We start from the raw sequence: 102,426 nt of genomic DNA, 5'->3' as shown, positions 1-102,426 counted from the left end.
TCGCCTGTTCTCCAGGAATTCTCAAAGATGACTGCCAGTGGTTCTGAGATCACATCTGCCAGTTCTTTTAATACTCTTGGATGCAGTTCATCTGGCCCTGGAGACTTGAATACATCTAGACTAGCCAAGTATTTTTGTACTATATCCTTAGTTATTCTGGACTGTGTTTCCTCTGCTGAATCATTTGCTCCAAATTCTTCAGGTCGGGCATTGTTTTCTTTATCGGAGAAGACTGAGGCAAAGAAGGCATTGAGGAGTTCAGCCCTTTCTGTGTCCCCTGTTTGCATTTCACCATCTTCTCCTCTGAGTGACCCCACTGTTTCTTTGTTCTTCCTTTTGCTACGAACATACCCATAAAAGCCTTTTTTGTTGCTTTTAACCTCTCTAGCAAGCCTGAGTTCATTCTGTGCTGTAGCTTTTCTGACTTTGTGTCTACACGTGCTGGCTATTTGTTTGAATTCCTCTTTGGTGGTTTCCCCCCTTTTCCATTTTTTGTACACATCCTTTTTTAATCTTAACTCAGTTAAAAGTTCTTTAGATAGCCACCCTGGCTTCTTTAGGCACCTTCCATGTTTCCGTCTCATTGGTATTGCCTGACTTTGTGCTTTTAGTATCTCCCTCTTAACAAACTCCCAGCCATCATGAACTCCCTTTCCTTTTAGTATTACTGTCCATGGGATCTCACCCAGCACTTCCCTAAGTTTTATGAAGTCGGCTTTCTTAAAGTCAAGAAATTGAGTCCTAGTATGTTTGGCTGCTCCTTTCCGCTGTTTGGTAAACTTCAGAAGAGCATGATCACTCGCGCCTAATGATCCTTCCACTTCTACCCCACTAACCAGGTCATCAACATTGGTTAGGACCAGATCTAAAATGGCTGTTCCTCTTGTTGCTTCTCCCACTTTCTGGACAATGAAGTTGTCTGCAAGGCCAGTGAGGAATCTGTTTGACCTTATGCTCTTGGCTGAGTTTTACATCCAACAAATATCCGGGTAATTGAAGTCCCCCATTACTACTATCTCCCTTCTTTTTGCATGCTTGGCCATCTGTTCCAGGAAGGCATCATCTATGTCCTCCGTTTGGCTTGGGTATCTATAGTAAACTCCCACAATGAGGTCACTGTTATTCTTCTCTCCCTTAATTTTGACCCAAATGCTCTCACTTTGGCTTTGAGGTTCTAAATCTTGGATCTCTTCACAGGTATACACATCCCTGACATATAACGCCACTCCTCCTCCTTTCTTGTCTGGTCTGTTTCTCTGAAATAGACTGTATCCCCCCATTATTACATTCCAATCGTGGGACTTATCCCACCAGGTTTCAGTGATGCCTATTATGTCATATTTAGTTTGCTGTACCAAGAGCTCAAGCTCATCTTGTTTATTTCCCATGCTTTGCGCATTAGTGTACAGACATTGAAGTCCATTAATCATTCCCCCGTGTCTCTTATTTAAGGATTTTTTCCTCCCACCACTAGGTCTGCGTGCTGTTTGCTCCATTTGGTCTATGAAATTTGGATGATCATCTTCATCAGTTGATAGACTCCTACCTTCAGGAGCACTGTCTCCCTCCCCCACATTAGTCAGTTTAAAGCCCTCCTGATGAGGTTTCTGAGATTTTTGGCAAAAACATTTCTCCCAACCGTTGTGAGGTGCAGCCCATCGCTTGCCAGAAGTCCATCTTCAAGAAACTGCAGTCCGTGATCTAAGAATCCAAACCGTTCCTGTTTACACCATTTGCGAAGCCAGCTGTTCACTTCCACTATTTTTCCCTCTCTCCCTGGGCCACGTCGTTCAACTGGGAGGACAGATGAGATGACAATTTGTGCATTTAATTGCTTCAATTTCCTGCCCAGAGCCTCGTAGTCTCTTTTGATCTTCTGGAGGCTATTGCTTGCAGTGTCATTGGTTCCCACATGAACCAAGAGGAAGGGGTATTTGTCAGTGGGTTTTATGATTCCTTGCAGTCGTTCAGTTACATCTTGGATCTTAGCCCCGGGGAGACAGCACACTTCCCGAGACATCTTGTCAGGCCCACAGATCACTGCTTCTGTTGCCCTCAGTAGGGAATCCCCTATCACCACTACACGCCTCCTCTTAGGTTTGGTCGGGGTTCTTCCGTGAGCTGTCCGTTCCAAGGTCGCCTGCACATTCCCTGAGTGACTGGCCCAAGGGCACCCAGTGAACTTCACTGCTGAGTGGGAATTTGAACCCTGGTCTCCCAGGTCACGGTTCAACACTATAATCACTGCACACACCCCTTACATATATAAGTATATGTTAAAAAAATGTGTAATCATTAATGTGTTTACTCAGAAGCAGGACTCTTTAAACTCAATGGGTTGTAATCCCTAGCAAAGCAGGTTTAGGAACAAATAGGTGAAGCATTGGCACCAGAGAGGGAAAAAATGGTGGGGATATATTTTTGGGCGAGCAAGAAATAAAAAAGTAAGAGCATGTACTGACAGCAGTTCAGAAATGGGGGGGGGGGGGAGCTTCTTGCTTTGAGGATGAGCGTTCCCCCTCTCAGCAACGCCTTAAGAGGAGGGGTCTTATTATGGAGAATTGCAAAGATCAGGAAGAAATCAATAGTTCTCTGAATGGAGAGAAGGAGAAAGTGGAGTTACCCAAGGATCAGTATTGGCCCCTGTGCTTTTTAACTTGTTCATAAATGATCTCTCGTTAGGAGGGAGCAGTAAAGTGGCCAGGCTTGCTGACGACACTGAATTGTTTAGAGTCATTAAAACAGAGATTGCAAAGAGCTCCAAAAGGACCTCTCCAAACTGAGTGAAGAGGCTGCAAAATGGCAAATGCAAATCAATGTAAACAAGTGTAAAGTGATACATGTTGGAGCAAAAAAATCTTAATTTTGGGGGGCTCATGGGGTCTAAACTGGAGGAGACAGACCCGGAACAAGACCTTGGGGTTGCAGTGGATACCTCAATGAAGATGCTGATCCAGTGTGCAGCAGCTGTGAAAAAGGCACATTGCCTGCTAGGAATCATTAGAAAATGAATTGAAAATACAATATAATTGTAATTGAAAATACAATTATGGTATGACTACATTTGGAGTACTGTGCACAGTTCTGGTCACCTCACCTCAAAAAGGATGCTATAGAGTTGGAAAAGGTTAAGAAAAGGGCCACCAAAATGACCAAGGGGATGGTGAACCCCCCAGTGAAGAAAGTTTGAAGTTTGAGGCCTTTTTAGTTTGGAGAAAAGGCAAGGAAGAGGAGACACAACTAGGGCTGGGCAATATATCAATCTAATGTCCAAAACCAGTTTGAAGTCCATATTGTGGTAATCATAATTTCATAATTTTTAACACTGATGACCATAAATTTATTCACAACTGATTTAAGAGATTAAGCCTTCTATCCTATCAGCACTTGATAATGGGTGGAGACTTTAATGAAATTTTAGATCCACAGATGGATATCACCTCAGTAGCCAGGAAAAAAAGGACAAAGATTAGAGCGACAATTAATAAATATATGATACAGTGGAATTTAGTGGATTCATGGAGACTGCATCATCCTAAGGAAAAATCACATACCGTACATATTTTGCAAGAATTCATAATACCCAGCATAGAATTGATTTTTTTTTCTAACATCAGCATCATTACATCCCTTTAGTAGCCAATGTGACACTGATATTCCCATGATAGCTGATCACTCAGCGGTAATACTGGAATATAATTTATCTAAAACCCAGGAAGGTATGAGGATATGGTATCTTAATATATCATTACTAAATGAAAAAGAACTTCATTCAAAATATAACCCAAGAAACACAAATATATTTTAAAAATAACTCCAAATCTTCAACGTCAAGACTGATGGAATGGGAAGGATATACAGTGGTACCTCAGGTTAAGAACTTAATTCGTTCCGGAGGTCCGTTCTTAACCTGAAACTGTTCTTAACCTGAAGCACCACTTTAGCTAATGGGGCCTCCCGCTGCTGCTGCGCCGCCGGAGCACAATTTCTGTTCTCATCCTGAAGCAATGTTCTTAACCTGAAGCACTATTTCTGGGTTAGCGGAGTGTGTAACCTGAAGCGTATGTAACCTGAAGCGTATGTAACCTGAGGTACATCAGAAGCTTACATCAGAGGGAAGATAATATCCTTCTCTGCCAACAATGCCAAGCTGCAAAGATTAAAAGAAAATAATATTAAAAATTTATTTAAAAACACTATGGCACCCCATGGCAAATGACCCATCTACGGGTACATATGAAAGAATACAACAACTAACATTAGAACTGAATAATATACTAGCTCAAAAGATTGAGTTCAGCCTACTAAGTCTAAGACAAATATATTGGGAACAGGGAGAAAGACCGACAAAAATTCTAGCTAATTGTCTAAAATAAAAGAAAGCAAACCAAATAATACCCTTAATAAGAAATGAAATAATATTGCAGCGACCTCATCAATAGATATCAATAATGAATTTTTTTAATTCTACAAAAAAATTATATTTAGGGCCAGAAAATATATCAGAGGATGAGGTGGAGAACCTCTTTCAAGATATTAAAATACCAACTATTGAAGAATATCAAAAAGATATGCTATCAGCACCCCTAAATATATCAGATATTGAGAATGTAATAGAAACAATGGGGAATGGGAAATCACCTGGACCAGATGGTTTTCCTATAGAATGGTATAAAATATTCAAAAATCTACTAGTTCCCAGACTTCTATGAGGAAATAGCTCATAAAGGTATATCTGCTACAACATTCCATGAAGCTTTAATAATAATTATTCCAAAACCTAACAAAGACCCTACTAAATGTGCAAATTATAGACCAATATCACTAATGAATGTTGATGCAAAGATTTTGAATGCAATATTGGCAGCAAAATTACAAAAAGTTATTCAAGACTTGATACCTAATAATCAATCAGGTTTTATAAAAACAAGACAAGCTACAGATAATATCAGATTAACAAAGATTTGATGAAGAGGAGTTTATGATATTGTCATTAGATGCAGAAAAGGCTTTTGAAAGAAATAATAATAATAATAATAATAATTTATTATTTGTACCCCGCCCATCTGGCTGGGCTTCCCCAGCCACTCTGGGCGGCTTCCACAGAGACCAAAAATACACTAAAATGTCACACATTAAAAACTTCCCTGAACAGGGCTGCCTTAAGATGTCTTCTGAATGTCAGGTAGTTGTTTATCGCTTTGACATCTGATGGGAGGACGTTCCACAGGGTGGGTGCTGCTACCGAGAAGGCCCTCTGTCTGGTTCCCTGTAACCTCACTTCTCGCAATGAGGGAACCGCCAGAAGGCCCTCGGCGCTGGACCTCAGCGTCCGGGCAGAACGATGGGGGTGGAGACGCTCCTGAAGGTATACTGGGACGAGGCCGTTTAGGGCTTTAAAGGTCAACACCAACACTTTGAATTGTGCTTGGAGACGTACTGGGAGCCAATGTAGGTCTTTCAAGACCGGTGTTATATGGTCTCGGCGGCCGCCCCCAGTCACCAGTCTAGCTGCCGCATTCTGGATTAATTGCAGTTTCTGGGTCACCTTCAAAGGTAGCCCCACGTAGAGCGCATTGCAGTAGTCCAAGCGGGAGATAACTAGAGCATGCACCACTCTGGCGAGACAGTCCGCGGGCAGGTAGGGTCTCAGCCTGCGTACCAGGTGGAGTTGGTAAACAGCTGCCCTGGACACAGAATTGACCTGCGCCTCCATGGACAGCTGTGAGTCCAAAATGACTCCCAGGCTGCGCACCTGGTCCTTCAGGGGCACAGTTACCCTATTCAGGACCAGGGAGTCCTCCACACCAGCCCGCCCCCTGTCCCCCAAAAACAGTACTTCTGTCTTGTCAGGATTCAACCTCAATCCATTAGCCGCCATCCATCTTCCAACCACCTCCAGGCACTCACACAGGACCTTCACCGCCTTCACTGGTTCTGCTTTGAAAGAGAGGTAGAGCTGGGTATCATCTGCATATTGATGGACACCCAGTCCAAACCCCCTGATGATATCTCCCAGCGGTTTCATATAGATGTTAAAAAACATGGGGGAGAGGACAGAACCCTGAGGCACCCCACAAGTGAGGGCCCAGGGGTCTGAACACTCATCCCCCACCACCACTTTCTGAACACGGCCCAGGAGGAAGGAGCGGAACCACTGTATAACAGTGCCCCCAGCTCCCAGCCCCTCTAGACAGTCCAGAAGGATGTTATGGTCGATTGTATCAAAGGCTGCTGAGAGATCCAGCAGAAACAGCTCTCACCTTTGCCCCTAGCTCGCTGGAGATCATCGACCAGCGCGACCAAGGCAGTTTCAGTCCCATGATGAGGCCTGAATCCCGATTGGAAGGGATCAAAATGGTCCGCATCCTCCAGGCCTGCCTGGAGTTGTTCAGCAACCACACGCTCAATCACCTTGCCCAAGAATGGAAGATTTGAGACTGGGCGATAGTTAGCCATACTGGCCAGGTCTAAAGATGATTTTTTAAGAAGCAGTTTAATGACCGCCTCTTTCAGCGGATCTGGGAATGTTCCCTCACAGAGAGAGGCATTCACCACCCCGCAGAGCCCATCACCCAGCCCTTCCTGGCTTGCTTTTATTAGCCAAGGAGACAGGTGATTGGTTTCACGCGTCCAAGCAGCCTGTCCACATCCTCGGGGGTAATGGATTGAAAATGATTCCATGCAACTTGACCAGACAGCGTTCTAGCACTCTCCCGCCCCAGCCCTGCTCCCACAGTGGTGTCTAGCTCCTTCCGAATATGAGTGATTTTATCTGCAAAAAACTTTGCAAAATCGTTGCAGGAGATCTTGGGGTCTTTACAAGGCCTCGGTGGTAAAGGTGGTTCAGTTAAATTGCGGACCACCTGAAAGTCTCCTGCTACTATTTTCTGCAGATGCAATAGAGGCGGTGAAGAAAGTCTTCTTCACCGTCGCTATCACCACTTGGTAGGCACGACGTTGAGCTCTAACCTGTGTCTGGTCTGATTCAGAATGAGATTTCACCCCTCCCATACCCAAGAATCTCCTGATCATCTCCTGATGGTCTCTGCTGACTCTCCAGAGAGAAGGAGCCGTGTCCTGCCTATCTACTTATTCTGCCCAGCAACATATCTGTGTGTGTGTGTGAGAGAGAGTCAGTCAGTCAGTGTATCGGAGAGAGTGAGAGTGTTAGAGATCCTAGAGATAAGGTTGCTGCTAAGAGCAGCTGCAGACTCTCAGTGTAGCATTGATTTATGCTTAGAATATTCAGCTCTGTATATAGTTTTGTATCATAGTTGTAGTTATAGAATAAAAGGAAGATATTCTACAGAGCTGCTCTCCGAGTGGTTTATACTCTGCAAGACTCTGCAAAACTCTGCTGCGCAACGACTGTATTATTGAGACAGTGAATCCGGTGCTCTCAGCTCTGAGCTGTGAGTCCACAGCACTGTGACCGTTTCCTGTGAGAAGGAGGTCTCTGGCGGTGCTACCCAGCTCGCCTAGCCCAGTCGGGGTTGAGGTGCAAGAGTCCAGTTGGTGCACTGGCTCTAGGGCGATGCTGACATCGGTTATGGGCCCAGTCGTTGTTCCAGTCGTCTGACCTGGCGTTGTTCCAGTCATCCCAGGCGTCCCAGGCGTCCCAGTCGCCAGAGGTTTCTGTTGCTGATTGCCGGACGGTGGAACGGACGCTGCATGCTGGACTGATTTGCGGTGCCCAGAAGCAGAGCTGTTTTGGAGCAGAGTGTTCAAGCTGCCGCTGTTGCTCTTGCTGCTGCTTGATTTATGGAGGTATGTTGCTGACTGCCAAAGGAAGAAGATAGCATCCCTGTTTGCCTGTTAATTGCGCTCTGAGTGGGAGAGAGAGTGGCTGAGGGAGTCAAGGCTTTATCTGTGTTGCACGAGGGAAGTGTCTTGCTCTAAGTAATAGCAGACATGGCCTGTGCACATTCTGGCCAGATGGCTCTGTCCTTTCCTCTCCTCACGCCTGAAACCTATGCAGTTTGGCAAGTAAAGATGAAAGCGCTTTTACAGAGGGAAAAGCTATTTCACACGATAGAAGATGACCCTCCAGATAAGGATGATGATGATTGGGCTGAGTGGCATGCTGCAGATATGAAAGCCCGAGGGACAATTATTTTGAGTGTTTCAGACCACTTGCTGGTGAACTTAGAGGGTCAAGAGACTGCACAAGCTGTTTGGCATAAGTTGAGAGATATGCATCTTAGACAAAATGCTGGTTCCAGTGTGATTTTCTTTAAGAAGCTGTGCAGGCTGCAGTTGGAGAAAGGTGGTGATTTGCCTAGCCATCTATCTCAATTAAAGCGTCTCAGACAGGACCTTGTTCAGCGAGACCTGGCTATTTCAGAGGCTGTGTTTGCAATGCTGATGATCAATAGCCTAGATGAGTCTTATGATGGAGTGGCTGCCCAGATTTCCACAATGCCTTCTGACCGGCTAACAGAAGATTATGTGTCTAGCGTGCTCCTGAATGAGTGGGATCGCAGACAGGCTGTTAGAGAAAGCCGGGACTGTGCTGTTAAAAATGTGCTTAAAAATGTGCCTGAATCTTCAGCAGGGGAAAGTGAAAGTGAAACTGCTGCTGTTAAAGCTTTGAAATTGAAGCGGTGCTTTTCGTGTGGAGCACAAGGCCATTTGAGTTTCCAGTGTAAGAAGTCTTCAAAGAAGAAGGGAAACTTCAGAGGCAGAGGGGGAGGAGGACGAAATCCCCATGCACCTGCTACTTCAAAGGCCTTGATCTCTCGCTGTTCCAGTCAACGTGGGCGGAGTTTCTTCGTGGTCGACTCTGGCTGTTCAAACCACGTGGCCAAAGATAAGAATCTCTTTGTTCAGCTTGAGAAGCAAGAGAAAGAAATTCATCAAGCAGATGGGACAGTTCTCACGAGTATGGCTCAGGGAACTGTGTTCTTAAAGAGCCTGAATGCAACTATTAAGAATGTCCTGTATGCGCCTGATATTCAGGACAATTTGTTGAGTGTTTCCCAGCTTGATCGTCAAGGGTTTAAGGTGGTGTTTGCTAAATCTCGCTGTGAAATTCTTAGAGATGGCAAGCTCATTCTGTATGCAAAATGTGTAAATGGATTGTACCAATTGCCTTTTGTTTCAGGTACAGGCACTGCAGAAGCTACTGAGAAAAAGTGTTGCAATTTAACTGTAGATAAGAATGAGAAGTTGCATGACCAATGTATTCATTATTACCATTGCGTTTATGGTCATTTGAATTTCCAGGCTGTGGCAAAAATGCCTGATATGGTTCAGGGTATGAAGTTGAAAGAATGTCCCTACCACATGAAATGTGTTTCTTGTGCAGAGAGTAAGGCAAGGCAAGCTCCCAAAGGTACAGAGTCTGGGAGAGAGGCCAAGAAACCATATGAAGTCATTCATGCAGACTTAGTGGGGCCTCTAGCGCTCTCTAGAGGCAATTCAAGGTTTTTCATGGTTCTGATAGACTCCTATTCGAAATATGTTTGGGTCTATATGCTGCAGAAAAAGGCTGAAGCCTTTACCAAGTTTCGCCAGTTTTGTAAATGGCTCAGAAATGTACATAATGAGAATGTACGTTTTCTTTTCACAGATAAGGGTGGAGAGTTTTGTTCAGAAGAGTTTGAGAGTTTTCTTTCTGAACAGGGCATTGAGCATAGGACAGCCACGCCCAGATCACCCTGGCAGAATGGTTTATGTGAGAGAGTAAACCAGACCCTGCAGCAAGGAATCAGAACACTGTTACATGATTCGGGGCTGCCCAATCCCTATTGGGCTGAAGCTCTTTCGTTTTTCTGTCATGTGTATAACAGGAGGTACCAGTCTAGTGTAAATTGCACCCCATATGAGATGCTTCACGGAAGAAAGCCATGTGTAAAGCATTTTAAAATTTTTGGTTCGGAGGTTTGGGTGCACACCTCGCAGGGTGACAAACTGAGCAAGCGTGGAGAACATGGTGTTTTCCTAGGATATGAGAAAGGGTCTTATCGTGTTCTGATCACAGACACGAAAACCATAAGGCTCACCAGGAGTATTGATGACAATCCACAATGGGACAGAGTTGGCGTTTTTCAGTGCCATCCCATTTGTGATGATGGTGCAAAAGGGGCAAAGAAAGTTAAGAGGGAGGCAAGTGTTGTTGGTGATGATAATCCTGATGCCAATGTAGTTCCAGATGATGGCACAGATTATCAGAGCCCAAAAGCCTCAGGTGAGTCTGACGCTGACTCAGACTTAGCAGCTTCATATACTTTAGCTCCCCATTCTCCCAAAGAGGAGGAAGCACCAGAACAAGAGGATCAAAGAGTTCTGCGCAGGTCCGAGAGAACAACCAAGGGTGTACCACCGAAAAGGTTTTCTGAAGAGTTTGCAAAGACTGCGGTCACGAGCAACTCTGGTGGGGTTTTCAAACCTAGCATGAAGTGTGCTGAGAGTAGTAGCACAAAACGCTTTATTTATTTCCTTACCTGATATTTGAAGGAAAGCGTGTATTTGAGTTCTGAAAAATGGTTTGTTCAAATCTGCCTAATTAGAAATGTCAATTTGTATTTGAAAGGAAGAAATGTGTGTGAAGATTTTTCCAGAAGCTGCTTATTCAATGGTATTGTAAAAGTGTTTTATATGCCGGGAAGAGAGATACCTGCAGATATGTTAACCAAGGTTGTAAGCAGAGAACAACTTTTGGAGTGTATGTGCAAATTGCAGTTATGTTAAAGATTCTTGAAATGGTCGGATGAAATGGGGGAGGATGAGGAGATTTCACCCCTCCCATACCCAAGAATCTCCTGATCATCTCCTGATGGTCTCTGCTGACTCTCCAGAGAGAAGGAGCCGTGTCCTGCCTATCTACTTATTCTGCCCAGCAACATATCTGTGTGTGTGTGAGAGAGAGAGAGTCAGTCAGTCAGTGTATCGGAGAGAGTGAGAGTGTTAGAGATCCTAGAGATAAGGTTGCTGCTAAGAGCAGCTGCAGACTCTCAGTGTAGCATTGATTTATGCTTAGAATATTCAGCTCTGTATATAGTTTTGTATCATAGTTGTAGTTATAGAATAAAAGGAAGATATTCTACAGAGCTGCTCTCCGAGTGGTTTATACTCTGCAAGACTCTGCAAAACTCTGCTGCGCAACGACTGTATTATTGAGACAGTGAATCCGGTGCTCTCAGCTCTGAGCTGTGAGTCCACAGCACTGTGACCGTTTCCTGTGAGAAGGAGGTCTCTGGCGGTGCTACCCAGCTCGCCTAGCCCAGTCGGGGTTGAGGTGCAAGAGTCCAGTTGGTGCACTGGCTCTAGGGCGATGCTGACACCCTGCTCCCACAGTGGTGTCTAGCTCCTTCCGAATATGAGTGATTTTATCTGCAAAAAACTTTGCAAAATCGTTGCAGGAGATCTTGGGGTCTTTACAAGGCCTCGGTGGTAAAGGTGGTTCAGTTAAATTGCGGACCACCTGAAAGTCTCCTGCTACTATTTTCTGCAGATGCAATAGAGGCGGTGAAGAAAGTCTTCTTCACCGTCGCTATCACCACTTGGTAGGCACGACGTTGAGCTCTAACCTGTGTCTGGTCTGATTCAGAATGAGTTTTCTGCCACCGACGCTCTAGCCGTCTCAGCGATTGTTTCATCACCCTCAGCTCCGAAGAAAACCATGGGGCTGTCCATGCAATTGGAGAGGGCGCTTCGGAGCCAGAAAGTCAATAGCCCCGGTTAACTCCGCATTCCAGTGGGCCACCAGGGAATCAGCTGAAAGGCCATCAACATGGGATAAAGCATCCCCTGCCACTCGCTGGAAACCATTTGGATCCATTAAGTGGCGGGGGCGGACCATCCGAATTGGTCCCACCTCCCTGCAGAGGGGAAGGGTTACGGAGAAGTCCAGTTGCACCAGGAAGTGATCTGACCATGGCACTTCTTTTGATTCACAAAAATTCATATAAATTCATAGGGTTTGTGTTACATAAATTTGGTTTCCCTATAGAATACTGTAATTGGATTAAAATGATTTATAAAAACCCAATGTTCTGGACAAATGGAAGAATTTCAAATTTAATTAGTTTAAATCGAGGAATGAGACAAGGATGTCCTCTTTCCCCATTACTATTTAATCTCTGCCTGGAACCATTAACAAGAGCAATAATTCAGGATGAGCATATCAAGGGTGTAAAACACAACAAACATAATTACAAAATTGTATTATTTGCGGATGATAACCTTTTATTTATTACAAAACCAGAAGATACAATTCCAAAAATTATGGAGAAAATAAAAACCTTTGGCAGAATATCGGGATATTCTATAAACTGGACAAAATCAGAGATTTTATCAATTGGGCCAAGGGCTACATTGTATAGAAACCATCAATTTCGGATGTGCAAAGACTTTATCAAATACTTGGGTATAATGATTTCATCAGATATAGAACAAATTGTAAAATTAAATTCTTAGAGGATTACAAATACATATTCCCAAATTTTATTTCCAAAAAAAAAAAAAATCAACTATTTAGATTGTGCCTGTGGGGTACAAAGCCACCAAAAATATCACTACATAAAATGCAACTGCCAACTAAGGAAGGCGGCTTTGGTCTCCCAAATCGGGAACTATATCACCAGGCCTACCTGCTGAGTAAGACTAATGACTGGAGAGCTACCAGGAATCCCAATTGGGCTACCAATTGAGGCAGGTGATTAGCTGTGGGAGGAGCTTATCAGAGCTTGCAGGGCAGCAGCTGAAGAAGGAGCAAAAAGGGTTTTCTTTTGTGTGTGTGGGAGGAGCTTATCAGAGCTTGCAGGGCAGCGGTTTGATCCATCTTTTAGATTTAGGGGAGCTAGTCTCAAATGTTTGTTGGGGGAGACCTAGGTTTTTTTGTGGTTTTTTTTGGGGGGGGAGTTATTTGTCCTGTCTTCATGCTTTTTATGATGGAGGACCGCTGTAGCCACCCCCAACGACACGTTCTCAAGATGGAGGGGGAGGGAACAGCTGCAGTCGCCTGCGGTTCCTGCGCAATGTTTGCCATCTTGCCAAAGGTTGCAGGCAGCTTTACCTGCAGCAATTGCATGTTGATTGCCCTCTTAGAAGACAAAGTCCAGCAACTGAAGGAACGTGTAGCTACGCTCCAAAGAATTAGAGAGCTGGAGCTCTTCTTGGAAGCAACAGAGCACACCGTCTCCACCAAGGAGGAGACAGGGGACTCCCCTGAGAAGGAGGCTAGTTCACCAACACAGGAGCCAGATATATGGAGAAACGTGACTCAAAGAAGTAGAAGGCCCAGGGTTCGCTCTGATTGTTTAGAAATACACAATTGCTTTGAGGTCCTCTCCCCTAGCATGGAAGACGAAGAGCAGACTCCATTTGAGGATCTCTCCCTCATTACAGTCGATCAGGTATATGAAGACGAGCAGCAAAGTCAGTCCTCAGGGAATGTGCAGGCGACCTTGGAACGGACAGCTCACGGAAGAACCCCGACCAAACCTAAGAGGAGGCGTGTAGTGGTGATAGGGGATTCCCTACTGAGGGCAACAGAAGCAGTGATCTGTGGGCCTGACAAGATGTCTCGGGAAGTGTGCTGTCTCCCAGGGGCTAAGATCCAAGATGTAACTGAACGACTGCAAGGAATCATAAAACCCACTGACAAATACCCCTTCCTCTTGGTTCATGTGGGAACCAATGACACTGCAAGCAATAGCCTCCAGAAGATCAAAAGAGACTACGAGGCTCTGGGCAGGAAATTGAAGCAATTAAATGCACAAATTGTCATCTCATCTGTCCTCCCAGTTGAACGACGTGGCCCAGGGAGAGAGGGAAAAATAGTGGAAGTGAACAGCTAGCTTCGCAAATGGTGTAAACAGGAACGGTTTGGATTCTTAGATCACGGACTGCAGTTTCTTGAAGATGGACTTCTGGCAAGCGATGGGCTGCACCTCACAACGGTTGGGAGGAATGTTTTTGCCAAAAATCTCAGAAACCTCATCAGGAGGGCTTTAAACTGACTAATGTGGGGGAGGGAGACAGTGCTCCTGAAGGTGGGAGTCTATCAATTGATGAAGATGATCATCCAAATTTCATAGACCAAATGGAGCAAACAGCACGCAGACCTAGTGGTGGGAGGAAAAAATCCTTAAATAAGAGACACGGGGGAATGATTAATGGACTTCAATGTCTGTACACTAATGCGCAAAGCATGGGAAATAAACAAGATGAGCTTGAGCTCTTGGTACAGCAAACTAAATATGACATAATAGGCATCACTGAAACCTGGTGGGATAAGTCCCACGATTGGAATGTAATAATGGAGAGATACAATCTATTTCAGAGAAGCAGACCAGGCAAGAAAGGAGGAGGAGTGGTGTTATATGTCAGGGATGTGTATACCTGTGAAGAGATCCAAGATTTAGAACCTCAAAGCCAAAGTGAGAACATTTCGGTCAAAATTAAGGGAGAGAAGAATAACAGTGGCCTCATTGTGGGAGTTTACTATAAATCCCCAAGCCAAACGGAGGACATAGATGATGCCTTCCTGGAACAGATGGCCAAGCATGCAAAAGGAAGGGAGATAGTAGTAATGGGGGACTTCAATTACCCGGATATTTGTTGGATGTCAAACTCAGCCAAGAGCATAAGGTCAAACAGATTCCTCACTGGCTGTGCTGGTCCCGGGGGGAAGGTTACCGTTGACGTAGTCAAAGTCCGGTCCTGGGTCACTGGTCTGGAAACATTTCACAAGGAGCGAGGCGAGGTCCGAAGCAGAAAGCCGGGCGGGGACAGGATCACTGGAAGGTCAGGTCTGGGTCCAGGCTGGGATTCCTCCGGTTCAGCCTCTGAATCGGATTCCCAGGCCATCACACCATCCCCCCTCCCAGGCCCCCCCCCTCAATCGAGGGTCTGGACCCGGCTTGCTGGGGTACGCCGCATGGAAATCTTGGAAGCAGGCAGGCAGGCGCGTGGACGTTGGCTGCTGGTTCCCAGGAACGGTCCTCCGGTCCATACCCCTTCCAGTCTATGAGATACTGCAGCTTTCCCTTGCAGTATCGGGAGTCCAGAATGTGTTCCACCTCGTACTCAGGCTCCCCCTGAACCAAAACTGGCTGCGGTCGGGGACGGTTCGGGTGGAACTTGTCGGGTGGGGCCACTGGACTCAGAAGGGACCTGCGGAATACCGGGTGAACCTTCAGGGTTGCAGGCAACTGGAGACGGAATGCCACAGGCAAGACCTGGTCCACAATAGGAAACGGGCCGGTGAAACGGGCGTCCAGCTTCCGCGAAGGTCGAGAGGGGTGGAGGTGGCGAGTGGAGAGCCATACCAGGTCACCAACGTGGAGTTCCGGCCCCACCCGGCGCCTCCTTGGCCTGGCGCAGTTGCTCCATCAATAGCTGTTGCTGGGACTGGAGCTCCTGAAGCCACTCCGTCACCGCAGGGACCGCGGATGCCGGCAGCACATCCGGAAACAGCCGTGGATGATAGCCGTAACTGGCCTGAAATGGGGTCTGCTGGGTGGACGCATTCGTTGTAGGCGAACTCCGCCAATGCTAGGTGGTCGACCCAGTCATCCTGATGGTAGCTGCAGTAACACTGCTCCAGCACCGCGTTCGCCCGTTCCGTCTGGCCATCGGTCTGTGGGTGGTAGGCTGATGAGAGACAGACCTCTGTCCCGAGGGTCTGGTGCAATGCTCGCCAGAACCGGGATGTGAACTGAACGCCCCAGTCAGACACCACACGCTCAGGTAGGCCATGCAGGTGGAAGACATGCTGAAGGTACAGCTGAGCGGTTTCCTTAGCTGTGGGTACGGATGGGCAGAGGGCACAGTGCACCATCTTAGTGAAATGGTCGGAGAAAACTAGAAGGCAGGTACAGCCACGAGACGGGGGTAAGTCCACTACAAAGTCCAGCGAAACCGTGTGCCAAGGACGTGGTGGGACTGGCAACGGCTGAAGTAGGCCGGGGGGTCGCCCGGTAGGGCCCTTGGCCCACCGGCAGACATCACAACCAGCAACGTAGCGAGCCACGTCAGCCTTCAGGCGGGGCCACCAAAACTCACGGCTTACCAGATGGGTGGTCCGATACCGCCCAAAGTGTCCCGCTGCTGGGGCATCATGGGTCATCCGGAGAACCTCAGCCTGCAGTGGCCCTGGTGGGATATACAGGCGACCGTGGTGCAGCAGAAGGCCCTGTTGCAAGCCCAGCCCCGGATACTGAGGGCATGACCCTTCAGCCAGTTCCCGGAGTCGTTCCTGGGCCCAAGCATCGACCCGCTGCTGTTCCCGCACCCGAGCCTGCAGTGACTCAGCCTCCTGGGTGGCCAGGAATGCAGCCGGTGGTAGGATCGTGGTGGGTACTGCTTGCTGTACCGTGTCTGCGTTGTCTTCAGGTTTCCGGGACAGGGCATCCGCCTTCTGGTTTTGGGAGCTAGGGATATAGCGGATCCGGAACTGGAACCGGGAAAAGAACAACGCCCACCGGATCTGCCTTTGGTTCAGCTTGCGGGTGGTCTGGAGGTACTCCAGGTTCCGGTGGTCGGTTCTCACCTCCACCGGGTGTCGTGCCCCCTCAAGATGGTGGCGCCAGACTTCAAAGGCCACCTTGATGGCCAGTAGTTCCCGCTCCCACACGGTATAGTTACGCTCCGCTGGAAGGAGCTGGCGGGAATAGAAGGCGCAGGGTAAGAGTGGCGCATCGGGTCCGTACTGCTGAGACAAGACGGCACCGAGAGCCGTACTGGAGGCGTCGGTCTCTACCACAAAGGGTCGAGAGGGATCAGGAAGTTGCAAGATTGGCGCTCTCTGGAAACAGGCTTTCAACCCCTGAAACGCCTCCTCTGCCTCCTCGTACCAGGAAAACGGCGTCTTGGGGCGCAGTAGCCGGGTCAACGGGGTGGTGCGATGAGCAGAATCTGCAATTAAGGTCCGGTAATAGTTGGCGAACCCCAGGAATCGCTGTAGGTCCTTGCGGTTCCGAGGTGCCGCCCATTCCCGAACCGCTGCCACCTTCCCAGGATCCATCTGCACCCCATCTGGAGAGAGTCGGTGACCAAGGAAGTCCACTGACCGCTGATGGAACTCGCACTTGCTGAGCTTCGCATACAGGCGGTGCTCCCGCAAGCGCTGCAGCACAGTCCGGACATGACCCTCGTGGAGAGCCGGGTCACGGGAGAAAACCAGAATGTCATCCAAGTACACCACCACGTACTTGTCTAGCAAGTCTTGGAACATGTGGTTGATGTACCGTTGGAACACAGCGGGCGCGTTGCACAATCCGAAGGGCATAACCAGGTATTCGAACTGCCTGTACCGGGTCCCGAATGCTGTCTTCCACTCATCCCCGGCTCGGATCTGAATTAAATTGTAGGCCCCCCGGAGGTCTAGCTTGGTGAACACCTGCGCCCCTTGCAACGGCTCCAGCAACTCCAAAATAAGGGGCAAGGGGTACCGGTCTGGGATGGTAATTTTGTTCAGGGCCCGGTAATCATGGCAAAGGCGAAGCTCCCCACATTTCTTCTTAACGAAGAGCACTGGCGCAGCGGTGGGCGAGGTAGAAGGCCTAATGAAACCACACTCCAGGTTCTTGTGCAGGAAGTCCTGCAACGCTTCGTGCTCTGGCTCTGTTAGAGAGTATAAGCGACTCACCGGCAGGGGCGCTCCGGGCTGGAGGTCTATGCCGCAGTCAAAAGACCGATGTGGCGGCAGCTGGTCTGCCCCCCGTTCCTCGAACACGTCTTGGTAGTCCCGGTACTCGGCGGGGAGCGTGGATGCAGCCTCCTCAGTGGGTGCGGCTGCTAGCATCTCGGACTGAGCATGGGGACACGGGTCTGGGAAGTGCACAGTCCGATTGACCCAGTCAATCTGAACATTGTGAGCCTCCAGCCAGTCCATCCCGAGCACCAGGGGGAACCGGGGCATGGAGGCAATGTCCAAAGTTCGCACCTCCCGGTGCTGCTGGAGACACAGGACCAAGGGCTGGGTCTCCCGAGTGACGGCTCCTGAACGCAGGAGCCGTCCGTCAATTGCCTCCACCTGTACCGGTTCTGGCTTGTTCTGAAGTGGCACCTGATGATGAGCGGCAAAGGCAGCGTCAATATAGGAGTGGGTTGCCCCTGAATCCACCAGAGCGTGGGTAAGAATCCAGGGCCCACCTGGAGGGTAGAGACGCACCGGAACCATGAGATGTCGCAAATCCACTGGTGAGAGCCCCTCTTGCATGGTTTGGGACCCCAGGTTGCTAGGGCCTTCGGCTACCGAGGTTGGCGGTTTCCCTGCGACTGGCATCTTCTTGGAACAGGATCGGGCGTAATGTCCACTCCCACCGCAGTAAAGACACAGGTTCCCCTCCCGACGCCGCGTCTTCTCCAAGGGGGAGAGGCAAGGTCGCACAGCCCTGAGCTGCGTTGGCTCGTCCGGCAACTCGGCTGTGGGCATGGACCTGCTGGGAAGGACTGGAGCCAGGAGCCGGGGGTGCTGGCGGTCCCGGGTCTGGCGACGGTCCTCCAACCGATCGTCTATCTGCAGGCTCCGCTGAATAAGGGCGTCCAGCGTGGTGGGACGATCCATCATGGCCAACTGGTCCAGTATCTCATCCGACAGTCCCTCAAGATACTGGTCCCGAAGTGCAGAGTCATTCCAAGACAAGTCTTGCGCCAACAGCCGAAATTCCATGGTGTAGGCGGCCGCAGTGGACTTGCCCTGTTTCAAACGCCTAATTGCCTGGTTGGCTTGACTCTCCTTCTGGGGGTTGCCGAATGCGGCCTCCAAATGGTTGCAAAACCCCACATAGTCTGTCAGCAAGGGCGAGTCTTGCCTGAGCAGCGGCAATGCCCACTTGGCCGCCTGGTCCTTTAACAAACTGATCAAAAAGTGCACCTTGGTGCGGTCGTCAGGGAAGTTCCAGGCTCGCCCCTGAATATACAACTTGGCCTGGGCGAGGAACATGGGAAAGCTGGCCGGGGCCCCATCAAATTTCTCTGGCAAGGCCACTGGGTACTTGCCTGGACCTGGGGCGTCGGCCACAGGAGCCGGTAGGGCATCCAACCGCTGCTGAAGTGCCGTAACCGCATCGCTGAGCTGCTGCACGGTGTGAGTCAAGGCCTGTTTCTCCTGGGCCAATGCCACCAGCGCAGCTGCCTGGTCGGCCATGGCTTCTGGCTTTTCCCGAACGCACCCCAATGAAGGGGGAGTGTGGGTGTGGCGGGAGCAAACTGTGCTGGTCCCGGGGGGAAGGTTACCGTTGACGTAGTCAAAGTCCGGTCCTGGGTCACTGGTCTGGAAACAGTTCACAAGGAGCGAGGCGAGGTCCGAAGCAGAAAGCCGGGCGGGGACAGGAACACTGGAAGGTCAGGTCTGGGTCCGGGCAAGAGCAGGTACTCAATGACGTTGCTCCCGCAACCTGGGACTGGGCTGACTGGCCTTTATCTTCTCTGAGGCCAGGGGCGGTCCCGGCCCCCAGGAGACCAGCCTCTCCTGGTCTTAAGGCGAGCACTCCTCCTGGGAGAAACCAGTTCCCTTCGCCTCTCTGCCCTGAGCCTCTGCAGTTCAGGAGGGGCTGAAGGGTTACTGGACCCAGGGGGAGACTCACCTGTAGGCACTGAGTCCTCAACCACCTCCGGAGCCAGAGTGGATTCACCTGGTGCCTGCTCCTGCGGAACCGGCACAGGTGCAGGCGCTTCAGAATCAAGGCCCTGCCCCAGTTCAGCCGGCCCTGGAGGCAGGGACTCCTGTGCAGGCTGGGATTCCTCCGGTTCAGCCTCTGAATCGGATTCCCAGGCCATCACACTGGCCTTGCAGACAACTTCATTGTCCAGAAAGTGGGAGAAGCAACAAGAGGAACAGCCATTTTAGATTTGGTCCTAACCAATGCTGATGACCTGGTTAGTGGGGTAGAAGTGGAAGGATCATTAGGTGTGAGTGATCATGCTCTTCTGAAGTTTACTATACAGCGGAAAGAAACAGCCAAGCATACTAGGACTCAATTTCTTGACTTTAAGAAAGCCGACTTCATAAAACTTAGGGAAGTGCTGGGTGAGATCCCATGGACAGTAATACTAAAAGGAAAGGGAGTTCATGATGGCTGGGAGTTTGTTAAGAAGGAGATAGTAAAAGCACAACTTCACGCAATACCAATGAGACGGAAACATGGAAGGTGCCTAAAGAAGCCAGGGTGGCTATCTAAAGAACTTTTAACTGAGTTAAGATTAAAAAAGGATGTGTACAAAAAATGGAAAAGGGGGGAAACCACCAAAGAGGAATTCAAACAAATAGCCAGCACGTGTAGACACAAAGTCAGAAAAGCTAAAGCACACAATGAACTCAGGCTTGCTAGAGAGGTTAAAAGCAACAAAAAAGGCTTTTATGGGTATGTTCGTAGCAAAAGGAAGAACAAAGAAACAGTGGGGTCACTCAGAGGAGAAGGTGGTGAAATGCAAACAGGGGACACAGAAAGGGCTGAACTCCTCAATGCCTTCTTTGCCTCAGTCTTCTCCGATAAAGAAAACAATGCCCGACCTGAAGAATTTGGAGCAAATGATTCAGCAGAGGAAACACAGCCCAGAATAACTAAGGATATAGTACAAAAATACTTGGCTAGTCTAGATGTATTCAAGTCTCCAGGGCCAGATGAACTGCATCCAAGAGTATTAAAAGAACTGGCAGATGTGATCTCAGAACCACTGGCAGTCATCTTTGAGAATTCCTGGAGAACAGGCGAAGTCCCGGCAGACTGGAGGAGGGCAAATGTTGTCCCTATTTTCAAAAAGGGGGAAAGAGAGGACCCAAATAATTACCGCCCAGTCAGTCTGACATCAATACCAGGGAAGATTCTGGAGCAGATCATTAAGCAAACAGTCTGTGAGCACCTAGAAAGGAATGCTGTGATCACCAATAGTCAGCATGGATTTCTGAAAAATAAGTCATGTCAGACTAACCTGATCTCGTTTTTTGACAGAATTACAAGCCTGGTAGATGAAGGGAACGCAGTGGATGTAGCCTACCTTGATTTCAGCAAGGCATTTGACAAGCTGCCCCATGATATTCTTGTAAAGAAGCTGGTAAAATGTGGTCTTGACTATGCTACCACTCAGTGGATTTGTAACTGGCTGACTGACCGAACCCAAAGGGTGCTCATCAATGGTTCCTCTTCATCCTGGAGAAGAGTGACTAGTGGGGTGCCACAGGGTTCTGTCTTGGGCCCAGTCTTATTCAACATCTTTATCAACAACTTCGATGATGGACTCAAGGGCATCCTGATCAAATTTGCAGATGACACCAAACTGGGAGGGGTGGCTAACACCCCAGAGGACAGGATCACACTTCAAAACGACCTTGACAGATTAGAGAACTGGGCCAAAACAAACAAGATGAATTTTAACAGGGAGAAATGTAAAGTATTGCACTTGGGCAAAAAAAATGAGAGGCACAAATACAAGATGGGTGACACCTGGCTTGAGAGCAGTACATGTGAAAAGGATCTAGGAGTCTTGGTTGACCACAAACTTGACATGAGCCAACAGTGTGACGCGGCAGCTAAAAAAGCCAATGCAATTCTGGGCTGCATCAATAGGAGTATAGCATCTAGATCAAGGGAAGTAATAGTGCCACTGTATTCTGCTCTAGTCAGACCTCACCTGGAGTACTGTGTTCAGTTCTGGGCACCACAGTTCAAGGAGGACACTGACAAACTGGAACGTGTCCAGAGGAGGGCAACCAAAATGGTCAAAGGCCTGGAAACGATGCCTTATGAGGAACGGCTAAGGGAGCTGGGCATGTTTAGCCTGGAGAAGAGGAGGTTAAGGGGTGATATGATAGCCATGTTCAAATATATAAAAGGATGTCACATAGAGGAGGGAGAAAGGTTGTTTTCTGCTGCTCCAGAGAAGCGGACACGGAGCAATGGATCCAAACTACAAGAAAGAAGATTCCACCTCAACATTAGGAAGAACTTCCTGACAGTAAGAGCTGTTCGACAGTGGAATTTGCTGCCAAGGAGTGTGGTGGAGTCTCCTTCTTTGGAGGTCTTTAAGCAGAGGCTTGACAACCATATGTCAGGAGTGCTCTGATGGTGTTTCCTGCTTGGCAGGGGGTTGGACTCGATGGCCCTTGTGGTCTCTTCCAACTCTATGATTCTATGATTCTATGCTCTCGAGTATAGTTTCTTTGAACCTCTTATAGGGTGGACTAAACTTGGCTCCAATTTTATGAAATATCCTATTATCCTGGAGACTATTAAAGCACCTATAAAAATTTGGATGAATATTAATAAAAATAATAAAGATGACCCCTATCAGCATGAGAAATTAACAATATGGGCCATCTGTCTCCTGAGAAATCTCTATGTGGGACAAGAAGCTACAGTTAGAACTGGATATGGAACAACGGATTGGTTCAAAATTGGGAAAGGAGTACGACAAGGCTGTATATTGTCTCCCTGCTTATTTAACTTATATGCAGACATCATCATGCGAAAGGCTGGGCTGGATGAATCCCTAGCCGGAATTAAGATTGCCAGAAGAAATATCAACAACCTCAGATATGCAGATGACACAACCTTGATGGCAGAAAGTGAGGAGGAATTAAAGAACCTTTTATTGAGGGTGAAAGAGGAGAGCGCAAAATATGGTTTGAAGCTCAACATCAAAAAAATGAAGATCATGGCCATTGGTCTCATCACCTCCTGGCAAATAGAAGGGGAAGAAATGGAGACAGTGAGAGATTTTACTTTCTTGGGCTCCATGATCACTGCAGATGGTGACAGCAGTCACAAACTTAAAAGACGCCTGCTTCTTGGGAGAAAAGCAATGACAAACCTAGACAGCATCTTAAAAAGTAGAGATATTGCCTTGCCGACAAAGGTCCGTATAGTTAAAGCTATGGTTTTCCCTGTAGTGATGTATGGAAGTGAGAGCTGGACCATAAACAAGGCTCATATCCGAAGAATTGATGCTTTTGAATTATGGTGCTGGAGGAGACTCTTGAGAGTCCCATGGACTGCAAGAAGATCAAACCTCTCCATTCTTAAGGAAATCAGCCCTGCTCGCTGGAAGGATAGGTCCTGAAGCTGAGGCTCCAATACTTTGGCCACCTCATGAGAAGAGAAGACTCCCTGGAAAAGACCCTGATGTTGGGAAAGATGGAGGGCACAAGGAGAAGGGGACGACAGAGGACGAGATGGTTGGATAGTGTTCTCGAAGCCAGCAGCATGAGTTTGACCTAACTGTGGGAGGCAGTGGAAAACAGGAGTGCCTGGCGTGCTCTGGTCCATGGGGTCACGAAGAGTCGGACACGATTAAACACCAACAAATGAGTGTGATCCACCTTGAGTCCTGTAGGTATAGGGTGACATACAAATTTAATAGTGATAAAATAATCATGTGTGGTAAAGGTAAAGGTAAAGGTACCCCTGCCTGTACGGGCCAGTCTTGACAGACTCTAGGTTTGTGCGCTCATCTCACTCTAGAGGCCGGGAGCCAGCGCTGTCCGCAGACACTTCCGGGTCACGTGGCCAGCATGACGAAGCTGCTCCGGCGAACCGGCACCAGAGCAGCACACGGAAACGCCGTTTACCTTCCCGCTATAAAGCGGTACCTATTTATCTACTTGCACTTAAGGGTGCTTTCAAACTGCTAGGTGGGCAGGAGCTGGGACCAAACGACGGGAGCTCACCCCGCCGCGGGGATTCGAACCGCCGACCATGCGATTGGCAAGTCCTAGGCGCTGAGGTTTTACCCACAGCGCCACGCGCGTCCCTCCTAATGTGTGTTAGAACTGGGCAATCTATTGTCCAGAACTGGTTCAAAGTCTATATTGTGATATTAGTTTTATAATTTTTGAGTTGGCAATATTGTGAATCATGGTGTGCTCTGCAAAAATCATGATGTGGGGGAAACCGTGAAACCAGCCAATGCCTCTACATAGCTCCATTCTTATTTCAGACATCATGATATATCAGTGTATCATGGTGTTTGATTGGTGATATATCATCATGTTGAAAATCAGATATTGCAGTCCTAGAGTTTATAAAGTTATGCATGGTACAGAGAAAGTGGATCGAGAAACGTCGCTCTCCGTCTCTCACAATACTCAGACTCAGGGACACCCAACGAGGCTGAACGGTGAAAGATTCAGGACAGAGAAAGTGCAGTACTTTCCCCACCGACGAACTGGCGGAAGAGGCTGTTGGCGGGGCGGGAGGGAGCTCTTGGGCGGCATCCTGCCGGCGGGTTTCCCCCGGGGGCATCTGCTTGGCCGCTGTGGGAAGAGGATCCGGCAGCCGCTCCGCTCCTGTTCTCGGGGAGCCCAGCTGGACGCCCTTGGAGCAGGCGGGGAAGCGCTTCTGCAGCCCAGGGGCCTCCCGGAGTTCCTTCGGCCGCTCACCGGCCGGAAGCCGCCTTCCCGCGCGAAGCCCGGGCGCTCCGGGAGGCGTGGCCTAACTGTGTCGGGTCAGTCCCCGCCCCAACCACCGCGATTCTTCCGCCAGCAGCCAATCCGCTTCGGGGGGCGTTCCCTCCATTCAGGATTCCTCGTCCGGCTTGGAGGGTATGTAACAGCTGCTTCCCCGCGCGTCCCCCCGAGGTGCCCTTTGGAAAGCGGGGGGCGCGCAAGTTCGGAAGGCCTTGGCTGGCGGGGGAGGGGCTGCGGAGCCGGGCCGCCAGATGGGGAGGGCGGCGGGGGCTTGGCTCGCTCGCCCGCCTGCCTGCCTGCCTGCCTGCCCGCCGGGCGCGGCGCCTTCTCTCCGGCGCGGCTCCGGATTCCGCTCTGTCCCAAAGCGGCCGAGGGAGGAGCGAGGGACCCTCCGCCTCTCGGCGCCCCCCTCGCCCCTCTATCCCCCGAAGCAAAAGCGCTGCCGGGGGACAGAGGGGCAAGGGCGGGCTTGCAGCGCCCGCTTCTGGCCTCGGGCCGGCGGGGAGAGTTGGAAGCCCGCCGCGCACCGGCTCCCGGGCCGGATGTGGTCTCGACGCTGCTCCCTCCGCCCCTTTTCCTGGCGGGGCGGGAGGACGGCTGTTACTAGCCGGGGAGCGTCATTCTGTGGTCGAATCGCGCGTGTGTCGCGTGTCTGGGGATCCGCGGCTGCTCCCCCCCCCTCCGCGGGGAAGTCTCGCTTCCGATTTCGTTTTCCGCCGCGCTCCATCCTCGCTCGCTGCCGGGCGGGCGAGGGTTCCCCCGGTGGCGCCTGTGCCGGGATGGCGCGCCTCGCTCGCCTGGCGGGCGCCCTCCTTGCAACTAACGCGGAGTTGTGGCACTTCGTCTCCTCCTCGCGCGGCTGGCTTCTGGGTGGCTCGCTTGCCAGATCCGCCGGCCGCCTTCGCATTAACTCTCCCGCTCCCACGGGGGAAGGGAGTCTCTTTAACGTGGCGTCCCGATTTTCCCCCAACGGGAGGAGGCGCAAAACCTCCCACAAAAACCTGGCTGGCGTGCGATTGCCGAGCGGATCTCCGTATTATTTTTTAATCACTTAAATCATATGCGGGGCTTGGCTGCTTTTTGGGTGTGCGTGTGAACGGGGTGCTGGGAAAACAACCAAGGCAACGGGAAGAGAAGCGGGCGGGAGGGCGGCCCATTCGGAGGTCTTTCTCTCCCCTCCCCTCGCGCCCGTTTGCTCGGGAGTAGACGGCGCAGCGTTTCGCGGGGCTGGGCAGGAAGAGGGACGGCGGCCTCCGTTGTTTACGGCGCAGCTTCGACGGGCAGCTCCCTCCCCCCCCGAAGTGCGTTGATTTGGAGGCGGGACGCCGCGCTCTGGCCGGGATGGCCCCTCCCGCTGCCATCTCGTCGAAGAGGGCCGAGCTTCCAGGGCGGGGGAGGCGCCGCCGCAATTCGGATCGTGCCGTTGGTCAAGAATGTGACTCGTAATTCCCGAGGGGAGCGGCGAGGGAGCGCGCCTTTCTCCTTGAAGCGGATTGGGGCAGGGCGGAAAACGGGCTCCGCCTCCTTCCCTGTTATGGTTGGGGGGCGGAGAGGCGGGGGGGAGGTGACGGCTGTTTGAAAGCATCCCGGAAGTGAAACTGAAATTCGGTTGCAGGGGAGGAGTAGAATAAGAGCGATCTAAGGAGCCGGCCCCAGGGATCGTGCTCCCTCGCGACATCTCGGCAGGCTTGAGTTGCACGAGGGGTCGGTGCGCTAAAGGCCGTTGAGTCCTCCATGTGCAGAAGCAGTACATCTGCAGAGGAATCTGGCTGCCCGGCGTCCGGTGCAGTGACTGATCCTGCAGGGCTGCTCTTGTGCCTCTAGGAAACAGAAAGGGAACATCCGACCTGTGGAATCGCAGGTACTTCAGCCTTCCTCGACCTGGCACCCTCCAGATGGAACTATGTGGGAGTTATAGTTCAGTGCATCTGGAGGGCGCCAGGTTGGCGAAGGCTAGGTAGAAGCAGAGCCGGTTTCTCTCGCCATCAGTTCTGCTATACCATTGGCTCAAATAGCGTCTCTCTTTGCCCATTGGAGTAGAAATGGTATGGGTGGGGGTTAGTTAGAGCCATGGAAGATTCACTATTGACTGTCGCAAAGATAGGAAGCATCCAGATTTAGGGCAGGTATAGGAACCCCAGAGGCCAGGGAGAAAGCTTGTGGGATGCCCAGAGACGGATGGGCTTGGGGTGGGATGGAGCAGAGCTCCTGGCGCTTTTGCCTTTCAGAAGAGGAATCTGGGACTCTCTGCCACCTTCCTGCAAGAGCTGCCACAACAAAGCTCATCTCTCCACCCTGCCTTGTGCAGAACCTCAGGGAGGGCTAGGACACATCTTCCTCCTTGTACAAGAAAAAGGGGTGGAGGCTGTTGAACAGCCAGCATTGTGGCTTCTGCCTGTGTGTCTTGGGGGCTCTGGATTAAAAGTTGTTCCTGGAGAGAACAGTTGCTTTGCATGCAGAAGGGCCAGGTCCCATCCTTGGCATCTGCTGGAAGGGCAGGGAGAGATGCTTGAGGAGCCGCTGAGCTTGGTGGACCCACAGTCTGACTTAATGTAAGGCAGCTTTGCTGGTTGCTCTGTTCCCTTCTTCCATCATGACTTGAATGCTGTGGGCGCCTTTCATTTCCCCCTCAGTGTTTGTCCTGCCTGCCCCTGTGTTTCCTCACCAGCTCCAGGACACCTGAGAAGGCACTTGATGAGTCTCTGTCATCCTTTGCTCCTAGGTGAGGCATGTCTTCACCCATAAGGCTGCTTTAAAACAACAACAACAATAATACGAAGCCTGGCAGATAACTCCCATATGGGGGAGGGTTGCAACATTTGGGGGTTCGTGGGGGAAGGTGAGTATTAGGGAGCATATTATAGAGGTACAGTCGTACCTCGGAAGTGGAACAGAATCTGTTCCAGAAGTCCGACTTCTGAAATGTTCAGCTTCCAAAGCATGGCTTCTGATTGGCTGCAGGAAGCTGCAGAAGCCCCAGCGGACGTTCGGATTCCGAAAGAACGTTCGAAAGCTGAAACACTCACTTCTGGTTTTCAGTCGTTCGGGAGCCAGAACATTAGACTCCCAAGGTGTTCGGGAGCCGAGGTACGACTGTATATGAAATTATGCATCTCATGGAGAAAGTGGAACCCAGTGGGGTTGTCCCATGAAGCCAAATGTTGGAGGATTCAGGATAGACAGAGGACTTTTTCACACAGCACACTTTGTTTATTTATGTACTGCATTTATATGCCACCTTTATCTTCCTGTGAGCTCAAGGTGGTTGTACATGGTTATCTTCCTAATTTGATCCATACAACAACCTAGTGAGGAAGGTGACTGGCCCAAGGTCACCCAGGGAGCTTTGTGGCTGAGTGGGGGGTTGTGGCCACCAACTTGGATGGAGGCTTTGCAAAGGAAAGGGGTTTAAACAATCTCAGGGGAGAGCAGGCTCTCAGTAGCTAGTAGCCACAATGACCATTACAATGACCCTCTTGGAGGCGGCATCTCCTGAATATCAGTTACCTGGATTTGCAGGTGAACAGAGTGCTCCTCATGCCCTTTTGGTGGGCTTCCCCTGATGGGCATCTGGGTGGCTCTTGCGAGGAGGACAAGATGCTGGATGGGATGGGCCTTTAGCCTGATCCAGCACGGCGTGTCTTCTGTTCTTCAAAGCAATCTTTTCTAGTCTTTAGGGGCAGTAAATTCTCCTGGAGTTCAGTCTGTAAATCAAAGCAGAGGACTGTTTTATGAGGAGTCAAATCCAACCCTGTTAAGTTCAAGTGGTAGGTTTCAAGTTGTTTTTTAACTCCTTGATCTCAACAGGAAGTGGTTTTTACTCTTGCTCCACTGGTCTTTGACAATCATACGTAACTCTTTCTCTCTTTCAGACTTCAGCATTTTTCTTTTGCTGCCTGCAAAATTTTGAAAGATCTCCTTTTCCTCTTGGTGGTGTTGGGGTGTCAGAACCGGTACGGTGCAGGGAGGCAATAAAACATCAAGAGCTTGGGGCAAAAGTTACTTAGGAGAACTAAACAAGCTTCAGTGGGACAATATTATTTCATCCGTGTCTTCCCTACCTTCGTAACTTTATGATAGCTGTTGTGTGACGATGCCATTGCAGGCTGAGGTAACACCCAGTGAATTTCATGGTTGTGTAAGGATTTGGATGCAGGTTTCCTCAGTCTGGATCCCAACTGTCTGGCGCAGAGCTTTCCAAAGTGTGTGTCATGACACATTGTGTTGGCTGCAGTGTGTAGGTGTGTCACACGAATGCTCCCTGCGCTCCTCCCGGGGCTGGAAAGAGGTTAGTTTAACCTCCGGTTTGCTAGTAAAACTGAATTACCGTGTCACAAAATGATGCATGTCTAAAAAATGTGTCACCAACATGAAAAGTTTTGAAAGCTCTGGTCTAGAACACAGCTTTTCGGAGAACCCCCCCCCCCACAGAATTGGACCAGCGTTTTCAATAGTGTTAGATAGATAACCAAGGTGTCAAATAGCCAGGGCTGCTGCAACAAACAGCTGTGCAAGCCTTTGGACAGCAGAGACATGAAAGGGCATCAGAGGAGGGAGGGACAGAGGGCAGTGTTGCCCACGGCACCTCTGACTGTTAATCAAGGCACCCCAGGGTGCCATGGCACACTTGCTGAAAAACCACTGCCTTAAACCAAGGTTGTGGTCACCAAAACGGAATGTATAGTTGCCATTTTGTGGGCAAGATGGCTCTAAAGTCCTATTTTTCATATGATGGGCTGGCTATGATTCTCAGTTAACCATCTGGCTAGTTCAGCTGCCAACCTTGAGCTAGGTTAAGAGCTTGGAGAACTTAAAGAAGAAAAGTCACTTGATTGAGGGACAGTCTGCATATATATTGGCCTATTCCGCCCTGTTCAGGCAGAACAGAAAAAGCAATTTGGTTCCAGAAATTGATTCTGATTTTGCAGATAAAACGGAATTCTACAAAATAGGATATTAGTGTGTGAAAACAGTTCAGAGCCAATGATCCCTAGATGACTAAGATGACAGGTGCCATCCTGGCGCCCAGGCATCTTCACTTGGTTGCAAGTGGTTGAAAGCCAGGTGCAAAATGTGCCTGGCTAATTTCAAACACTGGGTCGATCTGCTTTTTCTGTCATGTTTATGAGAAGGGCATGAAGGCAGTGGTCCTCCTCAGGAGCTGATACTCACAGGTGCTTTTAGATGTGGAGGTTTTATGTAGCTAATGTGGCCAATCACTGATGGCAGACTTGGTTATCCATGAGTTAGTCCACTTTTCTCTACCTTTTTAAAGCCATCACACTGAATCAAATCCTAGAGATTTCCAGCTAAGTGAATATAATTATTTCCCCACATTTAGCTTAGGCGCCGTCTTCTGAGGGACAGAGTTTCTATTAATTCAAGCCCAGTCATGTTGGCTGATTTATTTTTACTTCTTTTTTTTTAAGAGTCAGGCTAATGTGAACGTCTGCTGTGCAGCAGCTGCAAGTCGGAGGTGTTCCTGGTGACGGAAGCAGCTTAATTGCTAGTAGCTTTATCCATGTGGGAAAATGTGTGGACAAGCAATGCTCTGAGCATGTGTGGCTGCCATCTTCACAATTATGGGATTTGTTGGGTGATGATGCACCACTTTGGAGCTTCTTCGGCAATGCTTCTGTTTGCTGCTTCTAGGATAAAATCATGCTCCCAAATAGTGGATCTGAAATCCAAGAAGCAGCCTCCTCTCATGTATGCTGTGATGAACTTGGGCATAAGCAGAGACTGTGTCACCTTCCTGCCCTTTGATCTGGCCCAGATATCATTGCTGGAAGAAGTGGGTGAGTTTAATATGTAACTACTGGTGACAGCTGGGTAGAATCCTAGAATTGCAGAGTTGGAAGGGACCCCAAGAGTCATCTAGTCCAACCTCCTGCAATGCAGGAATCTTAGCAAAAACATCTATGACAGGCGGTCATCCGACTTCTGCTTAAAAACCTCCAAGGAAGGAGAGTCCATCACCTCCTGAGGAAGTCTGTGCCACTGTCAAAGAGCTCTTGTTACTTTTTCCCAGGATGACAAGGAGTACTCTTCGGGTTTGGTCAGCAGCTACAAATGCCCCTAACGGATACTACTTTCAACCCACATTGTACCAGCTTCCTTGCAAAAACATCATGGGGGACTTTGTCAAAAGCCTTACTAAAATCAAGATACGCTATGTCCACAGCATTAGGTTAGGGGAGTAAACAATCACTTCTTGTTTTTAAGCAGGAACTGTAATGTAATTGTGCCTTGTGGAGTGCTTGTATTCAGTGTTCTAGCCAGCCATGCCTTCTCTCGGGATACTCCATTCCATTACAGCTGTACCTTGGTTCTCTCAGACCAAAGCTTTGCATGAAATCACATGTGGGAGAGACTTCTCCCTGATTTGGGTGCTAGCCCATTTCCCTTCTGACCAGTGCTTTTTAAAAAAGAAAATAGGTGCCAGTGCTGCATATCCTTGAGTACCCCCAGAAAAAACATTGCTTCTGACCATTCTATGTCAAGCAGCTCAACAAGTCCCTACAAGATGCAGTTGCAAGAATAATTTTTTGGGGAGCATGCAAATGTGGAAGGACCATAGCTCAGCAATAGAGCTGCTGTTTTTGCACACAGAAGACACCAGGTTCAGTCCCTGGCATCTCCCTGCCTGAAACCCTGGAGAGCTGCTGCTCGTCCATGGACAGGACTGAGCTTGGTGGGCCAAGTGTCTGGCTTATGGATGTAGTGAGCTACCTAATTCCATTTCTTCTTGTTGCTCTGTGGTTTCTACCATTCCATAATGTAGATGGGCTGTTTTCTTTTGCATCTGTAGTGTGTATATGTATACATAAATAGGCAAGAGGATGCATTAAGACATGGAACCAGACCCACACAGCAGGAGAGAATGTTCATCGTACCAGTGACTGGTGGTCTGTGCATTTTGCTGCACCTGTGCTCTTTTTTTGTAGAGAAACACACATATTGAGCCCCGTCTTTTGATACTTTCACTCACACACAGTTCTGAGTATATTTTCATGGCACTGGGAGCATCAGAAACATCATGCCCTCTTCTAAGGAGTTCCTAGCTGGAAAATCATTGGTTTAATGCAGTGGTTACAAACTTCATACACCGCCTTGAGCTCCTTGGAAGAAGAAGGTGGTATATAAATGTAATAAATAAATAAATAAATAATACATACACGGATAGATAAACTGTACTTTACAGAATTTTGCTGTTCTGGAAGTTGTTTTTGTTACCAAAGCAGCCTATAAACTCATGCCACCTGAAGGTTTGGAATGGACTCCTACATGTCAGAGCCTGGGTAGCTCAGCTGGTAGAGCATGAGACTCTTACTCTCAGGGTTGTGGGTTCAAGCCTCACATTGGACAAAAAGATTCTTGCATTGCAGGGGCTGGACTAGAAGTCCGCCATGGGCCCATCCAACTCTACAATTCTATAATGTGTTTCATTTGATCAGAACTGTGACTCAAGACATACATCATTGACTTGGAGAGGCAGGTTGTGTTGCTACCCTTTGAACTGGATGTTCAGGTGTGAGTGTACATGAATGTAGGTTTAGGATGGGCAGGTGTCTTACCTCCGGAAAAAAGCAAAGCTGATGTAAGAGCAAATGAGTTTTCTAAGACTGCAATTTCCCAAACCAGTCATTGTGTACATAAATCTCTCGTGTGATGATGCACCAGCATTAAAGTTTGGGGGTGGGGGAGAGCATTTGCAAGCTAACTATACACATTTTAAAAACATACTTAGCGTTGTTTTGGTGGCTGGGCTCTCTTTTTGCTTATTAAAAAGAGGACAGATAGCAAGCAAAGTAGTTTTTGTTTTTGGACTGCAGATCTATAGCGATCATTGTGAGGACTGAATTTCTATGTAACACTGCAGCTTGCTGTGTTCAACTGGTCTTGTGTGTACAGTACTTGGTTTGGGACAATTCTTTGGGAATTGGCTCTCATGATGCTGGCAAGGTGTCCTGAACGTTTTTAAGAATTCAATATTTTCTGGGGTTGGTTGCCTGTGACAATGAAAACAGTCAGGAGATCCAATTGAGTATTCTCAGGGTATCAAACTCTGTGAAGTTTAAATTCTGTGACTGACTTAAATAGGTGGTACAAGTCTATACATGTTTCCTTGGAAGTAAGGACCACTGAACAGAGCAGGAGTTATTCCGAGGTAAGAATGCATAGGATTGCAACAGTTCTTTATTGCCAGAGGCTAGAAACTTGAATGCTAACAATCCTTTGGAAATCCCCGTAAACACAAGGGGGACTTGATAAATGTTTTTCCTAACCCCAAGCTGTCGGACCTTCTGCGCACCAGTATTTTCAGAAATTATTCCCGGCGACGGTTTTTTGCGGGCACTTCTACTTCGCGGCCGTATGGTAGCTCTGGCAACCTGTTGCCCCGGGGCCGCCCGCCTGCCTCCCGAGAGCGCGCGCTCTGGCGCTGCTCGCCTGCGTTTGTCTGGCGCGCGGCGGCGTCAGCCGGGGGTCCTCGAAGCGCGCCCCGCTGCGGCGTGTTGGCGGCGCCGCGTTGCCGGCCGGGCGGCCGCCCTTTCCCGAGGCCGCTGCGCCGCTTTGGCCGCCACGAGCCGCGATGTAAACATTCCACAAAAGGGCTCCTGCAGCCACCCAGGTGGGCGGGGCCTGCCTCTCCGCCTCCTCGAGCGACGGCTTCCTCCGCCACCAGCGGGCCTGGGGCCGTGCTTCGCCATCCAATGGGCGAACGGGAAGGGCGGGCCTTTGATTCCGATACGGAATTTTTTTTAGCCGTCTCCCCCTTCCTCCTACAACCCTCCTTTCGCATCCCCTTCCTGGGAGCCGTCGCCCAATCGAGGCAGCGGAAGCTGGCCAGCGCCGCGCGGCAATTGGCGGGGAGGCCGAGCGGCGTCAGCGCCGCCCAATGGCCGTGCGGGAGGCCGCCCCGGGGGCAGGGGAGAGGCGGGATTTCCCAAGGAACAGAGAAGCGGGCAGTGCTCGGCGGCGGCGGCCGTCCTGAGGCGGTTGGTCTGGGCAACCTGCTCCCTCGCTGCTGCTTTCGCTTCCCTTGGCCCGCTTCCCTTCGAGCGGCGCCCCCGCCGCGAGCTGCCTCGCCGCCCTGCTCGGTGTGGGGGACGCGGGGCGGGCAGACGGAGGCCTGGCTTGGCCTTCGGCTCCTGACGAGGCTCCCAGACCCGCCGCCTGAGGAGAAAGCGGCAACGGCGGGGAGCGAGACGAGGCGGGCGCCTTGAGCGCGAGGAGGACGGCAAGTACGAGGCAGCGGCGGCGCTGAGGTGAGCAGAAGGCGCGAGCGGCTGGGCGCGCGCACGCGCGCTGACAAGACCCGTGGCGGGCGGGCGAAGGGGAGCGTGGCGCGCGCGCAGTGTGTGGAGGGGCGTGGCTTCGCGCCTGTGTCGCGCGCGCCATCCGTTGAAAGCGGGAGAGGGAGGGAGGATGGAGGGAGTGGAAGCGATTCGTTCGGTCATCGGCACTAAGGCGGTGTCGGCCCCTCTTCTTGTTCCCGCGCCGCCAATCCTAGGCGGTTCTGGCTGCCTGGCCCGCCCCCAAGTTTCCCCTTCCCGGCCGGCTCTCTTCAGTCTCCCCCCACCCTGCTTATTCGCGATGCATTGTGGCTCCGCCCCCTCGGGGAGGGCGGCGAGGGGCGCCGCCGGGTGGGCGGGGCCTCCCTCTCCCTCTCCCTCTCTCTCCGGTGGCGCTTCCGCGGCCACCGGCGCCGCCTCTGTTCCCCTTCCCCCCTCGGTAGTTTCGCCCAGGGTGATGCGGCCCCTCCTGCGGGCCGTGGTCGCTGCAGTCGGGAGTTTGGGTCCTTTAAAAAAAAATAAAAATCAAAAATTATCACTCTTCCTGGAATTCTGCTTCACTTTCACGACGAAGAGGAGGAGAGCTGCTTGTCCTGCAAGCCTAGCCCCGATTACTTGGGAGTAAGACCAAGAGGACTTCATTGTTATTAACATTATCATTATCATTTATTAAATTTGCATACCGCCCTTCATCCGTAGATCTCGGGTAGATAAAAACACAAAATGCTTTAAGAAATAGAACAGAATAAAACAATAATCCCCCCTCCCTTCCTGCAAGCACATTTAAAAGAATATAGGTTGTTAGCCAGCCAAAGGCCTTTTTGAAGAGGAACTTTTTCACCTAAGTGTAATGAAAATGCCAGACGAACCTCCCTGGGGAGAACATCCCAGGAATGTCGCTATCCTGATGGCTCACTTTCACTTCAGCTCCAATGCTCAGGAATGGAAGGCAGGGAAAGCTTGAGTGGATGAGGAAGCGTGGCTAAATGAATGGATGTATTTGCTTTTTCTTCTTGTCAGTGTGGGCACAAAGCTCTTCAACGTGTGGCTGGTAAAAAACCTGGCTAGCAGCTCGGGAGCGCAGGAACAGCCACCCTTTCATTCCACGTGCCTGAGAAGCAGCTGCAGGAAGTAGTAGCTGCCTGGGCACCACCTCATGGCTTTCCAGGCGAGAGCTATGGCAGTCGTAAAAGCCCCCTTTAAAGGACCTTATCCGAGGTCATCAGGGTGAAGTTGGGCTGTTGCCAGAAGAGCGGATGGTGACAGACCCCGGAGGCCCCTTGTAATGCAACCAATCACTTTGAATCCTTCCTTAATCACTCAGTTCTTACACTGATGCCTTTTGTCCTCAGATGCCCGAGTGTGAACAGAGACAGCACATTTTGCTTTTCCAGACACTGGGTTGTGCTTAAATGGGGTTCACTGCCATGTGCAATTTTTAAGAGTGGCTGTTTAAAAATAATGGTGTTTGTGTTGTGGAATTTAGAGAGCAGCTAGCTGGCAGTTACTTTCCTCTATTTTAGGAATGCAATTGGATATCTAGAAGAGTTGGTTATAAATAATACATAACTATTAAAATGATTTTTTTAAAGTGACTGTTTTTCCCTTTGAAAAAATTGCTGTGTAAGTTTCTAGATTTCTTCAAACCTTGTGTAAATATTTTACATGTTGTGTGCAATGTTATTGAATTTAATTTATTTATTCAGTTTTTTGCTGTCATGGATACAACCATGTCTCTCCACTTGAAGTGCAGTTATAGAAAAAGATCATACTAGTTCTCCTAAAGGTTCCATCGTATTCTATGCTATGGTTTCAGGGCAGAGTGGTTTTGTGCTTCTTTTACAGGGATGGAGAACCTGTGGATCTCTAGGTGTTCTTAACCATGCCAGCTGAGGCTAATAGGAGTTGCAGTGAGTGCAACATCTGGAGGGCCGCAGGTTCTCCATCCCTGCCAAAAGCATTTTGTCATTAGTTACCATTGGTTTGGTTTTGTGGGGGATGGAGGGATAGGTCAGCATAGGGTCAGGATATTAAACTTCTCAACTCAAATCTACATACGTGTTATACTCATTCATTTTATTAAAACTGCATCTTGCCTTCTTCAAGGAGCTCAATTTAGCATACAGTTTCCCTTGTCTTTCCTTCAGAACGTCCCTATGAGGTAAGTTAGGCTGAGTGAAAATGACAAGTCCGTAGTCACCTCTTGAACTTTACAGCTGAATTGGGGTTTGAAACTGGGTCTGTCCAGTCCTGTCCTACACTCTGACCACTCCACCACACTGGCTGGGAGTAATCCGCTGGGAGGAAGCTCCACTGAGCTCAGTTGGCCTTCTGAGTAGGCGCATACAGGATTGTTGGGCATAGAATATCATTTTCATGTTGACATAAGTTCTGCATAGCCATATTTTATGTTTACTTCACTTCCATGCTTGAGTGGGCTTATAAACCACTACAAAGCAGTAACAATAACATAAAGTCTTAGGACTTTTTAATAAAAAAATATAGGGGAGTGATGTTATAGGCGGTTTAGATCAGGGAGCATGTGAAATTACTACTGGCCGTTATGTGGTCAGTTACACAAATGGTGTGCAACAATATCACCAAAAACATACAAACATAGTTTTATTGGAAACAGGAAATAAAATTCTTACTGTATGTTGATGCTTCTGATTTGTAAATCTCATGCCTCTATCTGCATTAATGAAATCTAGAGTGGTTTGTTGCTATGAGTGATATTGATTGTAAAAGTACTTCAGTGCAGCTGCATTAATATAACAGGGTCTGTGCTTTATAAACAAACTTGCTGACTCCTAGTGCAAAAGGCTAGGATTTAGACCTCTGAATATGTACTTGTGACTTTATCATGCAGAAATCTGAAGTTCTTTACTGATAATTCATTCTCAATAGCCCTATTCAGTCAGCCTATTGCCCGGTCTATTAATCACCCAAGGGAGACTGATGGGAATGAGCATGCTAGCTTCATGCCCCCCATCCTGTCATCAACTTGTGGACGGCAACTATGAAGCTGGGGACTTCTGTATCTCTGAAAATTCACTGCAATTTTTTAAAATTATTACAGTGGTGCTTTGGTTTACGAACTTAATCCATTGTGGAAGTCCGTTCTTAAACCAAAGCATTATTAAACCAAGGCGTGCTTTCCCATAGCAGCGGGGGACTCAATTTACAAATGGAACACACTCAACAGGAAGCGAAACATGTTCTTATTCCAAAGCAAAGTTCACAAACCAAAACACCTACTTCCAGGTTTTCAGCGTTCTTAATCCAAGTTGTTCATAAACTAAGCTGTTCTTAAATCAAGGTACCACGGTATTTGGAAAAACTGTGTTCTAAAATGCATTGGGACCCACAGCCTACATTAGTTGGTTTTGTCTACTTAAAAGTAATTAGATTTTTAAAAATTAAATTAAAACTTTACATTTTTAAAATTTAAAAAATTCAGATTTTACTTCAGTATAGCCGTACAGTGGTACCTCAGTTTTCGAATGTCATCCATTCCAGAAGACCTTTCAAGTTCTGAAACGTTCAAAAACCGAAAACTCAATAGCTGACAGCTAGGCCTCAGGATCTTACACCCAGCGGAAGCTGCGTGGCATGTTCGACTTTCAAAGCGTGTTCGAAAACCAAAGCATTTACTTCTGGGTTTATGGCATTTGAAAACCGAAATATTCAGCAATGGAGACGTTCGAAAACCGAGGTACCACTGTATTCCACAGTTATAAATGAGTGAAATGGTTATAAAAAATTGGTATGTTGCCTCTTGCCTTTACTTTGGTCATATCCAAGAGGGGATAAGGTAATTGCTGATGAATTGCTTATTATCAATTTCTTCCTTCAAGGATTCCACAGTGACATTTTATCCTTTTAACAACAACCTTCTGTGGTAGTTTGCAGGGGAGATAGTGATTCTTAGACTTTCCAGTAGGCTTCACAGCTAGAGCTTCAGGATAGAACAGGGATAGGCAAACTAAGGCCCGTGGGCCGGATGTGGCCCAATCGCCTTCTCAGTTAGCGTGTTTTTACATGAGTAGAATGTTTCCTTTTATTTAAAATGCATCTCTGGGTTATTTGTGGGCATGGGAATCGTTCATCCTGCCCCCCCCCCATATAGTCTGGCCCACCACATGGTCTGAGGGATGGTGGACCAGCCCACGGCTGAAAAAGGTTGCTGACCCCTGGGATAGAGGCTGGTTGTCTTCATACTGGGCAGAAGGTGTATTACTGCTACTGACTGCTCTCAAAACCTAGTGCAGAGTGAAAAAAGCCCTTTCCCCTCCTTGCTGCCCTTTGGAACCTAGGCAAATTGTGGGGTCCTTCTTAGCACTGGAGCTACTCACAAGCATGCTGCAAGCAGCCATTGCGTGTCTCTTAGCCTAAGGGTGGCAAAGGATGATGTTGACTCCTCCCTTTTCTTGATTCTTTTGCCTGTGTCAGAGGACAAGATTCAGAATGTTATTTAATTTTATTATGTTTCTATTGCGCCCTTCCTCCAAAAATATCAGGTACACGGTTATTTTCCCGCCGCCACCAACTTAATCTTAATCTTCCCAACAACCCTGTCAGGGAATTAGGTTAATGTCACCTATTGAGCTTTATATCTGAGTGGCTTGAACCTGACACTTCACCATACAGGTTTATAGCTGTTTTTCTCCCCTACGTGGCATGAAGCACATTATTTAGTGGAGGAGAGTGGCCTCTCACTTCACAGACATAGGCAAATGCAGTTGCCAGGAAGAGGGCAATCTGGCACCTGCACCTGTAAAACCCTGGTGTATATCTTTTGACTAGGAGGACATTGCCCTTGATTAATTTGTAAATGTTTGTGCCCTTATATTTGGATCAGTCTGAAATGTCTGTTAGGGAAATGGTCGTTTTTAATTATTATTATTATTATTATTATTATTATTATTATTGTTTTTATTTATACCCCGCCCTCCCCAGCCAAGGCTAGGCTCAGGGCAGCTAACAAGTAATAATAAAAACAAGCTGAATGAATACAAACTTAAAAACAAGATTAAAATACAACATTAAAATATTGAAACATTAAAATGCAGCCTCATCAGAGGAGGAGAAAGGAAAATAAAGAGGGGGAGGGAATCAAATTGGCTCCTAGCCAAAGGCCAGGTGGAACAACTCTCTCTTACAGGCCCTGCGGAAAGAAATCAGATCCTGCAGGGCCCTGGTCTCATGAGGCAGAGCGTTCCACCAGGCCAGAGCCAGTGTTGAAAAGGCCCTGGCTCTGGTTGAAGCTAATCTAACTTCCTTAGGGCCCGGGACCACTAGGGTGTTGCTATTTATCGACCTTGAGGCTTTCCGTGGGGCATACTGGGAGAGGCGGTCCCGTAGGTACGAGGGTCCTAGGCTGTGAAGGGCTTTAAAGGTCAAAAGCAGCACCTTAAATCTGACCCTGTACTCCACCGGGAGCCAGTGCAGCTGGAAAAGCAGTGGGTGAATATGCTCCCATGGCAGGGACCCCGTGAGGAGCCTGATCAGGGAGTGTGCCTCATATGTGCTACTGAACTTTGCCAGACTATGATGTCCTCTTAAAACTGGCCTTTTCTCCTTTCCATTTCTTACATATCTTTCTTCCTGAGTAGTGGTTTGAAATCAGTGGATAAAGTTCATTCTTTCTAGTGAGTGCAAATCATATGCAATGGGGAATGGAAAAAATCTGCTTTTGGCTGATGAAAAAGGTTTGATTTGTGTAATGATGACATTTGAATTTAAGCTAATTTCACCTGCTAATTGCTGATGCTACAATTCTTTTCCATGCTAAGGTTGGGGTGAGTTGTATTGCAAATGATGCTGGATATACTATGTTGTTCTATAACTGTGTGCCTTATCTCTATCTCTACATTTTAAGTATTAGAAGTTGATATTTTTAAAATTATGGTACTTAATCTTCTGGGTGAAATTTTACTCTTTGTTGTCTTAACTAGAAATTTGTGTTGTTCCTTTGAAAAACACAGTTGGTGGTTTGTTTGTTTGTTTGTTTGTTTGCTTGCTTGCTTGCTTGCTTGCTTTTTTTCATTTTCAATCAATTCCCAAATTCCTGTTACAAGTTTGGGATCTACTTCTGAATGGTGACTATTACAGCAGCTGTCTGACCTTGCCTAACCTCTGGGCAAATCAACAGCATGTGTTCTAATGGATGCAGAAGGAGAGAGAGTGTGTGTGTCTTGGGGAACAATACATAGGAGCATCACTTCCTATAGTTAAGTGACCTAAATCTAATTAGCACTATCAACTGACATGTATGTATCTTCAGAGTTAATGGAAGGTTATGTATGTCAATAGTTTCCTTTAGCCTCCTGAGGCTTAGACCATGCAGATTAGGACAAAATTGTTTCAAAGGGACTTGAAGGGACCTGGAATTGCTTGAAGGGACCTGGAATGAGAAACAGGAATATTTAGCATATGCGAAGCTTAGCATTCTTAGTGTTGAGCTTGTAGGTTCTGATTATGGTGCCACTGGTGGACGAATCCTGTGAGTTCTGCTTTTGGGACAGCAGCATTTTTCTATCCCTTCCTTGGTAGCCCCTTTGCCTCTTGAAAAATTGCTCCAGAGGGTTAGGAGACTCCCCAGAGCTGCATGAGAGGTAATTCGTGAACAATGCAGAATGCACTGCTACTGAATCCCAGTTCTATTGGTGAACAAAAGGCAGCCTTTAGTTCATGGAATGGTAGTTCAACTCTCAGCCACACACTGGGCTACTTTGATGTTATTGTCCTACTAAAAAGCTTGTTTTAATTTTAAACCCCCCTATTACATTGACTCAAATTCTCATTGGCACTTTGGTTGAAAAAGGAAAATAAAGAGGATATGCCCTTTTATTTTAAAATGTAAAGCATATCACTTTCCAGAGATAAGCCACTTTGCATTGTTGAAATGTTCAAGCGGATTATATGTAAACAAGATAAATTGGCTAAAGTGAAGACGTTTGCAGAGACCAGTACAGCACAGCCAGATCATCTGGAGGAAGGTGATTATGTTTTTGTCAGCATTTGATATTTGCTCTCTCTGAACCTCCCTATGTAGGGCTCAGATAGTGGCATTCTTTTTCTCTTTAACAATTATGATCTGCACAGGAAGTACTAATAATGTGTAAAGAATTCTTGACAAGACCAGTATATGTTTGAGTAGGAAGCTGTATAATAGTAAATTTTTATTTATACCCTGCCCTCCCCGGCCAGAGCCAGGCTCAGGGCAGCTAACACCAGTAAAATTACAATAAAAATGGGGGGGGGGGCGCAACAATTTAAAATACAGGTTAAAAATACAATTTAAAATGCAGCTTCATTTTAATAATAGCCCATAGATCAAAACCATAAGGGGAGGGAAACATAAGGGTCAGACTGAGTCCAAACCAAAGGCTAGGCGGAACAGCTCTGTCTTGCAGGCCCTGCGGAAAGATGTCAAGTCCAGCAGGGCCCTAGTCTCTTGTGACAGAGCGTTCCACCGAGTTGGGGCCAGTACTGAAAAGGCCCTGGCCCTAGTTGAGCCCAATCTAACCACCTTGCGACTTAGGACCTCCAAAATGTTGTCATTTGTGGACCTTAAGGTCCTCTGCAGGGCATACCAGAAGAGGCGGTCCTGTAGGTCAAAACCAGCACCCTGTACACCACCGGGAGCCAGTGCAGTTGGTAAAGCACTGGATGAATGTGATCCCATGGAAAGGACTCCGTAAGGAGCCTCGCCACGGCATTCTGCACCCACTGGAGTTTCTGGGTCAGCTTCAAGGGCAGCCCCGCGTAGAGTGAGTTACAATAATCAAGCCTGGAGGTGACCGTCGCATGGATCACTGTGGCCAGATCAGGGCAAGAAAGGTAAGGGACCAATGCTTAATACAGCGGAGATGGGAAAATGCCACCTTTGCTGTGGCCGCAACCTGCGCCGCCATGGAAAGGGAGGCATCGAAGGTTACACCCAATCTCTTGACAGAAGGCACTGGTACTAATTGAGTCCCTGCAAGAGATGGGAGTTGGCCCCCCAACCCCATGTCGTCCCGACCCAGCCAAAGGACTTCCGTCTTTGAAGGATTTAACTTCAACCGGCTCCCACGCAGCTTAACCAGCCACAGCTTCCAAGCATCAGGTCAGTGTGTCCGGGGCCGAGTCAGGGTGTCTGTCCATCAACAGATAAAGCTGGGTGTTATCAGCATATTGATGACAACCCAGCCCAAAGCTCCGGACAATCTAGGCAAGGGGCACATAAAGATATTGAAAAGCATCGGGGAAAGGATAGCACCCTGTGGGACTCCACACACCAAGGAGTGCCGCAGTAACAACTCCCTTCCTAGCGCCACCCTCTGTCCCTGACCTGAGATAAAGGAGCGCAGCCATTGTCGGACTGTGCTCTGAATCTCCATGTTGGCAAGGCGGTGATCCAAAAGTTTGTGATCGACCATGTCGAAGGCTGCTGACAGGTCTTATGAGAATCAGCAGTCCTGACCCGCCTCAATCCAGCTATTTACGGAGATCATCTGTTAGGGCAACCAAAGCGGTCTCGGTCCCGTAACCAGGGCGAAAGCTGGACTGAAATGGGTCCAGAGCCGATGTTTCATCCAGAAACCTACCAAACTGTTCGGCAACCACTCTCTCAATTACCTTACCCAGGTACGGAAGATTCAAAACCAGGCGGTAATTGGATAGTTCTAGAGGATCTAGAGATGTTTTCTTTAAGAGCGGATGCAACACTGCTTCCTTCAACTCCCCTGGGAAAGTCCCCTGATTGGGACTGATTGATGATCTCACCCAGGTGGGCCCGCACCTTGTCTGGACACGCTCTAATCAGCCAGGATGGGCACAGGGCAAGTTGTGGGCCTTCCACCTCGAAGGAATCTGTCTACATCGGCAGGGAGTATCCGATCAAAGTGGTCCAATACTGGACCTGGGGACAGTCGAGGGGCCTCCAGTTCTGTTACTGTATCCAAATTGGCAGGGAGGTCACGGCGGAGCAGCAAGACTTTCTCCGCAAAAAAGCTCGCAAATGCCTCACAGCTATGGGTCAAATTCGTATTTATATTTGGCGGTTCCTCTAGGGTTGTTAAAGACCTAATTATTCTAAAAAGTTGCGCCTGGCGAGAGCTAGTGGATGCAATGGAAGCTGAGAAGTAAAACGTCTTTGCAGCTTTCACTGCCATCTCATAGGCTTTCATAAGCGTCCTATAAGATGTTCTTGAGGCTCTGTCGCGAGCACGCCGCCATACTCACTCTAGCCGTCTGAGGTCCCGCTTCATTTTCCAGAGCTCCTCGGTAAACAAGGGGGTTTCGGCGGGGTCACAGAGGGCGCTTAGGTGCGATCTCATTGATGGCCACCAAGAGCCAGTTATTCTAGTTCTCGACAAGCTCATCTAGTGAGCCGCTGGGGGAGCAGGGTCCCGCAAGGCCTGACGAAATCCATCAGGATCCATCAGTTTTCGCGGCTGAGCACAAATAGGCTCACCACTCAAGCGGGGTGGGGGCGGGAAGTCAATCCTGGCTTTCAGAGCATAGTGATCAGACCATGGCACTTCCACAAGTGAGGACATGATCACATCTATACCCGCACCAAAAATCAAATCCAGCGTGTGGCCTGTTGGTGTGGGACCCAAAACAAACTGGGAGAGCCCTAGTGTCGCCATGGAAGACACCAGGTCCAGAGCCCGTGAGGAGGGGGTGGCATCAGTATGGACGTTGAAGTCACCCAAAACCAGTAGGTTAAGGAACTTCAAGGCCCAGCCTGCCGCCACATCCAACAGGCCTGACAGGGTGGCTGCTGGTGTGCTAGGTGGTCGGTACACCAGCCAGACAGCCAAGCTCTCCTTGGTGCCCCACACTAGGCCAACACATTCAATGCTGGAGATTGGAGGTGATGGTACAGCCCTGAAAGAGCAATCCTCCCAGATTAAGAACGCTACCCCTCCCCCCGACCCACAGTCCGCGATTGGTGGAGGACGGAGAAACCTGGTGGTGTCATCTCATGCAAGGTGACTACTTCACCTTCGCACACCCAGGTCTCCGTCACGCACGCCACGTCAACCCCTTGCGAGATAAAGAAGTCTCGCAAGGTGGCGGTTTTATTGCCTATGGCCAATGACGGAAGTGGGTAATCCCTGCTCACCCGACCCACGTCCCTTGGGATGGGGCATAGATTGGAAGGGGTTCGAGCATCACCGCATCTCAAAACCCTTCGCCGATAATATCTACCCCCACCGCCATTCCTCCCATGCCCTTCGATGGTGGCAATCCCAGCCCCCACGCTAGCCTCCCCTGTAAAGAAATGATATCCCCTCACTGACATAACATCCCTGGACCAAGTCTCCCAAATCGAAAAGGTATGATATTGAGAACTGCAGGTATGAACTGCAGAGCTTGATCAAAGTCAATATGACTTGCAGAGCTTGATCAAATGAAGTTCTAGTAGAATAGACAATTCCAATAGAACTCCAATAGACAAGAATCAAAGAGAATAAATATATTCCGTAATGGAGTGAATATTGTCTCTAATTTTTGTCATTTAGGGAGATTGTGTAGAAAGAAAAACAAACGTTCATAAATATTTTCAAGAGGAAAATTAATTATGGAAACTGAAATCTCCATTGTGGAAAGCTTTTAAAAAATAGGGTAGAATACAGTGGTACCTCGGGTTAAATACACTTCAGGTTACATACGCTTCAGGTTAAAGACTCCGCTAACCCAGAAATAGTGCTTCAGGTCAAGAACTTTGCTTCAGGATGAGAACAGAAATCGTGCTCTGGCGGTGCAGCGGTACCAGGAGGCCCCATTAGCTAAAGTGGTACTTCAGGTTAAGAACAGTTTCAGGTTAAGAACGGACCTCCGGAACGAATTAAGTACTTAACCCGAGGTACCACTGTATGTCCACCACTTCCTTTCTGTGCTGGCTGGGCCTGATGTTGCCCAAACCATCCAGAGGGCACCAGTTTGGGGAAGATTCCTTTCAAGTGTCACTCAACAGAACTGATACGTTGACTCACTGATATAATGGCTCACAACCATGAATGAGCCTTTTTATTGCCTTTCTGAAATACCATGAAATATTAGGTAGCCTTAGAGCACCCTTGCAAATAATTCTTAAAAGGTGCAAAGCTATCGTATTTAACTTGTCATTAGTGGCTTTAAGGGCAAAAAAACTAAAAGCACCCAGCTTTTGTAAAAACATCTCTACTTTGTTACCTGAGTGTATGTACAGTGGTGCCTCGCAAGACGAAATTAATTCGTTCTGCGAGTTTTTTCGTCTAGCGAATTTTTCGTCTTGCGAAGCACGGTTTCCCATAGGAATGCATTGAAAATCAATTAATGTGTTCCTATGGTCAAAAAAAGTCCAAACAAAGCCAAATTTGGTACAAAAAGAGTTTATTAAGTGCTCTTTAAAGTCACACATACTGTAAAGAGCATTTCAAAAATTGAAGGAACAATAATTTAAGTTTCTAAACATGACAGAAAAGCATTTAAAAATCACCAAAGTGTACAGTACTGTACATACATTTTCTAAGACTCTGGGAGACAACTCGAAGAAGGTTCCTCTTCCACTCTTTGCTTCTTGCTGAAGAACCTGTCCATGGTCTGCTGCTTCATCTGCCTTTTCAGCACCTCCCTGAAAGGCGACATGACCCTCGTATCAAAAGTGTTCGAAAGGTCACGTGTCAGGTCCTTGTCAGGGTGGTGCCGCTGTACAAAAGCCTGCACATCTTTCCACTTCAGGCAAATGTCCCTCAGTTCTTTGGAGGACAACCGTTCCTCAGTTGCTTCCTCCTCTTCCAGCGAGGCCTGCTCCTGCGCAGCCTCTGCCTGCAGTTCGACCAGCTCCTGGGTGGTCAGCTTGTGGTTGTGCTCCTCCACCAGCTCGCTGACGTCCTCCTCTGTGACCTCCAGGCCCATGGTCATCCCCAAGGAAACAATGTCCTACACCACTGTTGACTCTGGTGCATCAGAGTCACTTGGTGCCACACAGTCCGGCCACAGGCTGCGCCAAGCGCAATTCAAATTTCTCTGGCTGATCCCGTCCCAGGCCGTGGCGATCATCTTCAAGCAGGTGACGATGTCGAAGTGGTCCTTCCAGAATTCCCGCAGGGTGATGGTGGTGCAATCAGTTGCCTCGAAGCATTGGCTGAAAAGCTCCTTGGTGTAGAGTTTTTTGAAATTGGCGATGACCTGCTGATCCATCGGCTGGAGCAGTGGCATGGTGTTAGGCAGCAGGAACATGATGCTGATGAAGCTGAACTCCTCCAACAAGTCCTCCTCAAGGCCTTTAGGATGAGCAGGAGCATTGTCCCTCAGAAGCAAAGCCTTCAGTGGCAGGTCATTGTCCAGCAGGTACTGTTTGACAGCAGGGCCAAAAGCAAGATTGACCCAGTCCACAAACAGCACACGTGTGACCCGAGCCTTACTGTTGGATCGCCACATGACACTCAGCTGCTCCTTGTCGATCTTGTGTTTCTTGAAGGCCCGTGGGTTCTCCGAGTGGTACACCAGCAGGGGCTTGATCTTCAGGTCGCCGCTTGCGTTGGCACAGAAGAGCAGGGTCAGACGGTCCTTCATGGGCTTGTGGCCAGGCAACTTGGCCTCCTCCTGAGTGAAGAAAGTTCTTTTGGGCATCCTCTTCCAAAACAGCCCGGTCTCGTCACAGTTGAAGACCTGCTGTGGAACGTAGCCCTCCGTCGTCACAACCTCCAGGAACTCCGCTGCAAAGTCTTCAACCACAGGAACATCAGAACTGGCAGCCTCTCCATGTCTGACCACGCTGTGGATTCCAGATGTCGCCTTGAACCGGTCAAACCAGCCTCTGCTTGCCTTGAAGACTTCTGGCTCGCCTGAGGTTCCTGGCTGTTGCCGGACGAGGTCTGCGTGCAAGGCCTTGGCCTTCTCACAAATGACGGCCTCAGTCACTGTGTCCCCTGCACGCTGCTTCTCTTCTAACCAGATGAGCAGCAACTTCTCCCACCTCCTCCAGAACAGTTGGGCGGTTCTTCACGATCCTGGTGACTCCTTTGGCTACATCAGTCGCAAGGATCTTCTCCCTCATCTTCAGGATGGTCCCGATGGTCGATGGATTCCTCCCGTACTCCCTGGCGAGGTCTGTCACACGCATTCCACAGTCGTGCTTCCGGATGATCTCCTTCTTCATTTCCAGCGTAACCTTCTCCTTCTTCCTCTCGCCGGCCTCTGCAGCAGCAGTCTTCTTGGGTCCCATGGCAGCACAGCTCCTAGCTTCGCAACCCCCCCCCAAAAAAAATCAGTGCTTCACATCCAAAAAATTCAAAAGCACCAAACCTCCCAGAAAACACTTCAACAATTCCCTGACCCCCCCAGCCACCCACCACACAGAAATCCAAACCCAGAAATCTTTTTTTAAACAACAGCAGAGTGCCCCAATGGTCACAGAAAATCATAAAAATGCAGAAAAAAAACACACAAGCTTCCAGATTCTTGCAAACCCCTCCCCAACACCAAGTCCTTGAATTCCAAACACCCCAACCCAAAATCCAAAAACCCCCAAAAAAGTCCTGCCTTAAACTGCCTAAATGATCCACAGGTGACACCTGGGGTATGATAAGGGGGAGAATTTAGATCCCTGGAGTGAACTATTGTATGGCGTTGCTCTTGTTGTGAAAAGGATGTCACAGTCAACATTCAGCATTCACATTGTTGGAAAAAGTAGCTAGGAGACAGCTCCAAGTATCCACTAATGCAGTCCAGTTGGGCCTCTGGCCCTAACCTTTATCTTTGTATGGCTATTTTTGTTTTTTTAATTTGCCGCATTCTCCTCTTTTTCTTCATTTTCCTTTTCAAAGTTTTTGTCTGGATAACAATTCATTCCTCACGATGTTTATAAGTAGCCACATAATCTGGTCATCCTTGGGAAGAAACAATCTCATTTAGACTAGCAGGTAAGGGAGGTGTAAAAAAAACTTGGTCCTCTGTGCCTTTCAGAGCCAGAATGGCTAGCTGGGCATCATGTGGATAGCAGACTACAATGGTTCTGTGGACTAGTTGCCTTGTGAACATATTTTCCCTTTCCCAGGCAACCAGTGTTCGAAATTAACCAGTTGCCAGTCGCTTTCTGCAACTCAGGAGTGCTTCCTTGTGGCCAAGTTGAGATTTGCAGTCACATGGTTTGCACATGGTGCAGAGAACTCTTCTGGCTGGGCAGGAGATGCCTTCCAGGACGCTTGTTGATGTCTTTTCCATTGTTGTACAATTTGCATAAGAAGCTCTTTCACACAGTTAAATAGATTGCTTCTCTTGGGGGGGGGGGGCAGAAAGGGAGATCTGGCCGATTTTCACCCCACCCCTTCAGCCTTTCTGTGAGACTGCAAGTTATGGACAGTTAAATGGGTTACAGGTGCCATGAAGCTGTTAAAGCAAGTGCCACGCTTTTAACCAGTGCCTTTTTTCTAGGGGGACAAAGGTGCTTGTTCTCCATACCCTTGACAGAAAAAGGACTGGTTTTTATTGTGGGGCTTCTGCTGCTGATTCCTGAGCTGGCTGATTATTTAAGGAGTTTCTAATGGTGATCTTGCTTCTCAGAAGTGAAATGACTCTAGCAGTTAAGCAGTGCCTCTTTTATTGCTTTGCCTTTCATTTTTTCCCATAATAATATTTTTGCTGGCTTGCTTGGAAGGTTTGCCCCCTTTATTTGGATTCTGCTGCATCATTTTCTTTTTTAGGAATGCATATTGAGCATGGGGGTGGGGAGAGCAGAGCTGGCCTAAGGAAGGTGGGCCCCCTCTACACGGCCAGGTTGTGTTGGGGAAGGGGGATAAGGGGGTGGAGGGGGAAGCCTCACCTGACACAGGGAGAATAGGAGGAGTAGGCGGCAACTGGAGCACTCCTGGAGCTGCCTTGTGGGGCGAGAGGGTTACAGGGTTCTTTGGAGCTGCGGTAGCACTAACACCAATGTTTGGAAGCTGCAGGAGCTGCTTAAGAAGTTGGAGCAGCAAAACGAGCAGCTAGGTCTGCATTTGCAGCGCTGGTGGGGCTCCAGGCAACGGCCCCCAAAGGCTCCTCGGCAGCATCCCCAGCAGTGCAATCTCAGGTGTCTGCACCCTCTTGCAGCAACCCTCCGCATCCCGCTGTTGCCCACAAGGAGCAGCCCTATGCTTCCAGGGCTCAAAAGTCACTGCCTTGGCCCCAACAAAACTGGACCCAGGTGGCCTTTGCGGAGCTGCTAAAGCCCAGTGAGCTGGACTGGCTGGCTGGCTGTGGGGAATCACTTGGCTTGTGCAGCACTTCTGGTGCCATGTTACCCTGTGGACCAGGTGATTCGCAGAGCAGTGCAGCAGCAAAAGAGGCGTATGCTGGTGCGCTGCTGCCCCGCAGACCAACTGACTGACGTGGCATTGTAGCTACACCAGTCAGGTGGAGATGTTAGGCACCAAGCAATGGCGCCTGGACATCTCCTCTGATTCGTTAAAGGCCGGTTGTCAGTCGCAAAATGTAACCAGCGCCCGGCTAATTTTGAACGCTGAGTCCAAGTAGAATAAATATTCTTATATCTTGAAATAGATATGAGAACCATTTTTGTCTTGTTCTTGGTTCTGGTCCTGTGACAGTGAGTGAGATTTACCTGCTTTTTGAAACCAACTCTGCAGCATGAGGCAGAACGCCTTTCTATTCCTTCCTGGAGATGAGTTAGCAAAGTTTGCTGATGACACCAAGTTGTTCAGGGTAGTTTTGAACAAAAAGAGGCTGTAAATCGCTCCAAAGGGATCTCTCCAAACTGGGTGAATGAGTATTAAAATGATAAATCTGATGCAGTGTTAATAAGTGTAAGGGGATGCATGCAAGGGGCAACATATCCTAACATTACATATATGCTATTGAGGGCTGAGCTGGTGGTGTCCTACCATTATAGGGTCATAGGGCCCAATGAAGATGTTGACCCAGGTTGTGGCAGTGGTAAAAATGGAGAATTATATTTTTGGGATCATCAGGGAAAGGATTGGAAACAGAACTGGAAATATCACAATGGCCTTATACAAGCCTATGGTGCAGCTGCACTTGAAATACTGTGTACAATCCTGGTTACCACAACTCTTAAAGGATATTATGATGCTGGAATTCAAATCCTCACTCAGCCATGAAATTCACTAGTTGTTATTGTCCCACACGTGCCTACATTTCAGTCCCACTGTGCTCTCTGTATGATCTGTTTTGCTATGGCTCCTAGCTTTTATATCTCAGTTTCTAACACTGCAGACAACCCTTGTGAAGTAGATTAATATTTGCAAACAAAAACACTTAAGGAAGCTTTTAAAAAGCAGGTTAACCTGAGAAGTAGGTTAGGCTAAAAGAGTGGTCTGCCAAAGGCCATTCAGAAGAACTTGGCTAACTCAGCTTGGATTGAAACTGGTCTTTCTTCCGGTGGGGTGGGGTGGGGTGGGGGTGGATTAGGATCTGCACAAGCAGATATGGTAGCATTTATCTTGTATATGGTACTTTAGTTCTATAGTTTGGCATAACTGCACTCATGAAGCCATCCAGTTTCTGTCAAGTTTATCATGATACATTTAAGGTGAAACTAAAATGTAATATGTTTGTCCACCTATAAATCTTCAGTCTAGTCACATTATACCCTCTAAACTCGTGTTTCCCAAACTTTGGTCTCCAGCTGTGTTGGGACTACAATTCCCACCAACCCTGACCCCACTGGTCCTGCTCGTGAGGGATGATGAGAGTTGTAGTCTAAAAACAGCTGAGACCCAAGTTTGGGAAACACTGCTCTAAATTCCTACAAAGAGCAGCCTTTGTTTAAATGCATAACTAGAATCTTTGTTGTTTTGTCTCCTTGATTTTGAAATACAATTTTTACTGTTAAGGTTGACAATTCATTGCTTCTATTTGTCCATTCCTCTTTCTAACAGGTTTTATAGTGCTTTCCTGAGCATGAATTCAGAATGAAGCGGCGATTGGATGAACAGGAGTCACCTGTGTACGCGTCACAGCAGAGACGTATCGCCAGCAACACAGAACCATTCCAACACCAGCATCGTGTTCTTGCTCCAGCACCTCCTGTATATGAATCTGTTTCGGAGACCATGCAATCTGCTACTGGGATACAGTACTCTGTAACACCCAGCTACCAGGTAGAATTGCTGTCATGTTTTTTAAGCTTATGTCCTCTCAGGAAGTTCATCAATCTTCATTGCTCTGTGGGCAAACAATAACATAACAATAAAGAGCATGTTTTCTCTCTCCTCCACCTCCCGGTGTGTGAGACTCGAGCCTCCTTGCCCTTGGAAGTAGATACAGTCTTGAGGCCCATCATTTAATAGTTCAATCCTCAGCATGTTCGTTTGGAAGTAAATCTCTTGGTCAAGCTGGTACTGTCAGTAATGGGGATGGGTGTATCAGTTTAAGTAGGTGACAGGGTTCTAGCCATGCTCTTCCTGTGCCCAGCTGTGGGGACTCTGCACAAGGATGCATCATTGTTGTTCAGACATGTCACTCCAGGCCAGGCTTAGCTTTCTCAAAGGAGCACTTGAAAGCAAAGCTCTAGGCTGGACAACCAAAGATGCTTCAGCAATATGAGTTCATTTTTTGCCACAGATGTTGCTTTGATGGAAGTTATTTGGAGTCATCATTCCCAGGTGACCTCCAGAGCAATTGTTTGGAGATACCCATGCTGGCATAAGGCTTAGCCCTAGTGGCTTGTCTTTATTCTCTCCTTCCCAGGTGTCCACTGTGCCGCAGAGCTCCAGCAGTCATGGGCCCACTCTCGCAACTGCCCATAGTGGGCATCACCATCCCAACCCACCCCAGCCTCATGGCAGCCAAGTGGTGCAGAGTCATGCTCACCCAACTCCCCCTGCAGCACCAGTGCAGGGGCAGCAACAGTTCCAGAGGCTGAAGGTAAGGTCTGAGGTAGATTAACTTGGTTTCATTTAACCTTTCTTCAGAGAAGCACAGACTGCTTGGGGAAATGAGAAAGTTACGCTGTTAGCTCAAGTGGATATCCACTTACTTGGTTGCAAGTTGCTTTGGGTTGCCGTTGGCAACATAAAGCGATTAACATATTGTATAAATGTATAAAATAAAGTGTTGTATGGCTGCGGGCTTTTAGAACTTTTAGGTCAGGGGTCAGCAAACTTTTTCAGCAGGGGGCCGGTCCACTGTCCCTTAGACCTTGTGGGGGGCTGGACTGTATTTTGAGGGGGGAAATGAACGAATTCCCATGGCCCAAAAATAACCCAGAGATGCATTTTAAATAAAAGCACACATTCTACTCATGTAAAAACACGCTGATTCCTGGACCGTCCGTGGGCCAGATTTAGAAGGCGATTGGGCCGGATCTGGGCCCCGGGCCTTAGTTTGCCTACCCATGAAGTAGGAGAATCCTGGTTTTATCTAGGGGATGTTATGCAGTTTTTGTATGAGTCTTTGCTAGCAGCTTTTGGAATAACTAGTCAAGGTTTGTTTTTGTGCCTTGCTGCAAACCTGACCAGATAAGCTATAGTGGTGTACATTGAGGAATAGCAGAAATAAGATACATACCCTGTTTTATCAATAGTTTAGTAACACTGAAGAACTTCAACTGTACTGTTATGGTTTTCTCTCTTCTTCTTACATTGCTGTTAATCTAACTGCATGGATCTCATATCTTGGCTGTTAAAAGGTTTCTTTCCCACTGCCACCCCTACATAAAGGTCAGCAACAGAGGGGGAGGCAGAAGTCAAACAGCATTTAAGTCAGTGATGGAGGGCCTGTGACACCCCCTCCCCCAAGTTCTTGTTGGACTCCGGTTCACATCAGCCTTAGTCACCACACTAGTGGTCAAGCATAATGGGAGTTGTATGTCAGAAACAATTGGATGGCCACAGGTTCCCAATCTTTTGGTTAAGGCCACTTGCTGTCCCACTAAAATTTTGTGCAGGCCTAGGACGTTTTGATTTCTTGCGTGTTCACCTGGACAAATTATTGTATTTATATACCACATTTTTCTTTCAACAAGCTCAAGGTGGTGTACATGGTTTTCTGCCTCCCTATTTCACCCTCACAACAACCCTGTGAGGTAGGTTAGGTTAGGAGATGGTGTTGGGCCCAAGGTCTCCCAGGGAGCTTTACGGTTGTCGTCCTTGGCCAAGGAGGGCATGTCCCTGACAAGGGGATGTGTGAACTCTGATAGCCTCTGATCATCTCTTCTATAGGTTGTTTTGTTATGCTGTATTCAATACTAGTCCTACTCAAAGTAAACCCTCTGAAATTAATGAACTTAAGACAGTCCTTTTCATTAACTTTTATTCTGAGTAAGGCTGACTTTACATACATCCCATTTCTTATATGTATGTAAATATCTACTTTTGGGGGGTGTTTCTTTGTCCTGTACTTGTTTTCTGCTGCAGCATGTGCTGTTGCCACTGTCAGGCGCAGTGAGTATTACTTTGTGAAAGTATCTCTGGTATAGCTCTTGGCTGCGGCCAAGAAATGGCCTGCGGGGGGCGGGGAGAGAAGCCCTCTGAGGCGTGTTTCTCCATTTTTTAAAAGGAATTTGCCAACCAGCAATTGTGCCTTGGTTGTCGAACAAAAAAGTGAACAAAAGTTTCTATCATTGAACTCAGGAAAACTGTTACGTAAGTCTGAGGAAAGAGCACATGCATAGCCCAGCTGTTGCAGAAAAAAAAACTTTTTAAAAAACAGGTTTTCACTCAGGCTGAAATATTGCTTAAATAACCAGCCTGAAGAGTGTCTGTGGTACAGTATATTGATTTTCTGCACAGCACCCCGCTTATGAAGGGTTTGCAATTTCAGGCTTGTCCACTAGACATTTGTTTTAAAAGCCTGCTTGGAAGCCCTGGATCCATCACTCTTCTGGGCGCTCTTATCCAACCCTTTGTAATTTGTAAATTTCCCCAGAAAGCAGCAGCAAAATGCACATCACAAAACGGCCACACCGATCACAACGTAAAACAAGAAAGTAGTGTCAGGTCCCTTACTGTGCCCCTCCTTGGAACTTTGCCTTGGGCTGCAGTAGCACTATTCACTTTTTGAGAGGACTGTTGTGTTGCATGACAAGAGATGTGAAGCTCCAGAAAGGCCACCCCCCCCCAAAAAAATGGTAGAAGTGTGGGACAGACTATTCTCCTCCACTCTTCCCAGTTCTCTGTTTTCCCCCCAGGCCTTTATATCTCTTATGTACGGCTGGGCTTCACAGAAGAGAGAGCTATACACAGTGCAGAATTGCTTTCTGGTGGAAGAATAAGTTTTGCTTAACTGCTTTTTTGTATCTCAGGGGTTGCATTCCCTGTGCATGTGCAAGAATGGAAATAAAATGGTGACAGAAAGACATGTTCCTAAGTTGCTTTTGTTGATCTTAGGTGGAAGATGCCCTCTCCTACCTTGACCAAGTGAAGCTGCAATTTGGCAGCCAGCCTCAAGTCTACAACGACTTCTTGGACATCATGAAGGAGTTTAAATCTCAAAGGTGCGAACCTGCTGTGTGCTTTATTTTAACAGATGCTTCTTCGGGCCATGTAGTATTTCACTAGTAAGGTCAAAATCAAATACCTGACAATATCACACATTTGAATCTTTCCCTTTGTCTGCCCTAAATTCACCACAGTCCTATCTTGCCTGCTGTTTTTTTCTTGTGCTTGTTTTCATAATTCTACTCGCAGCCAAACTTCCTTTTTTAGCCCCTGATCTGGTTAAAACCCCTCATGCCTAACACCCCCATCTATAGTGGGCCCCAAAAAAGCAAAGTTTGCTCTTAAGTATGCCTTATCCAAGGTCCAACTCATAGTCTGGATGGGCTTGATATAGCAAAGTTGCTGAAACTGGTAGGGCCTGAACATGCTTAGTGTCTTGATAGGAGGCTGTCTGAATACATAGGAAGAGAATCAATAGCAGCCATAGGAAAACACAAGTAAAATGTGAAAAAGTGGCTGCATCACTAGATATGGTTCTCAATGTATTTTGAGAAAACTCCTCTTTCAGGGAGAGGCTTTTATGCTTCATGTTCACTTCTGCAGCTGCCTTTTTTGCTTTTGAAGACTCACTTGGAACCTGTCTCATCGACTTCCACTGTGGAAGAAATGAACGTAACAAAATTAAGAAGTCCATGATTTACTTTCTGATGTTGCACTTTAAAAAGAAAAAAAAATGAATTTTTATTAGCTTTTTTAATATACCCAAAGAAAAATAAAGCAAACAGGAGTTGCCCAAGTATCAAAATAAAAAGGAAATGATAAATACTACCAACAGCCACTTAACTTGTCATTGCAGATTTGATACTTGTATAAAGATTGTTTCTTGGGGGAAGGGGAAAGAAGTAGATGCTTTTGGGGGGCAGAAAAAGAAAATACAATCCCTGAGAACTCTTCTTTCTCCCCCCCCCTCCCCCATGAGATTTAGAATCTTGAGCTTTAGCAATAGATTATCAGACAAACTTGTCCTGTTCACCTTTTTGCTTATTGTGAAATGCCCATGCCTATATATTTTCTTTATTTATATTAAATATTATCTGCCTTTCATTAAAAAAATTCCAAAGTGTTAATAAAATCAATTCATAAAACAAATAAATTCAATTTGTAACCAGCAAATAAGCATTAAAAATAAATTCTTAAAAAGCTAAAAACAGAACAAACAATTCCAAAACCCATCTACAGTCTAAATGCCTGGACAAACAGGACGGTCTTCATCAGGCTCTGACAGCTTGTGGTGTCATGCCAGGTGGGCCTCCTGATGAGGGGCATTCCACAGTTGAGGTGACACCATAGGTAAGGCACTCTTCTTTATAGAAGCATGACATATTTCTGCTAAAGAGGGTAGTTGAAGCAGAACCATTCCAGAAGTTCTTCAGGCGTGGGCAGGCTGGAAAGGAAAGAGGTGCTTGTTCAAGAATTTGGTTACTTTTATTTCCCCAAGCAGCATGTTTTGTTGGCAGCTTGCCTGCCTTATTTTCTGCTAGTAGCTATAGTGGGGGATGTGTGTTAACAACATTCTCTAAATGTAGTGCTATGCATGTCTGAAATGTGTCAAATCCGCAGAGGAGACCTGATCTCTCTCTTCCTCCTTGTCTTTTGATTTCACAGCATTGATACTCCAGGAGTGATTAGCCGGGTGTCTCAGCTGTTCAAAGGCCATCCTGATTTGATTATGGGTTTCAACACTTTCTTGCCTCCTGGCTACAAAATTGAAGTGCAGACTAATGACATGGTGAATGTAACGACACCAGGGCAGGTTCATCAGATCCCGACCCACGGCCTCCAGCCCCAGCCTCAGCCCCAGCCCCAGCCCCAGCATCAGCATCAGTCTCAGCCATCAGCACAGTCTGCCCCAGCCCCAGCACAGCCAGCACCACAGCCGACGCCTGCCAAGATCAGCAAGGTAACCTCAAATGAAACAGGTAGTCTCTAGCTTAGAAGTAGGGACACCTGTGGTTTCCGAACAGAGAAGGCCCTCTCAAGGGACAAAGTGAGGTTGATTTGGGGTTTTGTCAAGGAGGCATGTTGCCAAAGTGGAGAGTCAGAGACAGATAGCTGACCTTTGGGGCACAATCCACCAACACATTCTGTGCAAGAATCACTGCACGAGCACAATATCTGTTTGGAATTTCCCTCTTCAGGCACAAAAATTTCTGGGCCAACCAAGCTTCTGCAGCTCTGTTTTGTTAGCATACCATAGTTGGTGTTATGTAAATGATCTAGCTAGGTGGATTCACAAGGGAATAGCACTGCCTTTGGGAAAGGAGTTGAAGTAGATGAGCGTCTCGTTCCTTTCATCTCTATATTGCTGCATGGTTATTCTGGGCAAGCTCTGTATCATCCTGAGGCAATAATAAGTTTTGCTGTTTGTTTTGCTTTTGAGCATAGTCAAGCAGCACTCTGGAGGGCTCACTAAGGGCTCACTCAATACGTGGCTGTTCAGGAACCAGTGTAACCCAGTGTCTGCTTTTCATTCCCAGCCATCCCAGCTACAGACACATACACCAACCAGCCAGCAGACTCCCCCAATCCCCTATGCATCCCCTCGCTCTCCACCAGTCCAGCCCCATGCACCTGTGACAATCTCTCTTGGATCCACACCATCCCTCCAGAATAACCAGCCGGTTGAGTTTAATCATGCAATCAACTACGTCAATAAGATCAAGAATCGTTTCCAGGGACAGCCAGACATTTACAAGGCTTTCTTGGAGATCCTCCATACCTATCAGGTGAGTGGGCAACTGCACAAGTCTTAATGACACCTTTTTCCTGTTCAATATTCACTTTTATATAGAAGAAAAGAATGGCTTGTCAAGCAAAGCAGGAAAAGATGATTACTGGGTGCAGTGCTATTTTTCTAGAAAAAGAGGTACCGGAACTCACCCTGAACACCTCCCTTGTTCTCTTATAATGGCAATGGCGCCCACCTGAGAGGTGCCAGAACTCAGTTCCGGCAAGTTCTGCCTAAAAAAAGCCCTGACTGGGTGAAGCATAACAAGTAGTAAATCCCCAGCCAGTTGACACTAGCTCAGTTTTGCTTCAAACCTACCTGCTTCAAACCTTCAAAGTTCCTACCTGCAGAGCAGGAAATTTTCTCCAGAGATGCTGTTTAATGGAGATGAGTCATACAAAGGGTGCAACACTTGTAGAACAACCAGATGTGCCTCTCAAGTGTCTGGCCCTCCGTGGAATCCTTCCAGGGGCAGGAAGGAAACTTCTTCAGTGTCCTTTTTATCTTGTCATCTGATGCTTTTCTCTTGAGCTCTCATGCTAGGTGTTGTGGATTTTCTTTAAAGAACCAGGAGAATGAAACTGGTTAGAACAGCTGCTCTGAGCTCTTCCTTTCTCTTCCATCTCATGACAGAAAGAGCAGCGGAATGCCAAGGAAGCAGGAGGCAACTACACACCGGCACTGACTGAGCAGGAGGTCTATGCCCAGGTGGCCCGTCTTTTCAAGAACCAGGAAGATCTGCTCTCGGAGTTTGGGCAGTTCCTGCCAGATGCAAACAGCTCTGTGGTGAGTTTGCTCCTAATGTTGTTACTTACAGGGCACCTTGAAGGAGAGCATTGCTTATCCTGTTCTGCTTACTCCTTATGGCATAGTGTAACTTTTGAAGTACTGGGATATGGATTAATTAATGAGGTGGGGATATTTAATTATAATAATTAAATAAACAAAATAGATTGGACTTCAGAGCAAGAGTTCCTAATTTGGGTTTCTGTTGAAGACAGGAGTGCCTAGTGTGCTCTGGTCCATGGGGTCACAAAGAGTCGGACATGACTAAATTGTCTTATGATTCCCTTTTAGAGGATCACAGGCAAAGAGCCAATTTTCTTAGTTTCCTTTCTGGAAAGGATATACTTTGCGTGATGTGAGCTGAGTCCTGTTCTCTACGCCCGCCCCCCCTGCCCCCCCCCCCCCAGTTAACAAGGCCATTTTAATATCAAGTTCCTTGAGCTCTAGAGCTTTGCCTGGGTGATTACAATTAAATACATTTGCCTGTATGGGATACTGGGATCAATAAATGTGTTTGTACATTGTTGTTTAAACAAGCTTTTAAGCAAGACAACTGCAGAGAAAGTGGAGTCTGTGAGAAATGACCATGGGGGCACAGTCAAGAAGCCCCAACTTAACAGCAAGCAGCAAAGACCTAATCAGAATGGCTGTCAGATCCGGCGGCATGCCGCAACTGGGACAACTCCTCCAGTGAAGGTGAGCATTGATCATCATCTTCATCAATAGGCTGATACCAGATACTGCAATGGTCTGTTGCAATGAGAGCAACAGAGTCCCTTGTGACCCTTAAATGTTGTATTGTGGCCTAAGCTTCTGTGGACTAGAGGCCACTGGATCAGATGCATGAAGGTGTTTCATTAGTTGGTAGATGCCCATATTTATGTTTGAAAACAGTAGGATTGGGCTGGAGGAGGAGACCATGAAGAAGGTCACAGAAGGTCTGCTGCATTTCTGCATAAAGCCCAAAGCAAGAACAGAGTGAGCTGTTAGTGGGACAGCGGTCCCTGATTGACTGTATGCTTAGTTGTAAGTTACAAATGCGCTCATTTTAGCTGGAAAATCATTTGTTCATCAGAGCCTATCAGAGCTTTTGAATCATTGTCTTCCTAATATTTATTTGCGGCTCATTCTCTCTTTCTGCAGAAGAAACCAAAGCTGCTCGGTTTGAAGGACCCTTCAGTGGTAGAAGCTGGAAAACATGGGACAGAGTCTCTGTTCTTTGACAAGGTGAGGCTTTGGATGACATCTGCTGAAGCAGCCATTGGTTTTCAAACAGCCCTAGCGCTTTCTTTTATTTGAGTCCTACTCCCAGATCAGTGTGCATTAGGAAAGCAGCCTTAAGCCTCCCAGATGTTACCTGTCTGTCAGTCTCAGCATCTAACATGGGGGGGGGGGGCTTTTGACCTTCTCACACAACTTCAGCATCACTGCCCCTTTTCACACCTCAGCCGGCTGTATATTTCTCCTGACTAGGTGAGATCTCTGATTTCTAGATACCTTTTGAAGCCACTGTTTCAGAGACTAAATGACATTTTGAAAATTTGCAAAACCCCAGCAAATTCTGAAGAAAGTACCCTTCTGTACAAAAGTAGCAGTGAACTAGGCGGCTTTGCATTATAATTTTCAGCAATGAAAACAATTGCAACTATTAAAAAGAGTTTCATGTTTAAAAACAATTTCAGATGCAACTGAACAACATTTTCATTTGTCAGATACTAAGATTAACCAGCTTTAAAACAGCATAATAATAATCTACCAAAGTGGATTCAAGGCTTGTTTAAATTGTTTAAATTTTATATAGATGTTTATTCCATTTATGAATTGTTTCCCATGTTGCATCCCAAAGAGATGGTGTTAAGTATAGTGTATTGACGATGTTGTCATTCATTTTTCTCAACAATTTGCTAACCATATTTTTCCTTCTCCCACAAGGTTCGGAAAGCTCTTCGAAGCACAGAAGCATATGAGAATTTCCTCCGTTGCCTGGTCATTTTTAATCAGGAGGTGATATCCCGAGCTGAGCTTGTGCAGTTAGTTTCTCCATTTTTGGGGTAAGTGAAATAAATGATACTTGGCTGCATGATTCATTGCCAGCTGTTTGTACATTGGGGTGCTTGACAAAGGAGATGAATTTACTGGCTGCATTGAGTCAACTTGATTTGGGAATTAGCAGCAGTGAACATTGGGCTCACTTGCTCCCTCCCCTGCTTTCCTTCTTCCTCCAATTGCAAGGCGAAGAGATTAGATGCTTCTGCTTCTAGTTGGTTGCAAACCATAGTTGTGGTGCTGAATCCACACAGCAAAATGTGGCATGCTTAAACCACAATTCCAAACAAGAATAAGTTATGGCAATGCAGTTTGTCCTTTTTTGTGTCCTAAATGTGTAAATCATTTAGACAAAAGACTTAGATAATCTTCCTGCAACCATTGAGTTCTATAATCTTTTATCTCCCATTTCCCCCCCTCTTTTTAGGAAATTCCCAGAGCTGTTCACTTGGTTTAAAAACTTTCTGGGCTACAAAGAGTCTGCACACATGGAGACTTTCCCTAAGGAACGGGCTACAGAAGGGATAGCAATGGAAATAGACTACGCTTCTTGTAAGAGACTTGGCTCTAGCTACAGAGCCTTGCCGAAGAGCTACCAGCAGCCCAAGTGCACTGGTCGGACTCCGTTGTGTAAGGAGGTAAGGCAGCATTCTTCATATTGAAGTAAATGATGCTAGTGGAAAATAGGAAGGTGCTGTGCATCAGCTTGGACAGTTGCCTAGCCCAGGAGAGTCTGCTCTGTATGGCAGTGGCTCTCTATCGTCTCAGGGAAAGATCTTTCCCATCATTTGCTGCAGCATAATAAATTGGAGGTGCCTGGGACATTCCTTTAAGCCATGTGTGCTACCACTGGGCTGTCGTTCTTTCCTTGGATGAGGTTCAGAGGAAGAGCCCTTGGAATGACAGTACCCTGAGACTTAAGTAGGCAGGAGGAAAATGTCGCAACTTTGGCCAAAGTGACTGAAGTCGTAAGCTTTCTTTCTTTTTGCAAAAATAACAGGAAAAGAAGAAACAGCAGCTAGCACCATCAATTAAAATATTCTGTCAATCCTGACTTAAATGTATAAATTAATGTAGGCAGTCCATATGTCCGAATAAATATCCAGATTATTATAAAATGTACATAATTTCTTTTCCAATTAATTTCATTTTAATTTTCACAATTTTAACAAATTAACATCAAATTTTACACCAAATTTCTACACATTTTAAAAGTTGACTCCTCACCCTTCTTCCGTGGTGTTTCTATTCCCACCCATTCCTGCAGCAATTATACCTATATCTATTCCACATTCCCTTCATTACAAATTTATCATTCATCTTCTGCTGCTCATATTTTAATCCTGCCTGCAATTCCATTTAACTATGATATTTCCCAAATTGTCCAAATAAGGATCTCATTCTTCCACAAAAGATTTCTCATTAGATCTCTTCTTTTGCTGTCACCTCCCACATGGACAAGAGTGCCTTCTACTTTAAGCCAAATTAATCAAATTTATAAGGAAGCCAGCTGCTTACATGTTCGCTTCTGAGGCTTTTCGGCAGTGGAGTCAGCAGAGATGTCCATCCACCCCTTGCCTCTCCTGCCTGTATCAGAGTCCTTTGACTCTGGCAGGGAGAGGGAGCAAACAGTGCTTGTGGCATAATTTGCCACCCTGGTACCACCAGAGTGTTTGAGGAATGCTTTTGCCTTTTCTGCCCCCTATATTCTCCATCCAGGTCTCCCTGATCTTTGAGATAAGCTCTCATGGTCACTACTCAACTTGGGAGTCAGCTGTACATTATTTCAAGCACCCAGGATGTGAGCAGGCTCAAATGGGGAATATATTGTATACGATCCCTGATGCCAGGAGCCGTGAACCGGTGGCCCTCTAGGATTTGGATTGCAACTCCCATCATGCTCTGAACTAGTGTCCTGCACACTAACCAGCACATCATGCTAGCTCCCAAAAGTCTGAGGCAGTGGGAGTTGTTATCCCACAAATAGCAACCCTCCCTGCCTTAAATACAGTGGTACCTCAGGTTAAGAACTTAGTTCGTTCCAGAGGTCCGTTCTTAACCTGAGGTACCACTTTAGCTATTGGGACCTCCCGCCACTGCCACACGATTTCTGTTCTCATCCTGAAGCAAATTTCTTACCCCGAGGTACTATTTCTGGTTAGCAGAGTCTGTAACCTGAAGCGTCTGTAACCTGAGGTACCATTGTAGTCTTCACTCGCTCAAAGGGTACTGTAGTGACAAATGCCTCAAGAGTTACACCTCACAGTTGATAAATCATATGATGTCACTTCCGGTTGGTCGCCCAATAATGGCAGTCGGGAGCTCTTTCGGCTGAAAGAGCCCCAGCGCTTTGAAATTGGGGAGACCACGAGAGCGTTGTGGTTCCCCATTAAAAACCTCAGATCAAGCGTTCTGAGGACCTGGTGTTCTGGTGGGTGCCTTCCAGCCACTCCCCGGTAAGCTTGTAAGAGCCCCGAAAGCAAGCGGGTTCGGAGACGTGGCACAGCGGAAACGACCGCTTCCTTCAAAGCAGCGAAGCTCCGAGACTGGCGATCGTGAGCGGCCAATTCCTTCAGGGGGGAAAAAAAAGACTTAAAAATTTGGAACTGTAAGTAACTACAATAAATAATTTGAAAAGAATTTGGAAGAGAAGGGAGACTTAAAAATGGAGGTCAGTCCCATTTTGTTGGAGAAAAAGAGAATTGGTGTACAAAGACCAAAGCCCTAATGAAGTGAAAAGTTTTTAAAACTTTGCAAGCAATTTTACTCCCCCTCCTCGAGGGTAGAGGGGGTATTTGTGTTTAAGACCTAGGAAGATTGTGAATTTGATTGAGACTTCCCCATTCTGCAGCGGACCACCCAGGAGGGAAGACTAGTCTCCATTGTGATCTCACAGTGGAAGAGGAAGCATTCATTCTCCGTTTCCACTGACTTTGTTACAAACTTTCCGGAGCTGCCTGGCTATACTTTAAATTGATAAAAAGTGTCTTCTTCCCTCAGAACAAAGGGGAGCTCCAGAGATTTTTCTTTCTGCCACCCTGGCTTTTGGTTTCCAGCCTGTTTGAAAGAACAGGGACACAGCCTCTGGGCCGGCTGCAGTGGGACTGGTGGAGGGAAATTGTTATTTTCTACCACTGCGCCAGACTGTGGGACTGACCTTGACATTCCTAAGCTATTATGTGCCCAGAAAAAACAAGACGTGGCTCTAAAGCCCAGCAATTTGAGGAGTCGGTGATTGCAATCTTGAGTGGCATTAGAGAAGATTTAAATCGTTATACAGCAAGTATTGATAAATTGGATAAAAGAATTGAGCTTTTAAGCACTGACTTAAAGGAAGTAAAAGATGAGATAACCACGCATGACACAAGGATGGCACAGCTGGAGACAGTGCCAGATTTGGAACAGATGTGATATGAAAATGCCAATGCAATTGCCTTTCTGCAGTTGAAGGGAAAAGAATCGCATTTGAGATTGAGGGGGGGGTCCCTTTTTGGAAGAGGAAAAACTCAAGGAGTCTCTGATAGGATTTTTTGTGGAATGCTGGGACCTCAAAAAAGAGGAAGTGGAAGCTTGGATAGAGAAAGCTTATAGATTCGGACCCAAAAAGGATACTAAAATAACTTATGATTGTATAGTGGTCTTTAAGACCAAGGAGCAAAGGGATATCATTCTGGGACACCACTACAGAAAAGGCCTAAAAATCCAGGATAAATCTGTGGTGCTCTTTAAAGAGATCCCACGCCAATTTTTGAACCTGAGATCCCAATATACGGATTTGACAAAGATCTTGAGGAGGAAGAACATCTTTTTTAGGTGGGAATTTCTAGAGGGCCTATCCTTCAAATTTGAAGGAAGAAAGCAAAAGATAAAGACTCAGTGGAACTTGGATTACAGAGCCCACCGCTGTTGGGAGCGGAGGCTACACCCTCTTAATTTGACATCATGGCGCTGAGAATTTATTCATGGAACGTAAATTGTTTGAACTCTCCTCAGAAAAGGAGACAAATTTATCATGTTTTGGAAAAACAGAATTTGGATATAATTTGTTTACAGGAAACCCACATCACAAGACTACATAGGAAAATGTTAATAAACAAAAGATTGGGACAATAATTTATTTCTTCTGACAAAGTTAAAAAAAAGAGGAGTGGTTTTCTATATTAAGGAAAAATGGAATCCAAAATTGGCATTTAAAGATGAGGAAGGAAGACACATAGCAGTTGAAATTACAGCACAAGGCGAGAAATATTTGTTACGCACCTAATGATGGCAAAGCGGACTTTTTCATGAATTTGGAAACAGGTCTTTTGGAATATATGGATTACAAATTAATATTGATTGGGGACTTGAATGGAGTTGCATCTACTTTGATGGATAGGACTCGGAGATCAAAGGTATAAAATTCTGGCAGATTACCCAAGACTTTTTTTTACTTAACTGATAAATTTGATTTGTCAGATATATGGAGAATCAGAAATCCAATGGAAAAAGACTTCCCCCTTTTTTCAGATGCAAATCAAGTATTTTCGAGAATAGACTACTTATGGATATCCAGAGACTTGGTTCCTAAAGTAACAAAAACGGAAATTTGCCCTAAAACTTGCTCTGATCACAATGCAGTTTTTATGGACCTGAAAATGTTTGTACAGGGTTCCTTCAGATGGAGAATGAATGATGATTTGTTGAGAAGTACATCAATTGTTAATAAGGCCAAAAAACCCTAAAGGATTATTTTGAACTTAATGTGAACCAGGGAATGGAAACAAGGGTTATTTGGGACGCTAGCAAGGCAGTAATGAGAGGGTTTCTGATACAACAAAATTCAGTTAGGAGAAAGTTACAGAATGAGAGAAAAGATATAATTATGGACCAATTAAAAGATAAAGAGAAGAAGCTCAGAGGAAATCCAAAGAATCTGCAGATACAAAAAGGAATTAAGGCCTTACAGGTTCAATATTCACAGTTAGTAAATAGAAATAGAATAGACGTTGAGAAGGATGAGACAAAGAAATTTTGAATCCACAAATAAATGTGGGAAACTATTGGCCTGGCAGTTAAAGAAGAGACAAAAGCAAAGTACTATCACAAATATTCTAACAGACAGAAAATCTGTAGAGAACCCTGAAGACATAAATGTTTTTATAAATATTATAAACAACTGTATAAAAAGGATAAAGAGGACTTGGTAAAAATTGAACAATTTATTAAGATTAATGGTTTGCAGAAGATTCCAGAAGATAAAAAGATCCTACTAAAGGGTCTAATCACAAGACAGGAAGTGGAACAAGCAATAAACTCAATGCAACTTGGCAAGGCCAGATGGTCTATCAGCGAAATACTATAAGATATTGAAAGACTGGCTTATCCAACCTCTGGTAGAATTATGTAATCTGATTCTATGAGGGGGCAAAGCACCTGAAACCTGGAAGGAAGCATATGTTACTCTGATTCCCAAGCAGGGTCAAGATAGATCCAATGTCAAGAACTACAGACCAATTTCCCTACTTAATGTGGATTACAAATTTTTGCAAATATATTGGCCAAAAGGCTAAAGAAAGTTTTATCTAAGTATATCCACAAGGACCAGGCAGGATTTCTGCCTGGAAGGCATATGAAAGATAATATTAGAAATGTGGATATTTTGGAAAAATTGGAAGCAAGAAGGAGCTGTAAAGCAATGTTAATGTATATTGATGCAGAGAAGGCCTTTGACAATGTATCTTGGAGTTTTATTTACATAATTTTGATAACATGGGGGTTGGTCAAGACTTTTTAAATGGTATTAAAGCGCTCTATCAAGAACAAAAAGCTAAAATTATTGTAAATAATGTGGTATCAGAGGAAATTAGAATAGAGAAGGGAACCAGGCAAGGGTGCCCACTTTCCCCTCTGCTGTTTATTTCGGTCCTAGAGGTCTTGCTAAGTATGATTAGAAAAGATGAACAAATTAAAGGTATTACAGTAGGATCCAAGCAATATAAATTAAAAGCCTTTGCTGATGACTTAGTATTGACATTACAAGATCCAGACTCCAGTGCAGTAAAAGCTCTGGAGCTGATACAAGAATTTGGCAGGTAGCGGGATTTAAGTTAAACAAGAGCAAAACCAAAGTATTAGAGAAAAATCTGGACAATGATGAAAGAAAACTTTACAAGAAAAGACAGGCCTAGATTTTGTGAAAAAAGTTAAATATTTGGGGATGAACCTGTCTGGGAAAAATCTGAACTTGTACAAAGATAATTATGAGAAATTATGGAATGAAATTAAGAGCGATTTGGAGATATGGTCAAAGCTAATATTGTCATTAATGGGCCGGATCTCAGTAGTTAAGATGAGTGTGTTGCCAAAGATGATTTTTTTGTTTCAAGCTCTCCCAATTATAGATAATGTGAAATGTTTTAAAGAATGGCAGAAAGCTTTATCTAGATTTATCTGGCAGGGGAAAAAACCCAGAATAAAATAGAAATTACTTACGGATTCTAAAGAAAGAGGGGGATTTTCCCTGCCAGATTTGAAAATCTATTTTGAGGCAGCAGCACTTTGTTGGATTAAAGAATGGATATAATTAGAAGATACAGATGTATTAGATTTGGAGGGATTTGATAATGTATTTGGATGGCATGCATATTTATGGTATGATAAGGTAAAGGCCGATAATGCATTTAAAAATCATGTAATTAGGAAATCGTTGTACAATGTTTGGATAAAAGACAAAGATCTTTTAGAAAGGAAGATGCCCAGATGGCTTTCACCAATGGAGGCGAAGGCCCAGAAAAAGTTAAATATGGAAATAAAATGCTTGAGATATTCAGATTTATTATTGGAAGATAATGAAGGCTACAAACTAAAACCATTTGATCAAGTTAAAGATAAGTTAAATTGGTTACATTACCACCAGATTAATGAATTGTATAAAATAGACAGGAAAAATGGTTTTGCCTCGGAAAAATCTAAGTTGGAGATGGAGTTGTTGGATTCTAAAGCTAAAAATCTGTCTAAAATGTATAAGTTACTGTTGGAGTGGCATACAAAGGATGAACAAGTTAAATCAGTAATGATAGATTGGGCAAGAGATGTAGGACACAACATAATGTTCAAGAATTGGGAAAGACTGTGGAAGAAAGGGGTCAGGTTCACCTTCACCACATGTACAATGTTAAAGGAAAATATAATGAAAATGATGTATAGATGGTATTTGACCCCTGTTAAACTAGCAAAGATTTATCATAACTGTGATAATCTATGTTGGAAATGTAAAGAAAAAGAAGGAACATTTTATCACGTGGTGGACCTGCCCCAAGGTGAAAGACTTCTGGGAAAAGATTTATAAAGAATTGGAAAAAAAGTTGGAATATACATTTATAAAGAAACCAGAGGCGTTTCTTCTTGGAATAACAGGTTTGGAATTGCCCAAGAAAGATGTTAAATTATTTTTGCATGCCACAACTGCTGCTCAAATACTATTAGCTAAGAAGTGGAAAACGCAAGAACTACCAACTGTGGAAGAATGGCAGATGAAGATGATGAACTTTTCGGAGCTAGCTGACCTGACCGGAAGAGTCTGCAATCAGAATGAGGAGGAGTATCAGGAAGAATGGAAGAAATTCAATGACTATTTAGCTAAATACATCAAGTTAAAATAATTGGAAAAAGCTTGCAATTACCAACTAGACCTAGGATTTAAATAAGTAATGTGAGGAATTACAGTGGTGCCTCGCAAGACGAAATTAATTCATTCCGCGAGTTTTTTTGTCTTGCGGTTTTTTTCGTCTTGCGAAGCACGGTGTCAGAAAAGTTTTGGAAAAGCTTCAAAAATCACCAAAGTCTTCAAAAACCTCAAAAAAGGCTACCACACCGCGTGCTATGAGTTGCTCCTCGAAGTCAAGTCGCAACTGTATTAACGGTTTTAAGAAAAAGGAAACAAACTTGCAAGACGTTTCCATCTTGCGAAGCAAGCCCATAGGGAAAATCGTCTTGTGAAGCAACTCAAAAAACCAAAAACCCTTTCGTTTTGCGAGTTTTCCGTCTTGCGAGGCATTCGTCTTGCGAGGTACCACTGTATCATGTTTAATGCTGAATTGGGAAGATTGACTGATGTTAAGGGATTAAGTTAAGATTTTAAGAATTTTTAGTTGGAAAACCGTTAAAATGATTTGCATTGAAACCCAACTAGGGGGACATGAGGACGTCAGTTAACAATGTTAAAAAGATAAGTTTTAATAAGGATATGATATATGTTTGTTTATTTATTTGTTTGTGTGTGTTTTAATTTTGTGAAAACCCAATACAAAATTTTTGGGGAAAAGAAAGATAAATCATATGATGTCAAGGGCGTGTCTGAAATGGCATTATGGCAGGGGTCTCCATCTTGTCAAGAGCCTACATGCACCTAAAAACTCACCCTGGCAAGATGGTGCCCATTTTCAAGAGACCAAGCTGCGGACAAACACCGGCTCCCTCGGCCTGAAGCAAGATGAGCGCTGCACCCCATAGTTGAATTTGACTGGACTTAGACTGTCCAAAGGTCCTTTACCTTTATCTTACCTGTACTGGGTCCTTTTAAAAAAAAGTTTGACATGGCCTATATTGAGGTTAGAAAGAATGTTAGAGTTGAGCATGGAGACCAATAAAATGCATCATTATTAGGTTATTTTCTCTGGGTTGATATCTACATAGTGCTTTAAGATAAGAAAAACATGTGTCTCATTTTAGGCCTCCAAATCAGGAATTCTTTGCACTGCAAATTTGGTCAGCCTTATGCAACTTAAACTGTAAGCACCTTTCTTCAAGTTGCAAAAATTAATTTCTGTCTGTGTGCATATTTCTTGTCTAAGCCCTTTAAATTGACCAGTGGAGTAAAACAAATTTGTACACTTTTTTATTTCTATATCAATGACATGGTTCTACATTTAACTTTGGTGGAAATCAAACATTCAGTGTAACTTGAATTAGTATCATTTCCACGAGCTAAATGAGATCATGATCATAGGCAAGTGTCAACTAAGGGACTGGTGTTACTGGACAGAATCTCAACGGGATTTTCAAGTAATCAAATCCTCAGAAGTTCCCTGTGGTTTCTACTCTTATAAACGGTGCATTTGAGAGCCAACTCCCTGTCTAAACTTTGGCCAGCTTCATTAGGATCTTCCTTTGCTGAGCTGTTTCCATTGCCCTCTGCTGTCCTGTATGGGCATTATAATAGGGTTCCATACACAGATAGATATTTTATTTGTGGGCAGTTGCGAGTGGAGGACACCCAGCATTATTTATTACAGTACCCACTATACTCAGAACCTAGGAGACACTTTCTAAATCCTTTGGTTGTCCAGGAAAGCTGTCTCTCCCTGGCAGAGAGGGGTCTATGGCTGCTCAGGGATGCTAATGCTCCAGTGACTTATAACGTGACCCTCTTCGCGCTGGTGGCAAGAAAGATCGGTAAGAAAAACCTGGACAAAATTGCAGTAAACTGTAAGGGAGATTCAGAGGCCTAAATAGGAAACTCTCGCAAGCTGTGTGACGCCCTCATTCTACACGAGCATTTGCATTTTATGATCTTGATGGTTCAGGCAGTGGCTCTGCTTTTTATATGTAATTATATAGATACTTCTTTTTCCTCACAGTGTTGGTATGATTTTGTCATGGCCTTTGGCAAGTACAGTAAAGCTTATTTTATTGTTGTGTGTCTACTGGTGTTACTTGAGTGGTTTCTACAGAACGTGCATAAAGTGCAGGCGTGGGCACACTTGGGTTTAAAGGCCTGTGCATGTTATCTACACTGCATATTTACTTTGTGAAACACCAGTGTCAGTGCCGATACGTCCATAGCAACTGTGCTCACCTCATAAAGTGTAGAGCCACTCTGAGGTACTGTCATGTGATTTTATGTGTGGATTGCAAAGTCTAGTCTTCTTAAAATCCAAGGCACGTTGTAGTGTGTTAGGCAGAAATAGAAATGACTGTTACTGTGGTCCTGCAGGTGGAGCTCAAGCGCTATTGAGTTTTGCTCAAAGCATGATGGTTTCTATTACTTTTAATCTTACAACTAAACTGACCAATGGATCAAAAATTCAGAAAATCTTTTTTTGTTGCCCTTTCTTGTACATCTATGACAGTTCCCAAAAATCTGTAAGAATTTACTTTATGTAGGAGCTAGAATTATCGGTATCTGGCTACTCTTAAATGAGATGCTTCTCTCTCCTCCTAAGGTTTTGAATGACACCTGGGTCTCCTTTCCATCCTGGTCTGAAGATTCCACGTTTGTGAGCTCCAAGAAGACTCAGTATGAAGAGCACATCTACCGGTGTGAGGATGAACGATTTGAGGTAGCTATATCAGAGCTTAATGTCATGGGAAGCTTGTGATACTATGTTAGGTTGACTTAATATGTGCTTTGATGAATGAATAGTTCTTGATAGCTTTGGTGTAAAGCACTAACCAAGAGTGTGGGTTGTGAGAAGGAAGGCCACCAATTTGAACCTTGCTCCCACAGCAAACAGAGTAGGAGCCTAAAAGACTCACCTCTGCTTCTGTAATATGGGGTAATAATACCAGCATTCCTTGCAAGGTTGTTGTAAGGATTGACTATGGTTGTGTATGTGAGGTACTTTGAGCACTCAGTGCTGTATAAATGCACAATAGTAGTATCATGGTGGTTTGCTATAGTCTTCCTATCTTACCCTCCCAGATATAATACTTGTCAAAACTTTGCTTGCTGCCATGTGCATCTCCTGAAAGTGAGTAGCTGCAGGCTCATAGGTTTGATGTTTTGCTTCACATAGAAATTAAATTACCTATTACAGTGGTGCCCCGCAAGACGAATGCCTCGCAAGACGGAAAACCCGCTAGACGAAAGGGTTTTCCGTTTTGGAGGTGCTTCGCAGGACGAATTTCCTATGTGCTTGCTTCGCAAGACGAAAATGTCTTGCGAGTTCCTGCGGGGTTTTTTTCCTTTCCCCCCCCTTTTTCCCAAGCCGCTAAACCGCTTATCAGCTGATGGCTAAGCCGCTTAACAGCTGATGCTAAGCCGCTTATCAGCTGATCGTTAAGCTGCTTATCAGCTTATCGTTAAGCCGCTTATCAGCTGATCGTTAAGCCGCTTATCAGCTGATCCACTAAGCCCGCTAAGCCGCTAATACTGTAGCACTAATCCGCTAAACCGCTAATGGGCTTGCTTCGCAAGACGAAAAAACCCGCAAGATGAAGAGACTCGCGGAACGGATTCTTTTCGTCTTGCGAGGCACCACTGTACAATAGCACCCTCCACCCACCCAAAAATTAGATTTAAAGACTATTGGATGTGAATAAGGGTTTTGTTTGGATCTATTGCTCTGCTTTTCATCTCAGTTTCCACCATCTTACACAGTGTTGAAAAGCCTTTTGTACTATATGTAAGAACCCCATTCCCACATATGCCAGAATTTGTTTATTTTTTATAGTTTATTGCTATAAGCCATGGCTGATGCATGCTCTCCATTTCAGCTGGATGTTGTCTTGGAGACCAACCTAGCAACCATCAGAGTCCTAGAGACGATACAGAAGAAACTCTCACGCTTATCAGCTGAGGAGCAGGCCAAATTCCGGCTGGACAACACTTTGGGCGGCTCCTCAGAAGTTATTCATCGCAAGGCATTGCAGAGGATATATGCTGACAAGGCAGCTGACATCATTGATGGGCTTAGGAAGAACCCAGCCGTCGCAGTCCCTATTGTGTTGAAAAGGTAACTGGGAAATGCAGGTGGAGCACCCTCATCCCCCTCCTTTTTCAGTTTCCCCAAGTGCTGCTTTTTAATGATGGTTTTTTGGGTGGCATTTTTGTCCTGTCATTTAGCAAGGTTCTCAGTGTGACTGATGATTCATTGCACAATTTAAAAAGCAATTTCAGGTAGACCCTTGCCTACGTGGAAGTTACATCCCAAGGCACTGCAAATACCAGTTAAATTGTATATAATTGAAACACATTGAAAAAGCCTGCAACGCCCCACCCCCCGTTCCACCCTTTTAGTGACGTTTCAGTGACATCTTTATGATGTTTTAGGGTCCCTTCTGTGTTTGGCACAATTCACTAGCATAAGGTTGCACACATATTGAACAAGTGTGAAGGGAGGCTGCCTGTAATTTAAAAGGCAATATAAAAATACATATCCATTAAGTGAGTGTGTGTACTATATATAGAATTATAGAATCATAGAAGCTTAGAGCTGGAACCGCCTGCAGTGCAGGAATCCCAGCTAAAGCATCCATGGCAGATTACCATCCAACCTCTGCTAAAAAACTTCCAAGAAATGAGAGTCCACAGCCCCCCAGGTGAGACCATTCCAGTGTCAAAGAGCTCCTTCTTATATATGCACAGCCTCAAATTCCACAACAGAGACAAAAACTTAATCAATACAATAAATTAAAAGGCCCGGTGCCAAAGAGATGCCAAAGAAGGCACCAGGACAGCTTCTCCAGGGAGGACATTCCAAAGCTAGGCAAGGAAAATGCCATCTGTCATGTTGACAGGAGTTCATAGTTGAGGGTCACATACAAAGATCTCTGGCTGGGTAGGTATATGCAAAAGAGCAGTCCTTACAAGGTAACCTGGTCACAATCTGTAAAGAAATATAAAGTCAACGCTAAGACTTTGAAGTGGACCAGGAGTGGACCAGGAGCCTGTGCAGCAGTCAGGGCACTCAGCCCCAGCTTGCAGTTTGTATTCAAAAGTCACTCAAGTTCCAGGCAATTCTCAAAAGCAGCCTCCCTTGCATCACGTTGCTTATGGCCCAGAGAAGCTCAACGCTGGTGACCACTCACATTTGTATCTCGCGCCCCCCCCCCCCCCACTGAGCTCAAAGTGGCATATATGGATGGGTTTTAGCTCGCTTTATCCTCACAAAAGCCCTGTGACATAGGTTAGACCAAGAGCATGTGGTGAGCTGCACAGTTGAGTGAGGTTTGGAACATGGATCTCCTGCACCCAAGTCCATCATGCTAGCTGTGGATTCAAATGAAGTTACAGCAAAGCAGCTGCTACAGGAGAGTGGATGGTAAACTTCTGTTCATGGCAGAGAATGTTTTTTTAAACAGGGAAAGATCCACAATGGTGATTAATCTGGAATGTTCTGATCTAGTCATGAATTATAATACAGTGGACTCTCGGGTTGCGAACTGATCCATGCGGGGGGCAGGTTCACAACCCGCAACGTCCGCAACCCGCAGCACCACGTCTGCGCACGCACGGGTTGCGATTCAGTACTTTTGCGTATGCACATGCGCCAAAACCCGGAAGTAATCCGTTCCGGTACTTCCAGGTTTTGGCGCTCCGTATCCCAAAAACGCGCAACCTGAAGTGTCTGTAACCCAAGGTATGACTGTAGAGCTCAAGACCAAAGTAGCCCATTTTCTGTGTTACATCACCTTCTGCTCGTGTTCTCCCATGCTGAATGTGGTCAAATCACGAATGCCTTGAATATCCCTTGAATGTTAAAGTCTGTCAAAGGCAGGATGCTTTATTCCTGCTAGTCCTCGTGGCTGTACTCATCTCTCAGGCCATGTTGCCTTTCTTTCTGTTAAGGTTAAAAATGAAAGAGGAGGAGTGGAGAGAAGCCCAGAGAGGATTCAACAAAGTATGGCGGGAACAGAATGAGAAATACTACCTGAAGTCCCTTGACCACCAGGGCATCAACTTTAAACAAAATGACACCAAGGTCTTAAGATCAAAGAGCCTTCTTAGCGAGATTGAGACTATTTACGATGAGGTAGGTTGGAGGCTTTGCCCTCTCTGTTTCAACCTTATTTCATCCTGATTGACAATTGATGGAAAGGATGTTGTGTAACCCGAAGCATTTGTAACACGAGGTACCACTGTACTATAATCTGAGGTGGGCAAAAGGGTTTTGGATAGAGAGGAGAAATAGCTGCACCGATGGTGGGAAAGCTTTCAAGGAAACTGGTCCTTTTGGGTTCCATGAAGTCTGCTCTGGCCTCCAGATGAGTGGCTTTGTATAAACTAGAGCTGTCCAAGTGGTCGATTGTGAGCTGCTGGTCAATCGTGGGTTGATCCTGGTTGATCACATGAAAACAACTCTGGCCTCTCCCCCTAAAAAAAAGCTCAGCAACTTTGGTCAATCCAGTGGGTAGATCACTGCCAGTTTATTTATAGTGGGAGCAGATCGCAGTCTCTTGGAAGTTGGTCACCCCTGGTATAAACTTAATTAGTTGCGCAGATCTTTTTATACTTACTGGGGTAGAGCACTTTCCTGTCCAGCCCAGTCAGTGATTTTCAGCTGATGAGAGAAGAGAGCCATGTGGAGATGGATTTCATGCTCTTTCTCTCCTGATTTTCAGAGGCAGGAGCAGACTTCTGAAGATAACATTGGCCCTCACCTGTCCTTAGCCTACGAAGATAAACAGATCCTGGATGACGCTGCCTCTCTAATTATCCACCACGTGAAGCGGCAGACAGGCATCCAGAAAGAGGACAAATACAAAATCAAGCAGATCATGTATCACTTCATCCCAGACCTGCTCTTTGCTCAGCGAGGCGAGCTGTCTGATGTGGAGGAGGAGGAAGAGGAAGAGATGGATGTGGACGAAGGCTCAGGGGCTGTGAAAAAGCACAATGGTGTGGGGGGTAGTAGCCCTCCTAAAGCCAAGCTGCTCTTCAGCAACACGGCAGCCCAGAAGCTGCGTGGAATGGATGAAGTCTACAACTTGTTCTATGTCAACAACAACTGGTACATTTTCCTCCGTCTCCACCAGATCCTCTGCTTGCGGTTGCTGCGAATATACAACCAGGCCGAACGGCAGATTGAAGAGGAGAATCGGGAAAGGGAGTGGGAGCGGGATGTGCTGGGTGTCAAGCGTGACAAGAGTGACAGCCCTGCCATCCAGCTGCGGTTGAAAGAGCCAAGTGAGTACACCCATACTTGGCTGGGGCTAGTGTGGCAGGTGCTGGTCTTTGACAATGGTCTCCAAGGCAGACGTGGTGGGGCCGCTTTCTGTTGTAAAGAGCCATCTTCCTTCCCATCAGCACAGTTTGGCTTTTGCTCCAGCCAAGAAAGGCCCTTGTCATCTGCTACAACCTAGAGTGATGGCAATAACTTAAGGGGCTTTAGAATGAGTGTTAGCTCTGCGCTCGATGAATTTATCCACCAGTGGCTATCAGCTACTATAGCTACGTGGAGGCTCCAGATGCAGTAGGTGTATAGCTCTGAATGCCAGGCTCTGGGAGCAAGGAATGGAAGGGACTGCAACTTTTCTGTCCAGCCAGTAAGCCTTCCTGAACTGCCTGCAAGCAGAATGCTGGATAGGTCTTCCTCTGCAGTCAAGAGGGATAACTCCTATTCTCTTGCTCTTCTCCTTTCCCTGTTGCTTGTTTGCCTCTGCTGCCAGAGATTGAGGTCCCCAAAACTTCAACCAGATGGATTAATGATTATAACCCAAACAACAATAAATGGTTCAAACTATTGTTTATTTTTTAAGTTGAGAGATAAGAAATAGAGGATACAATGCTAAGTCCAGTGAAGGACCCAGACAAGAATAAAGTTAAAAGGGTACTGAATAAAACTGGACAAAGTATTTTTTTTTTATTTAAAAAAAATGCAAGTTTCAGCAGTTACATGGAAAGATTCAAATCTTGGTAACTCTTTGCTAGCAAGCAGTGAGTAATAGGTATCTCATTAGGGAAGAGAAGGAAATGGGCTTCTGCATCTACCTGATAAGGAAGGAAGATATGACATCCCAAACACATACAGTCGTACCTCGGAAGTCAAACAGAATCTGTTCTGGAAGTCCATTCGGCTTCTGATTGGCTGCAGGAAGCTCGGCGTTCGGGAGCCGAGGTATGACTGTATAGGTGGCCAAGAGAGGACTGGCATAGATAGATAGATAGATAGATAGATAGATAGATAGATAGATCCCAGCCGCCCCCCTTCAAGCATTTTTAAGTAATGACAGGTGTCTCCCTCTTTACGTTCCTGGGTATGCTCCATGTATACATGTGATTGCGTAGAGTGGGGAACACCATCTAAAAGCCAAACTCTGCCCAAAATTGGCCAAACTCCATCACAGTCTCTCCCTCCAAATCTTTTTCTCAAACTCCAATATAATCTCCCACCTTCCTACTGGCCCATATCAACATTTAATGGCCAGGTGGTGAGAGGGAGGGAGAAGCAGGTCTCACGTGGAGCATCCTTCTTTCCCCATTTAGTGGATATCGATGTGGAAGATTACTACCCAGCTTTCCTAGACATGGTGCGGAACCTGCTGGACGGCAACATGGACTCTTCGCAATATGAGGACTCTCTTCGTGAGATGTTCACCATCCATGCCTACATTGCCTTCACCATGGACAAGCTGATTCAGAGTATTGTTAGACAGGTGAGGAGGGGACAGGGGATCTGGGGCTTTCAAGAAAGAACAGGCCTTGTCAGTGCTGTGCTCTAGAAAACCAGTTCAGGGCTCAGTCACTTACTGCTGAACCTCATCTGTCTACCAGAGGAGATGGGGATGAGAAATCCAGGAGGTTGTGTTACCTTTTTGTCTTAACTATTTTGAGCGAGTGATTGATTTATATAGCACTTAATGCCAAAGTAGGCCTCTAAGTGGTTTATCAAGTTACACAAAAATTAACTTGTACCCACACTTGTTACCCGTAGAAGGAATTGCTATTGGATGATGTGCCATTTGTGAGCTGTAGTTAATTCTCTCTCTGGCACGATTTAGGCTGCAATTTTATGTGGGTTTTTTGCACTTGATAATTTTGGTTACCAGAAAGCATTGTAATGTCTCCTGTATATGATATATCAACAGCTTCAGCACATTGTGAGCGACGAACTCTGTGTACAGGTGACAGAACTCTACCTGGCTGAGAACAGCAATGGAGCTACCGGAGGCCTGCTGTCATCACAGTCATCTCGGTCCCTTGTAGAGACAGCATACCAGCGCAAAGCTGAGCAGCTAATGCAAGATGAGAACTGCTTTAAGGTAAAAAAAAAAGTCTTGGAGTCTTCACAAAGCTAGGAAGAGAGATCCTGATGTACTTAGAGTGGGGGTAACGGAATGGGGACGATCTTCTTTGTCACTAGCAAAACATCCAAGGATGTGCACGTTTCCGAATTGCATTATGCTTACTGAGCAATTCACCAGGTATTTCACCTGGCTTCTGCCATCGCCCCTTGCAACCACAATTGGCATAACCACCTACCAGTTCCAGTGCCATAGAGACAAATCGCAAAAGGTGCTATAGGCTTGTATGCAGCAGTGGTTGCTTAATGATGCTCTTGGCCACATGCAGGTAAGCTGTTGTGCTCCGTCAAACAAGCACCTAACTAGTGAAATATATGTAGTTGTTTTTCTAATGATTTATAGTACATTTGACGCAAGCTGGCAGAAGCAGTATTTAGTCAGATCCCAATTAGCTGCTCTTTCTGTTTTGAACAAGCATAGAAAGAAGGTGGCTGCCTCACCTGTGTGCGGGCAGAGGCTTCCATTTCCCTGAATTGCTATTCTTAGCATTTTCATTTTGGTTTCTTGGGTGTCAGTAGAGTGCCTTTCGCTTCTCCCCCACCTTCATCACTTTCCCAAATGCTACACTAGACAGACTTAAGCATGGCTTAACTATAGTCCTGATCCCTTACACTTTTCTTTCTATTAAGTAAATGTTGTCCCCCACCCCACCTCCCTTACAGATACACCACCAAAGTCCCAGTTTTTTCCACCAGCTCTTCACAATTATTTTTCTCCTCTACAACTCTCTAGTTCCCTTGCGCATGGACATTCTTTAGTTGCACTCACACTACCCAGAGCTTCATTTGCACCTGAGATCAAAATGCTGTTAAATATAATGTTTCCTTCCACTGAAGTTCGCTCTGTGTTCCCATTGCTTCCCTGCAGCAATTTCCATTCCTTTTTTAAAAATTTGTCCCTACAGGCTGGAGCAAGTTGATATAAAGCTTTTGGTTTCTCTTTTCCCCCCTCAAACCCAAAATTGTGGGTTTGGGGAAGAGCAGGTGATGGACTCAGCTCCATCATTTGTAGCTGAAGTGCTTCCTGCTGTAGTCAGCAAGTCTGGGAAACAAGCAGAAACTGAAGAAAGACAGCTGGGGTAGTGAGAAGCAGAAAAGTGTAGCCACAGAACTAATTTAAAAATGCAATGCCCAGCCCCCCTGCTCAGTGAATCGAAGGACTTGCAGGATTAGTGACTCAGCAGTCCAGCCTGGTCTTGCAGCATGGCTTAGCAGCCGGGAGGGCAATTCCCTCACTTTCACCTTAAGGGCAAAATAATGCAGTTTCTTGATGGAGGCTGCTAGCCTAAAGAAACTCATGGTTGCTATGGTGATAGTGGCTGACTCATCTGTAGACTTCCAGCAGAGAACTTTTCAAGTGAGCTCTCTGCTTATCTGAACCTTCTTCGATCTCTAACAAGGTGGCTTTACATTGCTGGGCCAAGTTCAGCCTGTATAGCATGTATATGGCTTTGGGTACCTAATAAAAACTCTGAGGATTATTGAGCTCCTTACTGAAGTACTGTCTTCTGTTGTGCAGTTGATGTTTGTTCAGAGCAGAGACCATGTTCAGCTAACTATTGAGCTGCTTGACACAGAAGAGGAGAACTCTGACGACCCTGTTGAGGCTGAGGTAAGAAAAGGACGGCTGTTGGTTGGTGGTTCTTAGTTTCAGCTATCAAAGGAACATATATGCATTTTTACTGAAGCGCTTCAGGTGCAGTAAAAATAGGTCCAGGTTCTATTATGTGGATTTTTTCAGATTTTAACATGTATAGTTTTTCTGTGTATAGTAATAAGCAGATGCTGCTGTTTATCTTCAGAATATGAGTAGTTTATATGTGTGCAAGTCAGTATATTCAGGCTTCATCTGATTAGGTGCATTCAGGTCAGAAACATTCGTGACCGCTAGATAACTGATTTTTTAAAAGCAAGCTGAAAACATTAGCCATAGTAGGTGCCTAATTCCAAACGTTGCATTTTGAAGCATTACATACAAACAACAAGACAAGGTGAACCTCAAACAATTTCCAATATTTAGTTGGAGTTGCCCAGTGCTTTTCTATGACGTCTTCATGCGGAACAATGACTGCATGCATTCTTAGGCTTGAAAACAAACAAAAAGTCCTTCCAAAATATTTAGGTTCACACAACATAATTATTCAGTGCCAAGGCTACTTATAGAAGATACTGTTGTGCATTGCCAAAGATCACTGCCAAAGCCAGAAGGGTCTAATCTTATTTCTTTTTATAGCCCTTTGTCCCTCAAGTTTGGGGTGAGTAATGCAATATTTTTAGCAATACAAGTGAAAGAGCAATATATTGTCCTTAACATGAAATGGTTCAGGCTGCTTTCATTGTGACCAATGTAGGGAAAAGGAGTGTGAGTTCTTTCAAAAATGGAACTAAACTTCAGAAGTTTGATCCTGAAAGTTACAGATGCATTTGCACTAAAAAAATTCTATAAAATCTTGGCTTACCAAGATCAGTGAGTTGCCACTTATAAATGTTGTAACATTTGTGCCATTGAACAGTAATTTTAAGCAGATTATTCTATCCCTGCTTTAAAGTCCAAGTGGCACATACCTCTGCTGTTCTAAAACAAATAAGACAGGGTTTCCCCAGCCCTTTTTTTACAAATAATGAGTGTCGCATCAATAATAATAATAATAATAATAACAACAACAACAACAATAATAATAATAATTTATTATTTCCCCAGCCATTCTGGGCGGCTGCCTTCAGATGTCTTTTAAAAGTAAGATAGTTGCTTATTTCCTTGACATCTGATGGGAGAGCATTCCACAGGGCGGGCGCCACAGGAGGCCCTCTGCCTGGTTCCCTGTAACCTCACTTCTCACGGGGAGGGAATCGCCAGAAGGCCCTCAGAGCTGGACCTCAGTGTCCAGGCTGAATGATGGGGGTGGAGACGCTCCTTCAGGTATACTGGACTGAGGCCATTTAGGGCTTTAAAGGGTCAGCACCAACACTTTGAACTGTGCTCAGAAATGTACTGGGAGCCAATGTAGGTCTTTCAGGACCGGTGTTATGTGGTCTCGGCAGCCACTCCCAGTCACCAGTCTAGCTGCCGCATTCTGGATTAGTTGTAGTTTCCAGGTCACCTTCAAAGTAGAGTGCATGGCAGTAGTCCAAGCGGGAGATAACTAGAGCATGCACCACTCTGGCGAGACAGTCTGCAGGCAGGTAGGGTCTCAGCCAGATGAAGCTGGTAGGCAGCTGCCCTGGACACAGAAGGGGAATGGAAGCTCCTCGGAAGTGGGGCTGCGTGCATGGTCCTTCATCCTTGGGTACCGGCGTAGGAAAGCTTCCTCTGTTAAAGGGAGCTCATTGGTGCATCTCTTTATTCTGTGTTCTATTTCAGCGTTGGACCGACTATGTGGATCGGTATGTCAATTCTGATTCTACCTCTCCTGAACTACGGGAACAGCTGGCCCAGAAGCCAGTATTTCTGCCAAGGTGAGTGAAATGATATTGCGCATTACTCTAAGAACTAATGGGTCATTTTGAGGCATGCATTTCCTCTGGAGATCATAGCCCCATTGCTTAGGGTCACTGTAGGAAACTGGCAGCTGGAAAGAACATGGTGGCAGTTGTGTGCTGCTGCTGCTGCTGCTGCTGCTGCTGCTAATAATAATAATAATAATAATAATAATAATAGTCTGAGAGTTCCTTGTAGGCCTCTGCTCTTGTGACTTTAGTTGCCCCCCCCCCCAAAAAAAAACCCCAACAAAGCAGAAATAGGAAATGTTTCAGATCGGGGTGGTCACTAATATGTACTTGGACAACCCTGCTTCAGCTTCATGCAATTGCACTGTGTACAGACTTTGTAAAAAGCTTTGAAGCTCTCCCATGGTTGTGGCTAAGTGCTGATCCACACATTAAAAACAGCCGTAGCTGTCTGTCTATGTCTCCCTCTCCTTGTGGTGGAAGGCCCTTCACCGAGTGTTTGGCGCAAGCAAAGAGGAAAGGAGTGGGTCACAAGGACTGGTTGATCTAATGCTTGCCTGTACTGAGGAGGAAAATCTAGCCAGCAAATGTCATCATGAGCTTTTGTGGCAATTCTTTGAATGAATGTGCCTTGGTAGCATATCAAAGATCACATTTTTGGTCAGGAAAAAAGGATGGTTATGTATAACAGGAGTTTCTCCTCCGCAGTGCAGGTCAAGCACCAATTTAGCCAGTGCCTGGGAATCACCCTTCCCCTCTCAGCTTGGGCTGAACTCTGCTGGGAGGGGATTTGCTCCTTTCCCCAGCAGTTTTTCAGCAAGTGGAGGAGGATGCAGGCAACCACGGCAACGTTAAATGTGTTAATCATCCCTTACGCTCTTATCGTCATTCAGCACGAGCAGTGTGATGGATTTTGAGGAGCAGGCCCCGCGAGCCACAACGTCCAGCCCGATGAGGGAGGCGGGTGCTAATTCCAGCAGGGGCTCTCTGCTTTACAGGAACTTGAGGCGGATCCGCAAGTGTCAGCGGGGTCGGGAGCAGCAGGAGAAGGACGGGAAGGAGGGTATCAGCAAGAAGCCCTTGGAGAACGTGGAGAGCTTGGACAAACTGGAGTGCAAATTCAAGCTCAACTCCTACAAGATGGTGTACGTGATCAAATCGGAGGATTACATGTACAGGAGGACTGCTCTGTTGCGTGCCCATCAGGTAGGCCTGAGCAAAGCGGGTGGGGTGAGCAGCTGTGGCTTCTCCTCAAGGGAAAGCTGCAGGCAGCCAGGATGCAGTGGTGTTTTGGTTCATTCCCCCTGCAGCCCTCTGCTTGCCTCACTGTTCATCAAAGCAACTGTGCTTATGACCAGAGGTGTCAGGGTCTGGTCCGTATCTTACTGGGAGATCAACTGGGAACTCACTGTATTCTGCATACACTGGCTTGCCTTGTTGCCAGTAAAGGGGGATCACTTCAGTGGTACACTTAGTATGTGTAATGGGAGCCACTTTTTCTGGCAGAAAACCTGTGTCCATTAGACTATATGCAGATTGTGACATGGAGGGAAAAGAGGGTTGTACATGTGCTAAGCAGGCATGCATGTCTGACCAAGGCCTCACTGCATAATGCCAGTCACTAAAGCTTTCTCTTGTTTTCTCCCTTCCTTGTAGTCCCATGAAAGGGTGAGCAAAAGGCTGCACCAGCGATTCCAGGCCTGGGTTGACAGGTGGACCAAGGAGCACGTGACCCGTGAAATGGCAGCTGAAACTAGCAAGTGGCTAATGGGGGAGGGCTTGGAAGGCTTGGTGCCTTGCACCACTAGCTGCGACACAGAGGACCTGCACTTCGTGAGCATTAACAAGTACCGCGTCAAATATGGCACAATATTCAAGACGCCCTAAACTCCTGGGGGATAGGAAAAGGTCGAGTTGTGGGTGCACATTTCGTGCAGGTTCATCAAGGAAAACAAGGAAGATGCCTTCCTCCCGCCTCCTCCCCAGCCCCTCGCTGTTATCTCCGTAACAACAGCCACTTCTGGACTAATTCATAGCTGGTACATCTTGTTGCCCCAGGGGGCCACTTTTGGAAATGTCCATCCTGAGAAACAGAAGCTGGAACTGCTGCCCAGAGGCTGAGATCACACGCATGCTCCATGCCATGAGGGGCGCTGAGGTGTCCAAGTCGCTGTAGAGAAGCCCATCTTTCCTGTACACACACCAGCAGCGTTCTCCCAGCCACATGGGCATCAGTGACAACTGGGGGCTTTGAATAGCCTGACAAGATGTGGTGCGTTTGAACACCCCCTCCCCAAGAAGAAAAAGGAAAAAAAGTCTTGCAGCCAGAGTATCTTGGTTGGGAATCTCCAAAATGCCCAGTCCCCAGCTTCAACAGGAGTAGGCAGCAGACTTTCTGGAACCTTCCATCGGCTCTCAGGGCTCAGCAGTCCAGATGGCGGAAACATTGGCTCTTGAGTTTGCTGCCCCCTTCTCTTTTCTCTCCAGTTCCTTCCTTGCTATCTGGGTGCCTGACTTAACACAAACCATTTAAGATCGGTCAGTCCTTTCCAGTGCCAGTGGAACGATCGTTTTGTTTGGGGTTTGTTTTTTGTTTTGTTTTTTTGAACCTGCTTGTTTACTAGTCTCTCTTAGTGCCATGCACCAGCTTTTCACACAAACACTTCCTCTCACCTACACAGTACCCCTATACAGACAACACAAGCTTTCACAATAGCAACAACCTATATTAAACTGGTTTTCCCCCTCTTTTTTTGTAAATAAATGTACATACTTGTCAAATTTTTTTTGTTTTTTATTAAAGAAAAAGTATGCTTGATGTGCTAGTATAACTATACTAGCTTCTTGTGTACCTTAGTACCAGGTGGCTTCAGGTTCAGGTTTTAGTACCTACAGATGAGAGTGACAGAGACATTTTTATTACACTTTCTACCAAAGGGAGTTATCATTGTAGTGCTTTGTGTGGAAACTTGTTCCTTTTTGTAAAAAATAAATAAATACAAAAATACAAAAATATTATTATTATTATTATTAATAATAATAATAATACATCTTGGTTCTTACCAGAGAAAGATGTGTTCTTGCTGGTTCCCTCACTCTGTTCTGAGAGATGTATGGCTACCAATTGCGGGCAGGGAGGCATCCAACCCCTCAAAAAAAATTATTAATGGAAAGGGAAAAAAGGATATGCGTGTGAGAGAGAATGAGAATGTGTGTGTAGTGGGATTACATGACTCGTATTTTAAGCAGCCTATGTGATATATGAATGATAATATATATCAGAATTTTTAAATTCTTTTTGTTTGTTTGTTTTGGGGAGATTGTTTTGCTGGGTAGTTTTTTTATTATCCACCTAGTCTTCCAGCTCAGAGAATTTGCACTTTTTGAAAGTGTTGCTGAGCTCCCTAGTTTGGGGTTGATTGTGCTTTCTTGTGTGATTCTTCTCATTGTTGAAGAAAATATCCTAAATACCAAACCAGTATTTGACAGAGCTGCTCAAGAGAGAGAGAAGAGAGAGTGTTGTGTGTGTGTGTGTGTGTGTGTGAGAGAGAGAGAGAGAGAGAGAGAGAGAGAGAGCACACATGCAAGACCATAGGAAAAAAGAGGGGTGGCCTTTTGTGGTTTCACCAGTAACATACACAAGCAGGGACATTTTTTTTTACTATTGATGGCACGAACAAAAACTGAAGATATGAAGGTCTCTCTTTAAAAAAAGTTGCTGTGGGTTTTGTAAATGGCAATGAACCTAACATTTGTGCCCTCCTCCAAGGAGGCGTTGGTTGCTTGTACAAAGTGACAAAACCAAGAGACCTTTAAAAATATGGCTTGCTGGTATTTGTCTTCTCCCCAAATCTGCCAAACTTGCATCTCTCCAGGTATCCCAGCAAGTAGCTGTCCACACTCTCAGAACAGTGTTGTCACGGTCCAAGGCAAAGAAATTAGAGAGGAGAAAAAGAGGACCTGTGCAAGTATCTCTCTCTTCCCTGTAGCTTAAGAGAAGAGTGTAGAGGTGCAGGATGGGCCTCTGCAGTAAGAGGCAGGTTTGCACAGGGGAATGTGACCTGCAGCGGTAAAAGCAAGGAGTGGAGCCCAGCCGGGGAGTTCTTATGGTATGCCAGCAATAAGCTAACTTACCCATGTCTCCTTCCCTTGCCCTTTTAAAAGAGGGGGATGACAACACTACTGTGTCCTGCTCCATTTTGCTTGTGCTGCTCCCCTGCTCCTCACTCTCGACAGCCTCTCAGATGTACCTCTTCTGTGTATATTTAAACTATCAGTTTAGACCTTTTTACCAAGTTAGAAGATAAAACACTTTGCCCAAGTGTAATTTTGAACAAGACAGGTAGAGCAGGGTGGGATTTTTTTCTCACCCAGTGTTTTTGAGGGTAAGAAAAACCCCTGCAGCTGCAAAATAAAGGAGGCCACTGCCCTTCCTGTAGCAGGATTTCAGAATTCAGCATTTCTCTCTCCCCACCCCCTGACCCTCCCAACCCTGATGTCTGACATCTGAGCTCCAAGCTCCTAGTCCTGGCCTGTACAAATAGCAAAATACTTTCGTTCTTATTTTAAATTGCTTTTTGTATTCTGTAATGTGAACCTTTTTGCCACCTATTCATGTGATTTCTATACAGATGTTGTAAACTTGACTGTAGTGCAGTATTTCCATTAAAATATCAGGGCTACTCGTGTACAGATTTGGTGGTCCTTCCTGATCAAACTTGGCCAAAAACATTGGTGAGGTCTTGATTGGGTGAACTTGAAAAGTGCTGTTTGGGCTCTTGACTTGCATGCATTTGCCTCTGGTGTGCAAAACTGCTCAAAGCGGGTTGGTTCTCTTCAATAGACAAGCGCAATAGTGAGCAAAAATGTTTTCGGTTGTTGGGATTGTAATTCCCTTTTGTCAGATATGGTACAAAGGTGCTGGTATACTTGATTCTGATTTGAAGAAGTTTGATAGGGGTCTGTCCCCTTTAGAATTGGAAGTATGGCCTCATCTAAGTACAGATTGGCAAATTGCAATTTTCAGTTTCAGTCTGTTTCTCATTTTTCCAATCTTAAGTTCTGTTTGTTCCATTTCTACATTTGTTTTGTAATTCTTTTTTTAGGAAGTTCACACACAAAATTGTGTGCATTTCTCCTGATGTATGGTTGACTGTACATGATTTTGCCTAATACATGCATTTCTGCAAGCAATTTTCCCATCTAAAATGTATTGTGTACATTATTTTCACTGACTTTCTCTTTGTACGCACTTTCCTCAAATGTACCCTTTTTGTACAAATTTTCTTTTTGGTTGGAGGAACTGCATTGCAAAATTGGAAGAAGTGCAGGTTTCAAATATTAACTGTGTTTTGGTTTGCGTATTGAATCAGGAAGTGCAACCGAAACAGGTTCCTGAAGAATTTCTCCTCAGTCCCTCCATTCAGATCCCTTCCCACCCTTTTGAGCCTTTAGCTTGGACACTTGGCTTTCGCGTCCTTAAAAGACAACTAAATGAAGATCTGTGTAGATGTGCTACGTGCTGTGCTGGAAGGTAGAATCTCGTTACTGGAGGTACAAAGTAGCCTGTGGAAGATTCTCACTCCAGTGCAGCACTCTTAGTCTGTTTTCTCTAACGTGGAGGTCCCATAGCTGCAAATATTAAAAGTAGTTGTCTACTCTAGATTAAAATTTGGAATAGGGAGGTGCTGTCATGGGGCAGTTCAACTCATAAGATCTCTCTTCCCCACCCCCTCCCTTGGTACTAGACCAGGATTTTCTGGTCCATCGTCTTCAGTAGCAGCCAGGCAGATTTGTCTGGGAAGTTTTCTGGCACAGCACAAACAAGTCTGCGGTCTCTTGCGTCCGAAGTGTCCGCTCCTAGATGGAAAGGTTTAATATTCAGCAAGAAGCACATAATAGCCATTTACTCTCCCTGTTGCACCTCATCACTAAGCTGGTCACCATCTTGACTCCATATTCGGCAAGGATGGAAATGACTGGGCTGGGATATGCTCATTATTGCAGATTTTCAGACTGTCAGCAGAGGGCTCCCAACAGCTGGAAAGGAGGGAGCAAGAGGGATTGTGCTCAGTTGTAAGTTTCCAATTTGTTTTAAGCCAGACTCTGTCTATAGATGCTGCTTCTCTTATGGTGGGGAAATCATTTGTGCAGAATCTAAAAAATGCAATATTTGATAATCAATATTTTGTTTTCCCTGTTTTTGTTGTTGCTCCCTCTCACACTTCATGTTATGGGTGTTTCTCACTTTACATACCTGGGTCATGACACCAACTGTGAGCCAAGACTGTGACATGGAGGAGGAAAGGCCGGATGGCTCAGCAAGAGCAAAGTTGCAAGTCACAGAGACTCTGAACTCTGGTCCCAAAGCCAAGTCTGAGATGGAGTCACTTAGTCAGGAGCCTCTTGAGACAGCTTTCCAAACTTATGACTCCCTTCAAATATGGAACCCCCTGAACAGGTTTCCCTGAGGAACCAGCACCCCCCCATATACACCAAGGACCTCACATTCCTCAATGCCTGCTCTTCATCGCAGCCAGCATGGAAAGTGGGAGCTGACCTTTTGGAATGTCACCCCAGCTGATGCATGATGAGGGTCTGGCTGCTTAATGTGGGAGAAGAAATTGCTCCCTTCTTCCAAGGCAGCTTATTGCAGGGGTCAGCAAACTTACCGCGCCTCGGGCCGGTGTCTCCAGCGCCAATTGCGCAGAGGGTGGGGGTGTGCGTGCCCATATGCACACACTATTTCTGGTGCACTTACAGGTTGGAGGAGCACCGGAAATAGCTTATGTGCATGGGCCTCCAACCCGGATGTGCACCAGAAATAACCCGCGTGAGCGCACAACGCTTGCACATGCGCACAAGCTATTTCCAGTGCTCCGACCCGGAAGTGGGCAGCTGCACAGCGCAGCGCCAGTAAGAGCGGGTGGCTGGAGTCGCTGCGGGCCGGATAAACGAGCCCCTTGGACCTTATCCTGCCCGCGGGCCTTAGTTTGGGGACCCCCGGCTTAATTGTGTTGCTTCTGTGCTGTGTGTTAAAAAAGAGATGCCTTTTGTCAGCATGTTATTCAAGTCTGAGAGCTGCAACTCTAGCCAAACCTTGCCTGCTTTGCCTCAGCCAGCATCTTCCTGTGTCCCATTGTGCTTCGCAGTTGGGGTGTTACAGGCAGTGGTTTTCAGCAAGTATCCTAAGTCCTTAAACTCGTTAGGTGTTAGGCATTTTTAGGAGCTGTGCCCGATTACACAGCGCTTCATCAAACAATCCTCTTTCCAGCATGCTTGAAGATTAGCTGCTTGCTTCTAGCCCCTAATTATGCTGGCATCCTAACAGCAAGCATTGGGCAAAAAAGAAAGGGGGGAAACCCTAATAATTGCTGTCTCTGAAGTATTCATAAATTAACATAGTCTGAATGAATTCAAACTTAATTTAACAGGCCAGTGCTCCTATTGTGAGTGTTTTAGTATGCAGCATTGTTTGGAATTAGTGGAGAAGCACTTCCCCTTGCATAAGGGATCAGGGTCAAAAGTAGATGAGGCAGCAATTTGCCCTAACAAGAGAAAATGTCAAACGGCTTAAGGAGCTGTGCAGCAATTTTCACACAGTGGGAAAGTGGCACAACTCAGTGCAGAGCACCTGCTTTGAATGCAGAAGGTCCCAGGTTTGGATCCCAGCATCCATCATGGGGGCTGGGGGAGAACCCTGCTTGAAATCCTGGAGAGCTGCTGCCAGTCAGTGCAGACAGTACTGAACTAGATGGCCACAATGGTGTTTCCTGCCTGACAGGGGGTTGGACTCGTTGGCCCTAGTGGTCTCTTCCAACTCTATGATTCTATGATTCAATGGTCTGCGGAAGGCTGTGCCCTGTCCTCCTACATCAAAGTGAGTTTCTAAATCACCTCCCCAGACCTGCTGGATCAGAGCCTCTAACGTGCATTATAAACTGGATCTCAGTATGGTTTCAACTTTAAGCTGCTATTTATTACACCTTCTTTCAAGAGATGACAGATTAGCTGCTCTTGTTTGTTGTATTTTAAATGATGTTTAGCACATGTATAAAAGTAATAAAATACACTTAACAAAATGGGTTTGGGTGGGGTAACTACCCAAGGAAACCATTCCCTCTCCTTCATTTTGTTTCATGAGGCATAGGTTTTGGATGGCTTTGAAACTGATAACAGATTAAATGTATGTTTTGTATCCATGGAGAGGTGCAAAGGTTTCAGTGGATGGGAACAAGTATGTTATGATTCTAGATATTCACATCATTTCTCATTTGCATAGTCATTTTCACATTGCTGTTAAATCGACCAAATGCTCTGCCATGGTACCACTAATGAGATTCCCAGAGAAAAGACTGTGTGAGAGAGACAGTGATGCTTGGATGCTTCTTGACATGACACATAGGATGCTGCTGCTTCATGGGATAGATTTCTACATGCAGGGATTTGTTTAATTTTCATATGGCAGGGCTGTCTGTTGTGTCAAGCCCCCAGCTGCTGACTAAAGTTTACCTCCTCAGGATTGTGTCTTAGTTATTTTCAAGAACTAAGCTGTGGAGATTAAGCACAATTGAGCAGTTGGTAATCCATGGAAAAAGCTAGTGGATCTATCAGAAAAAAGCTTGTGTGCTGCTGCTCCCTGGCAAGTACAGTGACTGCATGAGCAGTGTGCTTTGTCCTTAAATGCTCTCAAACTCTAAATGCTGAGCTGTAATCTTCTAGGCAACAGGGATGAAAAATATTATCTTGTCTGTAGGGACCACAGGTTTCCAGCACTGCCTTTTGACAACAAATTCCTTAAGTTAATTGTGGACTGTGCAAAGAAAGACTTCCTCGGTGATGGGAAGCAGGCGTGGCTGGATTCCCAACTCCCATCTGCCCCAGTTGCAGGCCCAAGGTGAGCGTTGGTGGGCGGCAGGTTCCCAACCCTGTTTCCATCCAAGGCACAATTAGCTCAGCATTAGATGGGGCAATGGCTGCTGTCAGAGATGCCTCTGAAATGGGGAAGTAGGCCACTTCAGGGTAGGTCTGTCAATGATGTTGGCTGTGATAGCTCCCTGGACGTAGGAGGCTCAAGTCAGTGATGAGAGATGTTGCCTTCCTTGCTTGTGGGTTTCCAGGAGGAATCTGACTGGACACTCTTTGGGTCAAGGATGCTGGACCGGAGGGACATTCAATCTGACCCAGCTGGGCTATGATAAGCTACTCTGGTCTCTCGTTTGGGGTAGAGCATGCCTGAAGTGTTGCAGAGCCAAAGAGTTTGGAGGAGCCCAAGGTAAACCTAGGGATGGGAAGCCTGTGGCCATCCAGATGTTGCTGCACTACAGCTCCCATCATCCCTGAGCCCTGGCCCTGCTGGCTGGGGTTGATGGGAGTTGTAGTCCCCACTGGAAGGACGTGTGGATCCAGAATTGGCCTCCACAGTCACGGACTCATTGTTAAAACCGTGTTTATGGAAGGCAATCTTGCTCAGCTACGAGTAATCGCCTAAGAAGAAGAGTCCAGCAGCATCTGGAGGTTTCCACATTGGCACCCTTTGCTCTAAGGTGCCACCAGCCTCTCTATTGATAAAGCCCTGCAGAGTTCACTCTGGAAGTTTTCATTGCTGGGGGGAACTGAAAGCCTTCGGACAAGAGACAGACCTTGGCTCAGTGGCAGAGCATCTGCTTGGCATGCAGAAGGCCCCACGTTCAATTCCCAGCATCTCCAGGCAGGGCTGGGGAAAAGCCCAGCCTGAAACTCTGGCGAGCAGCTGGCAGTCGGAGTAGGCAATGCTGATCCTAGGGAGACCATTGGCCTGACTCAGTCTAAGAGCTTCCTAGGACTGATCAGTTCATTTTCTTGCTCAGAAACCCTGCAGGTTTGAGGGGTCTCCACCTCAAGGAGAGGCCTGAGCCTTTGGGCCACCCTCATCCACAATAGCCACGACATCCCGTTGGCTAGCTGGAATGCTGTGCTCCTTGTGCTGAGGGAAAAGAAGAAGAGGGGAACCCTTTCAAAGCATTGGGCATTATGTTCAATAAATTTAATTACTGCTCAAATCATACAAATTTGTAAACTACAAAACACAAAGTAAAAGAATGGAAAAGAGATGAGGAGCACACAGAGAGACACAATTCTAATGGGACTAGGGTTTGTAATCAGAGTGAAAAGCCCAAGGCATGGGCTGGTCGACTGGGATTCAAGATGACATGTATGGTCACGTACGAGGCTGCTCTGTAGGCCACACACAGAGATGTTTACTGCACAGGATTTCTCTCACACAACATCTGCTTGTTAATCCATCTCTTCATCCCCCACCCGCTCGATGGTGGCTGGTACTTTTCACTCTCTTACGTAAATTCTTGTGCATACGACATCATCCGCACCAAAAGTCTGGAGGGGAACAGAAAAAGAGACACTTCCAAGCAAATCAGACAGCAGAAAGGGTGCAAGACTCCCTCTGTTGCCAGGAAGTGCAATCCATGCACAAAGTCTCTTGCTTTGGGTAGTGACATGGATTGGGCCCAGAGGGACTGGGGCACAAGGATAGGCAAGAGCAATGAGGAAAAGGGGGGTCTGCTCAGAAAGGGCAAGGAATGATAGCATCATCATTGTCTGCTCCCCATTAGAAAAACACAAGCACTTTTCACCAAATGCTAGGTAAAGGTAAGTCTAGTTGCGAACGACTCTGGGGTTGCAGCACTCATTCGAACCGCCGATCTTCTGATCAGCAAGCCCAAGAGGCTCAGTGGTTTAGACCACAGCGCCACCCGCATCACTAAATGCTACACGCATGTTAATACTGAGCTAACCCATAGAATTAGGACTTCTTAGAGAGATCTGACTAACACCTGGGTTTAATGGGCAGTATTCAACTTAAGTTTTACTCAGAGTAGACCAATTGCAATTAATGAAGATGGCTAGGTTGGGTCCATTAATTTAAGTAGGGTGACTGAGTAAAATTTAGTTAAATGCCACCCAGAATTTTCAGGCATGGACCGGCTACTACTGTGTGTTTTTCTCAGTCATCTTGAGGGCAACTTGAAACCTCCTTCCTCCTCCCTTTATTTCTTTCTGTCTTTCATAGAAAAATAATGGTGTTGGACTCGATGGCCCTTGTGGTCTCTTCCAACTCTATGATTCTATGAAAACACAGCACTACAACAATATCAGTGAAAGCATCAACAGCATATTAGCAAACTTGTTAAAAACAAGTGCAAACCCCCAAGGCCTCTCTGAAGAGCACAGTTTTTAAAAGGAAGCAGGGAAGATTCCCACTTGGCAAGGAGTTCCACAGGGTAGGACCTGCCACATGAAAGACTCGGCCCCTGACAAGGGCCCACTGAAGTCAGGTGCCTGGAAAACGACCATCGGAAGTTCTTAAGATTGGCTAGATGCCAGCACACTCCATGGCTGCTACAGTTCTCAGGGACCCCGAAGCCAACACCCTATTTTGTAATGTTTTGAGTGACCTAATAAAGGTATTGCATTGATGTAGATCTGGGATAACGTGTTGCCTGAATATGGATTTTTCAATTTGCCAGCATGGCTACTTCTGCTTTTTATATCATCCTTAAGATTGTTGTGGGTGGGTGGGTGTGGAAATGTTCAAGGGATTAGGGTTGGGCTCAGCTGAGACAAAGTCTGAAAAGTCACAGCCACTGGAGATCAAAGCTTCTAAACTGTGTGTTGAACCTTCTCACCAGCCGCGTTCAATTTCACAATTCTGCAATGCCATTTATAAAAATGTTCACTCAGTCATCCGTGCCCCACAGCTCATTGGCTTTAATCAGCTGAGGCATGGTTTTTTTCCCCTCAGGGAGAGAGAGAGGAGGGGGCTTATGAATCTTTCTTTCAAACTGCTCAAAAGCCTCTGGATTTGGATGATAATTGATTTGGAGATACGTTTCTTCCCCCTTGGTGTGATCTGTGAACTATGCAAAATTTGTCTTCAGGCTGCTTTCATCAGGAAAGTAAAGGATGAGAAGAGGTTCCTCAGTGAAAATGATGGTTGTACCAAAATTTTTCTTTTTGTTTCAGACTATAGCCATCTGTATTTCAACTGAGAATTTTTTTAAAAGGCAAAAGATGATAGTAAACTTTGTACACCAGGGTAAAAGACCCAGATTACAATTAGCTGTGATCTATCTGCAGTCTGGGGTGGGCGTAGGGAGCTTGCTCTACCTCATTTATAAAAATGTCATATTCAAAATGCAATTGGAATAATACACAACACAAATGAGAAACTATGGCAGCAAATGGAGTTTGATAGAAATATATAGAGTACTGAGTCTACCGTGTTTAATACATAATAAAAACGTTTTTGATTCTCTAATAAATCCATGCACAAAGTCAGCTCTGAATGCAAGAAGATGTGGGCACCTTCATTAACTCCCTCAGTCTCTCCATTGATACCTTTTGTACTGCACCCAATTTTGATACAACAGGAAAAGACTGTTATTCAGAAATGGAGAGAGAAAGACCTTTATTGACTAATTTATTTATTTGAAAATGCTTCAGCTAACAAACAACGAGAAAAATGGGAACAGCTTTATGGTCAATGAATAAAGTATTTCATATCAAACCAAAATTAAAGCGCATGCCACAAGACCTTTAACATCCTTTGAATTTTTTTATTTTATATATGTATGTATGTATGTATACTCTATCAAATAATTAATGAGTTAGCAATTGGAGGATGCAACTCCGTGAAACAACAAAGGGAATCTGATCCAGGGATAGAGATTGCAGAGGTGGATTGGTATAATTTGTGGGCTAAATCAGTTTCAACTTGGATACATTTAAATTACTACACCATTACTGTGTAGTTATATTAATAAAACTACCCCACCATTGTACTGGAGAGGCTGCAATAGTATAGGTACCACACTTCACATGTGGTGGATGTGTGAACACAGAAAGCCCTCCTGGCAGAGGGGATTTACAGAAATAAGCTGTAACATGTGGAATGTACTTCAAGTTTGGGATTGTTAACTATTTTTTAAAGGGCAATCTGAACTTTGTTATGAAGAACTAATTATTTTTCTTTTAATAGCGGCACGCCTACTAGAGGCACAGAATTGGAAAGGATTGAACCATCTCTGTATCTCTCATTATTGCTGTATTGGAAAAATTAACAAAGAGATTACATGCACTGAATAATACAAATTATGTAGACAATTGGCATTCTTTTATAAAACACCTTACTGATAACCCTGAAGAATAGCAACTACCAAAATCACAGATTGGACTTTGGCAAAATTTAACTAAATCGATCCATTCTGAAGGGAGAAGTGGGGTTGGGAGTTGGGATTTTGTTTTTGTATCCCCCCCCCCCCCCGCCGCCTCTTTTTTGCGGTTGTTATATATTGGAAATTAATAAAACTATTTTTTAAAAAAATGAACAAACTCTGCAAAATTTGGCTTCAGGCTGCTTTCATCAGGAAAGTAAAGTCTGTGTGTGTAGTGGGTGGGGAAGGAGAACTTATTTGTAATTTATCTAAGGAAACATTCAATATTCAAATACCTGGCAACCTGTGGTAGTTTCTTTCCTGTGAAAATGGGTCATAGTAGAGATTGGAGGGTGTGTGTGTGGGAGAATGTTCCAAAATCTGTGCCACTTGAGACCAATTTACCTACAAGGTGGCCTTGCCCCCGCATTTGCCCACTCAGCTGCTTCAGTCAGTGGCATTAGCATTCCTGCAGCTGCCACATAATACCTGTTCCTGTGAATCTTTTATTGTGGCAGCGCCTACACATTGGAACTCCCTGCCTATTGATTTTAGGCAGGCACCTTCACTGTATTCTTTTTGGCGCTTGCCTGCTGATGCTTGTTTAGGTGCTTAGAAATGCTGGTGTGAATTTTAATGTTTTCATGTTAAAACTTTTTGTATGTTTTATTGTTGTAAATTGCTTTTGTTTTTAGTGTAGATTGTTTTAAGGGTGTTTTTCTTTTCAGTCAAGTGGCATATAACTTTTATGAAATAAATAAATAAAAATCCGCAAAAACTCCCTCTCCCAAAGGTTTTAGATTTCTATGGCTGACACAGAAGTTGCAAGAGCAGAGCTTCCAAGGACCTTGGAGGTTCGCCTGAGTCCTTTTGCTCCTCCTCAACCACAGCATTTTTCTGATGCAGCACTTGTGGCTGTGTGTGTGTGTGTGTGTGTGTGTGTAGGCTGAGGTTCCTTTGGCTTTTACCAAAGACCAAACTTTGTCTGTCCTGTGAAACTCCCTGCCAGAAGTCGTCCAGCAGGAGTCAGCCCTGCTTTTCATTTTGGACTCTTTTATCAACAACTGTGCAGACAATTTTTAATTATTATTTTTTTTGAAATCTAACTTTTTAACCAACCTCCCCCCCTTGCTGTATTTCTGATGTTTTTATGGCTGTTGTATTGTGTCTGAATGCTGTACTCTGCCTTGTTATATTTTTTATGAAAGTGAGGCTTGTAAATAAATAAAGTGGAGGTTAGGACTGAAGATCTTGAGAGACATGATGGAGCCACTTCTAATGCAGAGGGTTCTGGGTCTGTTTTTTTTTACAACAAAGGGTATTCTGTAGGTGAGGGGAGCGGGACTCCTGCCACTCCCTACTGGGCTGACCCTGGGTTTGGTGGGTCCCTTGGCAAAAGACTTTCATGTTAATTCCCCCCCCCCCCAAAAAAAAATGCAGTATTGCTCCAAGACATTATGATGCCCTTTCCATTTTGTTGGACTCCAGCTTCCATTACCCCTGACCATTAGTCATGCTGGCTGGGGCTGATGGGAATTGGGGTCCAGCAGCATCTGGAGGGTCACACATTTCCCATCAGTGCATGAACACAACAGGGGAAAGGGGGCTTCTCTAGGTACCAGGAAAGTCCACCCTTACCATCGAGACCCAACCTTGTAAAATTAAAATTTCTTACCAAAATCAGCTCCTCTCCAACCAGTTCTCTCGTCCAGTATGTTTTGGGGCCTTCTCCCTCCAGAAGAGTTTGTTTGCAATAGATCTTGTTTTCAGTCTCCCAAGTGGCTAAACTCTGCAAGCAAAGAGTACCCCCCCACACACACACACAATCCGCACATCGGGGGGGGGGGAGGGATTAGCTGCATTATTTCATGACAAGCCTAAAGAATCCAGATTAAACAGCACTGTCTTCTCAATCTTCATCTTGCCCCCATCAAAGTCTCAATGCTACCTTCCCTCACAGAAACTGGATGTCATCCATTTCGTAGTTGCTCATTTGTGATGCCAAAACAGTTCTGCGGGCTTCCATCTGCTCAGTCAGAGAGTGACAGAGGCGCCACTACCAGCTGAATGAAACAGATTTGGGGTGGGCTTTGGTTTGGTCTGATATGTTTGCAGGTGTGAAGGTCACCTGGCCAGGCCCACACCAGAGCAAGGGACCCACTGCCCATATCCTAGAGCTGTTCTTCCTCCTTGCTACGGTTCACCTGTGCTATGCATGCAGGTGAGAGTGAACAGAGCAAGGAAAAGGCTTCACTTGCCAGGACTTCCCTTCCCAAGCAGTGCAGCAGATTGGTCACAGAGGGCACTCCTGATCCATTTAACTATTTTTTCCTTTGGTAGTGCAATTGGTAGGTGCATGGGGCCAAACCGGATTGGACCCCTCTACCCACCCGCTTGCCAGGGTAGGGTCCTAATCAGCCTTCCAAAACTATTCACACACATATACACCCCAACCAAGGTGGAAATTGAGGAGGGGCAGAGCCCAGAAGAAGAGGCTTGGGGGTCAGCTAGGAAGCCCCCAAGTGCAGCAGCCTGGAGGTTGTCTTTCCCTGCCCTAAAGCCCACCAGTCACCTCACACCACTCAAACCACTAGACAGCCAGCAATTCAAAGTGGTGGGTGCAGAGGGCTGGATAAACAGTCCCAAAAACCAGGCAAAATTTCTTTGTGTAAACAGCCGAAGCAGAGAAATGGTAGCAAATGGCCTCTTGTATGTCAGGATCCATGAGGAGCCATCCACTTTCCCTAACGGCTATTATTGTCACTATTTTGTACCTCTCAACTTGACTCCACGAAAGGCTAACACCAGAAGGAAAGGAATTTCTGATTAACAAACAAGAGACAACAATGGGAGGGGCGAGGCGGGGGGGGCCCTGGGGGTAGCAATGCCTTTGTCCTAATATTCATGGGACACTTTGCTGCTGAGGAAACGAGAACAAAATGCAGGGCGGTGTGATCCAGGCTCATCAATTCAAGGCTATAAAAGATAACAGGATGTTCTCCTCCCCCCCCCCCTTGCAACACAAAGGAGAAAGTGGGGCTGTGGGGACTTGCCTCCCCCAACAAAATATTTGAGGGGGCTGGGCCCCCTCAAAGCTGACGTTCATTGTCATTCAAGTGCTGTCTCATGCCATCCATTATGTGGGGTGGACCTTACCTGGTCCCCACAATATTTTATTCAAGTTGGCACCCCTGAGTGACAAACAGATAAAACACATCCCGGCACATCAAAATGTAGCAGCCTGAGGATGTAATACTTTTCTAGAATAAGAAATGCTCTGGACTGGAGAGATCCCAATCAGCAATGCCTTTATGGTCCTTAATTGCCCCTGGAAAAGGATGATCTCTCAGAAATCTGTCCCAACTCTCTAAAGGACTCATCTTATGTGGCTGATGGCAAGAGCAAGGAACCCCTGGATTAGGGTTGGAAGGGACCCCAAGGGTCATATAGTCCTCCCCCCATGATGATGTTGATTGATTTGGGCAGCATAGTGTTGGACTGCATGCCAACTCTTGTTGGCATCGGTCTGTCTCAAGAGGCAAAGGAGGGCATCTCCGAGGGTGAAGTCAAATCTCTGCCTTAGCAGCACTGAAGGTGGGGGGCAAGCCTGGGCAGGGTGTCTGGAGGTCCTGGACTGCCCAGATGACAAGACGCCTCTCAGCTTTGCATATATGTCATCTTTCCTCCCAGGTGGTGTGCCTGGTTCTCCCCCTCTTCATTTGACCCCCACAATAACCCTGTGAGGTAGGTTAGCAAAGAGGCAGTGAACAGTCTCTACTAGTCTGCTGGGAACACGATTAATGCATTAGGCCCAGAAAATCACGTCAGCACCCCGCAACTCAGAGTAAGCCCTGATGGAAAGAGCCAGAGCTTGTTTTCCACCTCTGAAAGCCAGCTCAGAATTGCATCTCTGTTTATACATTAATACATGACATTTGAGTCATAAAATCATAGACCTTGGGGTACCTCCCAAAACTACAATTCTAAGGTGGGATTGTTGTTTGAGTGTCCTGCTGGGAGCTCAGCCTAACCTACATCACAGGGTTGTTGTGAGGGTAAAATGGGGAGTGGCAACAACCACGTATACCACCTTGAGGTCCTTGGAGGTAAGGTGGGATAAGAATGTGATAACGAATAAATGAATAGCAGAGTATCCTGCCTTCTGGGCAGTGGGCCCAACTCTGTGGAACTGCCAACTGTTACAAATCAGGAAGGCATTGTCCCTGCTGAGTTCCAGATGTTCAGAGGAGGGCTGGCCCATCCTGTTTGGCCACCTGAGGCGAAAGGGGAATGTGCCCCCGTGCCCCCCCTCACCCACACTTTTGTTGTCACCAGAACACACCCACCCTTGCCAGTCTGTTCTGCAAGGCACTGCCGCTTGCCTTCTCTGCCCCAGGGGAGGGGAGATGAGCAGCAACACCCCAGGGGTTGGGCTCCTCTGGTGCCTCCGCTGCCTGGCGGAGGAGCTTCACACCCACCTCAGGGGTGGGCCAGCTCTGGTCAGGTGGAAATGGCTCGATTTCAGGTGGGTTTTGCCCTGTGACTATTGTTTCAGCATGTCTATTCTCTGAAGTTTTAACCTGTTTTAAATGGTGCGCTTTGCATGTTTTTTTTCTTACCTGCAAGCCGCTTTGAGTCCTAGGCTGCTGCTAAATCAACCATTGAATAATCATTTGTGTTTTTAATAGTGTTTTTGATTGTTGCACACTGCCCTGAAGTTTTATGAGATGGTGGTATAGGAATACTTTTATAGTGAAATAAATTGATAGAGTGGGGAAACAGAGTACAAAATCCTTAAATGAATAAGGCAGTAACACACAGCGGTTATTTATTACCCGACACTTCCTCCCGTCCACGGTTTCTTCCTCAAAGCTCTCGCCAACTTTGAAGTTGATCTCGGTGGTGCGGACGGTGGTGGAGGTCTTAATGTAGAACTGGTCCCCCTCCTGGCGGATCTCCACATGTGGTTTCGAGGCAGCAGCTACGGCTACTTTCCTGAGCATGGCGTTGACCCCTGGGCAAAAACCAAGGAGGAGGAACCATGATGCTGAACACAAAGTTAACTGCCGAAAGGACATAAGACGACCACGAAGAGCCTGCTGGGTCAGGAGGGCAACCCAGATGATCAAGGGTCTTGACACCAGGCCTTATGAGGAATGGTCGAGGGAGTTGGGTGTGTTTAGCTCAGAGGAGAGGAGACTGAGAAGTGACAGGATAGCCAGCCTCAAATATCTGAAGTCCTGTCACACAGAAGAAGGAGCAAGCTTGTTTTCTCCTGCTCTGGAGGGGAGGACCCAAACCAATGGATTCAAATGACAAGGAAGGAGATCCCAACTGAACATCAGATAGAACTTTCTGACAATAAAAGCTGTTTGACAATGGAATGGACTCCCTGGGAAAGTGGGGGGCTCTCCTTCCTTGGAGGTTTTCAAACAGGGGTTGGGGCATCTGCTAGGAATTCTTTAGTTATGATTCCTGCATTGAAGGGGGTTGGACTAGATGACCCTTGGCTGTTCCTTCCAACCCTACACAGAGGCCAGCCGGATGCCTCTCTGGGGGAAACCCACAAGAGTGCTCTCTCCTCCCCTGTGGTTTCCAGCAGCTGGCATCCAGAAGCACCGCTGCTTCCGACCCTGTCAGACCCCTGGTTCATCTTGCTCAGTACTGCATGCATTGACTGGCAGCAGCTCTCTGGGGTTCCAGGCAGGAAGTCTCTCGCTGCCCTCTCCGGTGATGCTGGGGACTGAGCCTGCAAGCTTCTGCCTGCCAGGCAGGTACTTTAAGGCTTAACTAGGGCCCTTCCCCAATGGCTTGCGAGCAGAGGCTGTGGACATGGGGGTTGGGGAAAGTGGGGATGGGGCAGACATGTAATTCAGTCCACCTGTTAAGGCCAACCGCCTTAATTCCCATTTCCCGAAACAATACAAGAACCACAACACAAGCAATCCTTGGGAATCTGTGGTTCTCTGGCCTGGGGATTTGAACCTAAAGAGGTCGATCCCAGAGTCCAGTGTGTGTGTAAAAAAGGCATGTATTCAGGTATCTAATATACAAAAAGGCATTGTATTAAGGGAAATTGCTTTGCAAGAATAGCATAGAGTCATGAGTATACTAGGAGAAAGTCACAGTAAAAAAAGGATGAATTTTCAAGAAAAAATGTGGAAATGTGAAGTTAAGAGTGGAAAAACCGAGAGAAACAAAAATTGTCAGATCCGCCCATTCGCAGCAGTAAGTCTCAACGTGTTCATGTAAACGTTGCAGGAACACAGGCTCAGCCTGCCCCCCTTTCTAAAACGATCCCCAAAGAGAGAGGGGGAGAGAGAATCCCCCCGCGCTGATTCCCCCCCTGAGCCCCTCCCCGCGCTCATTTACTTGAGAGTAAGCCCCGGTGAGCACAGCGGCGATCCTTCTGAGTAAACTCGCCTCAACCCACCGCGTTCACCTTCTACCTGGGAGTAAAGCCCCACGGGGCGTGGCAGCTACTCTCCCCGACCGGGGAGCGAGATAGTCCGGATCCGATGCCGCGCTCCCGGACGCGGGGAGACCCGGAACCCGGCGGCCACGAGGGACTCCAGTCGCGTCCCGCTCTCCAATGCGCCGCTGACTCCCGTGTAAACGTGTGCACGAGGGTCCGCCTGGCCGGTGACCTGGGGGCGGTGTTCTGGGGGTGGGGGGAATGGGTGAGCCCCTCCGCCCCCTGGAGTCCCCCGGCCAAGCCTCTCCCGGCCCCCCGGCCCCTCCAAGCGCTGCCGGAGCGCCGGGCGCAGCGGCCAAGGCTGCCCTTCCTTGCTCACCCAAGACTTTGAGGAGCTCGTCGAAATTCTCGCTGTTCTTCATCTTCCAAGTGCCGGAGAAGTTGGCCATCGCTGGGGAAGAAGCTGCCCCGGAGACCCGACGACGAAGGAGGGGAAGGGCAGGCGAGCGAGGCAGGCAGGCAGCGTCGGGCGCTTCTCTCTGTCTGTCCGTCGGTCTGTCTGAGTGTCTCCCTCTCTCTCTGCCTCCTTCTCTCTCTGCCTCTCTCACTCTTCTGTGCAGGCACCTTGCGAGGTGGCCAAGTGTCTCTGCGCTTTCCCCGCCTCTCCGCTCTGCCCCCCCCGCTCCCCCCCAGGGAGCCTCCCGTCCACCCATCCATCTGCCTCTTCTCTCCCCTCACCCCCCCATCCATCACCCACCTACCCACCCGCAGCCTTCCTCCTCCGTTCCCAGAAGCACCCACCCCATCCATCATCCCTCGCCCCTCGCCATTCGGGCAGCCAGCCTGCGCGCGGGAGCTGCCGCCTGGGGGTTCCCCGAAAGGAGAGTCGCTCGCTCCTCTCCAGCACCCCCCCGCCAATCGTGGCTGCCTTTGCAGCTGGGAGACCGAGGCAGGGAGGTTCGGGAGCCGAGGGGAAGCCACTATCCAGGAGGGGCAGGAGAGGTGGGTGTCTGCCCTCCCCCTCCCCAAGGACTGGACCATGGATGCCGAGAGATGCTACGAACTTCGACGGCCTTTCCGCAGAGGAGAGGGCAAAAGGGGGCTTCCTAGCCCTGCTGGCTCTGGGCCGCCTTGGCTGTCGGAAGCCTTGGGCGGATTCATATTCAGCGGGCTTTTCAACGTGTTTGTGGGAGGCTTGTTGTTTTGTTGTTTTCGTTTTAACTATTCACTTGTGTTTTAACCTTGTATTTTATTCTGTGACGCGCCCTGAGATCTTGTGATGAAGGGCGGTATATAAATAAAATAAAAGTAAAGGCAGTGTGTACTTCTGAAGATCAGGTGCTGTGAATGGCGACTGTGGAGCTGCTCAGGTCCTGCTCCTTGGCCCGCTCTGATCCAGCAGGGCTCTTCCCGTAGAAGGCTATAGGGGTGGATTGCCAAACCTACATTATCAGTTTATTGTTCTAGCCAAAGGCCATGACAAATACACAACACCAGTACTAATAAAACAACCTCGTAACCTCCTGCACTGTTTTTGCTGTTGTTTTTGCAGCGTGTGCGGCACCAGAGTGACCTCCCCAGGCCACCAGACCCTCCCGCCAGCCTCACTGTCCAAAGGAAAGCAGAGCAAGATGTTGGGCACCCACTTGGCTGCAGGAGTTGCTGGAAGGAAGCGTACAAGGCACCATCCAACCTTCTTAGGGACTCCACTCCAGATTTCACAAGGTTTACTCCTTAGGCTTTTCTTCTCCTGAAGATCTCCTGCCAAGCAGCAGGTGCAGATTTTTCCTTGGGTTTACTCCCAAAGCCTTTCTCATGAATGGGTATAGCTGCAAGGCAGCAGAGGTTTAGGATCAAAGTTTTCCTTCTGCCCCTCTCTTCCCTCTACAGCATGGGCAGAAACCGCCTGCTTGACCATTGGGTCCACCAATGGTCTCCTTCCATCAATCCCCTGGAGCCTGTCTTCACACACAAAGGAAGCCCTTACATCACTGAAGGTCTGAGACCCATCAGCTCCCCTCACCTGGATTAGTCAGCCAGTCAACGCCGTTTCCCAGGGTGTGGCTGCTGACAGCTTTAGGAGCCACAGGTGAGCTAAGTGCAGGGTAGCAGCCAAAGGTGGACAAACTACCCCAAGAATGAGCACAATGTCAGAGATACTGCCCGTCCCCTAACACACCAAAAAATATAGATCATGATATATCCATAATATGAGCCAACATCCAGGATGTAAGACAGAGGTTGCCAGAGACACCAACAAACTCAAATAAATGAAACCTCTGAACCACCACCACAATATATAGTGATTTTACCTAACTCCTTTTTCCTGTTTTTTTTTTGTTGTTTTTTCAGTCAGTGCTTAGAGGGCCATTCTCTGTGTTTTGAAGCTATTATTGTCACTCAAAAGAAAATGGACCATTTCTGCCAGGGTGTACCCGCTTGCTTGTGTGAACATAGGTTTCAGAAAGCAATCTCTTGGGTCAGGCTAACAGATGTTGAGCGATGTGTTCCACCTGAGGTTGACCACAAATGCAATGTCTGCCTGCATATGGAACCTTCTTGTAGAAACCATCCAAGACTGCAGTAGGCATGACTTGGAAGCACAACTCAATAAAGGCATTTCTTAAGGAAGCAGCTGAGAGTTTGGTCAGATAACTAGCTCCAAAATAGTCTCAATAATGGATAACAT

At 46.5% G+C, this 102,426-nt stretch overlaps 2 protein-coding genes across 5 annotated transcripts; one reads left to right on the top strand and one right to left on the bottom strand.

The window, feature by feature from the left end:
* The first annotated feature begins 24,469 nt into the window (after window positions 1–24,469).
* SIN3A (SIN3 transcription regulator family member A) lies at window positions 24,470–84,801 on the top strand. 4 transcript variants are annotated; one of them, XM_080980683.1, is made up of 21 exons: window positions 24,470–24,493; window positions 50,538–50,759; window positions 51,349–51,525; window positions 53,988–54,094; window positions 55,704–55,998; window positions 56,576–56,824; window positions 57,460–57,612; window positions 58,150–58,308; window positions 58,756–58,839; window positions 59,545–59,663; window positions 60,086–60,296; window positions 69,864–69,980; window positions 71,137–71,375; window positions 73,211–73,394; window positions 73,984–74,548; window positions 75,848–76,017; window positions 76,450–76,623; window positions 78,184–78,276; window positions 80,026–80,120; window positions 81,005–81,317; window positions 81,768–84,801. In XM_080980683.1, the coding sequence occupies exons 2-21, from the start codon at window positions 50,571–50,573 to the stop codon at window positions 81,996–81,998; spliced, it is 3,924 nt and encodes a 1,307-aa protein (XP_080836809.1). In that variant the 5' UTR covers window positions 24,470–24,493; window positions 50,538–50,570; the 3' UTR covers window positions 81,999–84,801. The 4 variants fall into 4 exon arrangements, with proteins under 4 accessions (XP_080836809.1, XP_080836808.1, XP_080836810.1 ...); XM_080980682.1 differs by lacking the exon at window positions 24,470–24,493 and adding an exon at window positions 32,933–33,627; XM_080980684.1 differs by lacking the exon at window positions 24,470–24,493 and adding an exon at window positions 32,934–33,627 and having other exon boundaries at window positions 81,092–81,317.
* On the bottom strand, window positions 83,548–100,267 carry CRABP1 (cellular retinoic acid binding protein 1). The gene is made up of 4 exons (XM_080980868.1): window positions 100,117–100,267; window positions 98,158–98,336; window positions 94,998–95,111; window positions 83,548–90,485 (listed from the first exon to the last, which is right to left on the bottom strand). Exons 1-4 carry the CDS (start codon window positions 100,184–100,186, stop codon window positions 90,435–90,437), a joined length of 414 nt encoding a protein of 137 aa, XP_080836994.1. The 5' UTR covers window positions 100,187–100,267; the 3' UTR covers window positions 83,548–90,434.
* Window positions 100,268–102,426: the final 2,159 nt, after the last annotated feature.

The sequence above is a fragment of the Podarcis pityusensis genome (assembly GCF_964106645.2).
Source record: "Podarcis pityusensis genome assembly, chromosome: 14".
Lineage (NCBI taxonomy): Eukaryota > Metazoa > Chordata > Lepidosauria > Squamata > Lacertidae > Podarcis > Podarcis pityusensis.
This window is presented reverse-complemented; position numbering and strand designations above follow the sequence as displayed.

Excerpts from the sequence above, each read along its gene's own strand:
- SIN3A (XM_080980683.1), top strand. The coding sequence starts at position 50,571 with ATGAAGCGGCGATTGGATGAACAGGAGTCACCTGTGTACGCGTCACAG. Across the intron at positions 80,121-81,004 it reads AAGCCAGTATTTCTGCCAAG|CACGAGCAGTGTGATGGATT; the intron begins GTGAGTGAAATG and ends ATCGTCATTCAG. Across the intron at positions 81,318-81,767 it reads CTCTGTTGCGTGCCCATCAG|TCCCATGAAAGGGTGAGCAA; the intron begins GTAGGCCTGAGC and ends CCTTCCTTGTAG.
- CRABP1 (XM_080980868.1), bottom strand. The coding sequence starts at position 100,186 with ATGGCCAACTTCTCCGGCACTTGGAAGATGAAGAACAGCGAGAATTTC. Across the intron at positions 98,337-100,116 it reads CGAGCTCCTCAAAGTCTTGG|GGGTCAACGCCATGCTCAGG; the intron begins GTGAGCAAGGAA and ends GTTTTTGCCCAG. Across the intron at positions 90,486-94,997 it reads TTGGAGAGGAGCTGATTTTG|ACTTTTGGTGCGGATGATGT; the intron begins GTAAGAAATTTT and ends GTTCCCCTCCAG.